The sequence below is a fragment of the Microtus pennsylvanicus genome, chromosome 11 (assembly GCF_037038515.1).
Source record: "Microtus pennsylvanicus isolate mMicPen1 chromosome 11, mMicPen1.hap1, whole genome shotgun sequence".
NCBI classification, from domain to species: Eukaryota; Metazoa; Chordata; class Mammalia; order Rodentia; family Cricetidae; genus Microtus; species Microtus pennsylvanicus.
In genome coordinates, this window is record NC_134589.1 from 71,803,445 (window position 1) to 71,945,604 (window position 142,160).

Sequence of the window (142,160 nt, forward strand, 5' to 3'; positions counted from 1 at the left end):
GTCCGCCTGTTGGTGTTGCTGGTTTCCAGGTGCACTGGTGTCCCAGTTCCCCTGGGGTCCTCTCTGTGGCCTAGCCTGGCTGGAAAGGCTATTAAGATTCTAGGGAATGATTTAGAAGTGGGGCAGGAGGGTAACAAACTGGTGTTCAGCATCCTTCCCAGTCCAGGTCCAGTCCGTGATCCCCAGATCCAGACCCATCTGCCAAGTCACCTTTCAGACTCTCCATGTCTGTCCCTGGACTGTGCCTCCTCGAGGCAAACTGCCTTTTCTGCAGCAGGAGAGGTTGACTTTCATCTTGGGGTATCCAGCTCCTGCACAGACTAATACTAGATTATTTTGTGTTCCTGTAACACAGTGACTAAGTCTGAGAATTTATAGAGAAAACAGGTTGATTTGACTGACAGTTGTAGGCGTTGAAAACCAAAGATGAGGTGGGCCCATCTTTTCTGGGAGTTGGGGAGGATCCCCGTGGCTACATCACAGCGTGGTAGAGAAGCAGAAGAGAAACAGCTGCATTTGGAAGGAGCCAATTGTATGGTATTGTTTCACGTTGTAACGACTCACTAATGAGGTCTAAATTACTTTGGACAGACCAACATTAATCCCTTCTACCTGGCCCCCTTTTTAAAAGTACCACCATCTCTCAGTATTGCAACACTTGGGACCAAGCTTCTAGTACTTGAATGCTTAGGGACATACTCAAATATCATCCAAATCGTAAAACCTAAGCCATAAATCATAAAACCATAAAATCATAGAGCATGCCTTGAACTCTCTTGGCAGGGACACGGGGTGGCTGGTGTGAGGACCAGACTGTCTCTTTTTCCCATTATGATCTCTGGAGGACAAGGACAGAGCTGAGTCTGATCCAGCTTCTGTGTCCTGAATTACATTGGTTTAGGGGTGCACCTGCCTGCGAGTGTTGCATCGGCAGCATCTGCAGTCCTCCAGAAAGCTGGTTCATGCAGGAAGTCAGCAGCACCACGTTCCTAGTCTGCTCCCTTCCCTGACCTGAGATTCCGCTTCATCTTCCTCCTCTGCCCACTGCCAGCTACAATCCTTGGCAGCAGGTGAGGTGGAAACCTGTGCTTGGCACTGAACAGCCCCTGGGTCTCCCCAGTACCTCTCCTTCTGGCTCCCTGTTCTGACAACTCCCTTGGTTTTCTTGGCTCTGATTCCTGACTCTCTCATCCCTTTGCACCGTGTATACGTATCTCCACAACCATTCTTCTATCCTCTTGGTCCATATGCAGCCTCCCCTGTGGCTCCCATGACTATGCTCCATTGGGACATGATGCTCTGGCCTTAGTCCCTGGGCTCTGGGCTTTAGTGGACTCCTCTTGGAAACTCAGTGAAAACTAAACCTCAGACAAATATTACTTAGGTTAGCACAGACCCTCTATGTATCCCAGGCAGCACTGACTACTGTCTCCAACTTCCAACATGTATGCTTTCCTCCCAGGCCACCTGTCTCTTGGCTTTTCTCTACTCTTGTGCAGGCCTCAGTACTACAGACTTCCTTCTGTGCTGTGTGCCTTGTTTACTAAACCCACAGAAAAGAACTCCCAGAGTCCTTGAGCCCTGCTGATCTGAACTCCGGCTCACTTCAGAGGCAATAGCTGTAGCTGGCAGTAGAATTCTCAAGTCAGTGTTTGGGTCTTTTCTCTGTGCCTGGTGTGGGCTTCTGGGAGACAGCTCTGGACTGAAGTCTACCATACAGACCAAGGTGTCCACCTAACCTGTTTATTCTTGGCAAGACACACCCTGCTGTGTGAAAGGTCATAGACAAATAGAGGGGTCGCTGGAGCTTAGGGTTGAGAGTTGAATAGAGACAAATTCACAACTGGTCGTCCCAGGAGCAATAATAGGCTCCTCTATGCCAAGCAACTCTCTCGGTGGACTTGTAACACCCTCTTTCCAGATAGCACTTGATAACCCCATTTGTGGAGTGCCTTCTACCCCCTGCCCCCACCCTCAGGTCTGGAAGGCCTAGGAATTTGCAGCAGTTTCTATGGTCAATCAACCCCCTGCCCCAGATTCTGAATTTTAGGTCTTAACCACTTCCAGAGGAGCGAGGCTGGAGGATAGGGGTTCCCAGACCCCTTCCTTAGCCACGGGCCCAAAGCATGATGGCTCTGACATATATCTGATCCCGTCTGCTCAAGGGGCCTCCAGGATGCTGCTCATTCAGCTGAGCTTTCCGGTGTGTGTTGAGGGAGCATGGAAGGGGTGTGTCATCCTCAGGCACCAGACACCAGGCACTCGGGCAGACAATAAGGGGAGACCCTGCTCCCCCCAAAAGCACTGACTCCGTGAATGAAATTGTGTGTAAGATGGGTGTTAGCCATTCCTGGGTTTGGGGTTTGTGGGGGAGGAAGCTGGGACTGTGACCCAGACACCAACAGTGGAGGGTGCTTTCAGGTGGGAGAGGCTGTGATGTTGTAGGGGAGGCAGGGTGTGGTGGTTTGGGCTGGGGCTTGTGATGCGTTTGGAATTCCCCAGGGCTTTCCAGAAGTCAGAGAACTAGGGTGGAGTGGGCTCTTTCTCCAATCTTGTCCTCCCATGCTGGCCACAGCGGGGAAGCCCTGGGCGGGTGCTACAGACAGCTGGTACGCCCTGTCTTCAGCAGAGAACTGAGCTGCACTAGGAAAACACTAAGCGGGAAGGAGAGGTATCCTGGGGCTCCAAGATGAGGTCATGCCTCCTCTGCGCTCAAGATAAGAATCCAGGGGCTAGGGGCAGGATGGCTCAGTGGTTAAGAGTACTTGCTGCTCTTGCCAAGACCCAGGTTCAAATCCCAGAACTTACATGGTGGTGCACAACCACCTGTCACTTCAGCTGGGTGCATGTGTGTACATGTGCACACATACACACTCACTATGTACAGATAGATAATAGATAGATAGATAGATAGATAGATAGATAGATAGATAGATAGATAGATAGATAGATAGAGCTATAGTGAGTCAGGAAGCTACCTATCCAGCATGGCTTTGGATAAAGGCTTGACTGGGTCATATAAGGCCCAGAGATGACTGCTTTGTGGCTATGGGTCCTCTCCAGTTGGTCCTTATCTCCTACTGACTCAGAGAACCCAAAGAGGGGAAGAAGGGGAATACATTTCACATGGTCATAGAAGAAATGCCCTCTCCGCAGTTTCAGACACAAAAGCTGAGGTTCGGGGTAGGGTTAAAGCATCAGTAGGTCCGGGCAAGTGGAAATAGGCTTGGAGGAACTCAGGGTTCCCAACCACTGACTCCGGGCTGGAAGAAGGGATCAGCTCCTGTTGGGACAGGGAACAAGAGGGTGGAGAGTTCAGGAAGGTCACCGGGCTCAGAGCAGAGAGGCTGCTATGGTCTTAAAAGGGCCCCTAAAGTTCATGTGTTAGAAATTTCATCTCCCGGACCAACCAGATGGCTCAACTAGTAGAGGCTAATCGTGTTTACCTGAGTTTGAGTCCAAAGACCTACATGGTAGAAGGAGAGAGCTGACTTCTGCAAGTTGTCCTCTGACCTCCATATGCATGCGTACATGGGAGTGCATGTTTGTGTATACACACACACACACACACACACACACACACACACACACACAAATAAATAAATAAATAAATGTTTTTTCTTTAAAAGCCAAAACCAAAATCTTTTAACTTCCATGCAGCCGTTTTGAGATGTGGGGTCTCTAGGATAAAGTCATAAAAGCTTGACTTCCATATATGCATGAATGCCATTACTGCAGGTTGATTCGTTATCTTTACAATGGGCTTATATAAAAGCCAACCCCATCCCCATAGGTTCCTTTCCCCCTCTGCCTTCTGCCATGGGATACATCTAAGACCCTCACTAGATGTAGGTCTTTCCAACGTCACAGCCTCCAGAACCATTAGCTCTGTAAACTTCTGTTCACAAGAAATGATTCAATACTTGGTGTTCTGCTGGAGCGACACAGAAGGGGCTGAGGCAGAAGCAAGGGTGAGCTCAGACCTGGGTGGGTCCCAGCATGAGCCAAGCTGCAGCTGGCCCAGAGCGCAGGGTCAAGATCAGGGCATCAGAACCAGAGCTTAGGTAGGCCGACAGGACTGTGACTCTGCCCCGAGGCCTCTGAGGTTTCCTGGGTCCAGCTCCCTCCCCTGACATTTGAGGCCTTCTGTGTTGATATGCCTGACCCCTGAAACCATTCCCGTGGCCTCCCTTTAGACGGGCCAGTCTCTCCTGTCTCCTATAAGCACCTGTCAGCCTCATCTCTCACACTTTACCCTGCCTGAAATAGTCTATTCTTACACAAAGCCAGTCCCTTCTCCAGCTTTATCTCAGGAAGGCCCTCCAGGAAGCTCTTCCTGAGCAGTCCAGCCAGAGAGACATGGAATGTCTCTGGAGCCTGGAACACATTGGCCAGTCACTCAACACAGGCATGAATTCCAGGATATGCCACCAGGCATCCTGGGGGAAATTGGCATCTGCTGTCCTTGTGGCATGGGACTGAGGGTCATAGGGGAGAGACAGACAGTAGCCGGGAGAATGATCAAACATACCGTCACAATGCTGACACCTATGAAGATGGAAACACACTGGCCACTGATGTCCTAGAGGATCTACTCTAGGACTCCAAATGAGACCCCTCCTCCAAGACTGTCCAGGCTCTGACCTCTTAGCCCACAGCCTGGCCCCTACTGGGTCTGAGCACCTCTCTCCTTGGGTCTGAGCTCATATTGGATTCTCTTGGTCCGTTTGGTGCTGTATGTCAGAATTTTCATCCCAAATAGTCAGATGCTCAAATCCCTCTTCTAAAATAGTGTAATTTTTACATGTAACCTGTATGCATCCTCCACATCCTTTAAATTATCTCTACATGACTTATATCTAACACAATACAATGTCTTATAAGTTTTCAAATAAAAAATACACTTTATTTATTTGTGTGTGAGAGTGTATATCATGAGTGGGTACACATATGCCATGGCGTAAGTGTGGAGATCAGAGGACAATTTGAGGGGGGTCAGTTCTTTCCTTCCATCACGTGGGTCCTGGAGATTGAACTCAGGACATCAGGCCTGTCGGCAAGCACCTTTAGCTGCTGAGCCATCTCGCTGGCTCCATAAACAATTATTATATTGTATTATTTAGGAAACAGAGACAAAAAAATAATCTGTGTATGTTGGGTACAGACAAATGTTTTGAACATTTTAAATCTAGGGTTGGCCTAATCCATGCTGTGTTCTCAGAGTAGGCAAGCCTCTGACTTGGGCACAGAAGGTGACCTAAGACACTTAGGAAATTCTACAGCTGCAGAGAGCTGGCCCAGCTGGGGTGGAGGCTGTTGTGGGAAACATGGGAAATGGCACAGGGGGAGCGGAAGAAGCTGCTCCGCATCTCATGTGCTGAGGACCTGGTGACAAGTCTGAGCGGTGGTCTCAAAGCAACAGGAAGCCACCACTAGACCTGAGGGCACGTAGTAACACAGCGGCACTGGAGAAATACCTCTCTGACTGAGAGCGGCAGAGCAGGTTGAGGAGTCAAGGCCGGATCCCGGAACATCACTTTAGTTGAAGTGGTAATGAGAAGTGGATGTATTTGGGGTGCAGCGTCAACCAAACTTGGGCGACAAGAAAGAGGAATGCCTAGGATCCTAGCGGAAGTGACCAGGTAGCAGGCATGCCTAACTTTTTGGCATTCTAAAACGTTATCTTGAAAGCAGGCTGAACATGCCTGATACAGCATGCAATCCGCTGAGGGAACCTAGGCAGCAGATGGGGCCGTGGGGGAGAAGTCCATGAGCTCCTTTGGGGATGGTAAGCAGGAGATGCCAGTGGGTGACTCACTGTGGGGTTTGGTAGCTCCGTGGAAGAACCTAGATGGAGCACTCAGGTCACCAAGGACACAAGTAGGAAGCATAGCTTATCCTGAACTCCAAGTGTCCCCCATAGCCTCAGCCCCTCCTCCTACCACCTCACTCCAAATATCTGCAACACATCTTCGAATGTGCCATGGTCTGTGCACAGCTTCAAGACTGAAAAGTCCTGGTCTAGTGGGATAACTAACCAGGATTCTGGCTGTTGTGAGTGGGTGGAATAACATCATCCATGATAGAGGACAGAGGAGAAGGAATGGGAACAGGTGTGTGTGCGTGCATGTGTGTGTGTGTGCATGTGTGTGTGTGCAACTATTGAATTCCATTGAGACCTTTAGAACTCTGCAAGCTTAAGAGCACTCAGTAGCAAAGTCGGAGAGGAACTAGGCACATGAAGAAGCAGGGATCTGGTAGGAGGCACAGGCTTCAGTGCAGCCATGGTAGAATTCTGTCACTGTGACAAACGCCCGAGAAGATCAATGTGGGAAGAGAAGTTTATCATAGCACGGACTAGCATCATTTGTTAAAATATGCATGCTCTCTTGCACAAAATCATGACGAGGATAAATAATAATGCATCACAAACTTCAAAATTGCTAAAGGAGCAGGTTTTAAATGCTTTCAATTTAAAAAGTGGGAAGCATGTGAAGAGATGGATTTCATAACTATCCCGCTATAATCATTCCCCATTGTAAACATGCATCAAAGTGTCAGGCTGTACCCTGTAAACACTCAGTTATTATTTGATAATTTTTAAAGTGTGCATGGCTTTGACACCAAAGACTTGGATTCTGCCTCCCGGGGGTGGGGTAGCCATCATTTTAAAACAAAACAGAAATGAGGCTTAAGCTGCAGCTGTCTGCTCCTTTGAGCGTTGCCCTGCTTAGTCAAAGAGGCCAATAGCACCACCTTGTGGCGTTGATGGCGGTCACACCACCTTCCAAAAGGGAGATTTTCCCTCCTTGGACCCAGACTATCCTAATTCCCAACATTTCTGCAAGAAGACACTCTCACCTTCGTTTCATTCACGGGGAAGGCAAGACACAAACAGACAAGAGAACATCTATAAATAAATCACACACTTGAGATGCTGAAGAGAACTAAATCCCAGCTCCGTTGTCTGTGCCAATGGCTTATAAATCTGGCTAATAAATAAAACCTTCCAGGCAGTCAGTCAGTCTTTGTGAACTGGTGGTGAGGCCCTTGGACCACTCACACGCATGTGGATTTTTGTCTTCCTAAGCAAGCATGTGTTTACCATAGATGAAAATTGGAAGAAGCCATCCAGGACAGGGAGTGACCTGGGGTAGGCTCTGGACTTCCCTCGAGGCCTTAATTTTATTGTCATTATTCTATAAGCAATGTCCTAGAACAATCAGTTAAACAGCAATTACATTGTGTTTGGAACTGTGAGGAATCTCGAGATAACTTAAAGTCTATGGAAATGCACACACACACACACACACACACACGAACTTCCATGCCATTTTATAAAAGGGCTTGAGCATTCTTGGGCTTGAGTATCTAAGGGGAATCCTGTAGCCAATCCCCTACACTATGAAAGGATGAGTGTGCACTCTTGCATACACACAAACTTACAAGCACGAGCAAGACAGAGGGAGAAACACCGGCAATATCTGAAAGGGAGAAACAAACTCTTGAGTGGCAACTGACCTGGCTGTGTGCATTGATTTTCTGCTGTTTTCTGAACATCTCACAGAAATGAAGAGTCCAGGCATAAAGGTCCTAGAACCCCTAACACGAAGGAAAGGGGGTGCCAACAGTTAAAGGGCCCACAGAGTGTGGGAAGTGGCAGCACCCTTGAGACCCTCAAGGCATCCAACCAAGGTCAGTTCTGGCATCACGTCCAGCTGCTGGCAATGCCCCAAAGTGTTAGGTTGGGAGAAAGGTGTCTGCAATCTTACTCTGCCTTGTACTGACACTGTCAACAAGTCCTGGCCTAACGTCCTGCTTCTTCCACATAAATATGAACAGGAGGAAGAGAACACTTGAGGAAAACCTGCTTCCTGAAAAAGAAAGGCCAAAAAAGGGGGACAGAGACGGGTTTAACGCCATGACCCTCACAGATACGGGGACAGATCCAGAAGTGGGGAAATCAAGGACAAGGAAAGCTAATGTTCTAATTAGCTTAGATTCTAATTAGATTCTACTACGGAGAGATGAGAAAAGCGATGCCGACTATCCTGTTTAGCTAAAAGACGTCTGCACCTCAGTTTTTCTCTCAGCGTTAGTCATGAGAGGTAACCATCAGTTAATTTGTTCCACATTTCTTTGTGCTCATATTTCATCATGTGCTGAAGGGCCTGCGAGTGGATTATGGGTTCCTTCTGTGTGTTTATGTGTGTGCATATGATGCACGTGTGTCTGTGTGTTCCTTCTGTGTGTTTATGTGTGTGCATATGATGCACGTGTGTCTGTGTGTTCCTTCTGTGTGTTTATGTGTGTGCATATGATGCACGTGTGTCTGTGTGTTCCTTCTGTGTGTTTATGTGTGTGCATATGATGCACGTGTGTCTGTGTGTTCCTTCTGTGTTTATGTGTTTGCATATGATGCACGTGTGTCTGTGTGTTCCTTCTGTGTGTTTATGTGTTTGCATATGATGCACGTGTGTCTGTGTGTTCCTTCTGTGTGTTTATGTGTGTGCATATGATGCACGTGTGTCTGTGTGTTCCTTCTGTGTGTTTATGTGTGCGCATATGATGCACGTGTGTCTGTGTGTTCCTTCTGTGTGTTTATGTGTGTGCATATGATGCACGTGTGTCTGTGTGTTCCTTCTGTGTGTTTATGTGTGCGCATATGATGCACGTGTGTCTGTGTGTTCCTTCTGTGTGTTTATGTGTGTGCATATGATGCACGTGTGTCTGTGGCGTGTGCACATGTGGAGATTAGAAGACGACACCGGCTGTGCTGTTCTAGAACACTCTACCTTATTCTCTTGAGACAGGGTTTCTCACAGGACTTTAAGCCAGCCTGGCAGGGAGCAGGCCCTAGCAAGCCTCTCTCTCCCTCCCGCAGCTCTGGGCTTACAGACATGTATGTATTCAGTCACACCAGAATGTTTATGTGTATCCTTGGGATGCGAATTCTGGTCCCTATGCTTGCACAGCAAGTCTTCTTACCCCTGAATCATTTCCCCAGATCCCCAGCTTTGATTTTTTGTTTGGTTTTGGTGCTGTTCAAAAAATTACAAATGATGCTTAGATTACATTTAACTTCCTTGGACTTCTGTTTATGGATATTAGTTCTGTTTATAACTTGTTATGTGCAAAATCAGGATGTGTAATATATATTTATGATGTGGATTAAATGTAATTCATAGATATGAAACCTTAGAGCAGTACTGGTTCCCAAATTGGAGTGATTCTGTACTCAGAGGACTACTGGCAACATCTGAAGGTATTTCTGAACGAAAGAGCTGATGGGGATTTACCGGCATCCAGTGGGTTAGAGACAAAGGACGTTACTAAGCATTTCATGGTGTACAGGGTAGCCCCCTACAAGAAATACTGTCCAAAGCCCAAAAAATGGGCATGCATGACCCAATCAATAAGTACAAATCCTTGTTTCAAAGCTTCAACGAAAATTCTTTCCTTTATCTTCTGCATAATACAGTGAGTCCCTCGAGACGATCATTCTCTTCAAATATGCATGAAGCTATTACCAAAATCACTTTACTCAGCCACTGGGACATCTAAGTGAATTAAAAAATGTAGGAGTTATTCTATGTTTCTTACCATGAAGCAATAACTGAAAAATTAATACAAAATGTAGATTCATCCTGGTCCATCCTTATCCTCTTGCCACATACCCATAATCCTAACACCAGTAAGAAGTTTAAATCTCACAAATAACCTTCCTCCTTCCTGTTGTTTTGTTTTTCAAGACAGGGTCTCTCTGTAGCCCTGGCTGTCCTGGAACTAGCTCTTGTAGACCAAGTTGGCCTCAAACTCACAGAGATCTGCCTGCCTCTGCCTCCTGAGTGCTGGGATTAAAGGCATGCGCCACCACCACCCAGCAAATAACTATTTTCTAAAGAAGAAACAGAAAGGAAACAATCATTCCTGAAGTTATACCAATTAGAGTATTGGATGTTCAAAGTTCTTGATTACACCCAAATGAAAACCCAGGGGAAAAAATAGTCTTGTGAAGTTTTTAAAAATAAAAACAATTGAAAACAAAAGAGATGGGTTTTCTTTCGCTTGTAGAGAGAAAACAAGGAAGGCAATAGTTACCAAGAGAGTAGGAGGAGAAATTTCATAATAACGAAATGAAACTAATGAAATAAAAACCAAATGTGACCTCAATAAAGGCTGCTTTAAAATTCCAATAAAAATAAAAATAAGAAAAGAGAAAAACTTGGATTCATAGTCTGACTTTAAAAGGGGAGAAACATTAGAAACAGAAGTAAGTAATATTGGGGCAATACGTAAGTAATATGAGGGAACGACTATGAGCACAGATGCACAGGAAAAGGCTGGGTGTAGAGTTCCGTGGTGGAGCACTTGGTTCTCATAACAGGCCTGGGTGCCAGCTACAGGCCTATAAAAGGATTCTGCAAATTCTGTTTAAGATGCAGTGTCGACTATACTGACCCAATTTCAGTTGTTCTTAAAAACCCCATGAAAAATACAATAAAAGAATCAAGACAGGAGAACAACACTCCCCCCAAATAGGGAGAATGAAAGGGGGGACAACAAAAGTCTAGAAAGTAGGCACTTGAGTCATAATTTACTTAGACCCCAGATCATACAAACGAGCTGAAAACTGAGATTAAAACTTGAGTATAGCTGGGCTGTGGTGGCGCACGCCTTTGATCCTAGCACTTGGGAGACAGAGGCAGGTAAATCTCTGTGAGTCCAAGGCCAGCTTGGTCTATAGAGCTAGTTCCATGACAGCCAGGACTACACAGAGAAACCTTGTCTTGAAAAAAAACCAACCAAACAAAACCCAAAAACTTCAATATATTGGGTCAAGGGTGATGTCTCAGTGGGTAAACATGAGGAGTGTCTGAATCCCCAGCACCCATGTAGACAGCTGGGTGTGGTCATCCAAGAGCCCACAATACCAGCACTTTGGGGGTCAGAGACATGACATAAGGATCACTGGGGCTTGTTGGCTGCCACTCTAGCTCCAGGTTCAGTGACAGACCCTGTCTCAGTGGATTAAGGCCAAGAGTGAAAGAGAGGACATCTGACATCCTCTTTTGACCTCTCACACCAAGCCCAAATAACACACACACATGCACGCATGCACAAACAAACATGCACACATGCACACATACCTCTTCAAAATGCATCTATCTGCCGCACTATGGCCAGGATTATACAATCCACCTGCATCAGTAGAGTGGTGAAATCACTTGCCATGCCAACTCTGGTTCTTTCGTGAGTGAGTAAAGTCCTGAGTGAATGTGTATTGTTCGACAGGGCACAGCCATCTCAAGGACTCCAGTGCCTCAGACCCATGGGAGTGAAAGAGCCTTCCCTGGGTGAGGCCAGAGAGACTGAGTGTGAACGCTGACAGTGTGTAGATCTTTATAACCCCAGCTCCTTGTTTAGCTGTGTATAATACTCCTCCTCCCTGTTCAACTGTATAAAACAGACGTGCTGAGCTTCTGTCCTGTTGTGGCTCAGCCCACCTGACCCCAGTTTTTCTGTGCCTGGGTCTGTGTGTCCATACCCTTCCTTCATTCTCTCATCACTCCTAGACAGGTTTCCAGGACCAGGCCGTGTAAGGACATAGTACTACTGTTCCACAGTCAAGGCCCTAACTATTACATGATTTGAGTTCACCGTCTGTAGCAGCAATGGTAGCCAAACCTTGGCAGGTCCCAGACTCTACTCTACAGCCAGATAGACCTGAGGTGGTGACATCAGCAAAGCCCTGTGTCTTCTACCCTCCTTACGGTGGCATAAAGAGACCGCGGATTCTTCCTTTCTTCTCTAAAAGGAAAGACAAAGTAGACAGGTGCCTTCTGCTGTCACAGAGGATGAGAGCAGGAACGGAATGGGAGTGTGGAGTATGAGGTGGCTTGGCAGCATCAGAAAAACCAACGAGAACAGGAGGGTACTGCAAGAGCTCAAAAGCCAAGTTATCGTCAGTGCTAAAGCTCACAAAGGAAGACAGGACGCGCTAACCTGGGGGACTGAAATAAGAGACTTAAAAGGTTCTCTCCTCCAATAACCAAAACAGGAAGGGTGCAGTAGAGAACCACTCATCATACCCAGAACCAGGGAAGCCACAATTTGCATTAGGGATGACCACCTCTGCCAGTACTGACATGAACCAGATGTTGGGATGATATGTCAAGGAATCTAAAGTGCCAATCATAAAGGGCATCAACAGTCACAAATTCTATTGAAAAATTAAAAAAAAAGAAAAAGAAAGAGAACCTCAGCAAAGGAAAAGCTCTAAAACAAAAAGGAAAATTATAAAACTGGGAAATGCAAGAATCACAACTTCTAGTCTTACAGGACAGACTTAGTCCCATGGGGATGACAAACACCATGTGACTGGTTTCAGTGTCTCTCAAAACCCCGTATGGGTGACGGAGAACTCCTAAAGACAGACTGGAGGAAGTTACTCAGTCTGAAGAACAGAAAGAGACAGACTGAGAAGGAACAATGGTTCCTTCTTGACACAGACTTGAGGTACTGTGTCAGCCCTCCCTTCTCTGTGATTTTACTGCCCATGGTTTTGGCTGTCCATGGTCAAGGGCAGTCATTTGGGAGAAAACGTCTTCAAGAAACAGTTCACAAGCAGGGTGGTGGTGGAGCATGCCCTTAATCCCAGCACTTGGGAGGCAGAGGCAGGCGGATCTCTGAGTTCGCGGGCAGCCTGGTCTACAAAAGCTAGTTTCAGGACAGGCTCCAAAAGCTATATAGAAACCCTGTCTCAATTCACAACTTTTAAACCGCGTGTCACTCCAAGCGGCATGATGAAACCGCATGCCACCCTAGTCCAGACCATCTGGGATACGAAGCATCCCCTTTTCATGTCCTGCCTGTCTGTTAGTCCCTTAGTAGACATCTTGGTTATCAGATGAACTGTTGTGATATCAGGTAACCCTTACATTAACTGACAATGGCTCCAATGTATAAGTTTGTATTATATTGTTATAATTGTCCAATTTTGTAGTTAGTTCTTTTATTTAATTCATGGTGCCTAATTAACATTTGACTTCTTTATAAATTAAGTTTTACCATAGGAATGCATGTATAGGAGGGAAAACACAGTATATAAACTGTAGTTTTAAGCATCCATGCTGTAAGTCTTGTAATATAACCCTGAGGATAAGGAGAAACTGTATAGAAAAGAATTCATACCATGAGAATTCTGGAAGGCAAACAAGACCAGAAAAATTCTCACTGAATGGCTATTTCCTTGGTGAAAGATATAAGTCTATAGATCCAAGAACAGCGGTGACTCTCAAATAGGAGGCCAAAGAAATCCATAAGACTCATCATAATTAAAATTCTCAAACCGAAACAACTTAAAAATATTTAAAGCAGCTGAAGAAGAACGGGGCAATCACCTACAAAAGAACAATTAGACACTGGCAGGATTCCCACCTAAAATGATGGGTAGGAGGAAGTGGCGCCCTTCAAGTTTCTGGAAGAACCAAGGCCCCCAGACTGCATAGCAGGTCAATCTGCTGTTAGGGGATTAAGGTGGAGGAGGACACCCTGAGTAAAGGAAAATGAAGGAAATGTGCTGCAGGCATATTGGGGGCATGAAGGTCCTTGTGCCCAGAGCACTTAGCAACTAGAAATGTTAAACACAGGGGCCTCTCTTCAACAGAGGAGATCAAACACCTGTTTTCCCACCCTTCTGGGTGGGAGTGGATATTGTTAATGACCTGGTGACCTTTTGACTATCTGTGGAGGCAGACCTCATCCAAATCCCCCACAATGGTCATCCCAGAGTCTCACTGCCCAGGCCATTATTTTAGCTCCCAGATAATAGAACCCATCCTTAGGGAAGATGCCATGTGTACTTTATGGCTTGCTGATCTCTCTGCTCTCAGTAAGAGACCACACTAGACTCTAGACCCTTCCCTCTAGAACCCATCTTCATGGTCACATGTACTTTGTAAAGGAGTACATCTTAAGCTTTATTGTGCACCTGGAATTGGAATTGATTGTTGCCTGGAAACCTAGAACGGGGACTGATTGTTGCCTGGAGACTTTTCCCAAACTGTATGGTGCTTTAAATATGCTGACAATGAACTGCCAGGCATTAGACTCCCCGAAGTCTAATAAATAAAGTCGAGAGGTGGGGGCACACACCTTTAATCACTTGGGAGGCAGAGGCAGAAAAATCTCGGTGAGCTTGAGGCTAGCGTGGTCTACAAAGTGAGTTCCAGGACAGGCTCCAAAGCTACACAGAGAAAAAAAAAACCCTGTCTTGAAAAAACAAAAAGAAAAAAAAAGACATACAAATAAAACTGTTACAGTTTGAATATATGTCCTCCACAGGTTCCTATAGTGGGGACTTGGTGGCTTTGGGGAAATAACTGGATCCCAAGGGCTCTCATTTAAGCAATGGGTTTATCTTTCGTGGCTTCTCAATGTGACAACATTGTTGGGAGGTATTAAAATTAGGCAGTGGGGTCCAGTTAGAGGAAGTAGGTCACTAGGAAGCTATATCTCGGTCCCTTACTCTCTTACTCTCTTCTTAGCCACCACTAGGTGGACGGAGTCCTCTTCTGCATGCTCATGGTCGGCCTCGTCCCACGCCCAAAGTGATGAGACCTGTAGTACTGAACCTTTTGAAACTGAAACCTTTGAAACCACGCGCCACCATAAGTTACCTCAAGTATCTTCGTCATGGCAACAAAAGTCTGGCATAGTCAAGAAAGTAAACAGATGTAAAAAGATAAAGGAATCCCAAGCTGAGAAGGAGTACTTCACCAAATATAAGATCTGTTCCTCCAAATAGAAGAGGGAATACTTCACTGATTTTTAGGGACCAGTTTGACTCTCATACAAATATAGCACAAGAAAGAAAACCACAATCTATATTGCTCCTAAGCTTATGCAAATACACGCATGAAAACATTGGCAGATCGACTCCAAGAATGTACAAAAGGAATGACATGCCCGGACTAACTGGGCTCCGTCCCAGTTACACAAGATGTTTCAGTATTTGAAAATCAACAAGGAAAGTATAACAACCTAAGCAGAAGAGGCATTTGGTTGAAGACACCATGTATTTGTGATAAAACATTCACGATAAGAACTCTGTGTTGGGGACTGGAGAGATGGCTCAGTGGTTGGGAGCACTGACTGCTCTTCCAGAGAACCTGAGTTCAGTTCCCAGCACCCACATGGTAGCTCACAACTGATTGTAACTCCAGTTCTAGGGGATCCAACACCCTCATACAGGCAAACCAATGTACAGGAAATAAAAAGAAATAAATCTTTTTTTTTAAAAAAAAAAAGAAGAGGCACTTCCTAAAACCTTGAGGGTACAATTCTCAATTTATTAAAAACAAAAACAAAACTCTGATCTGTGAGTAGCTCAGTTGGTTAGGCGCATGCTTAGTGTATTAGTTAGGGCTCTGTAGAGGAACTGATAGAATAAATGAATGAGTATATTAAAAATTTATTTAATTTTATGTGAATGAGTGCTTTGATTGAATGCATGTCTGTGTATTACATGTGTGCATGGTACCCAAGGAAGTCAGAAGAGGGGGTTGGATCCTCTGGCACTGGAGTTGTGGGCAGTTTTGAGTCCGTGTGGATACTGGGAATTAAACCTGGATCCTCTGCAAGAATAAGTACTCTTAACTGCTGAGCCATCTTTTCAGTTCCAAATCAATCTCTCCCTCTCTATTATTAGAGTGGCTAACAAACCATGGTTCAGCCAGTCTACCAATAGTTGTCTCCTAACAGAAGGACCTAGAATCTGGTAGTGGGTCAGTCTACAAGGCTAGATGTCTCAGCCGGCCTTTCAGTCTTCACTGGAATCCTGAAGTAGGTTTTACTACCAGCAAAGGAGTGCCTCAGCATCGGGTTAGATGGACTTGCCAGAGGAAGCGAGGGCAAGCAGGCAAAAAACAAAACTTCATTTTTTCATGCTCTTTTTAAAAGCTGCCACAAGAAGATGTCACCAAGATTTAAGGTGAATCTTCCTACTTCAAATGATCCATATTTAGGGTGAGCCCCGTTCAAATAATCCAATCAAGAAAATCCATGACAGGCATGCCCAGCTACTTGGGTTTTAGTTGGTTCCAGATGTGGTCAAGTTGACAATCAAGATTAGTCATCACGTTTAGCGTGCGTAAAGTTCTGAGCTTGAAACATGGAACCACATAAACCAGTGGTGCTGCATGCCTGTGCGCTGAGCACCCAGGAGGAGGAGTCAGGAGGATCAGGAGCTCAATGTCTCAGCCTGCGAGACTACTCAGTTGGTAAAGATACTTGTTATCAAGCCTGATGATCTGAGTTCAATCCCTGAGTACCAGATGATGGAAGAAGAGAACCAACTCCCTCAGGTTGTCCTCTGACCTACACACACACACACACACACACACACACACACACACACACACACACAGCATAAATAAAAATGTGTGGTTAAAACTAATAACAAAAAGGAAGAGGGCTAGAGGGATGGTTCTGTGGTTAAGACCACGTATTGTTCTTTTGGATGACTCAAGTTTGGTTCCCAATACCCACGTTAGGTACAACTTACATCCACCTGTAACTCCAGCCCCTGGGGGAATCTGATGCCCCCTCCTGGACTCTGCAGGTACCCGAATTCATATATACAAACCTTCCTCTCTCATGAACATAATTTAAAATAAGATAAACTAGGCATGGTGGTGCATTCCTTTAACCCCAGCCTACATAGCCAGTTCTGGCCAGCCAAGGCTATATAATGAGAACCAGCCTAAAACAAGATAACAATATAGATGTTCAAGATAATCTTTGGCTACACAGCAAGTCCACAGCTAGTCTTGGATACAGAAGACACCATCTTTAAAAAAAAAAGGCATGGGGGATTCTCTATGTGTGAAGAACTTATTTCAAAAGCACAAGGATCTGAGTTTGAATCCCCAGAAGCCACATAAACACTCAATGCAGTAGTGTTCTTCTGTAATGCAAGTGTTCTTAATGCAAGATGGGAAAAGACAAGGGAATCCCCAAGGTGCTCATGGGCCAGCTTGTCCCGCAGACACAGTGGAGAATAACACAGATACTCTATCTCACACAAGGAGAGAACCAATACTAGATGTGTTCTCCAACCTCAGTAACATGCTATGGCAATCTCACACCCACATTCACACACACTACACGCAAACACATTCCTCACACACCACTACAGGTACACATGCAAAAATTAAAAAAGAGTCTCTGGTAATAATGATTCATACATGCACCCAGGTTGTCTGGAAGAACGATAAATACTCTTAACCGCTGGGCTATCTCTCCAGGCCCCAGTTGTACATTGAAATAGTGTAATCAGTAATAAGTAATTTGGTGAGCCTAATGCCTGCTATTTCACATCAGTAAATGAGTTAAAGCAGTATCTCAAGTCATCTCCAGCATACTCTTCTATGGGATGGAAATACTTTACAACTGGAGAGAGGAGGTGGGTTTACAATATCACAAGTACACTAAATGCCACTAGGGCTGGAGAGATGGCTCAGTGGTTAAGAGCATTGCCTGCTCTTCCAAAGGTCCTGAGTTCAATTCCCAGCAACCACATGGTGGCCCACAACCATCTGTAATGAGATCTGGTGCCCTCTTCTGACCTGCAGACATATACACAGACAGAATATTGTATACTAAATAAATAAATAAACAAATAAAAAAATATAAAAAAATGCCACTAAATTATACATTCTAAAGTGGTTAACTTTTACACAGTAAGAATCTTACCTTAGTAAGGAAATTGATGAATTGAATTATTTGAGGAGAAAAATGAGCTTCTCCACAACTGGATAGAAAATGAAAATACCTGTTTTGAATTTCCAGTGGTGATAGAGGTGCTGCTCACCTTCCTGTGCTTGCTACCTGTTCTTAGTTTCTGTTGTTACTAACACTTCAGCTCACGGTTCCAGGTGATAGCCCATCATTGCAGGGAATTCACAGCAGCAGGAGCTTCAGATAGCTGGTCACACTGCACCCGCAGTAAGAAGCAGAGAGCAGTAGATGAATGCATACTGCTGCCTAGTCTACTTTCCCATCAACAGAGTCCAGGATCTATGTTAGGGGATGGTGCCACCCACAGAGGGCAGGCTTTCCCACTTCAGTTAACCTAGTCAGGATAATCTAGGGGCCTGCCCAGATGCCCATATCTAGAGGGATTTTAAATTTAGTCATGCTGACAATGAACACCAACGTCACTCTGTTCTAATCTACTTTTCTTTTGCAAATATCATAAAACCACAGGCTGATTAAGTTATAAAGGGGAAATGTTTATTTCAGGTCATGCTTTAGATCAATATGGAAGGACCATGTCTGATAACGGCCTTCTTGATGCCGGAGTCCAAAGACATCTCAGGTGTTACAGTTTGGAACTGGTACATTCACCAAAAGCTCATGTGTTAAAAGACTTGGCCACCAACCGGTGGTGCCGATGGGAGGTGGTGAAGACTTTAGGACAGTGGTTCTCAATATGTGGGTCACAACCCCTCTGAGGGTGCTGTGGGACAATGGTCTGTACCCTGTCACTTGTATTTTAAATAAACGCTGATTGGCCAGTAGCCAGGCAGGAAGTATAGGCAGGGCAACCAGGTAGGAAATAGAGGCGGGGCGATGAGAACAGGAGAATTCTGGGAAGAGGAAAGTGTCAGTCTGCAGTTGTGACCAGCAGCAGAGAATGCAAGATGAAAATGCCTCGCTGAAAAGGAACCAAGCCATGTGGCTAACACAGACAAGAATTATGGGCTAATATAAGTGAAAAGAGTTAATAAGAAGCCCGAGCTAATAGGGCAATCAGTTTATGATTAATGTAGACGTCTGTGTGTTTTTTGGGGACTGAACGATTGTGGGACCTGGCGGGATAGAAACCCCTGTCAACATGAGGGGTCGAGCAAACTTACAGGGGTCGAATATCAGATATCCTGCATATCAGATACTTATATTACAATGCATATACAGTAGCAAAATTGCAGTTATGAAGTAGCAATGAGATAATTTTATGGTTGGGGAATTACCTCAAAAGGAGGAACTGAATTTAAGAGTCACAGCATTAGGAGTGTCCACTGCTTTAGGAGGTAGAGCCTAGTAGGAGGAAGTTAGGCTATTGGAGGCATGCCCTCAGAAGGATATTGCAACCCCTGTGCCTTCCTGTCTTTCTTTCTACTTTCACCCACCATGAGCTAAGTAGCTCTCGGCACTGTATGCTCCCACCACCAAGTACCTTCTGCTCGCCTCTGGCACAAAGGCAACAAGGGGAAGCAACATGAGCTGATGCCTCTAATAAACCTTTTGATAATTTGGTCTGCATAATGAGTTCCAGGCCATCTAGGGCTGCATAGTGAGCCCCTGTGTCAAAACAAACAAATACACAGATAGAAATAAAAATGAGTATTCCTCATAGAGACCTGCCATTTAATTGATTCCAGATCCAGTCAAATTGACAGGCAAAGCTAATCATCACAGGATGCAGGATCAGTTCTGAGAAACTTAACAGGCTTGCTATCTGCCAGCAACAAAGTCCTTCTCTCAGTGTTTAGGCCACTCTCTCTAGTAAACACACTTCGGACTCTCCAGTTCAGGCTCCTGCCATCACTCTACACCTCCTGTCTCATAACAAGAATGTACCTGAAAGTGCTCCTCACCCAGGGGAGTATCAATGATGAGTCGCTTGTAGGCGTTGGCATCTTACATTTGAGGTGGGAGGAATCGCCAGGCTTTTCCAGCATTGCCCAAACCAAACTCCAACCTCTGCCGTACACATCAGAGCTGACACCAAAGAACCTACCAGTTGCTGGGGCTAAAGCTCTGAAAGCCATACCTGACTACCCTCTGCCTCTCACCCCACACCTCAAACCCTCAGACATTCCTGGGGGAAGTACGGTAAATATGAGTCAGGGTGTGTGTTGCACACAGGAGGAGATCAGAAAGATGATGGACGTCTTTGAGCTTGCACGGGAAGTGCTCTTACCCGCTGAACCATCTCCCCACCCAGCCTCCTCTGATAGAAATTTACAGGTTCACTCCCCTGAAATGGTATCTGGTACTGAAATAAATTGGGCATATTATTTGGAATGTGATTGACATACTTTCAAAACTTTTTTTTAAAGATATTCTCAGCACATATATTAAACCTTAGGACATGAAACCTTTAGAAGGTAGGACACCTCAGTTTGACTTCTCATCTAAGTACTTTTGTCTTGGGATAAGCTTGAGGTTTATCAATAATTAACCCAAATGCTCAGCTTTTCAGGGTGTGGCTGAGGTGGGAACCAGGGTGAGATATACTTTCTTCTTCATGCTTCTCTGGTTTTTTGTTTGTTTTTGTTTGTTTTGTTTGGTTGGTTGGTTTTTAAAGACAGGGTTTCTCTTTGTTTTTTTAAGACATGTTTCTCTAAGACAGTCCCAACTGTCCTAGAACTCACTTTGTAGACCAGGCTGGCCTCAAACTCACAGAGATCCACTTGCGTCTGCCTCTCGAGTGCAGGGATTAAAGGCATGCACCAACACAAACTGGCTCTTTTTTGTTTTTTTAAGAGTTTTTCCCTCCCTCAAATTCACGACTAACAATTTTTATTATTTATTTCCAGTGAGGATCCAAGCCAGAGCCCTGTGCACAATAGGCAAGCGCCGCACCCCAGGGTGTTTTCCTAGTCCCTAATAATTTTTGTTTAGCAAAAATGTATTTCTTTGAAACTGTGACAGATATACAAAAAAGCAGAAACAAACCTGGTGCCTTGACCGTTTCTGGCAGGTCCTCTAAGGTGAGTCCTCAGGGGGCACGTTGAGCTCAGAATGGAAGTTTATAAGGTTTCCAGGTATCTTCTCACAATTCCACCTACTAGGAGTGAAGCCAGGACAAACTGGGCGTGCTGAGAAGAAGCTAGCAGGGCTCTGTGTGCAGGAGACCTGACAAAGAATAAACCTTAGGTTGCTGTGTCTTTCTGCTTCTCTTTCTCTCTTTCCCAGCAACATCATCTCATCTCCGTTTCCCCCTCTGCTTATTCTCTCCATCTGTTCCTTATATTCTTTTGTTGGGGGGGTATTTTTCAAGACAGGGTTTCTCTGTGTAACAGTCCTGGCTGTCCTGGCACTCTCCCTGTAGACCAGGCTGGCCTCGAACTCACAGAGATCCGCCTGCCTCTGCCTCCCAAGTGCTGAGATTAAAGGAGGCACCACCACCACCTGGCTATGCTCCTTATATTCTTTAGGAGAGGTTGAATCCTGCTCAATTACATGGGATGGGGTGGGATGGGGTGGACTGTGACTTCTTTCTGGCTAGGGCACACTATGTTCCCCTGAATCATGGTTTTTGGTTCAGGAATGGAAATGAAAGCTAGTTCAGGACAGACTCGTTTTCTTGCTGGTCTTATACCCTGTAGAAGATGGAAGCAAGTAGAGCTTAGCAAGTCATCAGTCCTCACATCAGGTAACACTTGAACGGTATATTTTCCCTGACCTTTAAAACTATTTGAGCCAACTATCTTAGTTAGGGTTTTTATTTCTGTGAAGCGACATCATGACCATGGTAACTCTGATAAGGAAAGCATTTAACCAGATGGCTTACAGTTCAGAGGTTCAGTTCCTTATCATCATGGTGGGACATGGCAGCATGCAGGTAGACATGGCGCTGGAGAAGGAGCTGAGAGTTCTACATCTTATGCAGGCATCAGGAAGTAGTCTGAGACACTGGGCAGTATCTTGAGCATATAAGAGACCTCAAAGTCCACCTCCACAATGACACACTTCCTCTACAAAGCCACATTTATAATAGTGCCATTCCCTATGAGCTTATGGGGGCCAATTACATTCACACCACCATACCAACTACTTCTTTTCCTTTCTTTTTTTCCCTAAAGCTGTTTGAACTTGATTTTGAATCAAATGAAGTCTAATACACTAGACCTAGAGACAATAAAGAACATGAAGAAGATCTATGGAGACCTGTAACTTTATAATACCAGATTCTAACTAAAGAAACTGTGACCCTGAGCCCAGAGAAATGGAGGAGGAGGGCAAGGATATACAACACCCTTAGTACTACACAAGGAAAAAGAATTCAGGTTGTCAGTGACCATCCTTGGATACCAAGTCTCCAGCCCCTACAGAGGACATGTCAGACTTTCAGAGTTGACTAGCTAACCAGGGTCCATATTTCAGCATCACCAGTGTCTGGTGCAGCTTGGTTTTCCCTGTGCTTACCCACTAGAAGAACCATGAATCTTCCGTCACAAGCATTCTGGTTCCTTAGCAGTTCAGATTGTCAGGATCGGCTTCGATGGGCAGTTTTCATGGCAATTTTGTCACTGGAATCAGATTGAACAGTATCATGCATTTCTGGGGACCTCAGTATTTGCAGGGTGTGTGCCTCAATGGCGCTGAATACGTCCACCACTCCCTCTGTGTGCACACAGCTATTCCTTTGTTCCTGTCCTCTTTAAAACCCACCCTGGGCTTATGACTGCTTGGTGGATGAATACAGAGGAAGAGACATACTTTAGGAGAGCTGAGCCCTTCTATTTCTTCCTCTTGGAGCCCTGAGTTACCCTGTTAGTGACCCAGGATGACCTCAGCTGAGGAGAGCATCCGCAAAGGAAGTACTGCCAACACAGAACGAGGAGCTTTATTAAGGAACATGGAGATGTCAGGGATCCAACATCCATCCACCTTTGCGAGGCATTGGCATGGAAGACCACAAGTAAGACCAGCAGAACTGTCTAGCTAAGCATCTGATTCATGAACTCTAATAGAATTATTGCTTAATGAAGCCGAGGCTTTTGTTACACAACCAGACTTCTTCTCCTCTGGGGGCATACAGTCACTCTCAAACAGGCAGTTCCCCTTGGGCCACTGAATTACAACAGGAACCATCTCTAGGCGGGAGCACAGGTTGCCAGGGCACAGCAGTGGAATGGGAATGGCCCAGCAGGATCAGTGGCCCCTCAGCCTCGTACCCTTTGTATAAGACAGGCACTGAACAACTTGAGTAGGTCAGGGCTCGGAGGTTATGGAGGAATATCTTCAGGTAGCTACTCTGCACCCGTCCTTACTAATTCCTCATGGATGACGGGCACCTACATTCCATTGACTTTGTCTAGTGTCCCACAGCACTAGAGGCCTAGGCTGGCACTGCTATCCTGGTAAAGGGCAGGCAATGATCATCTCAAGGCAATGCTGGAGCCAAGCAAACACAAACTGTTTGTCTTGAACAGAACATCTGCTTCTGGGAAGGGCTTTTGTCCCTCAGTGCTTCGCCCTCCCAGCTCTCCTCAGCCTCAGGCAACAGCCACCCATTTCCCAGACTTCCTTGAGGGACGTGTGTTTATTTCTTCCTTGTTAGTTCCTGGAAACCATTTCGCCTCACATCTTTTGGGCTGATTTGACATGAGGTAGAGACAGCTATTGTCCTTCACACTTTACCTTACATCAGCAGTGTATTTTGTCTGTCAAGATGTTACTCTTGCCCATACACCATCACGCTGACTCAAGACAAGGTGGAGTCTGATTAATCCCTGTGCCCCAAATACCAGTCAACTATTATCCCCTGACGTAAACATCATTAATCAGCCCATTTCTTCCCCGGTTTACCTGCAACCACAGTTTGCCCAGGATAGATAGACTGTGTTAGCCTTTGAATGCGGCTTTGGTTCCTAACTTAAACTAGGATTCTATAAAAACAAAACAAAACAAACAAAAAACTGCCTGCTGATTAATTTTTTCTGCATAGTTAGGGCAGGAACAATTGGTCAACTATTCAAGATTGAACTTTTTTTTCTCTGGCCAGATCAAGATACTGGATAGGTTAAAAGTTTGTGAGAGCTTATCTATGCTTCCAAGTGACTGACAGGCCAAAGAAAAGAAAAGTGACTGAAGAGGAGGAAAAAACATCAAGGGAAAAGTGGAGATAAAGGTGAACGAGATGAGAGCAGCTGAAAGGCGGAGGAAGAGGAGGAGACTGGAGGCAGGGAGAAGGCTAGGCGCAAAGAGAGCGGGAAGAGAGGACGGGAGGGCGGGCAGGAGCGCGCTGGGCCGGCTCATTGCTCCGCGACGCGGGGGGGAACGGAGACCGGGCTTGAGCGACGGCCCGCAAAGAGCCATCCCCCGCCCGACGCGGAATGGTCGCGCCCAGTAGTATCAGCCAATGGGAAGCCAGGATGTTGGCGAGGCGGCGGTGAGCGGGGCGCTCGCTGGCTGGGGTGGGAGGGGGACGGCGGCCGCCGCCATGATGCTTGTTTGCTTTCAATGAAAACGAGGGGGGCGCGGAAGAGGAGGCGTCGGCGTCGGTGGCGGCGGCGTCGACGGCGCGGAGGCGAAGGCGGCGGCGGGCGCGGCGAAGAGGGCGAGGCCGGGGGCCGAGAGGGCGGCAGAGCGTAGCGGCGGCTCGTGGGGTCCGGGCGACCGAGGCGGGCGGCTGAGGAGCGGCGCCTGAGGAGGGGGAAACAAAGAGCGGCGGCTGAGGCGGCTGAGGAGCGGCGGCGGCGGCGGCGGCGGCGCTGCAGCAGCGGGCGGGACTGGTATGGTGGTTTCACAGGGCAGACCCCGCTGCACTCACCGGGAGGAGGAGGCGGCGGCAGCGGCGGAGGAAGGCGGCGCGGCTCGAGAGGTGAGCGCGGCCGGCTTAGCCGAGTCCCGCCGAGGCTCTGTTGCCTGCGCTCTCTCCCATCCCCCGGGGGGTGGGGGGGTTCGTGCCCTGGGGACCCCGAGCACGCACTCACACACAACTTAGTAGTGCTCGGAGTGACGTCTGTCGCTCCCCCTCCTTGACACCCTGCAGTCGCGATCCCGTCGGTGCCCGGGCCGCGCCCCCGCGCGGAGTCCCGGGGGCTCGGTCGGGTGCGTGGGGGGGGGGGTGTTGATTGACGGCAGGGCGACGGCGTCCGGAGGGGCGGTGGCCTGAGCCCCAGCTTCTCGGACCCCCGGTTCTGGTCACGCGCGCCCGGAGACGAGCTGGTGTCCCGGGACTCGGGGCGAAGATCGGTGGCAACTTTGGTGAAGTGGCCGTGTGGGGTGGCGCTCTGTGCGGCGTGGAACTTGGCACTCCGTGGACAAACTTAGCGCTCACCGTTCTCCCCCACCCCCACCCCCCGAGTGTTGGAAAGTCAGTTTAAGGCTGATATTTCTTGTTAGTGTGGAGCGGATTACGTGGCCAAAGAAGTAATTCTCAGATGTCGAGATTATCAGGATTTGGCGTACTAATTCCTCGAAGAAAAGTTCCATGGTTTAACCAAAGCTAAACTAGCCTTTTCATATTTCAGCAACAATGGTTATTTTCTTTGGTAACTACCCCCCCCCCCTTTGACTCTTTCTATTGACATGATCTTTAGAGGCTGTTCCGAAGCAACTGTAATCTTTGCTTTTAACTGCAAGTGACCAAATTGCGAGCGTCGTCTTGTTACCGAGTTGAAATAGTCTGCTCGAATTTGAGTTCAGGCAGACCTTTTTTGGGGGGGGGGGGTAGACTGCCTGTGTTTGGGATTTTTCCCTTGGGAGAAGAGCGGGACTATACATTAAGCGAAAACCAATTCGCTCTGTAATAGAACCACTTCCCACACTTGCCTAGCCTTCTCCACCGTTCCACAACAGTTCTGTAGGCTAGCCAAAAGGTTGTGAAAGCATAGTTTGCTGTTTGTAATTGCTTTTGAATTTGATGCTTTCTAGAATAAATTTTAGAGTTAAAATTACATGGAGCTTGTGGTCTAGTTTAATTCTCTTAAGATGCCACAAGGAAACTGAACCCTAGAAAGAATACGGTGATTCAACCAAGATATTAGTTATGAGGATAAACATCAGGCTTTGTGTGTTCATGAAGATATATTAAGTGTGACATAGTTGTTAAGTATTAGTTTTTAGACAAGGAAGTATTTTAACCAATAGTTATTTAAGGTAGGTAGATCGTTGTGGCTGTTTCTCACTAGGTGGAAGGTGCTTGCTAACCTGGACAAAAAGTAAGTGACAAAAAGACATTTTCTTGTGTGACTGGTGATATCTCCTTGGAAGTCAGTACTTGTATAACTTAAATGTGTCTGGTTGCTGGGAATTTTCAGGGTTTTTTTTGTTGTTGTTGTTTTTGATTGAACAGAGGTTGGAGTACAGAACTTGGTTCTGACTACAAATACTATACATACAGTTTTAACTAGTATTTTGGTTGATGTTTCGACATCCCACTGTACCCATGTTAACTTAAAAAAAAAAAAAGTCAGGACTCTAAGTCCCTGCTGTCCTGACACTTAGAAATCCTCCTGTCTGCCTCTGGAGGCTAGGATTAAAGGTGTGCAGCTCTTTGACTAAGTTTTTCTTATAGTGCAGTCCATGAAGGTTTTATATATATATATGATACTGGAATAAGTGTTTGAGGTAGCTTATAGTTGTGTTCTTTGGTCCTTGTGTGGTGAGAGTGCAGTATCTTCAATACATTTGCAGCCCTCTGCTATGTGCAAGATCCACTGGTTAGGAAGCTCTGGCTTAAATCTTCTGTCAACTTCGAGAATGCCCACATATATTCACTTGTCTGGTTTGAATTTTTTGAAACCTTATAGCTTCTGCAAAATCTTTTGTTGATTTACATTTCTCCTTAATTGTACCCATTATCAGGCTATGGATGTAGCCATGTTACAATGAAATATGACTAATAAACACTACTTGTAAGTTAAGTGCTGACTAAACCCAAGTATAATCTGACTATATATGCATAGCATATGTGCATTTGAGCACAGTGGAATGCAGTGGAGTTTGGTGTTTGAATAAGTAATTAAAGAAGAAAAGAATATTACTTGAATCTAAAATGGAGGCTGGTTCAGGTTGCCTTCATTTTACCCTCTGGGCTTTACTTTTATTTTGTCCATTTATATTTTTCTGTTAAGCTGCACATGAAGGAGTAGCATATGATGGTCCTGAGGTAGATGATGAGAATTCAGAGGTGACCGAATTCAGTTTCTGCCTTCCTGTCCTGCGTAGGAGTAATGGGTGCACAAAGTGCTTCAAGGAACAGAAGAATGATTAAACTTACGGAGGGTGTGGTGCCAGTTTAAAAAAAGTAACACTGACTAGAAGCTTGCCAGGTTGGAGATGGGGATCATTCTAAACAAAGGGAACAGTGAGTGTACTCAGGTATCAGGTTTGAGGGTAAGGCCAGTGGTAAGGTGTTACTGAACAGTGGAGTGACTTGAGAGCAGCTTTACAAAGGTATGTCTAGCCTGGATTGTGAAGGGCTATGCTTGCTAAGCTAAAAGTTTGTTCCTTTCTCCTGTAGCAAAGGAGGGTCTAATTTTTTTTTTTTAAGCTAGGGACAGAGTGATTTAAAGGTCACTGGGCATCAGTGTGGGGAATAGAGGCTGCAAGTAAAATTCAAATCATACTTGAAATAATACTGAATTAGTAACTAAGTGTGTTTTTTGACTTAGATGTGGTGTCTATGGCTCCTTTTGTAATGGGCTTGAAGACTGCCCAATTGCTCTACAATAAAGGGCCTTGTAAAATCAGAATGGCAGTGTTTTGGAAAACGTTAAAAAATAGTCAAAATTGTGAAAGCCCTAAAGTGGTACACAGGAAACTTCAGGTTTGTCAACTTGGCTTTTTAGAGGCTTAGGCAGGCTAGAGAACTTAAATGGAACAGACACCCTGTGCTCAACTGAAAAGTCAAAACAATCAAGCTGTTAGGATATAATAAGTATTTGTGAATGTTTTGGGGAAAGACAAGAGTTTTTCTTAAAATTCCTGAAAGTAGAATATTGAGACTGAAGGCCTAGACTTTTTTTTTTTTTTTTTTTTTGGTTTGGTTATTCTAGAGAGTTTCCAGGCTGGCCTTGAACTCAGAGACCCACCTGCCTCTGCCTCCTAAGTGCTGGGCTCTAAGATATGTGCCACCATTGCCCAGTTATAGAACTCTTAATAAAGCTGTTGTTACAGGTTTTGTATGGAAATCACAGAACTTGGGAGGAAGTGGAATTGAGGTATAAAACCCAAAACATTAAAAAAACAGGAACATGATAAGACTGGTATAGGAATGATAGGATAAAAGGGTAGATTATTGAATCTACTTTTAAACTAAAAAGCAACTATTAATCTCATATTTTACATTGATATGAATTTTTGTATATTAATAGAAATTTAAGGTTATTTTTGTTACGTTGTATATATGTTTCTACTCTTGTTTAAGGTATTGTACTCTACAGCTCATTTAAAAATGTAATGTATAGTTCTAGTTCTTAAAAGCTTTATTACAAACTATTTAGGATAATTAAGAAATACAGGTTAGCAGTTAGTCATCAAATTTGTAGTCATGTTAGATATGTTTTTAAGGTCAAACATATTTTAGATAGGCGGTGGTCTTTAAATTCTTGAGAGATCTACAGAATATGACATTTAAGATTTTTTAATAACATAAGGCTTTTTATAACAGTGAGACATGTCTGTTCCTGATAGCACCAGTCCACTTCAAAAAAGAATGGTGGGCATCAAAAAACCTCTATATGGAGTTTGCTTTCATTTGTGGCAAAGTTAGCCACTGGGCAAAGAAACTGCATTTGCCTTGACTACTGACAGTATGCTGTCCAAATTTGGACAAACGGGACATAAAGGCAACTGCCATACTTTGCTAAGACAAGGTGAGACAGTTCTTCAAAATTCCTGCATCATAGAAGAGTCTGTCAGATATTTTAGGCCTGCAGGCTGAAGATGGGTACCCCAACGTTGTAGAGGAACCCTGGGGTGACTGTCCAGGTAGCCAAATGTCTCTGTTGATTCTTAGTTTTAGAAGTAGCTTGCTCTGTACCTCCTGTTTACCTAGGTAATATTATATCCTTCTTGGATCTTTGATGGGGTTGAAGACTGGATAGTTATAGTAACAGTTTTCCTTAGTCATAATAGAAAGTAATAAATTAGGTACAAAATTTTGGACTCATCAAGAGAGGATAGCCTAATGGAATAGTTTCTTGAATTTGCAAAATACAAATGGACTGGAGTTTGTGAATGTAATTCTTACCTGATGATTGTTACTGTATATAGTTTTACTGTGTTAGAATTAAAACCCTTTCCATTTTATTTAGACAAAAGGGAAATATTGCAGAATATTTGTTTACACTGTGTGAAGATTGTGTCATTGTGATTAGTTTAATAAAGAGCTAAATGACCAGTAGCTAGGCAGGAGAAAATAGGCAGAGAGAGGAACTCAGGATGAATCTAGACTCCGGAAGAGACACCAGCAAGACCCTGAAGAAGTTGGACATACAGTACAGAGTAGAAGTAACCAAGCCATAAAGCACAACATAGATTAATAAAAGCAGGTTAACTTAAGTTATAAGAGCTAGTTGGGGAAAAGCCTAAGCTAAGCTGAGCTTTCATAATAAGTCTCTGTGTTGTTGCTGGTGGCCCAAAGGAAAGTCGGACTACAATGGTAGCATTTTTTTTATGTTAAATGATTAAGAAGTAGATAAATATTATAATAACTGGTATTTAAAAGCCACCTGGTTTGTTTGAGTGGCTATATATCCATAGAATTGCGGCTTCTAAGTTACTCTGAATAGAGGAGAGTTACCTAAAGCCTGAAAAGCTGTGACACCAGAATGAATAGGTGTGGTACAAACACAGGGAGGAGCCAACTTGCTAGTTAGTCTTGCACATTTTTGTACAGCTCAGTTTCACCCGGGGCGGTTTTCAGTCTTTGTCTAGTGGGGTTTTATTTTGTTTGTTTTTATTCAACAGATAAAACAGCACATAAACAAGCATGAAATTTGCAGTGTGCTCAGATTGTTCAGTATTAAGTCAGTCATGTTGGAATAAATTCACATTTTTCCAAATAAGTGTTATATATTTGAAAGTAGTATTATTCATTTCAAAGTGGGTTTTTACTAGTGCAGAGAGAAAGAAAAATGAAAATAAATGTATGAGGTTATATGATAATTAAAAGTATATAAAACAGTTTGTGTGTCCTTAGGAAGATACACACATCTAATTTTGCCTGGGAACTTGGAAGGAGTTACTTCAGAGATCTTTGGGCTGCAGTTAGAAGATGAGTAAGGGTGATCAGGTTAAATAGGGTATTTCAGAGAAAGCATCAACGTGTCCACAACTTGGACTATGCAGCATAGGTTGCCAGAATAAGAGCTAGGAGTATAAGTCAGTAACAGTCTAGGCTGCTTTTCTTAGTGTTAGAACATCTTCCTGTATATGGTGGGAACCCACTGATTTGGGGTGGAGATATGTCGCGTGTGACATACTTAGGAAATAGGTAGTAAAAATAGGGAGATTGGATGAAAGGGGTCAGGATATTGGGATTAGAGAGTTCATTTAGGTCTTAATGAGAGGATATGAGCATCAGCATAGAGGATAGAAAAGCTAGCATACTCTAATAATTTTGAAAGTACTAGACTTAGTGATAGATAAGGAGTGAGCTGTGGTTCAGAAATTAACTTTACTGGAAAAAGGTTTTGTCTCAGGTTCAGTGAGAGTCAAATAAAATGTTGTTTGGGGGCAGTCACCAAAGATGATAACTAGAATGGATGAAGGTAGGAGGAGAGTAGACCAAAGAAATAAATCTGAGGCTGTACAAATGACTCAGATAAGAGCTGAAGGGCTAAAGAAGGAATTTTTAGAATTGGAGTCTGAAATACTCACTTTTGTCTTAGAAAACTTTTAGTGTTTCACTGAGTACGACTCCTGCATGAGGTTTCTTATCTGTTAAGTATGTGATGGAAATTTGCCCAGAAAGAACAAATGTGATACTTTTTTTTCCTCCCGAGGCTGTCTCAGCTTCCTGGTTCTTTTGCCTCTACCTCTCTAGTGCTGGGGATACAGGCTTTCAGCACTACATGGGGCAGTATGATGACTTTGAGAATCTGGGTGATTTAGGTTTAAAGTGAGAGTAAAAGTGCATAACTAAGTTGAGGTTATAAAGTAAGTTAGGACTGTCTTCCAAGACATCGTCTTAATTTATAGAATACAACTAATATATATTAAAACAAGGTAAATGTTTTTTCTTTTTTTACTCTCATACAATATATCCCGACTGCAGCCTTTCCTCCCTCCACTACTGTCAGTTGTCTCCTCCATCCCTCACCTCCCTTCTCCCCTGGGGTCCACTGCTCCTCAGAAAAGAGCAGACCATCTAGAGACATTAACTGAACAAGGCATAACAAGATGCAATAAGATTAGGCACACCCTCATATCAAGGTTGGATGAGGCAGCCCAGGAGGAGGAAAAGGGTTCTAAGAGCAGGCAAAAGAGTCAGATAACTCCACTTGCAGGAGTTCCACAAAAAGCCCAAGCTAAACAAACACAGCATGTATGCAGAGGACCTAGTGCAGACCGATGCAGGCTCCGTGGTTGCTGCTTCAGTCTCTGTTAGCCCCTATGAGCCCTGCTTAATTGAGCTCAAGGCAATCTGGTCTGCATACTGAAGGTCCAGGCCAGCTAGGGCTATATAGTGAGAATCTGCCTACAAAAAAATAGGGCTGGAGAGCACTTGCTGTTCTTAGAGAGGACTAGGGTTTGGTTCCTAGCATCCATATAGTAGCTCACAACTACCTATAGCTCCAGTTTGAGGGGATCCAACACCTCCTTTTCTCTGTAGGCACTTTTGTATACACATAAAATGAAAACGAATCTTTAGGAATGTTTTTTGAAGGACATTCAACAGAACTTTATTATTGTTTTGTCTAATCTTGTTTGCTGAGTGTATTCATGCTTCTATGTTGTGGGAAAACAGTTTGTGGTCCACCAGTTAGCCTTAAAGATAATAGCCTAGAGTTTCAGTGTGCAGATGACAGAACTAATATTTTGGAGGTAAAAGTAGAGCATATCTGAAGCATGTTATTTTGTTTGCTGGCTCTGTCAAAAAGTTAAAAAAAAAGTATTGGGACAGAAGTGGGAAAGATAGGGTAGCATACATCTTTAATCCCAGCACTTAAGAGGCAAAGACAGGCCGATCTCTGAGTTGGAGGACAGCTTGGTCTACAAAGTGAGTTCCAGGACAGCCAGGGCTACACAGAGAAATCTAGTCTCAAAAAACCACCACCACCACAAACGTGGGGGGGGGGGGATTCTGAATGATAACCTGTGGAGTTTGAGTTTATTTTTTATGAGATATAGAAATTTAGTTTTTTTCTTTTTTTCAGTGCACAAGGTAGAATCCATAGCTTTGCATATGCTAAGTAGGTACTCTACCATAGAGCTACATTTCCATTCCAACAGATCAGAAAAGGGAATGGAGGAGGTGCCGTAGATTCTTAGTTTAAAGCTCACATAGGAACAGAAGTTAACTCTAGTTAAGCTTTGCCATTTTAGAGTCAGAAGTATGTGTGATGAAGGATGGCTCTTTAATGTAGTATAATTAGATAGAACTCAGCTGTAGGAAGAATGATTGAGTGGTTTATAGGCCACTCCTAATTCATATCATCTAGAAGAAATAAAGCAATAAAAATAAATGGCTAAAGTATGATTATATTGCTGTAACATTTTTGTTTTTCTTTGTGGGTTAAAGCTTTCTCATTTATTTTTCATTTCTAGTACCTGACTCTGCTTGACACTAAAAATTCTCAGCAGATATTTCATGAATGGATGGTTGTATATAGAACTTTCACTTAAGAAAGCTTAGTTTATCTGTATCAAATTGTTTTTGGACTTTTGTAAAAGGGCCACAGGGAAAAAATAAATCTTACTGCTCTTGAGGTATCATCTGGCCAAATCCTTTCCTTTTCAATCAAGGTAAACATTCATAGTTTATCACATTACGTCACCCGAAGCCTGGTTCTCTGCTGTTATGATTGACAAGGAAGTGGGTAACAGTTTATTTCTCTGCTAAACATTTTTCTAGTTTATGCTCTAAAAGTAGCCCGTGGTGTTATTATCTTAGCATTCTTTTTAGTGCTAATGGTTTTAACCTAGCTTATATTCCTTGCCTAAATATTGTTCATTAGGAGTTATAAAATTGCTATATCTTGTACATTATAGAATTGATTTTTAATTCTTTCATTTGATTTATTAGCTGTTTTGTCTATCCGAAGCAGGGTTTTCTATGTTACCTTAGCTATTTAATTTAATATGTATGGGTGTTTTGCCTTAATATATGTCTCTGCACCACTTGTGTGTCTGGTGGCCTCAAGAGGCCAGAAGGGGCCGTTAAATTTGCTGCAATAGGAGTTACAGACAGTTGTGAGCCACCATCAGGGTACTGGGAATTGAGCCCTGGTCCTCTGAAAGAACAGACAGGGATCTTAAACTTTGAACCATCTCTTTACTAGCCACAAATCAGGCTCTGTTAGTTGTCATTCTTTTGTACAGTAGTGCTTTCCTTTAGCTGAGGTTTGATTCCTCTGAATGCCCTTCATTTCTGAAAGGATAACTAGATAAGCTTTTCTCTCTCTCTTTTTAAATTACTGTTTTTATTGAGCTATATATTTTTCTCTGCTCTCCTCCCTTCTTCCCCATTCTCCTTCTGCCATCTTCCATGATCCCCGTCCTCCCAATTTACTCAGAAGATCTTGTTTTATCTACTTCCCGTATAGATTAGATCCATGTCTCTCTTAGGGTCCTCTTTGTTGTCTAGGTTCTCTGGGATTGTGAATTGTAGGCTGGTTTTTCTTTGCTTTATGTGTAAAAGCCACTTATGAGTGCATACATATTATATTTGTCTTTCTGGGTCTAGGTTACCTCACTCAATATGTTGTTTTCTAGATCCACCCATTTGTCCACAGATTTCAAGGTGTTATTATTATTTTTTCCATCGTGTAGTACTCCATTGTGTAAAATGTACCACATTTTCTTTATCCATTCTTCTGTTGAGAGGCATTTAGGTTGTTTCTAGGTTCTGGCTATTGCAAATAATGCTGTTACAAACATAGTTGGCCATTCTTACAGGTGTAAGATGGAATCTCAGAGTGGTTTTGATTTGCATGTCTCTGATGGCTGAGGATGTTAAACATTTTCCTAAGTGTCTTTTAGCCATTTCAGATTTGTCTGTTGAGAGTTCTCTGTTCAGGTCTGTACCCCATTTTAAGAAAGCATATTCAACAAATAGTGCAGGCATAACTGGATATCAACATGTAGAAAAATGAAAATAGATCCATATCTTTTGCCATGCACAAAACTCAAGTCCAAATGAATCAAAGACCTCAACATAAATCTAGCCACACTGAACCTCATAGAAGAGAAAGTGGGAAGTAAGTACACTTGAACACTTTGGCACAGGAGACCACTTCCTAAATATAACTCCAGTAGCACAGACACTGAGAGCAACAATTAATAAATGGGACCTTCTGAAACTGAGGAGCTTCAGTAAAGCAAAGGACAGGCATGGTCAACAGGACAAAATGACAGCCCCAGAATGGGAAAAGATCTTCACCAACCCCACATCGGACAAGGGGCTGATCTCCAAAATATACAAAGAACCCAAGAAACTGGTCATCAAAAGAACAAATAATCCAATAAGCCTTTCTCTTTAGGTTATCAGCTCTCTGGTTTTTCTACATCAAAGTGACTAGTTTGCATACTGGTCTCTGCTACTTGCTCTCTTCTGCTCTCTCCTTCTTCTTGATTTGATGGTTATTGTAGTAGTATCTCTGCTATTATTTCATCTTCTACATTACGCTTTTCTGTAGGACATGTAGCATCATGTTAATCCCTCTTATTTTAGCATTCTTTCTTTGAGGTACTCATTTTATTGATTGTGCTTTAGTCTATTATAATTGTGATTTTTTTTTTACTAAATTATCACTATGATCAGTGAAATAGTTCCTTTAGATTTTGCTTTTTGGCACTGAAAGATATACTAGATTTATGTTTATTTTTTGTATATTTACAACTATCTTTTGTTGTTGGTAGTTTCTTTTTCTGAAGTTTCATTTTTCTCTGATCATTATTTCTTCAAAAATAATAAGTGGAAAATTACTGAAGTAAGCATAAACTCATAAGTTTTAGATCACAAGCCATTTCAATAGCATGCTTAATACTTGTGCTTTCCCACACCCAAGAAATGATTCATGCAGCCAGGCGGTGGTGGCACACGCCTTTAATCCCAGCACTCAGGAGGCAGAGACAGGCGGATCTCTGTGGGTTCGAGGCCAGCCTGGTCTACAAAAGCTAGTTCCAGGACAGGCTCCAAAGCTACAGAGAAACCCTGTCTCAAAAAACTAAAAAAAAGAAAGAAAGAGAAATGAATCATGCATGCCTTTATCCCATAAATTCATATTGTATATATTACCAGCCACTTAATCATTTGCTCTGGCATATTAGATGAACTATGATAGTACCACAGTAACTAGTGTTTAAGTAATTCTTATTTTACTCGGTGTCCCCAAGACACTAGATACTAGCAATTTGGTGGATACACTGAAGAGAAGTGTAAGTGGCTTATCTAGAGTATAGAAGTTTGCCCCATATATATGATAGTGGAGTTTATTCTAAGATTCTCAGTGGATGCCTAAGACTCTAATGATACCAAATCCTGTGTATATTGGATACATATACATTTATGTTTAATTTCTAAATCTTAAGCATGATGGATTAATAACAGATTAATGAACTTGCTTTTCTTAAGTTGAGAACTTTTATAAGTCAGAGAAAACAGTGTGGACATACTGTGTAAAAGCATGATTCCCTGGGTCCCACATGGTAGAAGGAAAGAGTGTTTTCTGCAGATTTCCCTTTGACCTCTACTGTATGGCACCTGCAGTTTATATTGATTTAGTTGTAGTTACTCATGTGATGTTTAGATTTTCTTATTTTTGGCCAATGGAACCCTTTTCAAGCTAACAGTATGTTTTCTTCAACTATCTCATCTTTATTATCTTTCTGGATATAATCAGCTGTATCCTGGCTCTAAAAAATCGCTATTTCTAGCCTGGCAGTGGTAGTGCATACCTTTAACCTCAGTACTTAGAAGGCAGAGGCAGGTGTATTTCTGTGAGTTCAAAGCCAGCCTGGTCTATAAGAGCTAGTTCTAGGATAGGCTCCAAAACTACAGAGAAACCGTGTCTCGAAAAACAAAAAACAAACAAAAAAAATTGCCATTTCTACATGGAACTCCTAGTTCCTTTTGGTAACAAATTGTATTTAATGAATGATCCTAATATAGGTGTCTGCTTTTTAAAAAAATGATACTTTTATTTATTTGGTTCTTCAGTATGTACTGATCCATTTCTTTTCTTCATTTTTTTTAACAGGCATGCCCAAAGAAAAATACGAGCCCCCTGACCCTCGGAGGATGTACACAATTATGTCCTCTGAGGAAGCAGCAAATGGAAAGAAATCACATTGGGCAGAGCTTGAAATAAGTGGTAAGACATGGAAACATGGATTTATGTATAGAAATTAAAAATTTTGTGGAAAGTTAGGTTTTCTAATACTAATATATAAAAACAACACATAATTTGAATCAGAATTTAAATCTCATTGACTGCCCATTACTTACTTCTACTTGTGTATGCTCTTCCTCTCACTTCCTTAAGATGTCATGAACTCTAAGGATAGGGACTGTAGATTTTAGGGTTTTTATTAATATGTTCACTTTGTTTTGGTATGTAAGAGGTAAGCTTGTATTAGGAAACAGTCTAGTTGAAGTCTTAATGTTGAGACTGTTTTCATAAAAAGATGATTTAGCTTAAGTTTTCTCTTTTTCTTTTCAAGACAGGGTTTGCATAGTCAAAATGAAGCTCAATATGTTCTTCGTTTTGAGTATTTTCTACAGATGGGCGCATGGGTCCAGAGTCTAGAACAGACCTGAGGTTTAAGCTTTTGGACAGGATTTAAGGTGCTTTTTTCATAGGTGTCATCATGCAGATGGTGCAGTACCTTTGCTTTAGGACCAGTGTTAAGACCCGAAAGCTTTCCTATTGCTGTTTCTTGGCCAAAGCCATTAATTCTTTGAGGATTGCAGTATAGAGTCTTTTCTATAATTTTTTTCATTAGCTGAAATATATTTATAAAAAGTGACATTCTTCTGTTTATCTTTTATTGCCTGATTGTCCTTGTTAGGGTTTTTATTGCTGTGAAGAGACACCATGATCACAACAGCTCTTATAAAGGAAAATATTTAGTCGAGGTTTAGTCTACACTCAGGTAGACATAGTGCTGGAGAGGTTCCTGAGAGTTCTATATCCAGACTGTTGCAGGAGCTGCGGGCCTCTTCCCACAGCCCGGCTCCTGGTCGCCTGGCTAGCTTATGCCCCGAAATAACAACACACAAATTGCTTTCTTTTAAACACTGCCTGGCCCATTTCTATTAATGTGTGTAGCACCAAGGTGCGCTTACCGGGAAGATTCTAGCCTACGTCCATCCTGGGTCGGAGCTTCATCGTGTCTGCTCCAGAGAGGAGAGCTATCGAGTCTGAGCTCACTTCCTCTTCCTCCCAGCATTCTGTTCTGTTTACTCCACCCACCTATGTTCTAACCTATAAAATGGGCCATGACCTTCCTCCATCATTTCCCCTTTTTCTGTTTAAACAAAAAGAGGAAGGCTTTAACTTTAACATAGAAAAATTCCATATAACAAAACAGTTATAAAGCAAGAATTACAGTTACAATATTTACATCTACTTTATCTTTTATCAAAACTAAGGAAAACTATAACTATATATTCTTTAACTCCATCAAAGACTCCAGAAGGATATAATATTACCTAATTAAACAAGAAATAAGCAACTTTCAAAACTCTAGAAATGACAGAGACATCTCGCTGCCTGGACAGTCACCCAAAGTTCCTCTATACCATTGGGGCATCCATCTTCGGCCTACAGGCCCATAGTATCCAGCAGACTTTTTCCATGGAGCAGGAAATTTCAAAGGCAGTTCAGTCACTATCTGCTGTGTCTTGCAGAATGTCTCGCAGACTCTTTCATGAGTCAGGAACCCCGAAAGACCATCTCACCTTTAGGCAAGTTCAGCAGTCCTCTCTCTGAGGGTTCTCTGTGTCCACTTTATGCAATAGTCCAGGCAAGAGCAGTTTCTTGCCCAAATGGCTATCAAACTCCATAAGGATCCTCTTTGATGCCCATCTTCCTCTTGAAGTAGATTGGTGCTGCCAGGAGCAGAGTGTCTCACTGTCATGAAAAGTCCTAAGTTATTAAAACATTTAAAATGTCTTATTCTGTAGTTTTTGAAAGATATGAAGAATGCCTATTTGAAATATATCTATGTACATCTAGAAAATCTAACTAACATGACTACAAGCTTGACTTATTGATGACTATCCATTAACAACCTATATACATTACATTTTTAAATGAACTACACAATCACAATACCTTAATCAAGATCAGAAATACATATACATATAACAAAATTGACCTTAAATTTAAATAACTGAAGCAAAATCCATATCCATGCAAATTATCCATATCTATATCAAAGACTGGCAAGCAGCAGGAAGAGAGAAAGGTGCTGGGCCTGGCTTGGGCATTTAAAACCTAAAATTGACCCCTCCTTCTCCATCAAGGCCATACTTTCTAATGTCACTCCCTAAACATCCTATGTTTAGGGAGTCTATGGGGTCTGTGGGGTCATTCTCATTCAAACCACCACACTGATAAACATTTTGTATAGGAAGGAAAGCTATCTGTCTTTTTATAGGTATGTATGCCAAAGGTTGGTGGTAGGTGTCTGCTCAGTTGTTCTCCACCTTAGTTTTTGAGGCTTTGTCTTTTGCTGAAAAACTTCCTAGCAAAACTGAATCTAAGTCTGTAGTTCCTATATTCCTGCCTATAACAGTCTTCTCCCATAGCTGACATCTTTTATCAGTGATACATTTATTGCAATTTGTAAATTGACACATCATCATTCAAAGTCTGTAGTTTACGTTAGGGTTTCCTGTGGTGTTCTGCATAATGGTACAGAGGGTATAGAGCAGAAGTTCTCAACCTGTGGGTTGGGGCCCCTTTGGGGTCATATTCTAGATATTTACATTATGATTTATAACAGTAGCAAAATTAGTTATAAAGTAATGAAACTTTTTTGCTGTTTACTTTATTTACTTTGTTTTTTCTTTGCAAATGGGCAGTACTGTACTGTTGACAGAAACTTACATTGAGTGGGAAGGCAATCTCCAATTAGAAACTGGCAACACAAGACTCACCACAAACATATCAGTAAAGGCATGTCAGGAGAATGCAAGGAAAAAGAATCCATTGGGATCATAGTATGATCTTATAGAAAATGGTGGAAGTCAAGGCATAAGCAGAATTCATCATGATGTTTATGGTGATTAAGAGGTCCCCGTAAGACTATGGGGATCAAATGTAGCTCCCTAAGTTTCCCCCTGATTTCTCTCATCTCTTCCATGAACATTTTCATATAATCTCCTTCTCCACCCAACACATTAATCTGCCTATTGGGTATGACTCATCAGAAGTTAGGGGCAGGTCGACCAGCCTGTCCTCTGGTTCTGGTTGTTTACAACAGGCTAGAGGCCATAACCTCCTCCCTAAGGATAGTCTTCCTGTCAATTCTGCAGGGGCTGCTCCATTTCTTCATTTTTCTGGATCTCTGCCTTGCCACATAGACCTCTCAATTCTCACTGCAAGATGCATTGCCACAGCTCTCAGCAGACCTGCTCTGCTCGGTCAGGGCCTGATGCTAGCCCGCCGTGCGCAGGGAAGCATGGAGCTGGTGGCCAGAAGCAAGTCTCAATGAAATAATTGTATGGCTGGGGGTCACCACAACATGAGGAACTGTTTTAAAGTATTGCAGCATTTGGAAGGTTGAGAGCCACTGGTATAGAGTCATGGATCCACCATTATAGTATTACACAGAATAGTTTTTCTTCTCAAGAAATTCTGTTTCAGAATATTTATTTTCCCATGCCTGGCAATCATATTTCTGTTCTCATAGTTGCGTCTTTTTTGTGAAGGTGGAATAATTGGAATCATACAGTATGTATTCTTTTCAGATCGGCTTTTTTCACTGAATCCTGTGCCTTTCGTGACTCAGTTTCAATCTACTTAGCCCTGCATAATGCCACACTATCTGGAAGTACCATCATCTCTTGCTTACTCATGTCCTAAAGAACATCTTGAGTTCTTGCGTGTTTTGGCATTTTTACATATTGCTACTCCAAACATCTGCCTCTGGATTTTGCTAAGGACAAAGAAGCTCATATGCTAAGAGTATGCTTGGTTTTTACGAGAAACTACTCAAGTGTTTTCTGAAGTGCAGCTGTGTACTGTGTTTCCACCAGAGTGAACAAAAATTCCTATTTTACAGTCTCGTTAGGATTTCTTGTCCTCGGTGCTCTGAGTTGGCTATCGTGATGGTGTGTGTTGGTTATCTCCTTTTAAATTCAGTTTCTTAATGACATGTAGTATTATCTTTTCATATGCTTGTCATTGATGTTTTCTTTGATAAAGTATCTGTTCTGATCTTTTGACCATTTTGAATAAGTTTTTTCCTTTGTTGTTTAGCTTTTAATAGATCTCTGTATAGCATAAATAACAGCTCTGTTGTGGCTTAAATGCGAAATGTCCGCCTTTAGGTTGCTGTGTTTAAATACTTGGTCTCTAGCTGATGGTGTGAGAGTTCTGTAGGCTTTAGGAGGTGGAGTTGTGGAGGAAGTGGGCCATTGGGGGAAGGCCTTGAGGCTGTATCTGTCTTGGTTCCATTTTCTGTTCATTCTGTTTTCCTGAAAGTTGATGCTGTATTGGCTTCTTGGCTTTGCCAACATGCCTTTTCTGCTTTCTACCTTCCTTGTCTTTCCTGCTGTGCTGAAATGGAGGCCCTAGAATAGTGATTCTCAAGTTGTGGGTTGTGACTCCTTTAACAAACCTCTATCTCCAAAAATATTTACATTATGATTCATAACAGTAGCAAAATTAGTTACGAAGTAACAACCAATCGATTTTTGTTGTAGAGAGGCCTCTTGCTTGTTCCCAGCTGCCCAGACTCCTGAAATAATCACACAGAAACTATATTATTTGCAATACTGTTTGGCCAATAGCTTAAGCATATTGTTAGCTAGCTCTTACATCTAGAATTAATCCATTTCCATTATTTTATATTTTACTACAAGGTTCGTGGCCTACTGGCAAGGTTCCAACATGTTTGTCTCCGGCGGCAGCTCCATGGCTTCTCCAACTCTACCTTCTTTCTTCTAGCATTCAGTTTAGGTCCCCCCGCCTCCCCAGATCTACTTGGCCCTATCAGGCCAAGCCAGTTTGTTTGTTAACCAATGATATTCACAGCATGTAGAGGGGAATCCTACATCACCTCCCCTTTTCTGTTTAAATAAAAAAAGGAAAGTTTTAACTTTAATATAGTAAAATTACATAAAACAGGTATCAATTAAGAATTACAGTTACAACATTTATTCTACTTTTTCTTTTATCATAACTAAGGAAAACTATAATTAAACTATATATTCTTAACTCTATCAAAGACTCCAGAAGGATATAATATTACCTAAGTAACAGAAAGTGCATTGAAAGCAACTTCCAAATCTCTAGAATTGACAAAGACATCTCGCTACCTGGACATTCATTCACCCAAAGTTTTTCTGTATTATTGGGGCATCCATCTTCAGCCCACAGGCCCATACTATCCAGCAGACTTTTCCATGAAGCATAAAATTTCAGACAGTTTTGCCTATATTGGCAGTTTGTCAGTAGCCCCACCAGAGACAGACGCCGGATGGAACTTTACCTGGTAAACCACAGCCATCTGGCAATATACAGATTAGTTAGAAATAGGTTAAATTAAGATGTTAGCCAATAAGAAACTAGAGCTAATGGTCCAAGCAGTGATTTAATTAATACAGTTTCTGTGTGGTTATTTTGGGATCTGGGCAGCCGGGAAATGAACAAGTGGCCTCCTACAACGAATTTTATGGCTGGGATCACCATAACATGAAGAACTGTATTAAAGGTTCATAGCATTAGGGGGGGTTGAGAGCCATTGGGTAGAACAATGAGCCAGAACAAGCCCATTCTTCCCTTATAATGCTTTGTCAGCAACAATAACTAATACAGTCTTTAATCAGATGTCTTTCCCACTCCTGTGTTTTCACTTTGGAGATGAAGTCCAGGGCCTCATGCTCGTTAAGTGTGTTCTTCTCCAGAACTACATCTCCCAGATGTGCCCTTTTATAAATAGCTTCTTTCAGTCTATGGCTTATCTTCTCCATAGTCAAGGGCAGACTTTTTTTTAAAAAATGTTTTTCTTTTCTTTCCTTTTCTTTTTCTTTCTTTCTTTCTTTCTTTCTTTCTTTCTTTTTTTTTTTTTTGGTATTACATTGAGTCTGTATATTAAGTTGGGAAGAACTGACATTTTTGGCAGTATTCAGTTTTCCTAGCCGTAAACATGGGCTGTCTTTTTACTTATTCATTCTTACTTGATATCTTTTTATGGAATTTCATACTTTTCCTCATTTTGTATCTCTTGTTTTTCATAGTGTAAATGGTGGTGTTTTTACTTTGAATTTCATTTATTCGTTGCTGGCATATCAAACAGACTGACGTTAAGTCTTCCTTTATGATTTTTAAATTTTACTCTTGTATTCTAGTTCTAAGCCTCATTATATATTGGTAGTTTCATTCATGAGAAATAATAAGTTGTTTTTGCCCACCTAGGTTTTCTAGTGTTCTTCAGTTTTATAAAGGCAAATTTCTGTTTCTTTTCTCCTTCTAACTGAAATACTTGTAATGAAAGTCTAGTGATAGGTTTTTTTTTTTTTTCTTGTTTCAGATTCTGGCTCAATTTTGTTTTGCTCTTTTGAAAGATTTTAGCTGGAGGAAGAATTCTTAGTTAATGGATTGTATTCTTCAATAAAGCTCACCTTTGCCTCTTGTTTATGTCGTTTTTCTTCAGTCTACAATCATTCCTATCATTGCTTCTGTTATGTATGTCCATTTTATGAAACAATTTTTAAGAGATTTTTGTCATTGGTTTAAAGTACCATGATTATGATGTGTTTTTGTAGTGTTCCCCACACACATACACTTCTTTGGTGATTAGATTTTGTTAAACTTCTTAGATCTGTGGGTTTACAATTTACATTGTCAGATAATTTTGTTCTGCTTTCCTCCCCTGTCCCTTTAGGAGTGTGTGGTTAGTTGCATTTTAGTTTATTTAAATTGTCTTTTAGATTGGTTAGGCTTAATTTACTGTTACCTTTATTTTATTATTTTTTAAAATTTTGAACTAGTTTTCATTTCTATACCCTTAATTTCATTAATTTTCAGTGTCATCTAATATTTTCATCACTAGAGGTTATGGGAATTTGTTTTCCTTGCCTTTACATTTCCCTCTTTCTCTTCTCAAAGCATATATCAAATATAACTTTATTATCTTTGGAACTGTTTCTGTTTGAGGTTGGTTAAAGTCATTTTGTTTCTTCTTGTTTGCATGCTTTTATAATTTTTGTTTGAATATACAAAGTACAGAGGTCTACTTCTTGAGTTCTGGATAATTTTATATTCTTAGAAATACTCTTGAGCTTTGTTCTGAGAGTTAAATATCTTGGAAACTGTTTGATTTCCTTGAAGCTTGCTTTTAAGTAGTACTTTCCTAAGTATTCTCTGGTTAATAGGTTTTTCCGTTCTGGCTGGTAGAAAATCAAATTGTTCTGATCATTGAGATCCCAAGCATTGCTTTCTCTGTTCTTATCAGTTTCTCTCTGCTCTCCTCTTCATGTTAGGGTTATTTCGTACATGAAAACTTTCTTCACATCTTATGTAGCTCTCTATTTAGCACTCCATTCTGTGAATGTTACCTGCCTTGACCTCTCCCAACTCCAGCTTCATCTCAACTTAAATTTGACCATCAGACTCTGCCTGGGTTCTGTCCTGTTGCATATTTTCAGGACACTGGGCAGAAGGCTGAAACAGTTATTTGAGCTGACTTTATTTTCCACCTTTAACTGCTGCCGTGCTGCCTAGTGCCCACCATCTAAAAATGTCCCCTTCCTTCTGAACCTCTTAGAGGTTTTGGTCTATTGTTTTTCTTTTCCTTGCAGTTTTCAGTTCTTTGATAGTTGCTGGAAATGGAAATTCTATGACCTTTTTTTCTTAAGGAGTAAATCTACTTGTTTATTTTTCAGCTAATTATGGAGGGTGGGTGACTTTAATCTAGTTAGGGACTGATCTGACTTGAACCAGATTTCACTGGTTGTGAGCACCTCTGCCTGTTGTTAGATCATCCCTCTTCCATTTATAGCTCCCAGCTGGAATTTTGGTTTAACATGCTCTTCTTCCCCAGGTTTCAGAGTTCCCCTTCTTGAATATATAAGATAGCTTAGATTCTGTTTGGCCTCGGCATCTGCTTTCAGTTTACTTCTCAGCTGTTGTTGGTGATTCTGCAACTGGTACTCTTGGAGCATATCCCCCTTCATACCTGTCTGTGCTTCCTTGTCTCCAGGTTTCCTGTCATATCTTTGCTGCCTTTGTTTTCCCCAGTACAAGAGTTGGCCAACAGCAGTGTTGTTGAACAAACAGGTGCTTTAAACTTAGTTTTATTTATTCTTAAATTTCATATGATACATTTTGATCCTACTCACTCTCCACCCCAACTCCTACCAGATTTTTTCCTACCTCCCTGCCTGTCCAACTTCATGTTCTCTTTCTCTTAGCAAACAAACAAATAAAAGACATGGAGTCCAGTTTGTATTAGCCAATTACTTCTGAATGTGAGGTATGTCCTGGAGTGTAGTTAATATTTCAAGTGTCAACTCCATTGAAGAAAACTGACTTTTCCCTTAGGTAGCAGCAATAAAATGGCAATAGCTTCTTGACTGGGGGGGTGATACTTTTTGCCCACTACAAACAAACTCTTGTCACAGGAATCTTAAATTAGATGTGTATAAAAAAATTCTGCCTTAAGATGTCAACTTTCATATCTCTTTTGTACCCATTTTAGTGGAGGGGTAGCTGTGATTATCTATTTTTGAGATGCACCTGTAGTTCAACAGCTGTGTTTGTCACAGGCCTTTTTGAGATATATCAGTGTAGGGCAGAAGGAATTGTACTAAGCAGAACTATATGCATTGAACTTCCAGGAGATACAGGCTTGGCTCTGAACTTAGTGGCACCTAAACTGAAAAGATTTTTGAAGCGGGTGCTTTGCCTTTAGGCCACACATTAGTTTTTATCTGTGACACTGTAACATTTGAGTTTATTGAGAAAGCTTTATTCAGATTTACTTTTCTGTGAAGAATAACATACTATGACTAAAATATTGAATCAATAACTTTATGATTTTTTTAAAACTATTATATGAAGCTCTTTTGATAAGTATTAAGTATAACTTGAGAATAAGTCAGGCTAAAGTGGGAGAGGAAGAAACTTAAGTAGAGACAGCAGATGCTGAGTGGTAGTTTTAAATCGTCACTCACTTGTTAGAAATTATTTATATGCCATTCATTCATTTTCTGAACTGATGAGTAGGCAATTAAATATAAAGATATCCAGAACTTTACAAACTGTAGGAGTTCCTGACATGATAGTTATGAAACTGTGATACATAGGGAACACAAATGCTTGAAGAGTTATCTTTGAGAAGGTTTTACTAGCTTGGCATGATTAAGGACAGCTTCTGAGATGATGATATAAGCCAAATAGAACTGAGATAAGGGAACTTTAGGAAGGGAAACACAAAAATATTTTTTAAAAAGAGCACAGCGAGGCCAGATAGCCAGCCCTGCCCCTCACTGGCCTTGTGAGAACTGGCCTGTGTGGCAGGAGAGATGTGATCACAGGAGAGCTAGTTCCACCCCTACCTAGCCTGCTGCCAAAGTGATTCAGGCATGGAACAGTTGGCCCTGGCCCTCACTTTGGCAGGGGGCAGTCCTAGTAGAGGCCCATTGGCCAACTCAGCTACACCCAGGCCCACATCCAGGGTTTTGAGTTGGCCTACCCCAACATTTACCCCATGTATGGCCTGCTAGAGTACATGAAGGGACTGGTCCTCTGGAACCATAGCTACAGGATCTCCATGATAGCAGGATATCTGAGAGGAGTTTGAGTGAGGTATTGATGGTGTTTAAACCAGAACCTTTGAAGAACAAGGCCAATAACTCACTGCAAGAACATTTGCAAGTAAACGTTTTTGGATAAAATGGTACTGTGTGACACATTGCAGCTCCGATGCCACTACAACAGAATATGTGATAGGATGGGAAGAAAGAAGGAGCAATGTTTTGTGGGTTTTGTTTTTGTTTTTTGTTTTTGAGAGAGGGCGCTACAAGGGTAAAGGTAGACATGGAGGCATTGGGAAATAAGTGGGATTGGGGTACATGATACGAAATTCCCAAAGAATCAATAAAAAACTTTTGTTAAATTTTAAAAAGTACACAGCAGGGCTGGAAAGATGGCTCAGGGGTTAAGAGCATTGGCTCTTCTTCTAGAGGTCCTGAGTTCAATTCCCAACAACCACATGGTGGCTCACAACCATCTGTAATGAGATCTGGTGCCCTCATCTGGCCTGCAGGCATACATGCAGTCAGAACACTGTATACTTAATAAATAAATAAATCTTTACAACAAAAAAGCAAACAGCAAAAGTCCGTTTTCCATTATTTCTCTCTGCATGTTTCTTTGCATCCCTCTAGAGTTGCTTTGTGCAAACACATAAATGGGTTATTCCATTCTTCTTTTTTAATTAAAATGATATATCTGTAGATCTGTATTTTGAGTGGGTTTTTCTTTCAAGTTTATTCAGCACATCACAGTCTCCAGCTTCACTGAGGTGGCTGGCCATGTCCACAACCAAAGCCGCTTCTAAACTGGAATTCAGCTGCTGAGCCAGTCCCAGCCTCAGCTTTCTTTGTCAGCCCCAGAGGACACACAGCATTCCTTCTGTCAATATTTCTGCAGTTCACTCACCCTCCAGAACCCCTAGGCTGACACCTGCTAGTTTTAAGATGGCTGCAGGGCAGGGCAAGGTGGCAGTCATGATCACCAGATGTAGGTGGAGGTAATTTCAGAGATATTGGATACCCTTGTTCATAAGGTAGCAGTAGAAATGTCTCCAGGCAAACTGCTCCTTCACCTGGCCTTTAGACTTGAGAGACTAAGTGGCCTTCATTACTTGAAGGTTGGGCACATTCTTGTCTAATAGCTCGGGGTATTTGGGCGTATGCACATCTTTTTTGGCAACCATCACTTCTTTCTTAAAAAGGAGTTCATAGATGGCAAACCAGTTCTTCTTAGGAATCAACATCTCAGAGGCTACAGGGTTCGAGGCAGAGTCTGGAAAGGAACAAGAAGAGATTACTGGCTTTGTGGGAGCCTAGGCAGTTTGGATGCTCACCTTACTAGACCTGGATGGAGGTGGGTGGTCCTTGGACTTCCCACAGGGCAGGGAACCCTGATTGCTCTTTGGGCTGACGAGGGAGGGGGAATTGATTGGGGGAGGGGGAGGGAAATGGGAAGCAGTGGTGGGTAAGAGACAGAAATCTTTAATAAATAAATTTTTAAAAATTTAAAAAATAAAAGAAGAGATTTTTGTGTTTTTTGAGACTGGGTTTCTCTGCATAGCCCTGGCTGTCCTGGAAATCACTCTGTAGACCAGACTGGCCTGAAGCTCACAGATATCTGCCTGCATCTGCTTCCCGAGTGCTGGGATTAAAGGTGTGCATCATTGCCACATGGCAACAATGGTCTATTTTATATTGTTCCTAATATCTATAGTCAAAGGTATATCCATTTGTAGTTTTGACATGTGATATTTTGAAGTTTTTTTTTTTAATTTACAAGGAACAGTATCATCCTGGAGATTTTTTTGTTATGATCATATATAATTAAGATGGTTATGATGATTTTCTTATGTTTTCTCCATCAGTTTTACATATTTATTATATCTACTAGTTAGTTTACCTTTTTGTTTGTGTGATAAATAAGGTTTGTTATATGCACAAACATACATTTGGTTAATATATGCATTCTATATGCTAACAGGAATGTTCTTTGTCAGTGCTATGAACTTTTTCTTTTTTTCTAAATCTTTGTAGATCTGTGGGTTAGTTAAAGCGCTTTGATTTCTTGATAGGTTCACTCTGCCTAGTCCTTTAGGATTGTTTGCAGGCAGACCTTACTGAACTGCTGTGAATGTGTGCATTAGGTAACTTCTTGTCTGCTTCTCACATATCTGAATGACTGATTTAGTGTTTGTGGGGGAATCAAAGCAGTACTAAACCAGGAAACTGTAAAGACCAACTGTAATTCTTGTTTCTTCTAGAATGTCAGATGTTTAGTTTATTTTTTCCAGAATCTTTATAAATGTATAGTTTAGTTATTTGGATTTCTTGGTAGGTTCATTAATTATGCGCATAGTCTCTTAGTAGCTTGCTAATCACCACTGTCTGATTTCAGGGAACAATAATTCTTTCTGTCTCCTGATATTTAGCAATAAAATATTCTGGGAACTTTAGAATGAAGTCACTTAGTTGAATATGGCCCTTAACCAACTTAGGAGCACATTTTTCACTTAATTAGAGAAATGTTCTTGGATCAAGGTAGTCATAGTTTTACCAAAGTATAATTCACATGCAGAAATTGGCATGCATGGGGTGGGGGGCACTGGACTGGATAAATGGCTTGGTGACATACTGTTCTTGCATGTCCTCTTACAGAGGACCCCAAGTGAGTTCCTAGTACCCGCATCAGGTGATTCAAAAATAACTGTAACTGCAATTCCTTGGGATTGCATGCCTGCGCAGCACAGAGTCCCACTCACATACACACAATTAAAAATAAGTTTTTTTTGTTTTTTTTTTTTTTGTTTTTTTTAATATTTATTTATTTATTATGTATACAATATTCTGTCTGCATACGCCTGCAGGCCAGAAGAGGGCACCAGACCCCATTACAGATGGTTGTGAGCCACCATGTGGTTGCTGGGAATTGAACTCAGGACCTTTGGAAGAGCAGGCAATGCTCTTAACCTCTGAGCCATCTCTCCAGCCCAAAAATAAGTTTTTTAAATCAGCATGTATATATTTTAATAATGTGGTGTATTCTGACCTGTAGGTATGCCTTTTAGTGAGTGTATCTATCATTCCTGAGAATCTGTGATCCTTCGTTTCTCTGCCAATTTTGCATCTCTTCTCTCATTTCTATACTAGATTTGTGTTTTATAGAATTTATGTAAATGACACCAATATGGTTTTTGTTTTTATTTTTCTGGTAGGCATGTTTTCTTGTAGCCTTGGCTGTTCTTGAATTTGATATGTAGTCAAGGATGACTTTAAATTTTTTTATCTTTCTGTCCCTGTGTCCTTCATTTCTGGGACCAGCCACATGCATACATACTATATACCTGGTATGTGTTAGCACTGGTAATCAAACCCAGGACTGCATGTATGCCCGGCAGGCACTCTGCCAACTGAGGTGAATCCTCACTTCCAGTGTGTTCTTTTGTTTTGACTTGTTCTTTCTCTACTTACTCATACTTAATTTGGGGTTCGTTTGTCTTTCTTTCTTTTCTTCTTTCTTTCTTATGGAGTAGTATTCTGTTGCACAGTATGGCAGCATTTGTTTATCCATTAACCTGTTGGATTTAGAGGGGCTATTATTTATAGTGTTTCATCATTACAAATTAGGCCACTGCAAATGGTCCTGTTGGTGTTGGCATAGCTTTTATTTCTCTGGGTTAAATATCTGTAGTCAAATGGTAGTGTATTTTTAAACTTCTGAAACTCTTGAGACTGTTTAGAAGCAAGTTTGTTTCCTTTTTTCCTCCCTTCCTCCCTTTCCTTTGGTTTCCTTTTCATTTAGTTTCGTTTTACTAGATGTCCGATCAGCATCATTAGCACAGTGAGTGTTTTGGACTCAGCTGTCCTTACATGTAATGCTATCTTATTGTAATAAGGAGGGTGCTAATTTGTTCCCAGCCACTTAGACCCAAAATAATCACACAGAAACTGTATTAATTAAATACAGTTGACCCATTAGCTCTAGCTTCTTACTGGCTTAACTCTTACATATTAATTTAACCTATTTCTCTTAATCTGTGTATCACAACGTGGCTATGGGTAGCTTACCAGCTAACGTTCCCAGTGTCTGTCTCTGGCAGGTTACATGACTTCTCTCTGACTCCACCTTCTACCTTGCTATAGGCCAAGCCAGTTTCTTTATTCATTAACCAATAAAAGCAACACATAGATTGAAGGACCTCCCACACCATCATCTTATTGTGACTTTAATCTGTGTTTTTTAAATTATTGCTTGTTGAGCCTATTTCAGTATGACTTATCTGCCATCTCTTTGTCCTTTTTGCTGAAGTGTTTGTTTAAATTTTGCACTTATTTTGAAAAGAGTATTTTTAAGTTCTTTATTGTCTTAGTCCTTTTAAAATATGCCACAGGCTAGGTAATTTATAAACAGTTCAAAGTTGTTTTATATTGTCAGAGTCTGGAGCAGTGGCTCTCAACTTTCCTATTCCTGTGACCCTTAATACAGTTCCTCATGTTGTGGTGACCCCCAACCATAAAATTATTTGTGTTGCTACATCATAACTATAATTTTGCTATTGTTATGAATCGTAATGTAAATGCCTAGTTTTTTCTGTGGTCTCAGGCGACTCTGAAAGGGTCATTTGACCCCTAAGGGGGTCACAATTCACGGGTTGAGAACTGTTGTTACAGAGACTGAGAAGGCTGAGATCAAAAGAGAATAGGTGAAAGAATGGCATGGCTGGAGAGTGTGAGAGAGAGAGGTTGAGAAGAGACTATAAACTTTCATAAATTTTTCTCATCGTAACAACATCAGCCTGTTCATGAGAACAGAATGTGGTGAACTGAACATACGTCATGTCCTGCTGGCATTGTATATCAGATATATATATTCATTTAGTATTCAAAGTGTGTAAGTGCTCACTGTTAGCATTCCAGTGCTTGTTTGTAGCACTTAACATCATTCAGTTCCTGCTTGGACAGCTAAATGGTTTTCCTGGTTTTGGAAATGATTGTTAAAGCCACTATAAACTTCTGGGATTTCATTTCATGACCCATTTCTTTCCTTTTTTCCACATGGTGCTGGAGATTGAACTCAGAGGCTTGTGGACTTTATCCCCAACAGAATGTGATTTGTTTGTTTTGAAGGCAGGGTCTCACCATTGTGTGTGCTGGTCTTAGACTCATATTTGGTTTCTGGCTAGAGGTATGTGTGTGTGTGTGTGTATTTTTTCACTTGTCAAAAGCACCAGCTGTTGGTTCATTGGTTTAATCTGTTCTCTTACTATTTCAGGTTTGGATTAAAATTGTTCTTTTCTAGTTTATTAATACAGAAGCCAAATCCATTCCTTCATTGATTTGAAACTTATGTTTCTTTTCTTTCTATATAGAATAGTTTCCAGTTAGTCTTTTAATTGTTCTGACCAGTGAGGTAATTTCTAGCATTTTCTAGGCATCTGTACCAATTTCTAAATTTAATCCCAACATGATTTTGACAGAAAACATTTTTTATTGTAATCTCTTTATAGTAAACATTCCATCTACACTTGACGTAAGTTGTCTTTTGCTGCTGTTGTGTGGTCTTTTAAATCAGTGAAGTTAGGTTAGTTGAACTGTGGCATGGTCCGTATCATTTTTGTCTTTTTAATTGAGAGGAGAGTTCTGAAATCTCTTGATTGGATTTCTCTTTCTCTTCACAGTCTTAACTGGTTTTGCCAAAGTGTTTTCACAACTTTCTTACAAGTTCCACAAATAACCCAGGAGTCTGTATTCCTGATTAAGTTGGCTTTATTATGGTAGGATTTAGTCGTTTGGTTCCTTTGTTTGTTAGCAGCACAGCTACTCCAGCTTTCTTCTCACTGTATTAGATTATTTTTGTACTCTTGTCCCTATGTATTTAAAACTGGTAAATAGTACATGTTATTGGGGTCTATTTAGACATTTTCGTGTGACTGTTAGATCTTGAACTCACCATCTTACTAGTTTTTAATGACCCCATTCTGTTCTGTATTTGGTTTTTCTTACCTCTCTTTGAAATAAATGGATGTATGAATGTTTGACTTATTTTAGTGTACATTATCATATGCCACTTTCTGTGTTGTGTTAGAACCTCACACTTCACTTTCTCATCTTTATTTTTTTGTTATATGTTATATTTGTCTGCCCTAAATCTTGTAGTTTCTATTAGTTTTACTTTAAAATAGTCCATGTTTGTTTGTTTTGAGATAGTGTTGTGTGTAGCCAGACTGGCCTTGAACTTAATACACTAACATGATCGTGAATGCCTAACACTTGTGCCTAATCCTTCTGCCTTCACTTTCCAAAGGACAGTATTGTAGGCATGTACCATCACACCTGACATTAGTCAATTGTTTGGTTGTTTGGTTGGTTGGTTTTAGTTTTTTGAGACAGGGTTTCTCTGTGTAACAGCTCCGGCTGTCCTGAAACTTTTTTGTAGATCAGGCTGACCTCGAATTCAGAGATCCACCTGACTCTGTCTCCCAAGTGTGCCACTCCTGCCTGATAAGTAAAAATTATAAGAAAAGGGCAACTCCGCCAGCACAAGAAATCCAATTAGGTCAAATCAAACCAAATCAAAATCCCATTGTTTTATTAAGAATAACGCTCTCGGGTGGCCAAGTGCATGGTGGGGAGACAGGACAGCCAGGAGCCCATGCAGACCCAAAAACAACTTGTTTCTCCTCTGGGAGCTCTTTTAAATACCCTGCGGGAACCGTCCTGACCCCCCACTCCCCAAAGGAGGGGTCAGGACCTGGCATGCTGGGATTTGGAGTCCAGAGCAGTGCAACTCCCAGGCCAGGGGCTGGGGTCCACACTCCCAACTTAACACTGCCCAGCTAGTCAGTTGTTTTATAGAGAAATTTAAAATATTTTTAAAAGTTTGTATGTTATATTTACTACAGATATGAACATTCCTAATCTGAAGGACCTGAGATCTAATACTTAATGTCCATGTTTTGAAATCTCAGATTTTAGAACATTTCAGATTATTAGATTAGGAATTTCACTGGTAATATCTATATGCCAATAATTCCAAATCTGAAAGTCTCAGAAGTAGAGCTGTATAGCTTGTATTTCTAATAAATTTCCACCTGGTAATACTGTTTTTATACTACCTAAAGAATTTTGTACCTTATACAGCTACTGTCAATAAATTCTTTCAGCTTCCCTCTAACAAAAAACTTCCCTTCATTTGGAAATTTTTACTTACACTGCATTGGCAGGATCTTTCCCCCAGAACGTTAAAGACTATGCTCCAGTCGTTTTTTATAACTAGACATCTACTGACATTTTATCTTTGTTCTTTTTGAAATGTAATTTTTCCCCATATGACTGCCTTTTATTTATTTTAAGCCCTATATAATAATATAAATAATAATATATAAAATAAATATTTTGTTTATTTTGGTTACTGTGTGTGTTCATATAGTTTTCTTTTTCTGCAATTTTTTGTTGTTAGAAATAATTTATCTGGCTAGAGAAATCTTGATAATTAACTTTCATTTACTATCAGTGATACAGATTCACTTTCCATAGTGAAGGACTTCCATGAAGGCATTTTCATTCATAGTCTCCCTTCTGTCTCTCTTTCCTTTTCCCCAACTTCCCCTTCTTGCTGGTCTCCATGTTTGAATTTGCTGAACTTTTGTGTCTGTTGGTGTATTAGTTACAGGTCTCATTGCTAGTTCAAAATACCTGACAAATGCAACCTACGGGAAGGGAGGGTTTTTGGCTCTTAGTTTCAGGAAATACAGTCTGTAATTGGGAGCATATAGTGTCCGGAGCAGGAGACAGGCAAGAAGCAGAGGTGAATGCTGTGAATGCTGGTGCTCAGCCCAATTTTTTTTTCCAGTCTGAAACCTTAAGCATAGAATTGTACCACCCACTCCCACCTCAGCTAACCTAATCTAGATAAATCCTTCAGAGACATGTCCAGAGATTTGTTTCCATGGTGATTCTGAGTTCCATCAGATTGACCGTCAAGATTAACTATCACACTGGCTTAATAGTCCTCTTTTCATAAGTAACATTTTTTTTTTGTCTCCCTTTCTCTTTTTCTTATAACAGCTTGAAATACAATTCATACATCATATAGTTCATCAACCTAAAGTGAAGCTTTGGTGAATTTTGTATAGTTATAGATTTATGCAGTGTTTATCTCAGTTTCAGAATGCCGTATTTACTAGCATTCGTGGTTTTTGTTTGTTTGTTTGTTTGGTTTGGTTTTCCATTTCCCCTTAGCATCCTTTCCAAGAAGTGTTTCTCTTCCCTCTTGGTGGGTTTTTACTGTCTGGACATTTCGTGTAAGGGCATTCATACGATAGATGATATTTCATCACCAGCTCTTTTCCTTTAACAAGTATTTTAACAAGTTGGTCCTTGTTCTAGCATATATTTGTTTTGCAAATAATATTGTATGGCAATGAGCATACCATATTTTATTTAAATAATTATCAAGTCAGTTATCTGGATTGTTTGCACTTTTGAGTCTTAAAACATTCTTCTGTAATTATTTTTGTTGTTGTTGTTTGTTTTGTTTTTTGAGACAGGATTTCTTTGTGTAGCTTTGGAACCTGTCCTGGAACTTGCTCTATAGACCAGGCTGACCTCAAACTCAGAGATCCTCCTGCCTCCATCTCCTGAGTTTTGGGATTAAAGGCATGCACCACCACCGCCCAGCTTTCTGTAGTCATTTATGTGCACATATGAGAAAATACTGAAGTGTTACCTGCCTGCTCGTATATTAATTCCATATTGAACTTTTTAAGGAACTGCCATGCTGATAAGTACCTGGGCCATTTTATGTTTTCACTAGCAGCACATAAATAAGGTTTGAGTTTTTTCTGCTTATTGCCTCTGAGTATATTAATCCAAGTGGGTTTGAAGTAGTTCATCGTTTTGATTTGGGTGGGCTACATTTCCATTTCCCTTATAGATAATGATATTAAATATCTTTTTATGTGGTTGTTGGCCCTTTGTGTATTTTTTTGAAGAAATATGTATTACACTGAGTGTTTTTGAGATCTCACTGTGTATATAGCCCAAGGTGGTGTCAGGCTTGTGAGCTTTTTGCCTCCACCTCCCAAGTGGCAAACTCTTGTTTGTACTCATTTTTTTTTATATTTTAAATTGTGTGTGCACGAGTGTGCATTCATTTGTATGTAAATACAGATGCACAAGTGCTGCTGTGCTGTATAGAAATCAGGACAACCTTGGTGTACCCACCATTCAACCTTGTTTAAGACAGGGTCCCTGTATTTTGTTTGTTTGTTTTCTGCATTTGCTGCCAGGACTACAAGTTTCTAAGCACTTCTCTGGATTGTCTTTTCTCTGCCTCCCATCTTCCTGAGGACTCTGGGATTATAGATGCTCACACTGTCTGGTATTTAATGTAAATTCTGGGAATTGGAACTCAGGCCCTTATACTTGCCTAAGTGCTTTTACCCATTGAGCCAGCTCTCCAGCCTCTCTTGAGTTTTAAGAATATAAATGACTTATCAGATTTATGATTTGCAAATATTCTTTTCTTTATGTGTTTTACTTTTCTAATGTAAATAGAAAGCAGAATTCCTATTTTCTGATGTATAGAATGAACAGTTTTTCAGGCATTAGTACTTGATTTTGTCCTATATTTTATAGTATACAAATTCTAGATTAGCATTTTAGCATTGCTGTGAATTATTGATGTTTTGTTTATCATATCTGAGGTTATTTAAAGGATAAATTTTTTGCAGTGTGCTCTTAAAATAAAGGTACTTTCAAGTATTGACACTTAACTTTAAAAGTTTAAATTTTTAGTTTTCTTCTGCAAATTAAATTGTTCAGTGCATGCAGTAAATTGTTCTAAAATAGATTAAAATTTTCCTTGTTAAGTTTTCTCAAACTTTTTAAAAAAGTAAGTACCTAATCAAAATGTCTGATTTTTATTTAATACATGGGCCAAATTTTGGAGATAGCTATTTAATCCTTTCTTTTTTTCTGTCTTGCAGGAAAAGTAAGAAGCTTAAGCTCATCTTTGTGGTCACTAACTCACTTGACAGCTTTGCATCTGAGTGACAATTCCCTGTCCTGTATTCCTTCAGACATTGCCAAGCTTCACAATCTGCTATATCTGGACCTGTCCCATAACCAAATCCAGAGTTTACCGGCGGAACTCGGAAACATGGTATCACTCAGGTATGCAGACTCAGTTTTGGACATTTAGGTCCTCCAAAAGAAAGGCAGCCATATATCTTGTTAGGAAATAAAGCCATTTTATATTTAAATAAAGGGGGCATCATAACTGTATCTTTTGATGAAATATTTTAGTAAGAATTGAATGTCTAATAATAAAAATTAAATAGGTCCCTTGCTTGGTTTTGATGATGTTGCTGTCAATTATTTTTTTTGGAGACAGGGTTTCTCTGGTTGTTCTTGCTCTGTAGACCAGGCTAGCCTCAAACTCAGAGATCCACCTGCCTCTGCCTTCCCAGTGCTGGGATTAAAGGAATGCACCACTACTTCCTGACATTGCTTAGTTTTTTATTGCTGTTTTGTTATGTATTTTCTTTTTGAACCTCCCCCCCCCCAAAAAAAAGACTCTTAGACATAACTCTTTTTTGATTCTTTGGGAATTTGACATCATACATTCCAGTCCTGCTCACCCCCAGTCTCTCCTTATCCACCCCTCACCCTGTAGCATCCCTGCCTCATCTCCCTCCTCTGTCTTTCCAGCACCTCTATTCCTCCCAGTGGCATCAGGATCTGTGGTGTGTCATGCAGTATTCCCTTTTGTTCAGTCAGCCTCACCCACAAAGTGTTCATTACAGTGAGTCATTGGTCTGAACCAAAAAATTTTAAACACTGTAAAGCACTGTGCTGTACTTGACTTATGGCCAGCAGTTGATGCCACGCAAACATCCTTAATAACACTGGTCCTTAGAACCTGTTGCCTGTAGTAGGAAAGCCCTGGCATGAACCAAGCTAGAGTCAGTTGCTGCGCTCATGGTAGAATTTGTAGTGATGCTGTCCTTAGGCATTTAAAAATTATGTGGTCTTGAATAGGCTTCTTAGGTAGAAGTTAGGGATGTTGTCAGTGATGAGTAAACATAACTAACTCCGTCCAGTTTTAATGTTTCAGCAAATGATAATTGCTGAGTGTGCATTTGTTTGTTGTTGTTTTTTTTTTTAAACCCTTGAAGGTAGATAAGATCAACATAAATACGAAGCCAAACCCAGTGTGCCTACTCTTGCACAGTGGTTTTCATGGCTTCTAGTGTGAAGAATGGAGATTTTTATGGATTTTTTTTGTCTTTATTGCTCTTATACTAGCCTTTTAACAATTTTCTTGGCTTAGTTATTGAGTATTTACTAGACTATTTTTAATCCTTGGAAACAAAACAGATTTTATTTTTCTTGTTCAGTTTTCTCAGAAGCAACCAAGATTTGTAAAGAAACAAATAGTAGAAATCATTCTTCTAAAATCTGGTTAGTAAAACTTCGTGCAGGAACTAGTCTTTTGTTTATATAATTTTACTTTTAAACTGAAAACTTTGTAAATCTGGAGAACTATTAAACATAAACTTAACTTGGAGCCATCATTAAGCTCGTTTAAACAGTCCTCATGGTAGCTGCGTATGAACTACTTTCCTTGTTGTGACCAAATACCCAAAAAATAGCTTCAAGGAGAAGCTTTTTCATTTGACTCCTGGTTTGAGGAGATAGAGTCCATCATGGTACAAAGGACATTGTAGCAGAAATGCCCAGCAGCTGATCACATTGCTTCCACCATCAGGAGGTGAAGTTGGGACAGTCCTAGCCCGCTTTGGTGGTACTACCCATATTGAGGCTGGGTCCTCCTCAGTTCAACCTCTCTGGAAGTACCCTCACATGTACCTTTGAGATCTGCCTCTTGGGCTGTTTCATCCTTTCTGCTTTCTTAAACACATGTAGTGGAGCAAACCATGTACCTATTATGAGGTAAGTACTTCAGTTGAGAGTAGTCTGATATATCCATGAATTTAACAACTTTTAAAAATTGAAGCTTGTATCGTACTTTCTGTATTTATTTTCCCCCTATATATTACCAAAGGTTTGATCTGTGGCAGTTTTGTTGCTGTTGTTGTTTAACTACATAGGAAGGCCAAGGCTAGATAATGGAATATAATGTATAAAACTTTGTCACTCTTAGGTACATACTTTCCTAGAAATAACATTGTTGATTTTAGTTGTCAAGGTTAAAATTAACATGTCTTCTGACTTCCTGGAAATTTTTGATCAACAGGGAGCTCCATTTAAATTACAACCAGTTACGAGTTCTACCTTTTGAGCTGGGAAAACTGTTTCAGTTACAGACTTTAAGCCTGAAAGGTAGGATTTTATTTTTTTCTTACATTTTTTTTTTCTTCAAAAAGCTTTAAGAGTTCTTATTGGAATTTTTGGCAGGCAGTGTTGTTACTCTGCTCTATTGCTTTAACTATGCTGCAGTTCTCTGTTCCTGTGACTTGTGACTTCCAACCCCAGGCCATCTGTGTCTTTGTGATCTCTGCTCTCGGCCTCTCTGCTTTCTTGTCTTGATGATACATGACTTACACCATGCTTTCTCATCATGTCATAGATAGCTTTTTCTCATGTTCAAATCATGAAAAACTTTCCTCAGTAAATAGAAATTTTTGATTTAGTCCTGGTATTAAAAATTAGGCTTTTGAGGGTTTCTTTTTTAAAAAGAAGTTGATTTATGGGTACTTAATTAGTGTTGGAAATGGGAAAGAGGGCACAAATAATGCAGGAACCATTGTAAAGTTCCGTAGCCAGGAGTCAAAGTCACATTTTTACAGTGTGAAGACAAATGGGCGTGTTTTATGATGTAATTGGTTCTTTACCAGTCTGGGCAGGTGTGGACAGACAGACGGCTGTCTCCTAAAGGAAGGCCTTTGGATAAAGAGTTAAATTCATATTTCTAAAAGATAGGTACAGAATCAGGTTATATTCTTATAAGTCCCTGTGGTATATCATAAGAACTATTTAAGAAGTAAATATAAAATAAAAATATACACTTACATATGTAATTTTTAGCAGCCATTAGTTTTTGCAAGTGGTTCAAATCCATTTCTTGCCAGAGAAAGCTGCTGTTTTATGCCCTTCCAGTTTAGAGCTAATACAAATACAAAGTACTTCCATATTAACATTAACCCATTAATCATCTTTTTGAGTATTCCTGTAAAACTGCAAATTTTGAGGCTGGAGAGATGACTCAGTGGTTGAGAGTCTTCCAGAGGACCCTGGTTCAATTTCTAGCACCCACATGGTTCACAGCCATTTGTAACTCCAGTTTCAGGTGATCCAGTTCCCCTCTTCTGGCCTCAAAAGTCATAGGCATGCCAGTGATGCACAGGCAAAACACCCATATGCATAAAACAAATCTTTAAAAAAAAGAAACTTAAAAAACAGCGAAATTTTTTATATGAAAATTTCAAAAGTGATATTTTTATTAAGTTTTTAGCAACTATAATGTAACAGTGTTATGATATTATACTTTTTGTGGCATTAGGTGATTATTTTGCTAAATTTTTCTAAGTTTGAAACATTGTATTATTTTAATTTACCTACTTAAAATTGCCCCAGGAAATCCACTTACCCAAGATATATTGAACCTCTGTCTGGAGCCAGATGGAACAAGAAGGCTACTGAACTACTTGCTCGATAATTTGTCAGGTACTGCAAAAAGAAGTAAGTGACCGTTTGTTTAGACTTTTTATTAGGAAGACATGTAAGAATATCACTTAATTATTATTATTATTTTTATATATATATATACCCAGTTTCAACAGAACAACCACCTCCAAGATCGTGGATCATGTTACAAGAACCAGACAGAACAAGACCAACGGGTTGGTAGCTCTATTTTCTTTTTAACTATTAATGTCACCAGGTCTTGATAAATCTGCAAGTATTGTTGGAATACTTTAGATTTTTAACAGCATTGAAGGCAGTGTGGTTATAGGTTGATTTAGTTTGGGAAATAATGGTAAAGATTTAATTCTGTAATACATTGCTTCTCAGCCAAGAACAGTTTTTTATGGGGGTGGGGTGTTGAGACAGGATTTTTCTGTGTAGCTTTGGAACCTGTCCTGGAACTCATTCTGTAGACCAGGCTAGTCTCGAACCCACAAAGATCCATCTGTCTCTGCCTCGCAGGTGCTGGGATTGGATTAAAGGCGTGTGCCACCACCGCCAGGTTAGCTGGGAGCAGTTTTATCTCTGGGGAACATGTATCAATTTTGACAATTCTGATTGTTTAAAGTGGGAGAAATATTGCTGGAACCTAGAGATTGAAGTCAGGGACACAGCTAAATACCCTGCATCATCTGATCTAGCCAGTCCCTCCTAGCCACACAGAATGTCAGTACTGACACTGTTGAGCACTTGACCTCTATTACATCAGGTTTGCTGAAATCTTTTTGCACGGGAGGGTTCCATGTGTTGATGTGTTCTAAAGGTATTTGATATTATTAAAGTCTAAGATAGTTTTCTTACTTGAGAGGAAAAACATTAAATTAATGGCCTCTGGTATATTTCAACATAAGTTTTATAAAAATAGTTTAATTCTCAAGGTATTTTTTAACAGGATTTGCTTCTGCATGGATAAATACAGGCTATCTTGTTTAATGTTGCTTTGCATTATTTTGCTTCATAGATAATTAAAATGTGTTGTGAGTTTTTATTGCAACCCCATGTCAATAAAATCTACCATTGCGCCTTTTTTTCTGTAGCTCAGACAATAATTTTTTTTTCGGCAAAAAATATATATCTTAGTCTGTGTTTAAGACGGTGCTGTTCTGTAGATTATAATGAAAAACTTTTTTGTGCCCCAGGAACCCAAAAATAACTTCTGTGATTTGCTTTGTTGAGTACTTACTATTTTAGTGTTCTGGAGCCAAACTCACAGTCCATCTTCAAGTTAGTCTGTAGTTGCTCTGTCAGAAAAAGAAAGTTGGCAGCCTTTTATGGAAACTGCTTGTCAAGTTTCCACATCCTACGTTAACAGTTAGTGGCATAGAGGAAATAAGGAGTCTTGGTATATCAAATTAAGACTCAAGAACCTGTCTTAGCTTCTGTAGATACAAGCACATTGTATCCTAATTGGTTTGTTTATTTGTACTTCCATTACTTATTTTTCTTTCTTTCGCCTCAGCTGGCATAGAATAATAGCTTTTTGGTAACTATAGGTTGAGTGGTTGAAATCAGACTAAATATAGTGAGGACTATTGCTGAAGTAATTTTGGTTATTGGTCTTTTTCTGCCGTGTGTGAATCAGTTATCTTTCCTACAGCCTTGTTTTCTGTCATGTGCTATAATGTTCTTTGTGATAAATATGCGACCCGGCAGTTATACGGCTACTGTCCATCATGGGCGTTAAACTGGGACTACAGGAAAAAGGCCATTATTCAAGAAATCTTGAGCTGCAATGCTGATATTATCAGTCTTCAGGTAAGTCATGCAAAAGACTCTTTAAGTTGTGTGACCCTTCAAACCAGGACAAAACAAGAAACAATTATACTAGAATATATTATGCTAATATATTTGAAATCTTAGCTTCAGTGGCTCTTAAAATTCTAGGCTTTTCTGGTTTAGGAGAATTCTGAGAACAGTAACTCTTGCTTTGCAACCCTGAGCTGTCAGATAAAGCAAAACAGGTTTAACTAGGTTTTAAAAATTGACAGTAACTTTCCTCTTTCCTCCAGTGTACCTGTATACTGCATTTGATTTGGGTGGCTAAGTTACTAAAATTGTGGCTTTTCTGGATATATTCTTGTTTTACCAGCACTGTTACTAGAAATGTTAGGGTGAAGTGGAAAAAGATTGGACTGTCTGCATAGTAATGTGGGTTGTTTTTTAACCCAACTCTCATAATAACTTATACAGTTTGAGTCTATTTGTTTTTCTTCAATGGGTCTAGAATTAAAATATGTGACAACTGTAATTCCTTCTTATATGGTTCTTGTTCCATCAGTTCTAAGACAAATCTATATGTCTTTGACTTTACTCCTAAACTACAACAAACTGGCATTGGCATCTGGTGCAATAAAGTCTTCTGATTGGTTTTAGACCAATTATATTTTGAAAATGTTCTGCTCTTTAGTATATTGTGATCTTTTGAAAAAATATTTCAGACTGTACACATGGGTTAATGTATAGGACATATTTTTGTCCTTGAAGTAACTTTGCTGGTTATGATTTTTCAGGAGGTCGAAACAGAACAGTATTACAGTTTTTTTCTGGTAGAACTGAAAGAACGTGGCTATAATGGATTCTTCAGTCCTAAGTCTAGAGCTAGGACGATGTCGGAACAAGAAAGAAAGCATGTTGATGGCTGTGCAATATTCTTCAAGACAGAAAAGTAAGTCTATCTAACTTTTTTTTTTTTTTTGGTTTTTCGAGACAGGGTTTCTCTGTAGCTTTGGAGCCTGTCCTGGAACTCCCTTTGTATACCAGGCTGGCCTCGAACTCACAGACATCCACCTGCCTCTGCCTCCCAAGTACTGGGATTACAGGCATGCGCCACCACCGCCCAAAGGTAGTGTCTTCAATATTTGCAGGGTAGGACCAAGGATATCTCAGTTACTTAGCAAATAAGAGAATGAAGTGCTATATTATTTAAGAAAACACAAATATTTAAAGTTTAAATGGTCTTTTTGTTTGAAATAACTTGTTTTGGAGGGGATATTGAAAGTACTGTTATTGTTTAGGGTTGTTTACTAGGGCTTTACTTCCAACTGCTAATTGAAATATATGTAAGTAAAATTCCCTCTCGGAAATCTATGCTTTGGAAGATAATTGTTTAAAAATTATGAAATGAAATATTCCAGCACTAATGGTAAGGATGACTGACTATACTATATTATGTTGTAAAGGTATTTCCAGGTTTTGTTTTTATCAGGAACAGACTAAAAACAACTTTAAGGCCTGGCGATATACATCAGTGTTTAGGGTCAGTGGATATACATTAATGGTAGAGAATTTGCGTAACATGTACAAGACCCTGGGCTTGATGCTCAGTACCACAAAAGAAACAAGCCAAGTTAGACTAGAAACAACTTTAAATGAATTGAGAGAGCTTGGTACTATGGAGGATTTCCCACAGTATGACTGAAGTGTCTTTATTTGGTAATGAAGTTTGGAAGAAAGACATTTCCCTTGGAACTAATGTCTCGCATTCCCAATCACATATTTGTGCTTCGTTTCAGATTTACTTTGGTTCAGAAACACACTGTTGAATTTAACCAACTAGCAATGGCGAATTCAGAAGGGTCTGAAGCTATGCTGAACAGAGTCATGACGAAAGATAACATTGGAGTTGCTGTACTGCTAGAACTTCGAAAGGAATTAATTGAGATGTCATGTGAGTGATTGTTTCACTTCCTGTCAAATTGATAGCCCCATCCCTACCAGTTTAGTAGTTCTTTTTTTTTTTAAGATTTATTTATTTATTATGTATACAGTATTCTCAGTATTCTGTCTACAGGCCAGAAGAGGGCACCAGATCTCATTACAGATGGTTGTAAGCCACCATGTGGTTGCTGGGAACTGAACTCAAGACCTTTGGAAGAGCAGGCAGTGCTCTTAACCGCTAAGCCATCTCTCCAGCCCCCCAGTTTAGTAGTTCTGATAAGATATCCTCAAACCAAAATCTCACTATATATATTTAATGGTCTGATCTAACACGTAAAGAAAGTCAGTGAGTATTTTTCTTTTCTAAAATATCATACATCTTTTTCTTTAGTTCAAAGGTAAAGATGAAAAGTCATTGCCAGAAAAATTATTGCCTTGAAAAGGCATAAAGGTAAAAAGATACTTGTGAGATTACGGAGGTAAATAGTAATTGAAATAACTGTTCAGGGATCAGAATTCCATATGCTTCATGGTTTCTTGTCAGCAAGGGTGTTTGGTAAAGCTAACTTTTTAATGTCAGTCTCCCCATGACTGATTTATACTAATTATGTTAAGGTCTTGAATTTGAGGAAGGCGACTACTCTTTAAAAATTATGAGTATGTATATAGTGACTTGGATGCTGAGAACTGGAACTTCCATCACTTGTTGTGGAATGTGGGATATTATTGTAAAGATAAAAATAAAAGATAAAACCTAGTGACACGGAATTGTGTGCCAGTGCTAGTACTTGCACAAATCTAGACAAAACAAAAACCCCAAAAGCCAAAGAATTAGTAACTGCTAAAAAGTATATATCTAAGAGAATTTAGGTTCAAATCTGAGATATCTGTTTTAGGATGTCTAGAAATACCTCATGGACTGTCTCTGTCCAAGTAGTCTTTACTGCTGGATATATCAAATAGATTTAGAGATAGAATTCTTGGGATTCATTGATTGGGTAGGAAATCACTAGATACATTTTAGATTCTTTTGAGAAATTTCACTTGCTTTCAGATGCTGCAAGAAACTATAGACCAATGCAGATTTTTCTGTTTGCTTGTTTGTTTTTAAATCTACTATAGCTGGAAAACCACATCTGGGAACAGAAAAACAACTTATTCTTGTGGCTAATGCTCATATGCATTGGGACCCTGAATATTCAGATGTGAAGTTGGTACAAACTATGATGTTCCTCTCAGAAGTGAAGAATATTATTGATAAAGCCTCTCGGAACCTCAAATCCAGTGTATTGGGAGAATGTGGAACTATTCCGCTTGTGTTATGTGCAGATCTGAATTCTTTGCCAGACTCTGGTAAGAAAAGTAATATTTTATATGAAATCGGTACTTTTTAACTGAAGTTTTTCTATGTTTTATAAAACACTTAGTATAAGTGCATGTATACTGAACATGTCAAGGTTTGCATGCGGGTCAAAGAATAATTAAAGGGGAATTGATTCTCTCCTTACATGAGTTCAGAAGAATAGAGCTCAGGTAATCAGGACAAGAATCTGCACCAGCCCTGTAATGTATTCTTTTGATAATTCAGAATTTAGTCTAAAGGAAAATTCATTTTGTAGTGGCATCAGTGAATGGGTTTTACAATTTTTTTAAAATAAGATGCGAAGAGGGAAGAGCATAGAAACCTAGGGGGCTAATGATAGGCATTTTTTTTCTCTGTTTTGTTTTAAATTTACCCAAAGACATTTATAATGCAGATGCTAAAAAGCTGTTAAGATAACTTCTTTGGGATTCCAGCCTATGGTAAAATAATATCACAGTTAAATTTGACCTAAAGTATGTTACAGAATCCCAAATTTTGTTTCTTATAACTTTCATAAAAAGTACAAAGTACATCTGCGGTAGAAATTAGGACCTTTTATCAAAAGCAATGCTCTTGATTTTTGTCATGAAGTAGACAAAAGTAGATTTGGAAAGCCTGATTGATCTTAAATGCTTTTCTATAGATAGTACAGAGAATAAACCAGAGCCCTGTCAATAGCAAACTAGACATCCCATCTGTATTCCAGCTCTTTGATTGTATTCTTATCACACAATGCTTTTGGACTTGCCTTTCTGTATGACTGTACACCATCATGTTGATAGTCGAATTTGATACTATATTATTGCTATCTCAATAAATAGAGCCATGAAGAAGAAACTTAAAATTTGTTTTCAAGGGCAGCAAAAAGTCCCTGAGATTGCTAATTCTTTAGCCCCATGTCATCAAGCTGAACAGCTGAGGATTCTCTGACAACTTCTCCATATGCTATTCTACCCTCTAGCTGCAAAGTATTGGAGATGGGGGAAGATTTCTGATAGCATTGTGGGGAAATGTCCCATCTTGCTAAGTAATGTAATAATAATGTTTGTAGAGCCTACTTTATGATTGAGAATTTATGAAAATAGGGCTGGAGAGATGGCTCAGTGGTTGGGAGCATTGCCTGCTCTTCCGGGGGTCCTGAGTTCAGTTCCCGGCAACCACATGGTGGCTCACAACCATCTGTGGGGAGGTCTGGCGCCCTCTTCTGGCCTTCAGGCATACACACAGACAGAATATTGTATACATAATAAATAAATAAATATTTAAAAAAAAAGAATTTATGAAAATAGTTAAGTTGCTTTCTCACTTGGTGGCATTCTGTTCCATAGTTTGGTAGTATGATAACACATAAAACCCAAAAGAGTTGCGTAACCCTGTAGATAATTTAGGATATGAAGAATCCTGCACACTATTTTGATGGTGATGTTGTCTTTAACTCTTTTCTTAAAAGTGGAAATAACCTAGAGTTCAGCAGTCATATTCCAGACCTTTATATAAAAGCATTGAAGGATTTGGGAGGACACATCTATTTATCAGATAGTTTTAAACCAAAATTTAAATTTTTGGGTACTGTAATTACATAAAAATGAACTTGAGCAAATTATGACTAGTTAAGAAAAACATCTTAGAGAATAGGAATTTGTGTGGCTTTTTTAACTGTTAAATGCTCTTTTAGAATTATGTTTTGTTTGCTGCAGTATGCTTGACAGATACAAGTGCATTTCTGTTTGTTTAGGTGTTGTAGAGTATTTGAGCACTGGTGGGGTAGAGACCAATCATAAAGACTTTAAGGAACTGAGGTACAATGAAAGTCTCACAAACTTCAGCTGTAACGGGAAGAATGGTATGACCAATGGAAGGATCACTCATGGTTTCAAGCTAAAGAGTGCCTATGAGAATGGCCTGATGCCTTACACGAATTACACATTTGATTTCAAGGTATGTCTTGTTATTGATAAACTTTCAAAACCTTATTTTTATCAGCAAGTCTTATAACTTCTAAAGTCATAAATACCAGTGTATGTTCTGACTGGAACTGAGCAGCCTTAACTTACTAACAGAAGATGTCGTTGCTCTTCCATAGGCAACCACGTGATTGGTGTTAGTCAAATGGTTTCCATAGTGAGAAGTTGGGTGAAATATGACAGCTAAGCAGTCCTTGGTTATTCTTTATCCTGGTGTTTATTTCTTAAATACTGGCTACTAAAAGCTGGATACTGTAGTGTCTAGTTTGCTATCTCTGTTACACCTTAACTGAAACTTCTTTTTATGCCAAAATGAGGTTCATCTTAGCCACTGTTAAACAGTACTTACTTTGTGTTTATGTGGGTGCTTAATGTTGCCACAGAGCTTGTGTTAGTCTTAAGGGCAGCTTGGAGGAGTCAGTTCTCCCCTTCTATCATGTGGGTGCATGCTTGGTGACAAATGCCTTTACCCACTGAGCCATCTTGCCAGCCCTGTAGGGTGTGTGTGTGTGTGTGTGTGTGTGTGTGTGTGTGTGTGTGTGTTGTGCTGGGAATTGAATCCAAGGTCTTGTGTTTACTAGGCAAGTGTTCTTCTAAGCTTGTTCCTAGCCCTGGTTTTCAAAGTATGTTATGTGCTGTCTTACACAGTTAACAGCTTGCAGCCACCTTTTCTCAGAGACTATCATTTTTGTACTTATAATGATTTAGATTCTTAGGCAGATTGATTAATAGGAAGATAAGGGTAGTGACCAACGTAGAGAAGAAATTGTTTTCCCCCATTTCTGTTGCTGATGCAAAGATACACTCTTGCATATGCTTTAGTGTCTTAGGCAAGAACACATGAGAAAGGGGGGTGAAGTTAATGGAGGAGAGACTCCCAAATCAGCAGATCGATTCCTGTGTGCTAGATGTACCCTGCACTTCTGAAGATGTGCAAAACAGACATAGTCCTGCACTTGTGCAGCTTTGATCAAATGGGAAAGACATCTTATTTTTTGTTTGAGACGGTCATGCCACATAACCCACGCTTGCTCAAATTCTTAGTCTTCTTAGCCTCCTAAGTGATGGCATTACAGGTATACATCACCACACTTAGCTTTAAAAAGCATACCTCATATCAGATAGCTTCACTAGTGTAACAGAATGCTTGTGGTGATTATCTTGATTATCTTGTTTGTTTGTTTTTGGCTCTCATTTTTAAAGGTTCTTGTATATGATCAAGTTGTGCTATAGCTGTGGGCCTCTGTACTAGGACAGAATATCATAGCGGGAGCATTTGACAGAGCAAAAAGGAAGAGGAGAGCCTGGGCTTCCAAAATCTTCTTTAGGAATGTGCTTCTGGTGACCTAAGGACTTCCCAGAAGGTTCTACCTCCTAAAGGTTCTTGGCATCTCCCAGTAGTACTACTTGGGGGACCAAACCTTTTAACACCTTTATGAGGACGTTTAATAAGAATATATATAGTCAGTCTCAGCCATATAGGTGAGTATGTTCTTAACACCTTAGTGTGGGTGTTAGCAAGGAAAGAGAGCAGTGACTGCAGGACTTAGGAGGGTTTGATGATTGATAAGGAGTTAGCCAGGTGACAGGAAGAACATGAATATATGTGTAGGTTGTTAGGAAAGAGCTTATTGACAGTACTGGTTGTTGTGGGGTAGAATATGTAAAAATGTGTTATATTTGTTTATGTTGCAGAATATTTGTTTTAACACTGTAAAGATATGTTGCATTTGTTTATGTTACATTTGTTTAATTATGAAAAGATGCGTTGCTATTTCACCTTGCCTGCCTAAGGCACCTGATTGGTCTAATAAAAAGCAGAAAAACAAATAACTAGACAGAGGAGGGATAGGCAGGGCTGGCATAGAGAATAAATAGGAGGGGGAATCTAGACTTGGGAGAGAAGGAGTGAGAGGGAGAAAAAGTAGGAGATGGCCAGAGGCCAGCCAGACATGGAGGAAGCAGGAAAATAGAACATACAGAATGAAAGAAGTAAAAAGTTCCAAGGCAAAGTATGAAGAGAAACAGGTTAGGTTAAGTTATAAGAGCTAGCTAGAAAGGAGCATAAGTTAAGGCCAAGCACTCATAACTGTGTTGTGATTTGGGGGCTGACAGTCTGAGAAAGCCTGCTGCAGCTGGGTTGATTCTGCTGAGTTTGACTTTGACAGGTTTGTTTTCTGTTGATTATTTATTTATTTTTCGTTTTTCAAGGCATGGTTTCTCCGCAACTTTGGAGCTGTCCTGGAACTAGCTCTTATAGACCAGGTTGGCCTCAAACTCACAGAGATCCACCTGCCTCCTGAGTGCTGGGATTAAAGGCGTGTACCACAAGTGCCTGGCTGTTTTCTGGTTTTTGTGTGGTGCTGGGGCTTGCACATACTGCTGCTTCTTCAAGCTAGCAAGTTGTTTTTGTTTACCAAATATGACTTCTAAGGATATGTCTTTGAAAAAACTTGTGATTTTCGTGTTTTCATGCTTAGGCCTTAACCATTTTTATTGTTGTTTTTCAGGGTATAATTGACTACATCTTCTATTCTAAACCTCAGCTGAATACTTTGGCCATCCTGGGACCTCTGGACCACCATTGGCTAGTTGAAAATAATATCAGCGGCTGCCCACATCCACTTATTCCCTCTGACCACTTCTCACTTTTTGCACAATTAGAGCTCTTACTGCCTTTCCTGCCCCAAGTTAATGGCATTCACCTTCCTGGCAGGAGGTAGTCAAGTACTTTCAGAGGACCTCAGATTTACTTGTAAACTCATGAAAATCTGAATATAGAGGAGTGAGGTATGGCCAATAGGGATTTTTCTCAATGATCATTTGAATTTTCAGTCTGATTATTTGATAAAGGATATAGTATGAAAGCCAGGTGCTAGCAACAGACAAATTCTGAGCCCAGTATGCTTTATATACTGCTAGACAGGGACTGGTGTGTTTACACCTATCTTTTAATTTGTTACCAGTAATTTTCCTGTTTCTTCTCTCCAATGTATATTGTCATGCCTTGAAATAGGAAGATTTGTGAGCAGTGTGCTATTTGCACAGAAATCACAGCACTGTTGTCTGAGGCCAGTAGTCACACCTGAGACCACTCTTCCAGACTGTACTCCTCTTTTTTTCAGACTTGTTTGTAAAATGATAGTTTGAATTTAGTCTTTATGATTGTATATGATCCACAGAAGACATGATTTATGAAATTTTGTACTTAAAAAATGAAAACAATTGTAAGCTAAGGGGTTTTTTTTTTTTGTTTTTGTTTTTTGGTTTTTTTTTAAGCTGTGTCCTATGTTCTGAAAGCCAGCTGGTAACAAAGTTGCAACAGACTTTCTCTGCAGTGATTTGCACTGTTGGGGTTTTGTTAGCCCTTTTGTACTACTTTATTTTTAAATTGAGAACATTACTCTTTAAATGTAAGTTTCCTTAGACCTTGGGATATTTTCTTGGACCAGAGGCAACTTATGTATGAATTCCTGAATTTCTATGGAAACTTTCTACCAGGACAGATAAGCTGATCTGTAGGCATTTATGGACTGAATAAGATAGTTGACATATGTACATTTTGGTATTTTTAAATCTTTAACTTTTTAAGTTAAAAATTTACAGCTGTTTAGGTACAGCTTCTAAGTTCTTCCTGAGACATGTTCTGTTCTGTCTCCACTGTGCCTGCCTAAATTTGTTCTCACCAAGCACTGCCTGTGCATGCAGAGAAAATCTGTGCATCTTTTATATTTTTTAAAAACTAACATTTGTGAGACTTTTATGAAAATGCTTTTGTATGAGCTGTGGCTTTTCCTCGTTGTGAAGCGTTGGATAGCACATTCTGGAACATGTTCTTGGGTCCTGGGTCTTTGCTCACAGACCTAAGCACTGCTTCTTGGTGCCATTGCACCCAGAGTACCACTATCATGTGTATTCCTTATTTTCTTATGTTTTTAAAAATCATTCCTTTTTTTAAAAGAAGAATAATTTTCTGTTTATGAAGCAGTATAAATTAGATGCATTTTCAAAACAGGTTCCCTAAGACAATTGTTCGGATCATTTTTAAAGTGACTAAGGAATTATAATATGTCAACCAAGATGAAAGTTATACTGTACCCTATATTTTGCCCATAGTGCCATTAGTAGATTAGAAATTAAAGTCACCTTTAACTTTACAAAGTTAACTTGTATATGTTCTGTTCTCAGTCATTGGTTCTCTCAAAATCAAATGAATTCAGAGGGAACTTGTCTGGCTGCTTTTGTTTCAACTGCAGGCAGTGGAGCAGAAGGACGCCGTGTGGCACTAAAATGAACTGTTGAGTAGTAACAGTTTTATACAGAGACTGAGCCATTTTGGATGACTCAAAATTTTATGAGAAAACATTTAATTGCTTATGCTGTTTTTAAGAGGAAATAAAATTACATACTGTTTAAATAAATGAATTTTTTCTTTTTAAGAAATTCTGTAAAAGGTCTTGATCTTGAATCTGCCTTGGACCTTTCCTTTAAGGTTTTTTGTTTTGTTTAATCTTAATTATGATGGTGAGTTTGTTTGTTTGTTGTGGGTTTTCTCTTTGTTCAAGTTGTGCTGGCACCAAACACATCTAGTTTGTAATCAACACTGGTATAGAACCAGTGCATACTTCTAATGGCTTTTTATTCTCTCTCTCTCTCTCTCTCTCTCTCTCTCTCTCTCTCTCTCTCTCTCTCTCTCTCTCTCCCTCTCTCCCTCTCTCCCTCCCTCTCTCCCTCCCTCTCTCTCCCTCTCCCCCTCCCTCCCTCTCCCCCTCTTCCCCCCTCCCTCCCTCTTCCCCCCTCCCTCCCTCCCTCCCTCTCCCCTTCTTCCCCCCTCCCTCCCTCTTTCTCTCCCTCCCTCTCCTCCTCTTTCCCCCCCCTCACGTGAACAGAGGATGTGTTGACTTGATTTTCATAAACACTGTGTTGGTAGTGCACACCATGACAGTTTCCAGTGAGGATGAACTAGAGATGGCTGGACTGGTGACACTGAGGAAGCCACTTTCCCTGTGACCTGCTTAGAGAATCACAGGTCCAGAGAGTGTGTGGTGGGAGGAGCCGAGAGGAGCACTTACTCATTTTTGCATTTGTTAGTGAAAGATGTATTCTTTCCATGGATGCTGGAACTAGAATGCACTTGTTAGATGCTAAAGGTTTGAGCTTTATACAAAAAGTTTCATCTGTATTCATTACTGTCTACAATATATTTGCATTTGGGGGGCAGCATAGTAAGATATAATTGCCTATTATGTCTTGAAGTGCTTGTTTTGCCTCTTGGGCATACTGCATTCTGTGGGTCAGTTTGGACATCTCCACCTTGTTTAGATAGTGATAAGTTGACCGAGAGTGTAGATTTACAAATATAACTTTCAAAAGAAAACTATTCTGAATCTATAGAGAATAAATGTTCACACCAAAATATACTGATACTTTTGTTACGCAAGGTTTTATGTTTTAAATGCTTTGTGTCCAGAATAATTTCCAAGAACCTATATTCCTTAAAATGCATAAAACTAGTCTGTTTTCATAATGTAGATTATTTTTTAAAAATTCTGTAATAAATATATGTAATGTTTTGCTATAATGTAATTTCAGTGTTATTGCTGATAAATACATCTTAGGAGTGTTTTACACAATGTTTGGAATATGTTTCCTATTCTAAAGATGAGAAGATTGGAGGCACTCAAATTCTTGTAAATCTTTGAAGCACAGTTTACAATATTGGTGGTAATTATTTATGCTTTGAGAATTTAAATAATGTTCATTGAAATTAATTTATGGCATAGTATAAATTGAAACTGTAGAAGTAAATTGCTGATTGCAACTTTAATAATCCCAGAACACAGACAGAAGAACATCTCTAAGAAATTTGGTTTTTTTTGTACTTGGATTTGGTGACAACTAGGGTAGCTTGTTTTGTATTAGCACTTTGAAACCTAAAGATATAATTAAATTGGGTAGAATGCACTTCTAAGTCTTTAAATTATAGTTGAACATAAATAATAACATGAATAATAACATTCATGGTTTAGTTTCAGTTTTTCACTATTTAAACTACAGAACTCATTTCCATCGTGACTTTTAAGTTTGGTGGTTATGTCATAGGACAAAATCAACCCAGGCAAGACAATTACAGGAGATGGTCAGTCACAGTATCCAGTATAGGTGTTGCAGAGAGTTCAGAGGACATAAGCAGGTGTCCTCTGACCATAAGCAGTATTTTAAGATGTTCACTTTGTTCCTTTTGGTTACATAAACCTTAAAAACTGGTATGCTGATGTAGAGTCTAAAATAGAGTAGTCTTTATTCACAGTACCTGCTATTGTGTAATGCACTGGACTAACTCTTGTTTACCATTCGTGTCACAAAACCCAGCACACTGTCTGCACTAAGCTCAAGAATGTCACATCCGCCTAGGCAGCTCTTCGATAAGGGTGATGAAAAGCTGAATTTACACCATATAGACTGGTGGTAACAAGGGCTTTTACTGTTCTTTTCAGTGGAATCTTCTTGGTCAAATTGTAACTAGCTAGTATTATATTTATATACAGGGTCTCTTTTCCTTACCGATGTATTTTCCTACTCATAGCCAACCAATAAATTCAATATCTGTTTCAAATATTTTAAAAGTGTAATTTGTACAGCTGTAGCACTGAGGCTTCAAAGCAGATGTTAACCAGGAGACCACACATTACAGTTCAGAGTCCTCTGGGGCAGGGGAGGATTGAGTAGGGACAGGGCATGGTGCAGCAAAACAGTGTGGACACCTTTCCTCAGTGACTGTGTAGTGCTCATCCTCGCCAAAGCTCAGTTTCCTATCTAGGTTGTGAATGGTCCTTTGGCATTTAGGGTTCTTGTTACCATATACCTCATGATATAAAAACGGGCTCGTGTTATGGAAGGGCGTTGACATATATTTTAAATAAATAAATGCTTTTAAATATAGTAGCAGACATTGTGTTGGGGTTATGATAATTATTAAAGGTCTTATGTTACATCTCTAAATTTCATATAGAAGGTGTGTATAACCTTTAAAAAGTTTGATTTCCCACATTTTCATATGTGGGCTTATAGTCTAAAACCAAAACATTGATTTCCTTTTCAGAATTTACACAGTTCTATTTCCATTCTTAGGAGGCTGAGGCAGGAGGATGATGGGTTCCAGTCTTCTTTCTTCAAAAAGAGGAAGGACATGTTTTATAAGCTTTATGTACATGCTGGAAAAAAATGTTTAAAATCAGAAGACTGCAGAGAAAACAATCTTAGGTTCTTAGAGTAAGCACACGCCACATAAATCTGATGTCTAATATTTGCTAAATGCACTTACTGCTAAAAACAAATAAATGTCAAAGTTAAGTATACTTTATAAATTCTATCTAGTGACATAGGAAACAGTTATCTAAAATATGAGCTGAAAATATAACGTTTTCAACTTTTAGGTAGCAGTGTTAATGTATATCCCAGATTCGGTTTTAAATTGATTTTAAGATGAGCTGTTAGAAATACCGCAGAGGCTTTCTTTAGATATCCTGTGAATCTACCTCTGACTTCCTCTGGAGCGACGGGGTAAAGTGTTCTCAAACACTCCGAGTTTAACCTAACACATATTAGAGAATATGTGTTGCAAAAGACAGTTCTTACTAGAGGGTGGTGGGTTTTTGTTTGTTTGAACATTTGTCCCAAATCAGGTTCTAAGAACTTCGAATGAGTATAACCTGTAGGTCTGTCTGTACCTAGGAAGTGGGGAGACTGCTAGGTAATGATGATGTCAGAATGCTGTCTCCAGGCTCTTCAGCACTTGTAATCACGTGAACGAGATGTCAGTGTTCTCGTTTGTTTTGAGCTGCACACTTAAATCATTCTGTAATCTATCCCATAGCTATTAAGTTAATTTTGGACCTGTCTGGACAAACTGCTTTTTCTGACAACTGTGACCGGATGCGGACTTCAACAGCTCTTACTGACACTGTTCTCCAGCCTGTGGGCAGAGTCAGACTCAGTAAGAAGAGTGGGGAGGACTCCGTGTTACTGATACATCTTGATGAATGATGGGGGTTAAGCCATTTTTCGTTGCATCAATGAATGCTCATTTTGAACTGCAGGTGTTATACCTAGTGTGGAAATAGATTTACAGGTACAGTCGCTACTTTGTTGGTCCTTATAACCTGTTGCAGTAAATGCCACACATACACCAAGGAACAACTGCCTATATGGGTCAAGAGGTGAACTTGTGGCTATATCTTAAAGGACTGAGAACTTATTTCCCAGAGAACAACAGAAGTTATATTTAAAAACCTTTATGGACTGTCAATGGCCACAATGGGTGGAGTTGGCATATGATGTGGCCCAAGCTCATGGAGTGCACTAGCAAAGTATCTAGGACGTGGTGGCATCTTTGGAAGTTTGAACATCCTATGAGTGGTGTAAGGAGCCACATGAAGGTGTGAGTGGGGAGTACTGTTGCCAGACTCAAATATTCTGGAAACATTGCTGTAAGCAGCTCTGTGGAGGAGAGATGAAAGTGATGAGACTAGTGACTAACAGCTAGCTTCAGTATGATTCATTGCGATGATGAGTAAATGTCCACACTACGCATACACAGAAAATCAGACCAACGAAGTAGAGCAGCCCTTTGAAGATTGAAGCAATCCAAGAATTTTAAATGTACTTTGTTCTGCAAGGGATTAGCTCTTGGTCTTAGTCATCCACATCTTTAAGTTCCTAAAACTATTCTGCACCTGAAATCTGACTCTGATAGGCACCATGAAGTATGTTTGATTACTTATGAAGCTTGGCGTTTTAAAAAGCTTTTTAATTAAAAAAAATTATGCTGGGCAGTGGTGATGCATACCTTTAATCCCAGCATTTGGGAGGTAGAGGCTGGTGGATCTCTGTGAATCCAGTTTGGTCTACAGAGCAAGGTCTAGGACAGCAAGGGCTGTTAGAGAAACCCTGTCTCGAAAGACTGAAATTAAAGAAAAACTTAAGGTGTGTGTGTGTGGTGTTTACTGACAAGAAAGCAGCAAGTGCTCCTGAACTGCTCGGCCATCTCTGGTCTGTTGGCTCATCTTTATGGGACTCCTTGCATTGTGCAAAGTAGGGAGCTGCCATGTTGTTGGTCTGTATTACACACAAACATCCCATTAGTCGGTCTTAAATTCAATTCTAGGCATGTATTGCAATTAGCCAATGCACTGTAAAGTTGGTTTGAGTATTTTGTACAAGAGGCACTGGAAATATCTAGTAAAGTATAAAGTATAGTAGCACCTATGTATATTTGTATTAAGAAGTCTTATAAGTGTGGGCAAGTTAGAATCAGCTCTAATATAGAACTTGGGTATGCAGAGCTAATAATTACAGCAGGAATAGTGAAAACTAGGTGTGTCACAAAAGCCTGCATGGATTACAATAGCAGTAAACGAAAAGGCTTTGTTGTATAACATGGTAGAATTACAGGCAGTAATATGAACACTATTGTTTTTACCCAAAATGTGTATTATAATACTTTATTGATCAAGAAGATGACGCAGGGCAGTGGTGGCCCATGCCTTTAATCCTACACCTTAATTCTAGGCAGAAGCAGGTTGATCTCTGAGTTCGAGGCCAACCTGGTCTGCATATTAAGTTCTAGGACAGCTAGGGCTGCATAGAGAAACCGTGTCTTGGAAAAAAAAAATCTGAAGATATGAGGTTTTTTTAAGGTCGGCCAGCTTTATTAAAGAGCTCATATTGCACTGGAGGAAGATGGTGTGTTAGGTGGAAAACGATTTGTTAGGGAAATTTTTGTGACAAAATTATGAAAAGACGAAGTAGCTTATAAAAGTGCAAGGTTTGCAATCAGCCCAGCAGTGTCCTGTAGAGCACAAGACTCCTTGTGCCACAGGTCCTTTGAAGGACCGGAGAGGTGGCTCAGCAATTAGGGGTCTGGAGAGGACCTGGCTTTAACCTCCATTGCGCACATGGTTTACTTGCTGCCCAGTTTACACTTTGTTCTGTCTTTAAAAAGATCTTCAGGTTAAAAATGAATTTATAACCTAAAAAAGCAAAACTTGGCTGGGGAGATGACTTGGCAAGTAAAGCCCTTGCTGTTGAAGCCCGAGGACCTGAGTTCAGATTCTCAGCACCCGCATAATTATATGCTGTCTACAGGAGATGATTTAGGTTCAAAGGTGCAAGTAGGTTGGCAATAAGATTAAATATGTCACGTACACATAACAAGTTGCAAGAGGCCATGCCAATCAGACAACACAGGCTTAAATTATTATTAGAAAATAAGGGTTTGCTTGTAATGATGAGCCCACCTGACCAGAGTTCCAAACTCATGACCTAAAGCCAACACGATGGAGAAGTCATAGTTGACAACTCAAGTGCTGGGCTGGCGCACCCCTGGTTACTGAACAGCATAGCAAGGCTCCATGTCAAAACAAAACTGGGCAGAATATAAAAGGTAGTGGGAAATTGAGCAGTGCTGTAACCCAACTAGATCTAATAAATGCATAAGACTAATAGAGTGCTTGCCCTTTCAACTGTACAGGGATGGTTTGAGTTAATACAAAATTTAAGCTAGTTAGTGACATGAAATTAAGTTGGAAATGTTAAGAATAAGTGGAATTTAACTCTAAAATAGCCCATGGATCGAAGAAAAGGGAAAGCAACATTCCCTGAGGTGAATGAAAACATTGAAGCAAGCAGTGAGGGTAATGCCCAGGACATTACAGTGCAGACATTAAAGAAGAAAGGGATCTAGTAACAGGACAAGCCAAAGCAGACAGCGGGAAAGAATGGGGAGTAGAGCAGAGAATTATGGAATAGGGAAGAGAAAGTGGAAAATAAAGATTGGTCTTTGTAAAGATGAGTGAAATTCATGAATGCCCGAATCAGGAGAAGAGAAAAAGTTAATAAAATTAGGTACTAAAGGGACATTACTACCAACCTCACAGAACAGAGACATGTAGTGTTATTTAAAAAAATAATTTTTTTAAAAAAGCTACCCCATAATATTGCTTTGCTTACATTTTATAAAAAACAGTTCCCTCATCAAGTGATTTCCTGTGTTGGATTCAGAAAGGCAAGACACATTCTTGGTTATTGCTTTTATCCATTTTTCTATTTTACATACCAATCCCAATTCCCTCTCTCCTCCCCTGTTTCCCCCACTTCTTCCCCCCACTCCCCATCAAGTCCTCAGAGAGGGTGAGGCCTCCCATGGGGAGTCAACAAAGTCTGTCCCATCACTTGAGGGAAGACCAAGGCCCTCCTCCCTGTATCTAGGTTGGTATCCCTCCATAGGGAATGGGCTCCAAAAAGCCAGTTCATGCACTAGAGATAAATACGGGTTCCACAGCCAGTGGCCCCACAAACTGCCCAAGCCACACAACTGTCATCTACAATCAGAGGGTCTTCAGTCTTATGCAGGTTGTCCAGCTGTCAGTCCAGAGTCAGTGAGCTCTCACTAGCTTGTGTCAGCTGTCTCTGTGGGTTTTCCCATCATGGTCTAGAACCTTTCTTTTATACATTTTCAAATGGATCAAATAACAAGTTTCCCTGCATCCTTTGGCAAAAGGTTATCTAATAAGCCATTATTTGCCCAAGGTATCAAGAATGTGGATTTAAAGGCACTGTGTGGGGCATATTTATTCCAGCTATTATTGTTAATATTCATGGTCTCCGGCCCATGTATTGTTGAGGTGATCCTGGCAGTCGTTGGTAACTTCCTGTCTAATCCAAAAAGCTGATTTTTTTTGTTTCCTGCACCAGGCCTCTACTTAACTATTAATTCAAAGAGTTCTGGTTCTTAAAGCAGGAAATTGCATATAAAGATCAAAAATACATAATGCAGGAAGGAGTGCTTTTAGTCACTGATGGGTCATGGTTACAGTGACAAATTAGCAACGTAAGATTTATTTAAGGAAATGAAACTTTTTAATTCTTTCTCCCTGATAGATTTTAGTGGGTTCCTGTTTTAGACTGTATAATGATATTTTATTTATGTTGTATAAGTAAAGCTTGCCTAAAAACCAGAAGGTAAAACTAAGCCACTAGAGGCCCGGCAGTGGTGTTGCACACCTTTAATCCCAGGATTTGGGAGACAGAGGCAGGTGGATCTCTGTGAGTTCAAGGCCACCCTGGGTTACACAAGATCAAAGTAGAAACAGATCCAGGTGGTGGTGGCTCACACCTTTAATCCCAGCACTAGAGAGGAATATAAACTGGAATGAGACAGGAACTCACCTTCTTTCAGTCTGAGGGTTTCTTAGAAGTAAGAACTCTCTAGTGGCTTGGCTGCTTTGCTTTTCTGATCTTTAGGTCAAACTCCAATATCTGTCCCTGGGTTTTTGCTATTCATGCGACAAGTCTGTCTTGTTTTGGTTTGTTTTAACAGAGATGTCTTTGTTAAGCAAATAGAACCTATCTCACGGTGAGTTCTCTGGGATACTGGTTTGTGTGCAGGAATTCAACAGGAGAAGATGGAGAGATGGTGCAACATTTGAAAGATGAAAATTGGGAGCTGGAGAAACAGATAGTTAAGAGTGCTTGCTGCTCTTAGAGAGAACCCGAGTTCAGTTCCCAGCGTCCATATCAGACAGTTTATAATTGCTGGTAACTCCAGGACTAAGGACTCAGACACTTCCTTCTAACCTCGTTGCACACATGCATGCATGCAATATATCCACACATTAACATAAACAAACAAACCATTTTTTAAGGAAAAGGGGAAAGATGAAATTCAGGCACCAGACTGCAGATGACGCTTGTGTGACTGGGAAGCCAGCCTCCAGAACATTGCACACATTGTCAAGGTAATAACAATTCTGTGGTGGGTGTGGAAAAAAAATTAAGGAATTAATATTGGGCAAAGGAGAAGCTGTGAGGTAATGAATCACAAAGCCCTTGGATGATTCCATGCGAGTGTAGAGATCCTGGTCCTGTGAAGACCCTTCAGATTTGTGCCCTCTTGAAGCCAAGAGTCCAGGTTTTTATGACCTATACCAGAGAGCTGGTGACATAGAAATAAACAGATCCTACGTCAGCCAGAATCCAGGCTTCTGGCTCAGAATGACCTTGCAGTTCTTTGAGGGCAGTTCTCAGAAAGCAACCCAGCTGGGTGCTGTCAGTTGCCAACACTCTAAAGAGCTATGGAAAGGACCTCTAGAAGGGGAACCTGGGTGACATGTTACAGCCAATTCAGCCCACCCTTTTGCACTCCCCACACTTCTCAAAGAACAGATTGGGGGACCAGCCTCTTCAGGATTATGCTGGTTTAATTTCCCCAGGAATCTGCAGGAGCTGGGCTTGGGCTTCAGTCCTAAGGTCTCTTCTAAGCATTCATCTCTCATTGTCCTGGAGGAGAATTCACAAGTTACATAGAGTAGCAGTTCCAGCTCAGAATGGGCTCTTTTTATCTGGTACAAGCCTGCCCACTCCCAGGTTTAGTGAGCTTCTGTAGTGTACAGTGTTCATTATCAGATAATGTACGGAGTCTGGACATGTTACTGTTATCCAGGGACATGTCAGGGAGTCCCCACCTGCTTCACCGGAGATGAAAAACAATTCATCTTATTAGCATTGGTGACTCTTCAGACCAGTGTCTTCCACAGAGATCCATTCCCCTTGATGACCGTAGGGGCAATGTATTGAAAACGAGATTCAAACCTCATCTGAGTCCAGGTGGCCTTTCTCTTTACTCTAGTTTGTGAGCAAATCACCTCCCCAAATTGGAAACTTTAAATCCCTGATTTTTCTTACCATAATAGGAATGGAAAACTTCAAACCCTATGTCTTAGTGTAAAAGATCCAAGTTAGAGAGGTGAGTGAAGCCCTTCCCGGGAAGCATAATGCAGTTGTTAATGGAGTTTGCTGGGACATGTCCCCTGATGTGGGTATCAGTGTTCGAGTTCTATGGGGCCTTTCCTTGAACATTGGGGTCAGACCATCATGGTCTCTTTGGTAGAACAGAGAACAGAGGAAATCAAAGGCATCCGGATATCTGAGCAAAGACGCCAGAAACCACAGAAAGCCCCCCCCCCCCACACACACAGGCACGGTGTTTTTGGTTTTCTATAGGGATTGGCTTTGAGGCAAGAAGACACCAACTGCAGAGCTGCTCTAGTCATGTTTATTAAGGCAGAAGGAAGTCGTGAGTGGTAGGGTTTCTATCTCTCATTGAAGAGCACATCTCGGTAGGCAGAGTCATTCCTGGTTCACCTCAACCGAATGCTGTCAGGGCCCCCTGGAAAAGAGAAGCCAAGCTTGAGAGTGCCCTTCACTGCTACCAGAGATTGCTGAGGAGAGGACCTGGGCACCCGAGGTTACTCAGACAGAAACGCATAGCTGCTGGTTCTAAGGAAGGCTCCTGTGAACCCCATGGGGGGGGGGGTTCTAGGACAAGTGTCATGGCCTGCTGGCAGCCACTTGTGAAAGGTATGCCCGGATGAACTCCTTGGGCTCCTCACAGGTTGGTTAGGATATGGCTTGCAGAGGCAGAACAGGAAGCAGGGGTTCCCTGATGCAGGCTGGGCTGCCTCCTACATGATGGTGAAGGTGTCTGGAGAGGAGTACCCACATAGGGAGGGAGAGCCATGCAAGGAACATGTCCACGTTACCAACAGTGTCTTCACAGCCCCTACAGTCTCAGGGCCCAGCTCGGTGACACACTTCCTGGAACCCTCTATGAGGGGATCCAACGGAACGCCCAGGCCAGCCAGGATGAACCTCAGGATGCTCAAGTAGCTTAATGGTAGGCTAGGCACGGCCCCAGCCACAGCCTCCGCAGCAGGGGCAACGGCAGCCACGGGTTCTGGCACAGATTTGGCCACTGAGTTCACGAAGAAAGCAATACCTGCCAACACAAACAGAGAACCTAGGGCCTTCTCAAGGATCCTGAAGACCCAGCTCCTCCAGAGAGGGCACCTAAGGGAGACTTCACCGCCACCCACCTACTTCCTGGTTGGTGACTGCCCAGTGTCAAACGAGACACCAACAGTGAGGAAAGGGTGACCTCACAGTGGGCTGGAGGAGGGGCGAGATGGCTGCAGAGAGAGCGATAGGAGATGGGTAGGGTTTCAGAGCTGAGGCCATTCCTACTTTGCCTTAACGAATGGGAGACATTGATCAGGTTTAGAACAGATGGGATGGCCATTCTCAAGCCAGCGCTGGCCTTTGACTCAGTTGTCAAGCTGGTGGGTGAAGAGAAGAAGCCAAAGGTGGGCCTGACAGAAGAAGGCTTTGAAGGCCACAGGAAAAAAGAGAGGAAAGCCTTGAAGGGGTAAGCAGAGGAGCGTCTGGCTTCCTCTGGAGGCGTTTCTGCTAGAAAAGCTGCCATCAGCACCCGCTGCACCAGAGCGGGAGGCTATAGGGCCAAATTGCAACTGGAATAGGGGCCAGGAAAGAGCAGGTACTGATGGCAGGTCCCTCCACAGAAGATGCTAAGCCCCAAGGGAACTCACCAGAGTCACTGAGCAGAGCCACACAGAACACTAGGAAGGTGATGGTAAGCTTCATGGTGGAATGAGACTCAGAAGATGGACCTAGGACACTCTTCCTAGAGCCTGTTCCTGAGGGTCTCATATATCCAGGGGTAGAGCCCCACCCTCCTGAGAAATACGCTGTTTGCTCAGCTAATAGGCAGAACTTCAGCCAACTTCCTTCTGGGCCATGGACCCTGGGAGGATTGCACATCCCACCCCAGGCCTGGGGATTTCCTCTTGGCAGGGTCTCCTGATCTCAAGTGCTGGGCCTTTCTTCCTGAGAACAGGAACGGAGGATGTGCTTTGTCTCCGTAGGGCCCACCCCAGCCTACACCTAGATACTGTGGTCTGACCCCACTTCAACGTCACCACAGTCCAGCCCTGGGGCCCAGGCTCCCCAAGGGTGTGAAAGGGCTGAATGGTTATGGAGGTGCTGGGACTGGAAGCCTGAAGAGCACATTGTAAATCGTCAGGTCCCCAGGACCCCAGATCCCCCAGAGAACTATTGGTCCCTTGTCCCAGGCTACAGAAATGTCACAGTGAGTCTTCCCAGCTCCTGCTGGCGTGGGAGCCCCAGTGTATTGTAGCCAGAAAGGAAAGCCTAGTAACCTGGCTGGGTGACCAGTCCTTACTCTTGACTACCTCCTTTACTGGGCCACAGGTAGCTGCTGATGCAAAAGGGTGTGGGTGGTGGGATGTTTCCCTGTCTTTAAAATCCCTCTCAAAGGCTGGGGATGAGGTCGGTGTATTTAGAGTTTCTCTAAAGCCCTTTCTTCTCTGCCACCTGCAGAATTGAGGCAGAGAACAAAGTGTTGATACCCCTTCTATAGGCCCAGAAATGCTGAGACCTGACTTCAGGAGTTTCAAATGTCTCTACCACAGCAGATGAGGCATGGCTTGGTCTTCATAGCTGATGTGAAGACCCACAGTGGGCAAATCCCCCGTTTTCAGCCCGTGACAACACTGACCATACTCACAGCGGCTCTGCTCATTCCTAACATCTTTTCCTTACTGTCCGATCTGGGAGGTTTTTATCAGTCACCATTGGAGTAGTAAGTTCAGTGGGAAATGAGTTTGTAACTCGTGAGGCCGCACCCCTTTTTGACAGTTTTCCTGGAAGGAATGCTTGCAAGACGGTATCAAGACCATCTGTGTTACTGTGGATCTAGTGGGCTCCACCGCCACCCCCAGAATACCCCGAGCCTCTTCCTCAGGAGGGCACATTCAGGAAATGGATGCTGTTCTGACCAGCCACCTTCCTGAGAAGCCACGCCCAACTGACTTGCCAGCAGTGTCTACCTTAACCATGGCTTCGCTTGCCGTGATAACTATAGTCTGAAACATTAAACAGGGAATTTCACAACTAACAGTTCTCAACTCTTTTAAGGATTTTACCAGGTGAATCCGTCTTCCTTTCCTTCTTTTTTATCTTTGAATTTATAATTATAAATACAGGCTGTGATATTGGTGGGTTTCACTGTGACATTTCCATGTAGCATGCATGTTGCGTTGACCACGACTCACTCGTCCAGTGCTCTTTCTTGCCCTCCGTCTTCCGTCTTCCTCCTCTACCCGTCCCCTTGCTCTACTCTAGTATCGCCTCTTCTGCTTTCAGCCGTGTGTGTTGTATTTCTGGATCCCGTGTATGAGAGAAAACATGGAATATTCATGACGAAGCATGTTATTTAGTCTATGTGTCTATATTTTTTGCTATGTCTCCTGATGTTGGTTTCTGACTTTATCTCATTATGATCTGATCAGATGCAAAAGATCATTTAAATAGTTTGTATTTGTTAGGACTTGCTTTAGAGTGTAAAACATCTATTTTGGAAAGTTTCAGAAATGAAAAAAAGAAAAATGTATGCTCTTTTTTTTGTTTTTTTTCTTAAATATTTATTTATTATGTATACAATATTCTGTCTGTGTCTATGCCTGCAGGCCAGAAGAGGGCACCAGACCCCATTACAGATGGTTGTGAGCCACCATGTGGTTGCTGGGAATTGAACTCAGGACCTTTGGAAGAGCAGGCAATGCTCTTAACCTCTGAGCCATCTCTCCAGCCCCTAAAATGTATGTTCTTGCTGCTGGACGGAGTATTCTGTAATGACTGCTAACTTCAGTTATCTAATGCAACGGTTTTCAACCTGTGGGTGGCAGCCCCTTTGGGGGTTGACTGAGCTTTCACAAGGTCGCATGCCAGATGTCCTGCGTATCAGATATTCACATTACAATTCGTAACAGTAGCAAAATTACAGTTATGAAGTAACAACGAAAATAATTTTGTGGCCGGGGGTCAGCACAGCATGAGGAACTGTGTTAAAGGGTCGCAGTAGTAGGAAGACTGAGAACAATATCTCTCATATACCACAGCATGAGGAACTGTGTTAAAGGTCGCAGCACTAGGAAGACTGAGAACAATATCTCTCATATACCATGTTGTCCTCCTTAATTCACTAATAATTTGTTGCTTATTTTTTTTAAGCCGTGAGTCACTTAAAAATGTTCTGAATTCATTCTTTGTCCAGCATTTCATCCACTTTGGTATCTTTGGCTTCTCAGTTACTGAAAAGCTATGAATTTCTGGAGGAGTCATATGAGCCCCACACCATGTTCCTTGTGTTTCTGTGCTGAGATTTCTGCATATGTTGGGGTGGATAGTGTCTTTTTGTGTGTGTGTGGGGGGGGGGTTTCAGTGATTAGCTTCTCTGGAGAACTCCATCCCCAGTCCTGTCCAAAGAGGAAGCAGTGGTAGCAACAGCACGTTAAAGACAAATCAGATACAGCGGTACACTTTGAAAATTTAAACACTGCTTTCCGCCGGGCGGTGGTGGCGCATGCCTTTAATCCCAGCACTCGGGAGGCAGAGGCAGGTGGATCTCTGGGAGTTCGAGGCCAGCCTGGTCTACAGAGAGAGTTCCAGAAAGAGAGAGAGGATAGAGGGAGAGAATAGTGTAAGTACAGGCAATAAAGCAGAGGGGAATATGATGGAGTAAAAAGAAAAACAGCTAGCTGGGAAGGGGTTGCAGTAGCAATGTGTAAAGACACATATGTATAAAGATGCCACGAGGAAAGTAATTACTCTGGATCCTAACTAAAAATTAGCTTTAAAAACGACCACAGATCTAATCCATATCGCACAGACATCCGTGATGCCTTTACATGCTTCTTGAAGGTATGACTGACCGTTGGCCCCGCCCATCTCTAGAACCCTTCATCTTACAGAGCTGAAACCCGTGCCTCCTCTTCCTCTCTTCTTCATGTCCTGGGAAATTACCTTCCTGTCCTTGCCCCTTAGGTAACTCTAGATCCTGCTATAATGTCATGAATCAAGACAAGGCAAGCAGGGACTGCTGCAGCTGGAAGTGGGGTTGTTGGATCATCGTATTTCTTGTTTTTGAGTAATCACCATTCTTTTCCATAGCAACTGCGCCATTTTGCATTTCCACAAATGGTGCGTGTATATACTCGTTGGCAGTCCATATTCTCTTCCAGCAGGATTCCAGCGGCCCAAGTTTAGGCAAAGCCCTGAATGACCCAAGAGGCCAAGAGGAGGTGGAGGCCTGACATCCATGAGGCTTCAGTGTCTTGTGGACTCCTGGTGTCGGTGCAGTGGCCTACCTGAGCACCCTTCCTGGCATTCTTTGTCTTTAAAACAACCTTCCAGCAGGATGTGGTGTTGTAGATTGGGCTTCATAACAGTACCCTATATTAAAACAAACAAACAAACAAAAAACAGAACAAAACAAAATGAACTTTCCTGGGGCTGAACGGTCGCTTACTAGCGGAGTAGTTGCCTCGCAAGAGGAAGGCCCTAGATCGGATCTCCAATGCTGAAAAATGACAAAGACAAAACCAGAAACCCCCTCAAAACCCAACCCCTTCCACCTTCGTGACTCAATAGGTTGAGTGATCCCTTCCTGACTTCCCGTGAGCCTGCAGTGTGACCACAGGCCTTCATCACATGACCGCCAAAAGACATCCTCACAGTATGTGTGTCTATATTCCCCCTCCCACACACTTTCCCTGGCTGCAATCATCTAAGCCAGGGCTTGTCCCCATCAGGCCCAATCCTTCCCCACACACTAACTTTTAGAACTGTCCTTGTGACCATGCTCGGGGCTAGTCCCTGGGGATAGTTGAGATTGGCCTGCATCATGGGGCAGATGAAGTGCCTCTGATTTATCTGGAGGCTGCTGTCAACACCTCCCTGGTGGCTGGAAACAGCACACAGTTTCTTGCTCACTCTGCTGGAGACCACTGGGTTGAAAGCCAAGGGTTGCCAGGGCTGCACTCCCTCAGCAGCTCTGTGGGAAGGTCCACTCCTGGCTTCTTCTTGCTCCTGGTGTTCCTTGGCTCTGACTGTATCCTTCCAATGCCTGTTTCTGCCATCAGATTGTCAGTGTGTGTGTGTGTGTGTGTGTGCGTGCATGTGTGTGTGTATGGTCTCTTTGCCTTTCTATTATGACTACATGTGATTGCCTTTAGGACTGACCCAGAAAATCCAGGAGAATTGCCTTGTCTCCAAATAATGAACTTAGTTGGATTGCCAACCCTCCACGGAAAGTGACATTCAAAGGACTTGGCAATTAGCACCATTTACCTTTTCCTTCAATACCTGCGTTGCTTTCTCACAGGCCAGTGGAGCGTCTCCAGTGGGTGTCAAAGCCTACCTGGCATGTGGAGAGAGAGGGGGAAGGGTGGTCAGCGTCCACTCTGGACCTCCTCCACCCAGTTCCTGTACGCCCGTCCCCTGGTGGCAGAGCGCTGGCTATGATACTGAGGAAATGCTTGGCACTTCTTCAGATAACAGGGTCAGCTTGTCCCAGGACATGTTTGCAGGACATCCCATGGGCCAAAACAAACATTCATGCCTTGCCTATCCTCTGGGAATTCAGGAAGTGCTAGACATAAACAGTGGCTTTGAAGGCTCTGAGCAGGAGCCAGACATCCACTTTGGAACTGTGGAAGGACCATGAAGGCCTCAGAGCTGGATGCTCAGCCAATGGGGTGCTCCAGCAGAGGGGGCCTCCGCCATGGTTCCTGGATTCAAGAAACCCCAGGGGGGGAGGTTGTCCAGGCAGGATTCTCAGGGCTATGCCCCAGGAAACAAAGACAGCCTGTTTCAGGGATTGAGCCTGTGGCAACAACAGAGGCCTGTCTGCTCCTTCAAGGTTCATCAACAGGCCCCCTGTTTGAAAAGTCCCCAGGCCTGACCATTCTTTTCCCATGCTTAGATTCCTATCCCAGCCCAACTCAATGCCTGGCCTGGCTCCAGGGTCTCCTTGGTCCATGTTTGGTGCCCCTCCACTCGTGTACATACCTGGGCCCAAAGTATGGCTGTCGTGGGCATGCAGACCTGGAGCTGAGATGTGGGCTTAGACTGCCAGCAAAGCAGCTCCCTTATTTTTCCTGCTTTCCTTTTGCCAGTCACTAAGATATGCCACCCAGAGCTCTCCCTGGTACCCAGGCTAGTACATTATTAATCAAATTGTGGACCCAATTCCATCTCTCAGTTAGGAGTAGTTGCCCCTCATGAGCAGGTAGACCAGCTTCTCCGCCCTTCAGACAAGGCATCTTGATCATTACTCATCATGGGAGTTGTCCGGGGGAGGCTGTGAGTCTTCCATGATAACCTTTTCAGTTTTTCCCATGACTCATTGCCTTGTTGCCTTGCTGTGGACTAGCTAGGTGGGAGCTCTGTCGTGTGGTTATTCTGTGCTGCTGTAGGATTGGTTATTCTGTGCTGCTGTAGGATTGGTTATTCTGTGCTGCTGTAGGATTGGTTATTCTGTGCTGCTGTAGGATTGGTTATTCTGTGCTGCTGTAGGATTGGTTATTCTGTGCTGCTGTAGGATTGGTTATTCTGTGCTGCTGTAGGATTGGTTATTTTGTGCTGCTGTAGGATCGATTTTACAGAAATTGCTCCCATCTCTGTGTAAGGCCCAGGAAGGCTGGAGCTTGCAAATGGACTGTGTTGAGTTTCTCTTCGTTCTTTTTGCATTCTTTTCCCACCAGGAGGTGGGGATGGATGAACAGCCTCTGGGGTGAGCCAGTATGCAGTCTGTTCCCAAGATCCTGGGCCCCTTCTTAAATCTATGGACACGTCTGATCTCAGGTTTCCTTCCTTCCCACCAATATGGTCATCTTTATCCGGATGTCATCATCCCGGGTCATGGCAGTTGGATGGCCAAGGAGTGGATCCTTCTATCTCGCTCTTGCTTGAGTGGTCACCACAAGACCACTGTACTCAGTGTACCACAGGCAGGTACACTGAGGCTCTACTGGCAGCTAAGATGAGGCCACCACAGCAGGGTCCTGGATTCTGTTTAACACCAGGTAAAGACGGCTTGAGGAAGAAGCCAGGATCTATTAGGTACGGCTGGGGCCACTAGCAGGGTCAGAGCAGTGAGGGTTGCTGAGCTCTCCCGGAATCCCTGGCTCACCCACCAGGAACATAGAGGTGCTGTGCCCTCCTCTGGGGCCACTCATGAATCTCTGCCAGCATGTCCTCCTCAGTGGCCTTCTTCCTCCTTCCTCATAGCTCAGCCAACTGGGCCGTGGGGTTCTTCACAATGGTGTATCCAATGTGCCTTGCTGGCACTTGTATGGACACCTTCACTTTGGTCAATATTGATCTGGCTCTTTCAAGCACTTCATTTTTCTTCTTTCTTTCCCAAGGCCCCCTACAAAGGGCTCTGTGGTGGAGAGGGTGGGACAGAGCTGTCAGCATGGTTCTTGCTGGCAGGGCTCTGGGGATTTCGCTTGGCCCCTGGGATTGCAAGGCAAGCCCTTTGTTGACTAACCTATCTCTTCATCCCTTGGTGGGGTAGACTCATATACACAAACACTTGGTCCCCAGTCAGCGCAGCTGTTTGAGCTGTTTGGGAGGGATTAGGAGGCACGGCTTTGTTGGAGGAGGTGTATCACTGGGGGAAGTCTTGGAGGCTTGTAAGGCCCATGCAGTTTCTATTCCCCTGCCTCTGTCTCATTTGTAGGTCAGATGCAAGCACTAAGCTGCTGCTCTTGTGTCAAGCTTGCCTCCCTGCTTCCATTCTCCTCACCATGACAACCATGGATTCTAACCCTCTGGATCTGTGAGATGCAGGCTAAAAGCTTCTTTTATGGGTTGCTTTGGTCATGATGTCTTGCCACACCAAAAGGAACTAAGACACTTGGCTTCTTCTAACAAGGGAAAAGCCCCATTGATGAGGGCTCCACCTTTTGGCCTGATTCCCTCCCAAAAGCTCTGCCCCTCTTACCATCCTCTTGTGATGGGGTCTGGAGAGGTCACAAGGGTTCAGCCCCCGGCAGATGTCTACAGAGATGAGTGTGTATGTGATGGAGGAATCTCATCGACTTGATTGGACCGATGCCTACGACATCAGGAAAGCACACCTCTGTAGGTTCTAGGAAGGTTTTGTCAAGAGAGAATTAACTAAAGGAGTGATTTATGCTGGATGTGGTGGGTAGCATCCTCCAGAAGACTGGGGTCAAGATGTAACCAAAGGGAAGGGGTGGGGGTGGGGAACTTGCCAGTGGACATGACTTGGTGGGATCGGAACACCCTCCAGTACCACATTTTTTACCACTGCTCTCAAGATGGCAAGTCATGGGGAGACACTGAGGAGCTGATGGGCTCTGGTGTACCCCAGCTTACCCAGCTTCAGGGAGCCACATCTGATCACTTACCTTCCTCTCTCATTCAGCCTTGCACAACCCCACAGTCCAGTCTGGTCTTGCCTCTCTGGCTAGTGAGAGAGGAGATTCAGTTCTGGGGACAGGCTTCTGTCTCCGAGTCTGTGGTCAAATGCAATTAATTAGAGCACAACATTAAGTGTCAAAATATTTGCATTTAGTGTGAATTTTTTTCCCTTTTAAGATTTAGATTTAGTATAGAAGCCACAACAAGACAAAGCACCCTGCCACTAGCAGTTACCGCTATGGGGAGAGGCTCCTCCCACCAGAATGAAGAAAACCAGGGGACAGCAGGAATCACGGGACAGGCTCAGAATGTGCAGCTGGCCCACCAAAGTACTGACTTGTCTCCGGCCTTTGCCGGGCTTTTTCCTGTTCTCTTGGGCGAGGGGCCCATCCGACTGTGCTGGCTGCCTGTTCTTGGGTGCTCAAGTCCCCACCTGCCTGGTCAGCTGACAGGCCTGCTGCCACCCAGTGGCCATCACTGGCTTTCTCTTCTGGGCCCTTGGGAAACAACCTGGAGACAACCTCAGGGGTATGCTGGACCTGCTTTCTTGGAAGAGGGCGTAGGATCTGGTGTAGAGGACTTGCCTGGGGCTGAGCCTTCTGTGTCCAGCACTGCTGGTGCTCAAGGGGCAACAGATGACTTTGGTAGGTGGCAAGAAAGCACTACTTTACATTATAGATGAAGTAAGGATTAGGAGAACGTGTGTGTAAGCAAGCTGGTGTAGACAGAGTAGGTGAAAGCTGAGCAGGCAATCTAATGTCTCGTCAGCGCCCTCTGCTGACAGTTTCGGGGAATGTGAGCAAGGGGACCACGCCATGGTTCCTTTGAGCCCAGAGGCCTCTTTGGACTATATATGGTGAAGACCAGAATTTGACAGACAGCTTATTCAGAATCCATTCATTATAACTCAAAGACTGGCATCAAATTTATTATTATCTTTCGTTAAATATCTTAGATCATTTCAGAGAACACTGCCTGAAAGGGCAGAGTATGTTTTTCTTCCCCAGTACATTTTGTATGTTTGTAGTTACAAGGCAGGAGAGGTGACACAGACAGGTGATACACACGTGGGGGAGGGGTGAGAAGGGCTCTGCGCCCCCATTGTAGCCTTTGGTCCTCTGAGAGAAACAGTCTCTCTGCTTCCACGAGGCAAGTTTGAGACTCAATCCCACAGACAGGTTAGATGTGGAGGAGTGGGGGTGGGGGAGGGCCACGGGGGACAAAGAAGATGAGAGTCATACATGCATTCAACATATCATAGAGGAACAATACATTGAGTGGGGGAGGGTCTGCCGAGCAAGCCCCTGCTTGCTGTATGGTCGCCTGTCCTGCAAGCGCTCTTGCGGGGGGTGGAGCTGGGATTGATGGGACTCTGCAGGTTGGACAGTTTGAGCCAGGCTGGAGGGGTTCTGAGCAGGAAGGCCCCAGCTTCCATGGTGCAGTCTCTCAGGACGAAGGTTTGATTTGTTCAGGTGTCAGTATCAGGTATAAGTATAGGTTTAGCACAAGGCAGGGGCCTCCAAGGGACCTGGGGACATGGAGCGATGGCTGAATGGCCCCGGGCCATGTGGTCCTCTGTGCCAGCACCCAAAGCCTTCTTTGACAGAATCCACAGATCCTGGCTCTAGCAGAAAGACCCAAGCAAGGGTTTCTCAAGTTCTGGGCCATGCACATGGAGCCTGGGAGACTTCAGGAGAGAGACCGAGAGCTGTGACTGGTGTGCCATGATGGCCCTTCAGGTAGGTGCTGGGGACTGAGATTCAGAAGGACTGTCCTCGGGCTCCTTTCCCACACGACTCTTTGATGAGTATATCCTTCACAGCAGCGCCTGGTCTTCTGATAATAAAAAAATGGATCTTCTCAGCACTCGGGCAGAGGTGCTGCTTCGCTGTGGGGTTTCTCATTGCACACAGTTGCCAAGGGCTAGTGAGTGTTTAGAGGACTTCTCCTCCATTCATCCTTCCGGGTTTTGAGGTGGAAATGCGATCAGCTCTCTTCAGCCCTGGTGGGCCAGGAGAAAGAAACGGGAAGACAGATGGAAGTGGGGGACTTCAAGTCGGGGAGGGGAGGGGACTTCAAGTGGAGGGGGGATCGTGTTTGGACCAGGACGTGGAGGCTGTGGTCTAACTCGACCTGGATCCACTGTGTGACTCTCAGACACATGTATTCTTTATCAGAATCCTGTTACCCACCAGCGTGATCAAAGCAGGTGCTGGAGAAGGGTTCTTTGCTGGAGTGCCTACCCAAGGGCCAGCATCTGTGAACGCTGAGCTACCAGGCAGCTGAACTGTGAGGGTGAGGATGACTGTTTGATGAAGGGCGCAGGGGTGGTGCAGAGTTCAGCCCTTGTGTCTGAGTGTGACTCTTCCTGGCTAGGAAGACTGTAGAGGGGGGATAGAAAACTCCTCCAGAGCTGGAGTTAGAGATGAATGCCCAGTCTGGGCCTCCAGCCTTGCTCTGCTAGGGATGTCCTCCAGACCAGTCGCCAGAGCCTGGTGTCAGCAGGGGGTAGGAGGCCTTGCCGAGTGTTTCCTTAATAGCCATTGTCTGTGAAGAATGGGGAGCCGGAAGATGGTGAGCATTCGTCTTCTTTACAAGGCTGGGAGACCTCCCCGTACTCGCTGTTGTAAAACACCTTGCCTCCTTGTGCCCCTTGGGTGGGCCGCCGACGCCTCCCCTGGGGGTCAGGGTGTCCTCTGGGGATATCCATGTGCTGGCCAGGACCTTTACAGCTGCTGAGACAGGAAGGGTGGTCTTAATAAGCAAAGTGAGGAGGACCCCGAGTCAGGGTCTGATTGGAATTACCAGACACAGCAGAGCGTGGTGCAGGCACAGATGCTCTGAGGTGCAGATTTGGCATCAGCCAGCACAGCAGCCAGATCTGATGTGACAGGGACAATTTTCTTGCCCCAAGCCCCGACACAGGGCTTCAGAAATGGCAGAAAGAGCTCTCTCCAGCCTCAGCTTTCCCTGTTTAATAAAGATCCTTCTGCGTTCCTGTTTTAGTTTTGCAGTAACTTCGGATGGAGAGAATGTGTGTTTTTCTCTTTGTGAACACTCATGCTGGAATTTCCTACATCAGAAGTAGCAGGTTGACCCCCTGCAAGGGTTATCACGGTTCCTAAGCGGGAAAGTCAATCCTCAGTGCCACTGTGTGGCACGATGATTTGGTTCGGGCAATGGACTGATGTCAGAGAAACTGGGGTCCTCTTTCACAGTGCTCTTACATTGCTGTGGGGTCACGCTACAAGAAGGACCCCACCAGACCCCGGGACTCTACCTTCAGACTTCTCAGCCTCGAAGGACATCAACTCCACTTCTGCTTCCTCTAAGCCACCCAGGCTCAGGTTTGCCATGACAGCAGCAGAAGGTAAACTGAGACTGGTGGCTTCCTAGGTTCCCTCATCCAAAAGCGCCATCCCAGACCCACATCTTTAGTTTCACCGCAGGTCCCCTTGATTGCATCCTTTCCAAAACCTCTACCGTCCTGCTCTATAGCAACGCCACAGCCAGCACTTTCCATGCGGGCCTGCAGCCTGATCCAAACCTACATCTCTCAAGCTCGCCTTCCACCCATGGAGGAACAGGGTTCTGCAGAGTGTGGAGTCTGCATCCTGAATGGCCATTTGAAAAAACAAATGATATAATTGGAGTTGATGAAGAGTTGATGAAGAGTGTGGCCCAAGGGTTAAAAAAAGTGGGAAGGACCTGGGCCAGTCAACTCCCTCTTCCTCCTAAGACTTCGCCCATCCACAGCCTATTCCTCAGCACCTGCCCAGTGATATGCTACTCCTTTTAAGAGTTCATCCTGATGCATTTCCAGGGAAACCTGTGCAAACAGGAGCGCCCTCTGCTGCTGTCCTGGTGAAGTGCAGCTTCTGCAATAAATGCTTTCTCTTCCTCCTCTTCTAGTCTCTTCCCCTAGCCTCTCTTCCTCTGAATTATGGACATCATCTTACTTCTGTAGGGTCATTATCTTATCTTTCAGAACTTTCTTCTTCCCTCGTCACCAGGCAGCAATCCCCTCCAGTTCACCAACCTCTCTGAAGCAATGCCTTCCCAAGATAGCTGCCTCTGGAGCTTCAGACTTGGGCCAGCGTCTTTGCTCTTCTCTGTTAAGCTTAGCCTTCTCCATTGTTTACTGTCTGTGTGACACATGGCTTTCATGGGACTATTCCCAACTGGCCCTCCTGCTGTGACTTGGGCCTGGTTCTCTTTAGCATGATATGTCAAGAACAGACACACATACACACAGACACACACATACATAGACATACATACACACATAGACACATATAGACACAAATACATACACAGATACACAAAGACACAGACACACATGGACACAGAGACACAGATACACACACATAGATATACATATATACACACAGACACAGTCCCATAGACACACATACACACCCACACAGATACACTCACACAGAGACACATACACAGATACACATAGAGATACGGACACAAATACACACAGACAGAAACACAGACACACACACACACACACACACACACACACACACACAGAGACTTCCTCAGGTACATCACAGGCATGAGCCGAGTGCCTTTATTCTAGCTCCTCAAGGAACCGTCTGTTTAAGGAAGTGTGGAGATTTGGATTTCCACCGTCATCATCCCCTTTGGTGCTGGGGAGTGGGGCAGGGTACTGGGTGGAGCAGTGATTTGGGTCTCAGAGACGCTCATTTTGAAAACATAGAGAAAATAGGAGGAGGCACAAAATCTTTCCAGCAAGAGTGCCGGAGCACTGCCCGGTCCCGGCTGCACTAGCAGGCGCCCGCTCAGGGCCCTCCCGAGGATGGCACGCCCACTTCTGGAGGCCCTTACCTGAGGCTGCCTTCTTGTCTATGCCTGCTCTCTATCTGCTCAAACTCCTCCGAGGCCAGCACCATCCCGCTGTCTGTCTGGTTATCCTGTGGGGAGAGAACCAGCCAAACCTGTGGGCCACGTGTCGAGGAACCTGAGCCTTGCTGGCCTTATACCTATATCTATGGGGACTGGTATATCTGTGGGGACTGAGCTAGGCCAGTCGATTCCAGCCCAACAGAATGTGTAGAGAGGGCCACATCTCTGACACACAGTGAGAAACTATGGCCTTGGTGGAGGTCTGGAGGGGAGGAGCTGTGTCTGGTCCGTGGGACACTCCAGACCGGAGGGCAACAGGCTGAGCATGTACTCATTCTGAGTCCCCTAGGAGGCAAGAGCTGGAATGTCAGAGCTATTCCCAAAGGTCTTCACTGAGTGCGGAAGACGTAAGCCTAGGTATCTGTGGCCTTCTCAAGGGCCCCCTCCTGAAGACCCTATCACCCCCGCTTCTTAGGCCACAGCTCACTGTGTCCAGGATCCATGGCCCTGTTGGATGGAATTAGGTCTGAAGCTGTAGCACTGACCCCAAGCCCTCGGCCACCTGAGTTCAGGCCTGGAGAGCCAGGCTCATCAGTTACAAACAGACACACTTGTTGAGTGTCACAGAGCCTCACCACATGTGACCTGATCTGAGGACATAAGGTGTCCACGACTGAGTGGACACCCTGCAAACTTCCTGTTCCCCACATCCTAACCTCTCTCAATGACACTTGTGCTCTCTGGGTTAGCAGTGCCAACCACCACCCGCAGGGTCTTCTGTGGCCTAGGCAGTTGGAATGTGAGCTCTCTGCCCCCATTCACATATATGTATATATATGAATATACATGAATGTCACAGTGTGTGTCTGAAGGTCAGAGAACAATTTGGAGTCAAATTAACTCTTTCCACCATTTGGAAGGGATTGAACTCAGGGTTGTAAGCTTGTCCATTGAGCTGCCTCACTGACTCCAATTCTCTCTCTCTCTCTCTCTCTCTCTCTCTCTCTCTCTCTCTCTCTCTCTCTCTCTTCATCTCTTTCCTTAAAAGCCATGGTTTCTACACAGCTGGGATAAAATGGGCAGGGAGGCCACGTGTGAGAATGACCAGCAGCTGAGAGAGGAGAACTTGGAATGACCACCAAGATGCAGAAGAGCTTAAGGTGTTCCCTGGGCTTGATATTTTCAAGGACTTTCCCAAGGAGACACCTTCATGCCTGTGTACTGTGACCTGACTCACGGTAGGTGAGCGACTACCAGCCAAAGTGCCGTCAACAGAGGATGGAACAGAAAAATGTGGTGTGTGCACACAATGGGGTTTTATTCAGCCACAGAGAAGAATAAAACACTTTTCTTTGCAGGAAATGAATAGAATTGGAGGAGACCACGCTAAGTGAAATAAGCCGCACGGAAAGACGAGTACGGCACGTTCTCTCACGTGGAAGCTAAAAAACGGTTGACCTGGAAGTAGAACAGCCATTAGTAGAGGTTGGGAAGAGGGAGAGGAAGTAGATAAAGGGAGGCTGAATTTTTTTTGTTGTTGTTGTTGTTTTGAGACAGGGTTTCTCTGTAGCTTTGGAGCCTGTCCTGGAACTAGCTCTTGTAGACCAGAGTGGCCTCGAACTCACAAAGATCTGCCTGCCTCTGCCTCCTGAGTGCTGGGATTAAAGGTGTGTGCCACCACCGCCGGGCAGGAAGCTGAATTTTATTAGTGCATTCTAGTTGCACGTCTTGAAATATCATTGCATTTATTAATATGTACAATTTACAAATTAATAAAAAATGAAAATACTTTAGAAGTCTTGCTTGCTTTTCCTCCCTCCACCTGCTCTTACCACGGAGGCTTTGTAGGTTGTAGGGGTCATGGGGAATTCTTCAAACGTCTTCATCCTGGAGGAACCTGGAGTCTGAGTCCCTCTGGTCAGGCACCCAGGAAAGGACACACAATTGTAGTATCTGTGGGGAGGACACAGAAGGTTCTGATGAATTCATCCTAGCTTCTCCCATCGCTCAGGCTGCTTCTCTTCCCAGTGAGAAAGGCCTTCCAGCTGGAGGCAGAGTATGGGCGGGGCCTAGGTCCAAGATCTGGACTGGTCCCCAGATTCCACGCTGGTGCCATGGCACAGCTCAGCTGACCTTGTCATGCCCCTCCTCACTCCTTCCCTGCACTGCCTTTTCTCTCCTGCAGAAGAGAACTGAATCCAGTGTTGGGGCCCTGCTGTGGGAAGGGAGGGAGTAGCTACCCCCAGGCTGAGCATGGTATGGAGTCCAGTGGCAGGTATGACCTTCTCCTCAGAATGGGCCACTGGGACGAGGCAGGCCATTTTCCTGTTATTAATTACTGACTGCCCTGCCCACATATGCACTGTGTGCACAGGGTGTTGGGGGGCTTGGTGAATGTAGTCTGGCAAGCAACAACATGCTGTTCCGTCCCCAGGCATGTCGCTGTCCTGAACCTAGGGGACAGGAGATGCACATGAGGCAGGAGTCCTGGAGTCCCAGCCTCTGTCATGCTGGCGAGAACATGAACGGTACAATCTAGTAGGGGTGTAAACAGCCAAGTGTAAGAGACCTTGGACCCAGAGTTCTAGAAACAGGTTGTTTCACTCCTGGGATATGGTGAGTGTGTGGTCTTCGCTGCTCTGAGGGCCTTGTCCATGGTCCTGGGGACATACTCTGGAGAAGAAACAGCAATTGCACCCTAGGAGGGATCTTGGCCCAAACACAGCTGCTACTCTACTTTGTGTCCACAAAGAAAAAAATGCTCAAGATGGATGCTCTCTTGAAAGTGGGATGAAGGAGAGAGAAACAGATTTGGAGGAGGCCGGTCCTGTGGTTTGGATATGGTTAGAGTGTGTCGCCATGGTCCGTGTGTTAGAAGTTTCATCCCCCATGTGGGGACACAGAGGTGTGGCCGAGTGCATGGGAGCAACAGCCTCAGAACGTTGGCCCTCAAGATGCTGAGGTGCTGTAAGAAGAGCAGCGAGGGCCTCTGGCTCCCTCTGGCTCCCGTTCTCACCACAAGCTTTCTTCTTCATGTGCTTCTGCTATCATGATACCATCTGCCACGATGCTCTCTCTAGAGATAAGCAAATGTGGATGCCATGTTCTTCAGTCTCCATTGATGGGAACTGAATGGGCCACTTTTCTTTTTAGAGCTCCCAGCCTCAGGCATTTTGTTACAGCAATGGGCTAAGACACTCATGGGAGGAGACCTCTCAAGTCACTGTACGTTGCTCTTCCTTGAGGACTCCTAAAACATGACATCTCCAAACCGCTGTCACCATCAGACCCATGCCCAGCCCTGGGGAGAGAGACACCGACCTGGCTGCCAGGCTGTGGCAATGCAGACTGGGTGGACTACTCTCGGCATCGGCTTCGGTGATGTGCAGAGCTGTGGTGGACGCCTGCATGAAGCCACCCTCCTCCGAGCTCTGAGAGCTGTGCAGGGCCATGCATTCCTCTTCCTCCTCCTGGCAGGAACGCGAGAAGTTTCCAGGGTCAGAGGCTACCCCATGCCCACCCTCAGTCTTAACGCTGCACTCAGGACTACTGTGGTCTCAACCTCGGCCACAGGGTCGGGATTGGGTTGTGCTTGTGATCGAGTGTGTCTATGGTGAGCCCTAGCACACTTTAATGTCCACAGCAGGCCAAGTGTGAAGGTTGCTAGATGCCTGCCGGGCTGGCCTTGTTCAGTTCTTCCAACCGCCCTTCCAGGTCCAGGCAAGTGGGACAGGACAGGCCTCAGCAGGGCATTCTTGAGTCAGGTTCTAGAGCATAAGGTATCAGTCCCAAGCTGCTGCTTCTGGGAAGGGAGACATGGAGGATACACAAGTCCAGTGTTTTTGTGCTCAGGGGTGCCAGGAGATAAATTTGCTACCATTGGGGCTGGAGATGGCTCAGTGGTTAAGAGCACTGGCTGCTCTTCCAGAGGTCATGAGTTCAATTCCCAGCAACCACATGGTGGCTCACAACCATCTGTAATGAAATTGGCGCCCTCTTCTGGCGTTCGGGCATACATGGAGGCAGAATGTTGTATACATAATAAATAAATAAATCTTAAAAAAAAAGAAAAGAAAATGCTCTCGGTCCTGCTTACAAGAAAATATTACAGAGGCATTTTCTCAGCCTAGGATCTTCTCAGATTATTCTGATTTGTGTCAAATTTGCTACCATTGTGTTTGAGGATCGCATTGCCTTGCAGGCTCTGACCATCGATCTGTATGGCAGCTAGAGCAGCCCCTGGTGGTGTTTGCCCAGCTTCATGTTGAATGAGATGGAGCTGTGGGCAGTGGGAGGATAGGCCCGTGGACTTGAGGTCAGACATGTATGACCCTTGCTTGGTAACTGACAGGTGACCGGGGCTTAGAGGGACTTAGAAAGACAGACGGGGCAGGAACTCAGGATTGGGCCATGGGTGGCAGCAGGAAAGGACAAAGATGGGGCTCACCTGCCAGCCTCCGCCCTGGAGCAGGTCTCCCAGGATCTCCACTAGCTCGGAGAAAGCCGGCCTCGCTTTAGGGTCTCCAGACCAGCAGCTCTGCATGATGTGGCGTCTGTGGGTTGCAGCTGGCTGTTGACCTGTTGTCTGAGTGCACTATGACCCTCCCACCAGCCGACCCCATCACTCCTGTATCGCCTGGGTTATTATGGCAGTTTGGATAGGCAGTGTGTCCTCCTAAGGTTCATGTAATGGGAGCTTGGTCCCTAGAATAGTTGACCACGGTGGAGGTGATGGACCTTACAGAGATGGGACCCGCTGAGAGATCAAGGGGGCTCATGACTGGATTAATGCTCGTCTTGAGGGGTGGGGTCTCCTGAGAGCAGGCACTTGTTTCCTGTCTCACTATGTGATCTGTCACTTTCATGTGCTCCCGGGATGATGCCATCTGCTATACTGGGGTGCAGGCAGCAGGCCCCCACCAGAGCTGAGTTAGACAAAGAGGTGTGTGTGTCTGCTTTTGAACTTCCAAAATTGAGCTACAGAACCCTCCCCTGCTCCTTATTAAGTGTCCAGTGTCCAGTATGCTATAGAAACACAAAACGGACTGAAGTCTGTCCATTTGTTCTGCTGTTTCTACTTCAGATTTAGTACTGACCGTCTCTCCTGCCTGTCCCCATCCTTCTCTAGACATTTTCAGTCCCTAAAGCGTTTCTAGTGCTTCTCAGGTGCTCCCAGAGTGTCTGTGTCCCATCTCATCAGCATGTGTCCTCAGGGGCGGGGACCTGGCCTGCTTTATGGGCTCCGGGTTTCCTGAGGATGACCCAGCAGTGGGTCCAGGATTGGGGGATGTTAGTGGATGGATCAGTGCTGGAGTGAGACGTGTCTACCACAGATGTCATGTCCCTGTGCTACCCCCTGCCTGCCTGCTCTCCTTTCTGGGCTTGACTACCATCCCCTGCCCCACAACTCCATGCCCTCCTTTCCTTGAGTGTCCCCATGCCTTCCCTGAGACCGTACTCCATACATAGAGACTTCTCTTTCTGCCTTCCATCTCAAGATCCGCACCAGCTCTCTCCATTCCCCATGACTGCACACCTTTTCCTCGATGCCTGTCCCCCAACAATTGTGTGACCAGCCAGGAGACTCACATGGCAGGAGTGGCCAGCTCTGGGGCCCTCATTCGCGTGCCATCCTTCAGCCGCTGGCAGAACTCCTCGTTGATCTGCACCCCAGGGTACGGAGAGGCCCCTGATGGGAGAAAAGAGGTGGAGTGGGTGGGGTGGGGAGCACCCCTCTGTTCAGTCCGGCCTATCTTTTTCTTTTTTTCAAGACAGGGTTTCTCTGTAGCTTTGGAGTCTGTCCTGACTCACTCTCTAGACCAGGCTGGCCTTGAACTCATGAAGATCTGTCTGCCTCTGCCTCCCGAGTGTTAGGGTTAAAGGTGTGTGCCACCACCATCTGGCAAGCCCAGCCTATTTTGTCTCTTCCTCTCTTCTACATTGCTTCTGGTGTCAGTATGATGTCTCTACCCAGGGGCTGGGCTAGCTGCTAGGTGCCCCCCTTCTAGTTTTTCTTCTAGTTAAAAGAGGCTGAATGGGGCCAGAGAGATGTCTCAGCAGTTAGGAACACTTGCAGCTCAGTCATGAAGACAAGAATTCACATCCCAACACCTAGGTCACAAGCTGGGCATGGGGCACATGCCTGTAACCCTAGATCCAAACAAGGCAGAGACAGGAGCATCATTGGGGATTGCTGGCTTCTAGAATAGCTAAGAAAATGCCAGCCTAGTTCTTGGATTTACCCTGCCTCAGAGGAACAGACAGAACACCTGATGTCCTTTTCTGACCTCCAAGGGCACGTGCAGAAGCACATGTACCCATGTAACCCATACACAGATGTGCATATTCTCTCTCTCCCACCACATAAACAGACAAACAAATAAATCTTTAAAATAGGATTGGTGAAATTGCTTGTTTGCTAGGGTACCACGAGCACCCACATAGTCAACGTGGGTTGTGAGACTAGTTCCTGGGATAGGGGTACAGCCTCACAGAACCTGTTCAACAAAGTCTGGAACTTCCCAGGATCTTCCCGCTCCTTTTTTAGTAACAATGTTTTGTGACTGCCATTCAGTGACATTGATGTTTTGCTCATCGTCCTCTTCCACCCTTCAGGAGGCCTTCACCCTGTTCCCATGTGGGATTTGTGTAAGCAGGTGTAACTGAATGCGGTGGTTTGCGGTTTACGGGAGAATGGCCCCCAAAAGCTCATATATTTGAATGCTTGGCCACCAAGGAGCTGAACTATGTGAAAGGATTACAAGGACTGGTAGGTGTGGCCTCGCTGGAGGAAATGTGTCACTGGGGGTTGCCTTTGAGGTTCCAAAAGCCCATGCCAGGCCCCAGTCTTTCTCTGTCTGCAATCTAAGGATCAGGATGTAGCTCCCAGCTAGTTCTCCAGCCCCTTGCCCGTCTTCACGCCACATGCTCCCACCATGATGATAATGGACTACCAACTAAAACTGTAGGTAAACCCCCAACCAAATGCTTTCCTTTATAAGAGCTGCCTTGGTCATTGTTTCTCTTCACAGCAATAGAACTGAATGAGTACTGAACCACTTGCCTCAGAAGGCCCTGAGCTAATAGATCCACACACAGCTGCAGTTGTATGACCAGCCCCCCCCCCCCCAAGGCAGGTGATCCCCTTCCCTCTGCTGAGGTGGCACCTTGCTCTTTACTCACCCAGGGAGAAAATCTCCCACAGCAGCACTCCGAAGGACCACACGTCACTCTGCGTGGTGTACACCTTATCGAAGATGCTCTCAGGGGCCATCCATTTCAGAGGCAGTCGGGCCTGAGTGGTGGAGGGGAGAGAGATGAGGCCAAACACCAGGATAGCCATGACCCCGAGTTCTTTCTGTTCCTCTCTTCGCCCTCTCTTTCTCTCTCTCCCTCACTTCTTCTACCTCTCTCTCCCCTCTCTTTCCTTTTTGTCTTTCTCCCCTCTCTTCCCAAGAGTTGTCCTTTGTTCCCAGATATTTTCATCTTTTTTACCTCTCTCTCCATCCCCCTCCCATCACCTTTTCTATTTTCTCTCACTGTCCCCTCTCTTCTTCTGTCTCTCTCTCTTCTTCCCTTCTCTCTCTCCTTCTGTCTTTTTCTCCTCTCCTCTCCCTTCCCTCCCTCTCCTTTTCTCTCCTCTCTTCTCCTCTCCTCTTCTTTCCTCTCCTCTTCTCTCTCTGCTCCTCTCCTTCTCCCTCTCCCTGATCTTTCTTGAACTTGTCATCCTCCTGCCTGCTCCTCTTTAGTTCAGGCATGCATCCCCACGGTCTGCTTCTGAGGGTGGATCTTGTATCTGCCCCTCTAGTTGGAGAGACTTAACTCAGCCTCCTGCGGGAATGTATCACGCACACCACCAATATTCCCTCTTGACAAACGATAATCAACTCACTTTGTCCCCACACCAGAAGCAGATTACTCATCCCCTCTTCCTCAAGCTTTTAATGATGCTCCCCCATTATCTGTCTCCTTCCATCGTATGGCTGCATCTGGGAACCCATCCAGACTGTTCTCTGCATCCCACTAGTGTTACCAGTCCCTTCTCCTGACAGCTTATAGGTGGGAGGCAGAAATGCATACCTATTTCCTCCCTGCATTTGCTTCCCACACCTGTGAGTCAGCATGAAGGACAAAAGCCTTCTGTGGGGTTGCCACTCTGGATAGGGTGGCCATCACACCACACCCTGGACTCCCCCCATCTCCAACCACCTTTCTTCTTCTCCCTGGCATAACACCTCACTCAGCTATGCGCACTCATTCAAGCACCCTTCTCTGAGCTCTGCCAGTAACCCTGCCATTGTGTCTGGGGCCTGTCGGTGATGGATTATCTAGCATAGGTTAATTGAGATGGGAAGACCCACCCTAAATGTGGGCTGTACTATTCTGTGTGCATGGGTCCCAGGCTAAATACAAAAGAGAAAAAGAAGGGAGAAGCGAGGCCACCATTGAGAAGTGGAAGGAAGCCAAGCTTAGCTGGGCACAAGCGCTCATCACTCTCTCCTTCCTAACTGACACCGTATGAGCAGCAGCCCCCTGTTCCGGACACTACGCCATCTATATCACGAAGTATCCCCTGGAGCTTTTCAGCCAAAACAAACTCTTCCTCAAGTTGATTTTGTCCAGTGTTTCATCTAAGCAATAAGACAAGCAACCAGCACATTTGGCGAGCTCCTAGGAAGAGTGCTTCTCCCAGCAGCTGGGCATGAAGCCTGGCAGACCAAGTGGACTCCCCACTGTGTTTTCCCTCCCCCCTCCCCACTCCGAGTCCCCTGCCTCTCATGGCCTGCACTCACACTGCCTTTTCGGACATAGTCAGGGTCTTTGTAGATGTCTCGGGCAAGACCGAAGTCGCAGATCTTCACTATGTCACTTTCTGACAGGAGGATGTTCCGAGCAGCCAGGTCTCTGTGGATGCACTAGGGGCGAAGGGATGGAGGTGGTAGTGAGTTTGGCTTCAGCCCCCCCGAGCAGCATCTCAGCCTAGAGCTCTGAGGCACTGTAGGTACACCCTGCCCTGCCTGCATCTTGCTCATTTGGAGAGAGATTAATGGGAGAAGACATATGGGATTGAGGTGAAGTGAGTTAGGGACTCAGACATGCCGATTCCATGACCGATGCTTAGCCTCGAGACCTGGGGCAGGGGATTCCTTGCTTTGGGCTGAGTTTCCTCCAAAATGGGATAGATCTGAAGTGGTCCCGAGGCCACTGTGGAGTAAAATTACAACCAGGCCTATCTGTACCAAGGGCTGTGTACCCTTCTCCTCTGAAAAGGACCTGGTCGGGTTCTGGGGACCTGCCTTGCGGGAAGCCAGGAACTCCATTCCGCGGGCCACCTGGAAACTGTAGCAGACAAGATCTTCCATGGTCAGTGGGCTCAGCCATAGGTCCTCAGCTGCACAGAAGGAGGGGAGCTCAGGAGGTGCTTCTACAGTAGTTCATCTTCCATCTCCACTCCAATATTAACATTTGTGCACCCATCCCGGCCCTGGAGACTCCAGACACTAGACACCCTGTTTATACCTGTTACCTTCATGACTCTGGGGCATCAACTCTTGCACCAGCTATTTGGCTTTGTAGCCCTCCCTGACCCTGTCTGCAAGGCATTGCTGTTTATCCTGTGATACCAAGTTAAACTTCATTGCCTGCCTCTTGGGTGTTTGATGTGGGCTTCCCCTCTGTATCCTGTGAATACCATTGGTTAATAAAGAAGGTGCTTTGTACGTATTGCATCGCAGAATAGGGCAAGGTGGAAATTCCAAGCAGCTAGAGGAGGAAAGAGTAGGCAGAGTCAAAGAGAAGTCATGTAGCTGCTACAGGAGAAAGACTCCAGACACTGGACGGAATCTTACCCGTTGGCCACAACCATGTGGTGATACACAGATTAATAGAAATGGGTTAATATAAGATAAAAGAGTTAGTCAATAAGAAGCGTGAGCTAAAAGGCCAAACAGTTGTAACAATATAGTTTCAGTGTGATTATTTCGGGTCTGAGCCGCTGGGAAAACGAACAAGCAGCCTCCGCCTACAGGTGTCTTCCTCTTATGAAGCAGAGGCTTACAGTTCTTCCATTGAAGATCCTGCACCGAGTGTCGCAGGCTAAGTTATCCCTGGGCGCCAATTGCGAGACTTTGGGCCAGGCAGACACAGGCAAGAGGATGCCAAGTTCTTACCTTCTTGGACAAGGGGGGCCCTCCGTGCTCCTCCCTTGCCCATTAGGAGCCGCGTGAGCAGGGCCCTGTCGCTGTTTCCAGGTCTCCTCCTATCAGCCTTGGCGCCTTCTACCATCGCGCGGAAGCGCCTGCGTTGTTCGGGAGACTTCTCCTGCCAAAGCGAAGTGTAAAGCTAGCCTGCTTTTCATCTTGGACTTCCATCCGCAGCCCACCATGGTGTTAACTGCGCTCTGGCAACAGGCTGGTGTGCCTACTTACCGCGTAGGGGCTAAACGTATCCCGTTTGGCACGCAAGAAGTTGGAGAGGTTGCCGTACTTGCAAAATTCCACGATCACCATTAGAGGGCCTATGACACGGCAGAGAGAAGCCAGGCACTTGGTGATGCCCGCAGAGCAGCGGCACTGCCGCTCTGCTTGCTGTACCCTGCCCGGCTCCAACATGGGCCCACCCTAGGACCCACATGGCTCCACTGCCCGGTCCTTTCCCCAGGGCATCTCATTTCCATACCATTCGGCTTGGTGCACGCCCCCAGGAGGTTGACCACATTGAGGTGGTTACCGATGTGTATTAGGATCTTGAGCTCTGACATCAGGGCACGGTGCTCGCTGGCAGTAGCGCCATCTGGGGGAGACAAAGAGGGGCGTGGCACAATGCCAAACCTGTCCTGGGACTTTTCCCAATTTGCTCAACCCTCTTGAGACACTGCCTTAGCAAAAGCGTGCTCAGTGCTGGTGCTGGGAGTGCAGGCTGCGCTGGGGCCCTGGTACGTGCTGCTGACCCTAGAGAGGCAGAGGGTTCAGGCAGAGGCTTGGATTTGATTCCCTTCGCCTTTCTATGGAATCGTGGCTGGGACTGTAGCTCTGTTTTCCTTCTTGCCCTTGGATCGCCGTCCCACACGGAGTCCCTCCCCCCGCCCAGTCCCTTCTACCCGCGAGCCCCGCACCTTTCAGCATCTTCACGGCCACGGTATCACAGTTGCTGCCTTTGTTGATGCCGAAAGCTGAGGCTTCTACCACCTTCCCAAAAGCCCCATGGCCTAGGACTCTCCCTGTGGAGGCAGGGGGTCAGCTCCAGGTGAGCTGTATAGGGGTCGGGGGGGGGGTGAGGATGGAGAAGGATGGACAGCAGGGTTGACCTGTCCCAAGAGCTTGGGACAGAAGGAAAATGGAAGCCTCTCTGCCAAACAGGAAGGGAGTAGGGAGTGGAGTCTTAGAGAGGGAAAGCTGGAGAACAGAGGAGAGACAGACAGGAAGGCCCCAGCATCCTCTCCAGGCAGGTGGGACAGGTCCACCCTACTCAGAGCAGCAGGAAATGACCTCGAGGGCCTGGGAACTGGGAGCCCTGGCTGTGGTTCTGGGGAGTCAGGCTCATCTGGAACTGGTCAGGCCAGGTGGGAATCAGGCAGACCATCCTGGCACAAGTTCTAAGAATGGAAGGATTTCTGTCACTTCAGCCTGCTTGATTCTGTGGCAGCTGAAGCTGTCTCTGCCAGGCGGTGCATGCTGGGTAGGGCAAGCTGGGTGCTGGCCTCACCGAGGTGTAACCTTTCCCTGGGGAACTCCCACTGGCTGGCGTCATAGGACAGGTATTCACACTGCTCCTCCAAAGGCACCTCCCCGGGGTCCATGATGATAGACAGGTAGCCCGTCTTGATGTCTGCGTGGGCAGGCTGGGGGTGGGGGTGGAGACAGCTCATTGATTTGGACATACCACTGTGGCTTGGATATATTTTGCCTAGGGCACATGGCCCTTGCTTCTGAGTTCTCAATCAAGGAGAGGGCAGGTCAACAGGCAACCTCTGCCGGGTTGGGAACCCAGCATGGAAGGGTGGGGAAGATTCCCAGTGCAGGACATTGACAGATGAACCAGAATGGGACTCTTAAGGGCTTGCTGGGATGAGAATGGAATGGGGAAACGGGATGCCCCGTTAGGTGATGGAGAACCTTGGTGGAGGGAGACCCTCACCCTTTTCATATTACAGAAGATGAGGAGGAGGAGGACCCAGAAGAAGACAGCGATGACGCCAGTGCCAATGAGTATCACAATCTCCATGCTGCCTTTATCTTCGGAGCCTGGGTGGATAAATAGTGGGTGAGAGGGAGTATGTACCCAGCAGGAAGTGGCCCTCGTGCTTGGGTACCACTTCATTAAGTAGCCACGGGAGAGTGCCTGCTGGGTGTGTGAAGTGAGCTGGACAGAGCCAGGCGGAGACGCACCTTCCACTGCCACACTGGCAGAGGAGTTTACGCAGCCCTTAGCATTGCACACACTGCACAGATAACGACCCGCATCCTCCTCGCGCACGCGTTGGATGCTCAGCCTCTGATTCGAGTCTGCCAGGTCGATTCCTGCAAGTGATAGGATGAAGGTTTCAGCTCAGGTGGGGACATCGGCTTGTAGACCTCCGGACGCTGTCCGTCATCCAGGGCCATTTTCCCTACCAGACTCTTTCTCCAGGAGCCTCTCATCTTTGTACCACACAATACTGGGCACATGCGCTCCGGCCACCGGGCATCGCATCTCCAGCGAATCGCTCACGTTCACCAGGAGGTCGGTCAAGTTCTGCGTGAGCCGAGGAGCTTCGAGGGCTGGGACAGAGTGGAGAGGGGACTAAATGAAGGCGCAGAAACCAAGAAGGTAGCTCGTTTGTAATGCGGGGCTGGACGTGGCACTGAAATACTGAGCATGCGAAGGACTGAGTACTTCTACGGCTAGTTTGGGCTGCAGGGGTGCTCCTGAAGACCCAGCCTTGTGATTCGAGCACCCAGGGCTGTGCTATCCGAGGTCGCCTAGATAGAATCTGCAAAGGCTGCGAAACGTGGCCCCTCCCTCTCTTGCTTGCCACGCCCATCTCACCCTGCACGGACAGGTACTTCTTGTGGCAGTGCTTGTCTTGGCTGCGCCTATCCTGCACCTCACACACGTAGTCACCCTCGTGCTCGGGCGCCACTCGGGGGATATTCAAGCTGAGGGTGGCGTGGCGGGCCCCGGGCTCCGCCTCCTCCAGGTTGGCCGCTAGGGGCGTGGCATACAGGTGCACGTTTTTGCAGTCGAGCAGTAGGGGGTTCCCTTGAGCGTCGTGTAGCGTGGAGAGGTTGAGCCGGTACCAGCGCAGATGCTCGTAAGTGTAGTTGTCCGCCCGGCAGCTGAGGCGCACTGACTGGCCTTCTAAGGGGTCCTCGGAAGGCTCTGATTCGATACTGAAGCCGTCCGGAATGGCTGGGGAAGAGAGAGGAATCCGAGAGACAATGTCTCCGTGTTTGCTCACCTTACCAGCCGTAGGGTAGGTCTCCCACTTCACCGTTGACCTTGCGACGCAATCAGTTCTTAATCACGGGTGTACATAATGTGTATCCAGGCTTTCATACTGTCTAGAACCCACTTCCTCTCCTTTTTCTTCCCCTCCCAGAAAAAAGGACCCACCAACTTTTGAAAGTCAGCCCCACCCCTTGGGGTTAGGCTCCTTCTGCACGCCTACCTTTTGGACTCTTAGCTATGCGCCAAGCAGGGAGCTGTCCACACAATCCCAGGAGGCCAGGTCCTTAAACTCTTATCACCAGACCAAGCGGACCCCCTTCCTCTTTTGCAACTGACCACCCTCTGACCCTGGTTTGTCCTTGGAATGATTTCATTAGCGTTTGCCAGCGCCATTCTCTTGCTCACCACCTGCCCTTTCAGGTGACTTCATCCATACTCCTGAACCCAGCAAGTGTGACCCCTTTCTTTCTAGAGGTCACTAACTCATTTGAAAATCTGAATAAATGATGGGAATTTCTCTCCAGGCCAAAATGCACACAGGACTCTAAAATGAGAAAGGGTGGGACTTCTCTGCTGGGGGTACCATCCCATTCCACTGGACCAGCACCCAGTCTACAGCGGAGCATCCTTAAATTTATCTCCCACTCTGTGTCATGGTGGTAGGGGTGGTAATCCCATGCTGGGTGCTCCCATGGTCACTAGAAACTCAGCTCATTCCCGGCACCCAGGACTGCTTAGATGAAGTGGTACCGCTTGGGGACAGTCTGGTACTCACTGGTCACATAGAAGTAGATGAGACGCTCGTCCTGGCCCACTTTGTTGAAGACCACACACTTGTACATGGCTGACACATTGGCGTCCTGGATCACCAGCTTGCTCACCGTCTACCCAAAACAGAGGCAGAAATTTCCATTGCTTACCTAGACCCTCCTTCTCATCAAAGAGGCTACTGTGCTCACTAGAAATGGGGGAATAGTTTGGCCAAAGTCTAGAGACAGCCCAGACGATAAGACAGGTGTCCCCTCAAAAAACCAAGAGACAGTGTGTCTCAGACTGTGGCTATGTTGAGGGGGTCAAAAGTCATTTCGGCAACTGGGCCTCTCTAAGCAAGGGTTAAAATCCAGACAGTAATGAGTCACATCAGGGCCAGTCTCTTTAAATTATGGCCTAAGGTCAGGAGCTGGTCACTGTGCAAGGTCTTTGTGATCTGCCCAAGTTAGTCCAAAGGCATAGAACACTTCTTCAAGGTCCAGGGTAGTAGAGGAGGTGTGTATACGTACGTGTAGGGAGGTATCCCAGGAGTCTAGAAAAATTATGCCCTTAGGGACTAGGGAGTTTGAAAAGTAGGGGAGGAGAGAGGGCCAAAGGCCCTGCCTACCATCCAAAGACCCCCACCCCCACCCCAAGCCGGGCACTTCCTGGCCAGGCCTGGAACAGGAAGAGGCTCTGGAGGTGTGTAGGAAAACAGGAAGTGACTGTAGGAAGTGGGTGCCTTTGTTCAGTCCCCCTCCCCCTCCTGGTCAAGCAGCTCACCAGCCTGCTATGGAGACCTAGTCAGCCCCCAGCCCCATCCCCTTCCAGACTTGGGACTTGTGGGCAGCTGGATTCTCCTCCTGGATCTCAGTTTTCTTGTCTGGGAAGGCCTGGCTCACAGGCAGGCAGGGAAGCAGGGGCCCAGAGAGCGCAGAAAAGTCACCTGGTTGGCTGCTGCAGCTCCCAGAGCTCTGCAGGCCAGGTAGACACTGAGAACAGGCAGGAGGGAGCTCACCCAGCCTCCCTCCTCTTTGTCTTCTCTCACTACCCTAACTTGCCTGCACCTGGGACTTTTCTCGCCCTATGATCCGTACCTTATTTTTCCCCTCCACAAACTCGGTCCAGGTGTCCAGGCTCTCGATGGGGTTCACAGCATCCTGAGTCGTCACCTCCCTCCAGTCTCGGCACTGTGGCATGCGATCCCGCTGCTGCCGTCTCCGACTGCCGTGGACCAAGAGGGACAAGGGCAGATCAGGGCTAAGGACAGGGAAGACCTAAGCTGGGGGGTTGGGTGGGCCACACCACTGTCATCCTCAGACACTGGCTCGCAGCACCGTGAGTAAGAGACAGCTCTCAGGCTGGGAACAAGGGCAATGAGGGGTTGGAACATGGCTGCTGTCCTGCAATCCTTCCTCCGCACGGACACGGCTCTGCCCTACTTCTGCTCTGTGCCGTCCTTCAGAGTCCAGCTTGCATGTGCTCACCCAGCTTCCAGGAGGAGCACACGTCACCACTCAGTCCCACAGACCCCACCCCAGCTGACTCCCCTTCTCTCTCCCCCTAGGCATGCCCAGGGCTTCATCCTGAGATGAGGCAAGTGGGGCAAGAGGACATCTTGTCTGCCTTTATCTGCAGAGTGGGGAGGGAGCACCCAGGACCCTGTCTGCCATTTGACACAGGGCCTGATAGTGGATCACCAGAAGGAGCAAGGATGGAGGCACCAGGTAAGCTGTAGGCTGCGTGGTTCACAAGAGTCCCTCAGGAGCCTTGCATCTGTCACTTCTGAGCTTCCCCACTGACTGCTCAGGAGCCACAGCCTCTGGGCCAGCAGGTGGGGCTAGACTCCTTTCCTGGCTTCTGTTCAGTCTCTAGCATGTGACCACATAATCTTTCACTAAATGGCAAACCTGACTTGTCATTCTCCTGCTGAAAGCCCTTTACTGGCTCCCTGACGACTTCAAAGTTCCTGCTCACGTGGCACCTGCCTCCTCTCCTCTTCCTTATATGTCTAATTTGTCTCTGCCCAGAATGTCCTCCTAGGTTCCCTTGTCTATTCTGTTTTCTGTTATTCTGACTTTAAGTTCACTATGTGGCCAAGGATGACCTTCAATTCCTGATCCTCTTGCCTCCACCTCCCAAGTGTTGGGGTAACAGGCACATGCCACGACACCCACCCAGCTCCTCCTGTCCTTCTGACATGGAGCTGGGTGTATGGAGCATGGCTCAACATTTGGGCAGGCTCTGTGGTTTATAGTTTTGACACTGAGAATTTTGTCTCCCTTCTCTGGTCCTGTTTCCTTACCTATAAAGGATGAACTAAGATTTTGTGTGTAGTAGAAGAGATTAGGGAGAATAGGGTACAGTGGGGGGCATACTCACAGGCTGCGCTGGGCAAACGTCTTGCAAGGTGTCCAGGGCCTCCAGTGCCACTGGACACTGAGAGGTTGGGGTACCCCATAGGCAGTGCAGGTGAGGGTCTGGAGGCTGTGGCGGGAGTAGATGCTGGGTGAGGAGGCTTCCTTTTCATGGATGTGGGGAGGCACTGGGGACATAGGCAAATAGACAGTCAGCTTGCTCCCATCGCCACCCCACACACCCCGGGACTCATCCCTTCTCCCATCCTTCCGGCCTATACCATTCACCACCAGCTCCAGGCTGATGTTTTGCCTCAGCCCAGCTGCAGAGTTCCACAGGGCGAGAGTGTAGATGCCAGCACTGGCCTCGGTCACCTCTTTGAGCACTAGAGCATGCGGATTGTGGCGCCCAGTCACTGCCTTTCTGTCCTTGTACCTGGCGGAGGAAGGGAATTCAGAATCTCTGTGGGACCCATGCCAGCTCTGTACGGGCATTTGCAGGCCTTCCAATGAGAATGGTTCTCGGTTTCCTGTTGGTCACCAAAATCTTTAATGATCAATCTAAAATACCTGAGCATACCAACAAAAACACTAAGGATGCCATACTGAATTTTATAGTTTGTATGCTAATTAAAAGTAAATAAATCAAGACAAAGTAAAACAAAAAATACCTAAAGCTCAAATCTCTTCTGTAAAGTAACTTAGAATGTGCACAAAAGTTATAGACAGCCCTCTGTATACCGTAAATCATCTTGAGATGACATCTGGTACTCAAGACACTGTGTTACATAAAAGGTTGTGATATTCACATGCTCAAGGACTATGGCAAAAAAAAAAAAACCAAAAGGTCCATATGCTTGGTACAGACACATCTAAAAAGATATTTTCCACCCAAGGTTCACTGACTCTGTGGCTGCAGAATACACACATAGGAAGGGCCCACACTTCCTGCTAGAAGTGGGAAGAGAAGGTCATGTGGCTTGTCTTGATAGGTCAGGCTAGAGCAAGAGGCCTCTCCCACACCAGACCAAGGAGGGCAGCAGGAGTATGGGGTGAGCAGGAGTCTCTGGTCTTGGGAGAGGTAGACAAAAGCTCCGAATAGGCTGAATCAACCCACTGTCATTACTTATGTGGCCATCTTGGCAATGCCACTGACCTTCAGGACCATCGTGAGATCTGCAGTGGCACTTCCGGACTCACCCCTAAATCCTGACATTCCCCCCAGCCCCCAGCAACCGGTTTCTGCTTAGGGCAGCTACCCTCTCTTCGTCCCGTCTGTGAGCCTGACCTAGGGATGAAGAAGGCAGCGTGCCAGTTCCTCCACACCTGCTGACTGACCGTAATGCCCTCGGTGGGCCCCTATTCTTTCTCACAGCGTATTGATGAGGGAAGAGACAGTGACAGCTGAGCACATGGAGTGGCAATTGCCTGGTTCTCTGACACCTGGCTCTGGGTGCTTCTGTGGGTTTTCCACACACGTAGCCTTCACAGGGCTTTTGATTCAGTGCTATACTAGCTTGGATGCTCTTTCTGTATAAGACAATTTGTGTGACTCTCTCCTTCCTTCACTGGGGCCAGGGTACTGGCTCTTCAACGGTGGTTGTCATCTGGTCCTGCCTACCCTGTTCCCCTCCCTTCCTTCCTTCCTTCTTTCCTTCCTTCCTTCCTTCCTTCCTCCCTCCTTCCTCCCTCCCCCTTTTCCCTCCCTCCCTCTCTCCCTTCTTTTTCTCCTCTAGATCAAACTCAGGACCTCCACACCCTATGCAAGTGTTCTGCCATTTAGTTACACTCCTGCCAGGTACACTGAGACACTGAGTTTTTCTTTTCTTTATTTTTTTTCCGGATTTTTGAGACAGGGTTCCTCCGTAGCTTTTTTGTTCCTGTCCTGGAACTAGCTCTTGTAGACTAGGCTGGCCTCGAACTCACAGAGATCCACCTGCCTCTGCCTCCCGAGTGCTGGGATTAAAGGCATGCGACACCATCGCCCGGCTACACTGAGTTTTCTATAAGTATCTGTTGGTCGACTCTTCTCTCCCTGAGCTGTGAGCTCCAGTGAGAACAGTGACAGCCCCGGGCTGTATCCTGTTTACACAATGCCCCACCAGGCATGTGTGGTCATTCTAGACCTCTGCTGCATGTGCAAACAAATGCCTCACAAGCTGGACTATTCCTGCAGCCTGAGTCCTGGACTTGGAGCTAGTTCTCCCAGGCCCCTCCCCTCCGGATAGGCTAAGCTGTGACTCTACAGCTCTGAAAAGACACATCTCTTAGGTAAAGACCTAAGATAGGACAGATTTAAGGATCCTGCTCTCAACAGTTGATAGCAGCCAGGGCTTAGAGAGGCAAGTGACTTGCCTAGGATCACAGAGCAGGGCAGGTAGGACAGAGGCAGAATCGAGGCCATGCTCTCTGCCTGGCTGTGCTGCAGAAGGCTTCTGGAACCCCAGGCTTTTTAGTTTGTCACGTACGTGACCCTTGGAAGATCCCTTAACTGTCCCAAGCCTCGGTGTCTTTACTTAGAAACTGGAGCATTATTCTTGCAGGAATCTCAAAGGCTCAGCACACTGGGCCAAAGACCCAGTCCATCTGTCCGTGTACTAGACCAGCCACCATTCACTGATTTAGAGTACTTCTACCAACGTGCCACGCGAGCAGTGGTTGCCCGTGGGACTGTGATGAATGCAAGTGCCCTGCGTCAGCTGCACACTTCTGAGAGGAAGATGTTGGCTAAAAGGTCAGAGAAGGTAAGTTCGTTCCTGTGGAAGGCTATGCTGAGCGCAGGCTCAGTCCTGCTGGCCTTGGGGGTCAGGGACCTCTAGGACTCTAAAAGTTACATTTATGCAAGAGATGCTCCTAGCTTCATCTGTGCCTTCAGGACCTTCCCTTAAGGCTTCTGGTACTATGTTATGTGGAACTAGATGACCCAAAGCTATGACCTTAAATGGAGGATTCAGGGTCACAAGATTTGTGACTGGGACATCCTGAGCCTTCCCAGAAGCCAATTTCCAGCCTATGGCCAGTGGGTCCTGGCTGAGGACCTTTGGGACCTCTGCTTGTCCTGGTGCCAGAACCTCGTACCAGGTGCGAGGTGTCTCACACTTAGAAGGGCAGGGCTGCTCTGGGTTGACAAGAAAAGACAGAACAGGAACTCCTCCCAGGAGACCTGGGGCTCCGGTGGGAATGCTTGTCCCTCCTCTGGCCCATTTCCTTATCTACAATGTAGGTGGAGGCTGCAATAGGATCTATTATGATTGAATCAAGGCGACAGCTCAGAGTGTACGGGAGGATCAGGAAGATGCTGCACTCTCCTGGGAGCATCTAGAAGGATGTAGCCATCACTGAGGGACCCCTCTGTACCCCGGGCACACCCTGTAGGGAAAGCCTGACTCTCAGTTCTCCTGCAGGCCTCTCCCTGCCATGTGTCTCAGAGCCAGGCTCCACAACAGTTTATCAGTCTCGTGACATCTCAAATTTGTGGGTCAGAAGGTCCCTCTTATAGGAAGGGGGACCAGAGAACAAGCCACTATAGGGCAGACCCTGAGTTTGCTCAGTGTGGAAATCCAGCTGGCAGGGTCTTGGAGATTCTGGGGGGAGGCAGGGAGCAGGTAGATAGAACCCTGTGCTGTCCATACCAGAACCTGGCATTTAGGCATTCTGGGGTTTAGCAGCTTCAGGACTAACCTCCCTTCTAGCTGAATATGTTCACTCCCTTTCAGGGCTCTGTTTAGTAAGGGTTCCACCTGAGTTTCAGGGTATGCAGGCCCCGATGGGCAGGGACAGATCCCCTTCTGAGATCCAGGGCTAATGATCTGATGGGGAAGGACACTGTCCTTCTCACTCTCTGGCCAGTCCTTGTGTTAATCCTGGCATTGGCAGTAAGGGGAGGGGGCCTGGATTGTTACCATTGGAACTCCGGTGGGGGGTAAGCTGCCAGCTTCACAGGCAGTTTCACCAGCTCGTCACCGGCGGTGGCTTCCAGGACAGGTCCTTTGAGCCAATCGACACTGATGAAGGGCTTCTCTGCCAAACAGGAGGCAAGAGTGTAAACTCGGGGGTGAGCTACCATCCACCAGGCTTCCCAGCCTCCCCCTGCAGACTGGATCTTGCCTTGCTGTCCAGCTGGTAGAAGCTAGGCAGGGCTTCCCCTCACAGCCTTTCCTTCCTTTCGGCCGGCCCCTGCTGCTCAGGTGCATCATGACCTCTGACCCACACTGCACAAGGACCCTTGTTCTCCGGGCTCAGTGATACTGGACCCATCCCATCCCATGCCGGGCACAATGACCTCAGCCTCCCAGGTCATACCGTGCACAATGACCTCTGTGCTTTCCCGGAACCGCTGAATGCCATTGTTGGCCTCACACACGTAGGGACCCAGGTCGTGCTGGCTGACATTGTGGATGGTCAGGATGCTGGAGAGTTCTGTGTGAGTCTGCTGGGAACGTCGCTCAGGTACCCACTTACCCCGCTCTGCCTGCCACACCCAGGGGAAGCCCAGGATCAGCAGGCAGGCAGGGGCAGACCCAACCTAGCAAAGCCACACACCCCTTTCCAGACACAAGTAGCTCTGGATATCTAGCCCCTGAGTTGGCTTTGGGATGGGAAAACTTCCCCAACACATTTGGGTTCCTGAGTCTATATCTCCTCCGCACAGGGGGAGTATGTGCCAGGTACAGGTAGACTGGGCATGGTGAGTCCTAGAGGGGGCGCTGAGGACAGGGCCGTGGGAAGAAGGTACCTGGCAGAGCTGCTGACCTTACCTGCTTCCCTGGATAATCCCAGTCGAAGGTGACACCCGAGTTGAACTCAGCCCACACCGTACAGTTCAAAACCAGCTTCTCCCCAACCAACAGCTCCAGTGACTTCTTGGGGAACAGCTGGATGTCATATAGCTCATTGCCTGGTGACACACACAGTGTCACCTCCCACACTTCTCATAGGACAACACACACAGCGTGGAGAGCAGTGGGTGGTAAGACCATCCGTGATGCTAACAGCCCCGCCACTCGGAACTAGCGACGCAGGGTTACAGTATGTCTGCCCTGCTCTTCTCGGGGGTGCACAAGTGTGGTAACTGGGGTGAGATGGAAGTGGCAGCCCCTACCTGTGATATGCACGATGAAGGGATTGGAAAGGAAGTCCCGGTCACCCCAGGTGGTCTCGCATTGCAGGTACAGGGCGTCGCGCAGCAGCAGTGTGGGTACCTGCATGCCCCGGCGGTCATCCCACAGCACCTTCTGCCCATCGGGGTGTAGCACTGAGCTTTGCTGGAGGGACACAGTGACTGTCAGCTGCCTTTCCCAAGGATGGCACTGGAGGATGGGATCATGGGGTGAGAGGCCGGGGAAGGGAAGAGTACCGAGCGCAGTGTGATGTTGAGGCCGGGAATGGACACCAAGCAGGGCACCCACATCAAGTCCTTCCTGGTGACCAGGAGCGTGTCAGGTTTGTTGATGAAGGGCTGCTCAAAGTCTGTAGAGATGGCATAGAAGTTGGGTAAGGTAGCCGTCCAGGATGTCTCTGGCTAGGGCTGGGGGTATGGGAAGTATAAGGGAGCCCCATGGGTCAGGGTGGTGAAGTTCTAGCCTCCTGCTTCTGTGTGGAGCACAGGAAGGCCCCATAATCACTCCTGCCTGCCTGGTGTCAGCAGGCTGGAGGTGGTGCCTAGTAGCCTAGGCACCAGCTACTCCCTCCAGGACCCGGCCCCAGACAGGCCTCACCTCTTACGAACACATAGGTGCTGGCAGCTGTGGTGCCCTCAATTCTGGCCTTGATGTACTTGTAGAAGCAGTGGTAGCTGCCCGTGTTGTTGGCGTGAGTCTGGGCCAGCAGCAGAACCTTGCAGTAGGGCCTAGCTTCTGTGCCTTCACAGTCTTGCACAACCTGGGTCTCCTCACCATCCTTCCCACCTGTGGTCAGTACCTCCTGGGCCCCTGGCCAGGTCCACTCAAGGGGGTGCTGCCCCCTAGCAGAGAATAGTAGAAATAAGCATCTCTCCTTCCCAGTTTTAGCTTAGAGTCACAGTCTCCAAGGAGCCTTCCTCAAGGGTCAAGCAAGAGCTTTGGTCATCATTCTGTCTTCCCAGAGAAGGGCAACCCAAGCTTGGGGTATATTCCACAGATCCACCCCCTGAGCCCTTGACTCTCTGCCTAGTTCTTGGAGCTGTGAATGGACAGGCTGGTAACACAGGCCTTCTTCAATAGCTAGTACTCTGAGGAGGCTCTAGGATCTGAGGGGTAGGCCTGGGGCTAGTGAGAGGTAGCTGGGAATGGATGTAGGTGATCTGGAAGAGGTTTTAGGGGAGGCTGGGTCAGTGCAGGTGCCTCTGGGAGACCACATCCTAGGAATCCCACTCAGGCTACTCTGGGGAGTTCTTTAGTCAGCTACCTCTTGTCTCAGGGCAGCCTTCATGGACTGCCAGGTGGGGAGGAGCCAGTACCTGCAGGATATGGATAGGCTGTCCCCAGTGTCAATGACGTATGTGTCCTCTGTGATGTTCAGGGTTGGAGGGGTCATGGAGTAACCATTTGCCAGGCCTGAGGTGAAAGACAAGGTTATAGTGGTGTTACATCATGGGGTCACACGACAGCTCCTGCACTGTCCGGGCACAGTTGGGCCCTCTGGGATGTTTCCCCAAGGCAGGGCTAGTCTAGTGGCTTTCAGTCAGCCTAGCCTTGTCTCCCCATGTGTAGCCTTGCTACAGCATCAGCACAAAGGTGCCACAACAACTTCCAATCTCTACCACAAACTATCCCTTGCTCTGGTCAAGGCCACCGGTCCCCACCACAGCCCTGCCCTGTCTCTGTTGACAAATGGAGCCCAATTCCAGCTAACTTTGACTGCTGCCCTGACTTTTGACTTTAAATGACCTGAGCTGCTAGCAGGAAGCAGGAAGAGGAGGAGCCTTCAGGTCTCCTCCTATGGGATGGGGCTAGCAGGAGACTGGAGAGAGATTTGGAGCGTGGAGACTCCCCAGTTTTGCCAGAGACCCCCCCTCCATCCTGAATCCCACATCCATACCTACTGCTTATGAGGGGTTCATGTATCCTAGATCCATGCTCCGCCCATGACCTCGCCCTCTCCCAGGTCCCAGACAGTTTCTTTCTTCAGTTTCTGGGCTCTACCAGCTTCTTTCTGCTCTGCCTGTCTGAGCCTCCTCTGAGTTTTGCCTGCCCAGGTTTCTTCCACACCCTCAGGCCTTCCCATGGTGTTCCTCTCCAGATGCACAAGTGAACCCGCTTTGGCAGAACCCATCTTCTGCCTTCCATGGCTAGGCTGGTTAGGTGAGGCCTCTCTGCTCTCCAGGATCTCACCTCTGTAGCTCACACGCACATAGTTGTGCACCATCAACCATCTCTGAGTAGGGTGTGCATGCGCACACGCACGTATGTGTGTCTGCACATGTGTAAAGTGGGGTCTCCTGTGTACACACATCTATCTGTACCTGCGGGCCTGTGTGAGCAGGTGTGCATATCTCTGAGAGATGCGTGTGGCTCTAGCTGTGTTCGCAAGTGTGCACAGTTGTGCCATCTCCAATGGATTCTCAATTGCATATACGTGACGGACGGGGTGGATTCCTGATGGGGGCAGAGGGGAGCATGGCCTGAGGGAGGTCTGGCCCTGGAACTTTGGCAGATGCATCCTGCCAGGACCGTCCTGAGACAACAGGAAGGGAGGACTGTGCGGCTGGAGGCCCAGGGCTGCGTCCTGTACCCCTCCCCATTCCCTGTCCTCCTGGGATGGTGGTCACAGACCACTCTCCTGCCACTAGCCCCCTTTTAGTCCTAGAGGTCCTTGGGGTTTGGAGGAGCAACTCAGACCGTTTTGTTCCTCAGCTGGTTCTGTGGTCCCAGATTTCTGCCTTATAGCTAGTGGGGAGTGGGGAGAGAGCCTGGAGTATCCCACTGCAGATGGTTCTACACACGCTGACCACAAGTCACCTGATGGGGTGGATGGTGCCAGGAATACATGCTCCACACAGGATGGATCAGCATCACGCAGACAGCCCAGCTACCAGTTAACACACGGTGGTCTCTCGTCTGGTTACAATTTGGAACCATTTTCCCTCTTCTATTCATGTCAACTCACAGCCAGACTTGCCTAGGACCTCATCAAGTATCTAATCCTATGGTACCGTCAGGGAGACTGAGGCCTCAGCTGGACCGAGGATCTGCCCTATGAAGCTAGCTGCTTGACAGCTTGTGAGCTGCTGTGACTGCTGCCAAGGACCCCCCCTCCCCCGCCACACACACACATTTTGTGTTCAGCTCTTGATACACAGACCAGTAGCCCTGGCCTTGGGACACAGCTTTCTCTGGGTTTCTGAGGCTAGAAATGTCTGGACTCTGCAGACTGTTCTCCGAACGAAAAGGTACCTGACCTATGCATGGTAGGTAGGTCTGAGTCTGAGGAGACGTCTACCGTGTTGGGAAGAGAGCTCAATTTCAAGGCTTCAACGAATCCCAAAAGGCTCTTTGCAGAGCTAGGCTTTAAAGCAGTTTTTTGTCTGCTAAACACCGAAAAAATTAATAAAGCCATACAAGGTAAACAGATGGGCAAACACGTAGGTGATTGAGTGGACAGTGGTCTATAATCTGAGCTACAGAAGGAGGTGGTGTGATTAGCATAGGTCTTGACCTGTGGGAGTGAGAGACCTGTCCCTTTCTGATGGCCCTGATGGAGGTTAGGATGAAGGTGACATGTGGCATAGGAGGAGAGCTGCTATGATCAGTGCGTATCTACATCAACCCTACTTAGGATAGAGGACTTTCCCCCCACCCCCAGTGAAGTTGGGAGTGTACACGCTTGCACACTCCTGGCAATTGCCAGCTGCAGGACTGTGGCAACTGGAAGCCCAGGTTTCTTTGGTGGCTTTTGCTTTTTCTTAGCTTCTGAGACACAGCAGAGGAGCAGCCGACCTGCTGGCTGCTCCTTGTCCCTCTGGCCTCAGCTCCTAAGAGGCCCAGGGCATTGCAGCTAGTCTGTCCTGCAGTCTAGGACATTCCCATTTCCTTCCCTTCTGGGGATATCCCTCTTTAGTCTAGTTCAATATGCCCCTTCCCTAGGGAGCAGTCATCATCATTCAGGCTTCCGCCTTGTCCTCCTGGGGGATCCTGCTGTTAGAATGGTAATTAGCCTGAATGGTGGCTTTTATCTTCCTGAACTCTAAACGGGAGATGCACACCAAAGATTCAGAAGGAGGATGTGAGAGTGGCTGGTGGGTAATAGAAGGAAAGAGAAGAAGACGCATGATGGACCATCAGGTGAACAAATGGGATGGATGGGAGATTGGGCAGGTAGATGGATGAAGTACACAGACTGATGGATGAATGAATGGATGGAGGAATGGGAGAGGGTGGGTAGATAGATGGATGGAAAGAATAGAGCCCATCCATACTGCATCCCCCAGAGTAGGAATTAATCCCAATTAAGACTATCCATCCTGTTTCCTCCTGCTTATGTGAAACCTGACTGAGGACACCATTTCCTCTGCTGGGTTCTCCCCCCAGACCCCATATTCCAGATGGAGAATGCCTTTTGGCCATTTCCCCTCCCTACAGCAAGCCTGCAGGCTCATGCTTTTGATGGCACCATACTCTCCCCCACTAAAGCTGTCATCGGCTTCTCTCCTGCTCACTTCCTTTCATTCTCTGCCGACTATAGCTCCTGGCTCACCATCCTCCTCCCCACCCCAGCTCATGCCCTTCTCCATGACTTCAACATCCACAGGATGACTCACCCGCTCCCTCCCTCAACTTTGAGATCCTCTCCTCCTCTCCTGTCAGCCACTGGCTTCCAGGGGGCACACCCTGGATGTAGTCACCACCAGAAACCGCGCCATTCCCGAATGCCTGCTACCCTAGGTTTCCTTTGTTTTCCTTCCTTTCTTGCTCAGGTGTCCTTATCCACCACTGAAATTTTTCATCTTCATCAAAAACATCTATCGCCCCATCTCCTCTCCTGGCTCTCTGTTCATAGCAAATCACTCTGATTGTCCTTTTGCCTATAATCCTCCCTTCCAAGCCAGGACGCCACATTCCAGAGAAACTCAACCCTGCCTAGTGAAGCCCCTCATACTGACCATGTCCCATTGATTTTACTTCTTGCAGACTGAGCAGGCTAATATGTCCAGAATGTTCCTTCTTTCCCAACTGTCAGCACTCACAAACAAGACGATATCAGATGGAATGATTTGCTGTCCTTCATCTGAAGCTCACACCCTCCTCAAGGAAGGACTTCTGGAATTCTGGCTATCAAACCACACTTGTGTGCCCTCACTTCCTACATCCGAGTCTCACTCTCTTCTGATTGCTAGTCTTTCTCTATGGAAACACCTCCCATCTTCATACCAGAAACACAGCGAAGCAATTCTCCACTGCTCTGGCTACTGTTTTTTCATATTCTTCTTTGTGGGGAAAGTTCTCCTTCACATGTGCTTGTATTGTACACTTCTGGGTGAAGTCCCACTACGTAGCGATTCCCATGCCTCAGATTCGGAGGTGACTCAGGACACTCGCTGGTTCCCCTGACCTCGCTCTCTCCTCTTCTTCTTTAGTCTCCTCTGCCCACCACTGCCTTCTTTTACTCTCCCTTCCTTATGCTCTCTCTTGTCAAGGTCCAGATAAGTAAAAAAAAAACATTTATTTTCAGCTCAGACCACTCCTCTCCACTCAACTAAAGGCATCCTGATGCGCATTGGATTTGGCCCCACAGACACTCACTCCAACTTTCATTTTCCTCATCTAAAGGCCAGACTCAGACTCTGTTACCCCTGTCAAAGGCTCCTTCTTCTAGAGTCTTGGTGTCTCCAGATGGGAATCACCGTGGACAGCTGCCTTCTTTCCCCTACTTCACACACCTCAATGCCTGGTAGGTCCCATGCATTACTTTTTTGGCCTGTGCTCACCTGGTGGGGGCCTACCAGCTACATTTGCCCCCAAAGTGGCCTCTTGTCTTTTTCATGATTTTCTCCATGCATTTGTTGGTAATAACAAATGTTATTAATATGTTATTATTATAACACACAGTGGGGGGGGGTTTGAAGAGATGGCTCAGTGATTAAGAGCACTGGCTATTCTTCCAGAGGACTGGATTTGATTCTTAGCAACCACATGTTAGCTCACAACCATCTGAAAACTCCAATTCTAAGGGATCTGATACTTTCTGCACTCTGTGGACACCAGAGTCCAGTGGTGCAAAACACCCATACACATAAATAGTTACATATATTAAATGCAATATAAATATACTTTATAATATATAATTACATATTATACGTCTTTGAATTAAAAATATTAAAAGATCTTTGAATCTTTTATGTGACTTCACACTGCCTTTCTGGGAAAATCCGAATTCCTGACAGGCCTAGCACCTGCTCACCTCTGCGCATGCTCACCTCTGCGCCTGCTCACCTCTGCGCATGCTCATCTCTGCGCATGCTCACGGCCCATTTCTGCCTCACGTCCACATCCCCTCACCACCACACTGTGCAGCAGCATGCCATGCTCATTCTGCCTTAGGGCCACGAGCTTTCTCTTCATGCTCTGCTGAACTCCAGGCCACAGCTTAGATGTGATCTCCTCACTTTGACAAAACCCAAGTTCCTGCTTCAAGCTCTTCAGCCTTGTGCTTGCTTATGCCATCATTTGTACCCCCTGCTTTCCATTGCCCTCCGTTTGAAATAAGCGTCAATGGGTAAGGAACAAGATAATCCTCTTTTCTACCCCTCCCCATGCCTAGTTCAGCACCAGGCAAGGTAAAGACGCGCTGAATGACTAAGTGGATGGGTAGATGGAAGGATGGGTGAATAGCAGGACAGATGGATGAATAGACAGACAGGCAAAAGTGAGGATGGATGGATGGATGATTGGACGGATGATACAGAGATGGAAGGACGCAGTTTATAGTGGTAACAGATGAGCGTGTGAACCGATGGATGGAAGGATGGTCAGATGGACAGATAGATGGCTTGGTAGAGGGATTGAAAGGCATAGTTGGCAGAGTGAACAGATGGGTCTGTTGATGGATGTATGGATGGGCGGGTCGGTGGCTGTATGGAAGATAGGCTAAACAGAGCTCAGCGTTATTTCTTTGGGCTGGAACTATGTAGGATCTCGGTGCTTCCAGTTTTGAACGGGCAGGAGAACATCAGATTGCTCAGTAGCTGGGCCCATTTGGGTCTGAAGGCTGCTGTGTCCTGAGGCTCTGTGACTGCCCAACCCCCACATGCAACCCTGAAAAGGGTGCATCCTTCCTGCTTGGCTGTTGACTGTCTCTGCTGTCCTTCCTTTCCCGCAGCAGGAAGTACTGTCATCCTGGTCTCTGCTGCGCTCCCCCTGCCTTCCTGTTCCTGACTCGGGAACTGACTTCTTCCTCCCAGGGCCAGCAGGTCCCTGGCCCCCAAGGCTGCAGCAGGGCAGTAGAGGCAGACGCCAAGCAGGAGTCAGGAAGGCCAGAGTGCACACCTCCACTTCCCTGTGCTGTCAGCAGTCCTGGGGGCACCATCCAGCCTTGGGTCACAGAGACCCTGGCGTCAGGCGCAAGAGACCGTGGTGCAGCCACTCCCGAGGCAAAGCTGGCATCTAGCTGAGGGTTAGACAGGTGCTACGGAAATCTTCTGGCAGATAAGCGCTGGGCGCCGGCCAGGCAAATGGGCAGCTGGCCTGGCAATCGACATCTCAGTTAGTACTCACAGCAGCCTTAGAGGGAGGGGAGCATCCTGAGTCCAGTCCGTGGCAAGGAATCTGAGGTAGCAGGTAGCAGTTTTAGGGTAGTCCAGATCTAGCTAAGCAGAGGTCCATCCCTGCTTCGGAACCTAAGGGCAAAGATCCTCTGGGGAGAAGCTAGAGCTTTCTCTTCCTCCGAATCCCTCACCGAAAGCCTTAGAGACCCCCTCATAGGAAAGCCCATGCAGGAAGCCCTGTGGTCCTGAGCAGCCAGCTTTCCCCTCATTTTTTTTCTGCTTCCTGTTCATCTATTTCTTTAGTTTCATGGTCCAGTTTATGGCCAGCAAATCCCTTTATACCACCAACCATTTCCCCTTCTTTCCTTTTTCTGACAGGGTTTCATATAGCCAAGACTCGTCTTAAACTCTCTGTCCTCTTGCCTCAGCCTCCCAGATGCTGCGATTACAGCATCTACCTCCATCCCCAGCCAAGACACATTTTCAAAAGCACCTTCCCAGAGGGTCAAGCGGAGCTCGACCAAACACAAGAACCGCTGAGACCTAGTGAGGATTCTTCCTTTACTGTGGCTGTCCCTGGGCTGGGTGTGTTTCCGAGTCCTGTCCAGGTGGGTCCAGAGAGAGGATGCTGAGGAAATATGAAGGATGCTAAGGATGCATGTAGAAAGGGTTATGAGACAAAGAAGTCTGAAGCCAAGGGAGGGGACAGAATCTACTTGATGAATGTGTCCAGGAGATATTCTGGGACTACAGAAGGTGAAAAGTGTTGGTTTTCTTTGCAGGGCAGGTTGGAGGGGTTTTGGGGGAGCTGCTGCACAAGTCCTGGGATGCAGCCAAGGAAAGTTGGCATGATGGTGTGAGTTACCAATGGGCACACCTTCGACACTCCTCCTCACCCTCATCCTAACACCTCTCTGTCCTTTCTCTCTTGTCACTCTGAGCACTGGCCTGACTCCTCGGTGCCCTGCAGCCTCCTTGGCCTCTAGCCTATTTCTAAGCACAGAGGGACAATGTTGCTTGAGGGCCCTGTCCCTGGTTCCCAAAAAACATCTGGAGCTATGGATCTCCTCAGGCTGGCCTTATTTCCTGAAAGGCTGCATGTTTCCACATTCTGGCTGAGAACATTGAGTTGGCCTGGCTTCAGGCAATGTCTTCTGACCTCCTTGTCTACACCTGGAGAATTACTGCAGCTCGGAGGCCTGTGCAACCTCTCTGTCTGGTAGTGAGCCTTAGAGTAACGCCTGCAGTCAAGCCCTGACCGAATCTCCAGAAGGGTTTGCGTCAGGTAAGGGTGCCAAGAGGCAAAATGTTAGCAGTTCACATCCAGGTCCTTAAGTCCAGTATGATGGTCATGGGATGATACCGGGGTCTCTGCCCCCGAGCTGACTCAGAAAACAGGCTTGTCGTGTCAAGAGTGACATGCACTCTCTTACTCGGCTACACCCAGGAGGACAGAGACGCCAGGCTGTTGCCGACAGACAAGCTGTGGTGGGATATAATGGGGCACAGCTGGCTGGGCGGAGCTCAGGTTCTAGGGCATTATTCTCAGGGCTGCCCCCGTGCTCTCCCTGGCACGGCAGACAGCTGGCAGGGAGATGGCAGGAGTGTTCTATTGTGGAGTCCTCCTGAGCTGGCTGACACCCCTTGCCTTCTGAGCTCAAGGCTCGAGTGGCCATCAGGATCTCGTTTCCCACCTATAGGGCCGGAGTTTCCAGGGCTAGAGGGTGCTGCCCTGGGTATACTTGGAGCTGGCTGGTTCGTCACCACAATGGCCTGGACCAGATTTCAGTTCCTCTCTCTAAGCTCCCATATTGTCCCCTTGTGAGATGTGAATTCCTCCTAAGATTACCATGAGTGATAGACCACAAATACTGCAATACATGCCCAGAAACCACTACAAGTTTAGAATAAATAGTGACTGACCCATTGCTACCATCTGCCTGCTGAGTGCTTGGCTTACGGCTTCTGTGTCTGCCAATCATTCTGTGTTGGGTCGGAACAGGCAGGGAGGAGGCTTGGGGCAGCCTTGTTTGATGGGGGCCAGGGAGGGTGCTTTTGAGAGCTCATCTGCAGTTTGTCAACCTAATAGGAAGTTACTGACCTACATGGTAACTAAAAACCAGATAGATAAGAGAGAGAGAGAGAGACAGAGACAGAGACAGAGAGAGAGAGATGGGCGATGAGGCCATATAAAAAGGCCCAGGCTTCCGCTCTGCTTACTGGATACAGACTTGTTTACTTACTTATAGCCCTGCTTACAATGGCATACCTTGGGTACTTCAACCCTGTTTTGTGCTCCCAGACAAGCTCTCCTCCCAACAGCTCTCCTGCATTTCTGTCCTGATGGGACCCTCGGCCTTCAGACCCAGGCCATGTCTAACATCAGCAGAACACACAGGAACCTGGGAACACATGAGCGCCCACTCATCTGATGAATAAGAACCGAAAGCACGCACTTCCTGGGGTTGGCAAGGATGTAGAGAAGCCGCGGCTCACGCAGCAGCAATAAAAAACGTTCACACGCGCTGACCCCCAAATTCTGCTTATACCAATACATCCTGTTACAACAATAAAAGCAAGTGCGTATTTAGCACTTTTTGTGCACCAGCGCGGCAACACACTGCTCCCACTCCCAATTCCCAGTTATACGCTCCCCGTGCCAGTTAGGTACGGTAATACCATGGTACAGAGGGGAAACTGAGGCACTTGCCTGAAATTTCACAGCTAGTAACAGATCGCCTTTGGGGACAGGCTTATGCCACCTGTCACGGATGTCAGTAAAACTGCACTTCTGCAATTTATGAAAGAACACCAGCTTTCTCCCGCTATTACTGCGCATCCTCTGCTTAGGCTGGCGGTCTGATGGTGGTCTTTCCACCAGTTGTCGGGAACCACCCATCTCCCACAGCTAACGAGTCTCCGTACCACGCCTGTTCTCAGAGCTGAAACAGGCTCTGTAGACTGAGTAAGAGCTTGCTCGCCCAGGAAGAGGACATCAAAGATAACGTGACAGGAACACCAGGTCCCGATCCTTCCTCTCCTTATCATGCCGGCATTGAATTTTGCACTCAGAGTTCAGATGCCTCACAGGGCTGACATCCTCCATCCATCCTCCTGTCTGGACTAGCACAGGGGATCAGTCCTGGACCAGCATATTCTCATCTGCCCAGTGGCCAGAGGATCTTTCTAGAACACAACTCTCTTTCCTGATGAAATTGTCTTGTGCCTGCCTCCTGCTTGGGCGCAGTATGGATGCTCTTGACTCCCTGGTCATCCACACTGTCCCTCCCCAGCCCTGGAGATGCTGTCTTCCCTGTGTCATCTTTGTGTGACAATCTCTTCCTCTACTCCTGTGTATTAGCCCAATGTCCCCCGACCCCACCAGGCTCCCTTCAGAAGACCCCCACACTTGTTTGAGTCTTCGTGGAAAAGTTGGTTTCTCACACCTGACAATTCCGTAGTTCAAGACTGGGGTTTTCACTGATCTTTACTGTGGCAGCCTCACCGTGTTCCTGTGTGACTAACCCGTGGCTGGCTTGGGGGGCACTATGTATTCTGTGTGCACATGCAGCGGGAGGGAGGTGGAACCTGGTAAAGGGAAGGTGCCATGTGCTGAGGTGTGCACCTCAGGCCAAAGCTAGACCTATGGGAAATAAAATGCCCAGCACTGTTTGGGGGCAGGGTGCGGACATCAACGTGACAATGTCTGAGGGGTCAGACCCTTAGGAGTCTACCTGCGCTCTCTCCAACGCTGTCCTACATGCCCTCTCTTGGGTCTCAGTGTCGTCTGGGGCCAGACACATGTCGCTTTCTTGTAACCAATTCACCCCTGGCATCTAGTGGCATTTAGTGAGTCATTTCACCCTCCTGCCTTTAATTTCCAGATTTCCAAAATGGGAGCAATGATGCCTACATCACAAGGGTAAATTCTCCATACACTCTTATGTGAAATGATTTGATGAATCATTTTATACTGAGGTGATATGTATAGCTTACTCCTAGACCCTGTGTGTGTGTGTGTTTGGGAATACTCATGTATACTTGGCATGTGGCTTAAAATACAGATGAACCACCATTTGGGAGAAGCTATGAAAGTTTTGAAGCTGGTACTCCAGCCTCTTTCTAAGCCCGAGCTGGAAGCCTGGAATCTCTACTCGTGGGCACACAGAGAATGGGAGCGAGCCCATTCCCCCTGGTGGATCCCTGCAGTGGAACTAACTTCTTCCTGGAGCTTTCAGCAGCCCTCCAGGAGCCTGAGTGGAGTAGGAAAGGGTCAATCAGTATTGAGTTAGGGATGCAATGGGTGTAGTCTGGGTGCCTGAGGGCTTAGATGGGTGCAAGCTGGGTGCCTGTGAGACTAAGTGGGCACAAGCTGGAACCTGTGGGACTAGGTGGGTGAAGGCTGGGTGCCTGTTTGGTCAGGGTGCCCTTGGAATCCAGAAGGAAAGATCTGTTCCACTAGCAGGAGCTGGTGCTTACATTTGGGGGCTTCTGGGATATTCAGATCTGTGTTTCAGAGATGTCCCTTGGGGAAGCACCATGGCAAACATCTGGAAGGTGCTGGAACTCAAGAATCAGGGATGAGGTTGGGAGTACAGGCTGCCTCTATATTCTGTGGGGTGCAGAAGAAGACTGAGGGGACTCTTGCACCTGCTGAGCTCTGGGCACTGGGTGGCTATGGTGTTGCCAGCTGTGCCAGTCAGTTGCCCTGGACACCCTGGGGCCAGGTCTCTGCTTAGTGGCTGGCAAGACAAGTCACTTTATCACACAATCCAGCTGGCTCAGAGGTGGCCCCTCAGCGCTGCTAAATCGGGGCCACCAGCTCCTGCCTCAGGAAGAGGGAAATGCAGGCAGGATGTCCTCTCTTGTGGCCGACAAGTCCTTTCCCATGAACCCCTGCTGACCTTGCCGGCCACGTGGCAGGGGGCTCCCCCACTTGCCACCAAGACCTGCGCCTGCCTAGGCCTGGCCATCAGGGACAGGGTGGCAGCTGAGCTGAGGAGCAAGGGCAGAGGGTGTGACTGCTACTGGCACCGCCCTGCAGGGCAGCGCAGGAGCCCTGAGCCTCTGAGCTGCCTCCAGCATAGTGCCTGCACCTTCCTGCTCCCAGACGCGTCCCCGCAGTGTGACCGGAAAACTGAGATCCCAGAGGAAGCCAGTGTCTGAAAAGGACCAAAACTCAGCAATCCCTGGCTCTGGTGGGGACATGCCGGCTGCTTCTCTATCAGAGATGTCCCGATGGAGTGCAGGGTTGTCCTTGGACACATCTCTCCAGAAGCTTCCCAGAAGCTGTGGGGGTGCAAGTCAGGCGTGGTGGGGAGACACCTGACCGGTAGAGGAGAACACCGAGCTGCTAGACACAGCGGACTTTCTTTCCTCCCCTACGCTGCACTCCGGTGCTCCCAACTTTCCTGCCTTATCTGACCTGGCATCTTCCAGAAAGTCATCTGGATGCCTTCATCTGGAGACCTTACTATCCACCTGTTTGCACAAGCCAGCGTCCTGGAGCATCACCTCCCCTCTTCCCACTTACCAATGTCCCATTTTCTGGTAGGCTCTGGCTCACCTGGACAGTCACCTGTGGCTGCTGGTTCCTGCCATCTCTTCTGCCACTCCCTGTCTAGCCATACCAAGCTCTGGCTAGCCTCAGCTTACGTTCGCTTGTCTTCAACTGGGCATTCCTATCTCTGGGCCTCATTTGAGAGGCTCCTCACTCGGCTCAGAATTCCCTTTCTGGGTATTCTGCAGATCCCTCCTAGAAGCCCCTAGATAAGTCGTGCTCAACATGGGGGTCACGACCCCTTAGGGGTCCAATGACTCTTTCACAGGGTGGCCGAAGACCATCTGCATATCAGATATTCACATTACGATTCAAAACAGGAGCAGCATTACCATTATGAAGTAGCAACGAAAATAATTTTATGGTTGGGGTCACCACAACATGAGGAACTGTATGAAAAGGCCACAGCATTAGGAAGGTTGAGCACCACTGCCCTAGATGGACGTGACCTTGCCTTCTTGTGCAGCCCACAGACGACAAATGGGTCTCTCTGAGCACTTTCAGCCCCACGCTGTGGATACCCAGTGCCACATAAGAGTTCCTACCAGTCTCCTGGTTCCTAGCTAGCTTCAGTCTAGGCTTAGTCCTGAGATGATGTTTCTTGAAGCTGCCACCTGCTCTTTCTACAGGTACGCTGCTGGGATCAGACTTAAGGGACTGGATCAGGACACTGAGCATCCATGTCCAGCCCAAGTCCAAGAAGCCCCTCTGTGTCTACCTGTCTGCCCACAAAGCATGAAGAAACATTAGTGCCGGGTGGGGAAAGGAGGGCTCAGGCTACAGCTTGAGGACTTTAAGGCACAGCCAAGACAAAAGCACAAGTCTCCTGCCTTCGAGGACTTCATTTTAGGGTTCTCAGGCTTCACACAGGTCTCCCATTCTAGCTTGTCTGTTCTTAGGGGATTTTCTTTCTATTCTGACCTGTATACCCCGCTCTCTGCACTTGGGGGTTCATGTTCCTGCAGTAGCATCCTCCACCAGGCTCGGAGCTCCTGGGTCCTCTCCGACCAAGCAGAGGGTGGAACTAGGCACAGGGCTGAGGGAAGCTTGATCTCTGTGTCCACTGGCAGCCCCCTCCCTACACTCCCATCCATTCTAGGACATCCTATTGAACCATCTCCTTCCCTTCACAGCCCACGTGGTCAGTCCCACCTCCCCAGTTCCTACTGGCCTCAACTGGTCCTCACATCCTTACAAAGTACCTGTCTGTCAAGATACCCCTCTCCTTTCAGGCCTCTTACCCCAGGATTCCAGCAGCGGGGAGGGAAGAATTTGCACAGCTTACATTCTTGTGGACCAAACCTCCTAGAGCCTCAGATACCATACTTGGCTAAATGTGGGAGGTCTTCCGGGCACAGGGAAGTCTCATTCCTCACCCATGTTGCCCAGCCAGAGCCCCATTTACCTCTCCCACACACTCAGTCACTTCACAAACACATCCTGAACAGAGGTGAAAGCCTGGTTCAGGGTTGTGTGCCGGGTAGCAAGAAACAGCCAAAGGGCCAGCCGTCCTGCATCGTCTATACACAGGCTCACCCACATCTCCTTCGGCTTGCCTCTTCAACGGGACAGAGTGGGAGCTGAGAGCAAGGCTCTCCCGCCTGCCCCATGCCTGAGAACCTTGGGAGGTTACACGTTTCCCCCACATATAAGAGATCTCACACTCTGTGGGGGTAACGACGAAACATGCAAAGTCAATTTCTATAGTATACAAACATACAGGTTTCTCTCTCCAAGGCCTCGCAGCACTCCTCTATCAAGCATCAGGAGCTCTGTGATGATCCAGCCACCCTGGATTTCCAGGGACAGAGGATGCTGGGCGGATGCCCCCTCATCTCATGCCTTATCCTCAGCGCTTCCTTCCTGGCCCCTCCTCGCAACCACTCTGCCACTCTTCAGCACCACAGAGCCAAGCTCTCAGCGCAAAATTGAACCTGTCCAAGTCTCCCACTTTGCAGCCTCTGCTTCACGGTTCAAGTCTCCTTTCCTTTCTGACCCGGAGATCCCCTCAAATCCCAGGAGCCCAGGCCTTTCACGGAGACTTGGATCGGTCCGGAGTTGCGGACTCGAGAATTCGCCTTGTACCTCGATCACCTGGGATAGCGCTAGTGTCGGGTGCTGGGAGTTGGGTGCGGGGGTAGGGTGTCCCGAGTCCTCAGTCTCAGCCTGGAGAAGGTAGACGCCCATCGGGAGCGCCCTCTGGGGGACCTCGGGGGACCGACCTCCAGAGCAGACGCAAGGCGTCGGGAAGTGCGCACCCAAGTGCGGGGTCGGGCGGGGATCGATGGGGAAATGATTCACGCTAGAGGATCGGGACCCAGAGGCGGTGCGCCCGGGACTCCCTGAGGAGCGAGTAAGGACCCGAAGGAGCCAGGCTAAGAACGCAGTTCACTCCGAACCGTAGATCTAAGACTGGGATTTGGTTACAGCCCCGCCACCCTGTCGGTGACCCGGCTGCAGTCCCGGCCCGTTCTTTCCTGCTCCCCGCGGTCCCGGATCCCTACCCCAGGATTCCTCCTGGCTCTTCGGGCTCCAGCGAGCGTCCACACACCCAGGCTCCCAAGCTGTCCGTCCCTCCTCCCGCCCCGTCGGTGCGGTCTCACCACTGGCCCCTGGAGCGCGGCGGCCCCCGGGCGATTAAACGAGGCCGGGGCTTGGGTTGAGGCCGGGGAGCTCACCGTGGAGGAGTCCGAGGCAGAGCCACAGGCGCAGGCTCAGTGCGGCGCCCGGCTGCATCTCCGGCCCCTGGGCGCGGGTGGGACCTGCGCGGCCGCAGCTCTGGGCTGGGAGTGAGAGCGCGCGCCGAGGCGCCGACGGGGCGCGGACCGGGCAGCGATCCGGGGGCGGGGCTGAGGCGGCCCGGGGCGGGGCTGGGGGGGGGAGGAGGGTCACGGTAGCCTCAGCCCGCCTCTCGCCCCTTTCTGTCCCTTCCAGTCCATCCCGGCAGAATCCAGGTCCCCGGTAAAGAGAGAGCCCGCTTTTGCGCAGCCTGAGCCAAGATAGTTCCAAAGTAGCCGCCACCAAGCTCCCCTTCTAGGGCCCCTGCGGGCGGGCGAAGAGCGCAGGTGACTGCACTGTTCTCTGTGAGCGTTGTGGCGCCGGGCAATGGACAAAACCGGGCAGTGGTGTTTTCCTGCATTTTCTTTCTATCAGTGGGCAAAGTGGCAACGAATATAAGGTGAAAACAGCTGTATGTTAAGTTTTAGCGAGAACCCCTGCAAAAGTCTCTCACTCTTTCTATAGTGTGAATGGAGCCCGGCACCTTAGGGTAACTGCCTCCCCACGCCCTCCGACCCTGGAGGACTGACTTTCGCTTTAGCTTCCCCACCAAATGCTTTTGCTCTGAGCTCATTCATAAGTCTTTTTTATCAGGTGACACCTCACTTTCTGTTTTGGCAAACGCTCTCGCACAGACTTCCTTTCTCTTTGTGGCTCTTTTGCTAGAATTTTCCTATTTCAAAATAAATCCGAATGACAATGACGATCCCAACTTCTCCTGTTTTTATTTAATCTGTTCACATTGTTCCCACGCTCCCCACCTCCCAGTCCCCACCATCCTTGCCAAAAATCAAGGCCAGACTGATGATGATGACCGTTATAAAATCTCCCACTCTCAAGCATGAGCAATTGTTTTCTGCTGAATAGGAATGAAATTGCTACAGCACTGACGAGTTTTTCATTTTATTTAGCTTGTACTGGAATTCCATTATGATATTAATTGGCTATTCCTTAACTGTCCATGACGCTGATCATACATTTTAAAACTGGCCATTTGGGTTTCAAATCTTTTGCTCTAGCTCCTGTAGTTTTCCTTATCGATCTGTAGGGAGGTTTGTTTGTTTTGTTTTTTTAAATAAATTTGGTGAGTCCTTGGTCAGTTGTGTTTGCTACGGCAGTGTAACAATTTACCTCAAAATGTGAGGCGTGAGGTAGCCTCTTGGGTTTTTTTTTTTTTTTTGTTATTTTGGAGACAGGGTTTCTTCATGTAGCCTTGGCAGGCCTGGAATTAGCTTTGTAGACCAGGTTAGCCTTAACTCAGAGATCCACCTGTTTCTGCTTCCTGAGTGGTGGGATGAAAGCAAGGCATATGTCACCACACCCAGCTTTGAAATGGCAACTTTTATCTCATTCCTGTTTGAAAAAGCCAGGAGCCTTCAAAAGGCGTTTTTGTGACTCTTGATTGGGTTGTCAGCAATCTGAAGGTACTGGTTGGGGAGGCTTCAGGGGTCGATTGGCAGTTCAGCTGGACCTGTTAGCTGGTACACTCACCCATGGCCTTTCCTGTATGACAGTCTCATCCAGAGCTGTGGCTTCTCCAAAGAGAGTTGTGAAGCAGTTCGGAGGGAACAGAGCCTGAGCAAAGGGCATTCTCTCTACCTCTTGACAGGGCAAAGCAAGAAGTGTGGGGTGGGAGAGATTGTGGATGCCATCTCTGGAAACACACTTGGCCACTGAAGTCACAAATGCCCTTCTCCCATTCAATGTCTTAGCTTCACTTTTTCTGAGATAGAATCTCGCTCTGCTGCCTAGGCTACCCTCAAACTCTTGGGCTCGAACAGTCCTTCTGTCTCAACCTCCTGATGCATGCCACGGTTCCAGCTCACCCTCTTATAGTGTCTTAGGACTGTGGAGACAACGGTGGTATTAGTTTAACGGAGCATTCTTGCACGTTGAATCACTTTCCTTTGGGCTAGTGTCATTTTTTTCCATTCAAAGAAGTATTTTTCTGTCTCAATATCACAAAGAAATTTACTGCCTTTGTCAATGACAATGATGTCATTGTTTTCTTTTACATGTAGACCCCAGACGCAGGTAGTGGCTGTGAAGTAGAGAAGGGTCAAGCTTAACTTCTTTTTCTCTATAACCATTTGGGAAGAGATATTTTTTTTCTGCATTACTTTCTATTTCTACCTTGGCTGAAAGCAGAGCGTCTGTGTGGAATGGACTGTTTCTGGGCTTTGTCTCACTGTCCAGCGCTGTACTGATCAACCGTAGTTGAACCTTTGCTTCACATCCAGAAGTATAAGCCCTCCTAACTTACTCTTCAAAAGTGACAGCAATTCTCTCCAAGTTACATCTCTGTTCACATTTCAGACTCATTTCTGTCAGTTTCCAGACACTTTTGATATCCTGGGATGCTGATTTAAATAATTAGTCTACTACCAATCTGGGAAAGCCGACTTCCTTTCAACCCACAGGCATCGAATATTGCTCCATTTTAAGGCTTATCTGTCAGTCACCTTTTATAGTTTTGTGTGTCAAGCTCTTGAATACGGTTAGACTTACCCCCAGATAGTTAATATTCTTGTGCATTTGCACAGGTAAACGCATGTGGACAGTTCGTCTTCTCATTATTTGCTGCTTTTATATGAAAATGTTTGCTGATTTTTAAAAGTGGTTTGTTTCCAGGCTAGTGATATATTAGAGCTCATTGAATATTTAGACACAGAAATATAATTGATCAGAAATATGATTTGTAAATGTTACCTGTACTTTTTCTTGCCATTCTCTTAAGAGTTTCTGTCATTGCGGGGAGCTGGGAGGGATGGCCCAGTGGTTAACAGCACCTGCTATTCTGGCAGAAGACCTGGACTCAATTCCCAGGATCCATATTCAACTCCCAACCATCTACAACTCCAGCTCCAGGAGGTTTGCTTTGTCTTCTGACCTCCATGGTACTGCATACCTGTGATACGTGTATATGCATACATACATATAACCTACTCACCCATACACATAAAACGAAGATACGTGAATCTCACACTTTTTGAACTTTTATTTTTATTTTACGTATGTGAGTGTTTTGCCTCCATGTATGCCTCTGTACCACCTGCGTGCAGTACCAGAGAAGGCCAAGGGTTAGATCCCCTGGGACTGGAGTTACAGATGGCTGTGGGCTGTCATGTGGCTTCTGAGAATTGAATCTAGAAGAGCAACCTGTGTTCTTATCCACGGATCCATCTCTCCAGTCCCAAAGATAAATAAATTTAAAAAATAGTGTATTTGGTAAAGCAGAAGTTTTTGGCTTTGATTTGTTATGTTAGAGATCATAATTTCACATAGGTTTCATCTCCTTGATCCAGGTAGTGCCCATAGACAGAAAGTGGAGATATTTATAGGTCTTATTTGATTTGCTACCCAACAGTGTCTGCTCAGTTCTCTCATCCACTTTCTACTGGTTTGTCATTCTGTCTTGAATCTGTGAACGTTCCTCACTCAGCCATACGTCACTTAGTGGCGGGAGGGTGTTCCAAGCAGCATGTGGCCAAGTGATTTTTGCTGCTCAGGTGTCATAGCATATACATACACAAACCTCACATCTAGGATCTAGGGTCTTGACAGATGTATACAAGGTACCCTCTATCTCTCCTTTGGTAGTGATACCAAAACAACAAAAGATTAAATCAAGCACAAAAAAGTCATGCAAGGATATAGTGATAGTTATTCTATGTTTTAATAAATAAAGCTTGCCTGAATATCAGAAGGGCAAATCTAAACCGCTAGAGGTCAGGTAATGGCAACACACACCTTTAATCCCAGGATTTGGGATACAGAGGCAGATGGATCTTTTTGAGTTCAAGGCCACCCTGGGCTACACAAGATCAGTGCAGAAACAGATCCAGGTGATAGTGGCTCACACCTTTTTAATCCCAGCACTAGGGGGAATATAAAATGGGAGGAGAGAGAGGCTCTGGCTGTTTCAGCTGACTGAGTTTAAAATGTGTCAATCAGCTTTCTCTAAAGAAACAGAAATGATAAAATGAATATATAATGTATATTTATATATAAATAGATTTATAGGCTGGGCGGTGGCGGTGCCTGCCTCTGCACTTGGGAGGTAGAGACATTTACCCTGAAACAGTAAATGGGCCATGTTAAGCCAGCAACAGCTATATAATTTCATATTTCTTCTATAGTATGAATAATAAAAATCCAGAGACAGGTATTGGGGTTCAACCCAAAAACCAGAAAAACAAAGCAGCCAAACCACTAGAGAAGTCTTACCTCTACAAAGACTGGGCAACCACAGACTAAGCAGACTCAGCAAACTCAGTTCGAGATCAGCTTGGTCTACAAGGGCTAGTTCCAGGACAGGCTCCAAAGCTACAGAGAAACCCTCTCTTGAAAAACAAACAAAACAAAACAAAAAAAGATATATAGTATATATTACTTATAGTAGAAGGGATTTACTATGTTGTTCTCTTCTGTTCATGTGGTAGATTTCAAAGAAGGCCACTAACACTCTTTACTTTTCATGCCCACTCACTGATATGGTGATTTTTTTTCTTTAATGGTGAGTTGGACTGCTGACTGACTTTAGCTGAGCCAACTCAGCAAAAGTGGCACCAAGAAGACTTTTCCTTGGCACTCTTGTGACTCAACCGTCAACACGAGATATACATGCCTATGGCAGTGTGTTGGAAGTTTTGGAAGGGGAGGTGGATCTCCAAGAAGAAATTAACTAGCCAAGAATTTCAGATTAAATGTTTTAGAACACAGAAAAAAGTAAATATCCTCAATGCTAAAAGCATTTTGATTGGAGCTTGGTAGGGGTGCTAGATGGTTCTGGTTTGAACTCTGGGAAGGCCAGCCTTGGAAGGGCCAGACCACAGAGTTTATAAAATGAAGCCGCAAGAGAATAGGGAAGGAGGCAGCTACTAACTAAGATTATGCCCCCTCCAGCCCAAGGAAAGCTGTGCATATCACAGGCAGGTAGGGGGAAGGGAATGAGGCAGGAACTCAACAGGAGTCAGATGAGGCCTGCATTCTCAAAGATAGTTCCCAGGGCTCAGACAGAGCAGGAGTAGCCATGGGAGGGTACCTCGAGGTGTGGAGGCAGCACTTTACCTCTGAGGGATCTGCCAGGAATAGTGTGGGTCCTGCAGAAAAGACCACAGAATCAGTTAGCCTGAGGAATGGACTCAGAGAGATGCTCAGAGTGACAGGACCAAAGCAGCTCCCCAAGAAGGGCTCTACTCCGTACAAGCTAGGGAGACTGAGGAGAAGTCCCTGGACCAGTGCCCACAGTATTCCAGCAGATGTGGCTTGGAGGAGCCACAGTCACCATGGGAAGCTTCAGCAGAGCATAGCTCCAATCAGCCAGCCACATACCAGTGGTCAAAAACAGAAGAGAGCTCGGGCTGCGGGGCACAACTGAGGTTGAAGGAGGAACTTGGTGTAGCCTTTACAACATCGACATGTGATGGAAGGGGGGTGGTGGGCATTTGGAAGACCAATCACTCACCAAAGGGAGTCAGGGCCAGTCAAGCAGGACCGGATTTAATCCTGCTATAAACAGCTGAACAGTCTATAGGCATAGATTGCTGGCTCACACAGTCTTCACAAACGGGGGGAATGGTTTCTGGCTGTAATTTCATTCAGTTATGGAGAGAAACATGTAATTCTGGGCTTGTGAGTTACAGTGTACAAATATCAGAGCCTCCATGTTATTGCGTGTGAGAGAAGCCCCGAAACAGGGTTTGACTGATTAGATTAATAAAGCCACTGCCAAGGTTAGTCCCACTTGGCAACTTGACAAATAAGGATTACCTAGATTAGGTTGGCCAGTGAGCATGTCTGTTAGGGATTATCTTGATGGCCTTATCTGATGTGGGAAGACCCAGCCTGGACGTGAGCAGCACCATTTCCTGGCTCAGGGGGCATTTGGACCGTGTAAGAGTAGAGAAAGCTAGCCGGGTAACAAGCAAGCACACACTCCTTTCTCTCTGCTCCTCACTGTGGAGGTGACGTTCCTGCTGCCTTGACTTCCTGTTGTGATGAACTTTAACCTACAATTTAAGCTGAATAAAGACTTTCTTCCTTACGTTGCTTTTTATCAGGGCATTGTATGACAGCAACAAAAAGGGAGCTAGGGCAGCCACTCACAGTGGGGTGCCAGAGAGCTAGGGAGTGGGATGTGATTAGACTTTTATGTACTGAAGTCATGAAATAGCCACGAAAGAAAGCAAGTAGCAGAAGAAAATGCTCGGTGAAACTTGTTTTAGCTGAGGGGGAGAAAGAGGCATCCTTTAGTGTCTTTTCTATTATTAAAACAAACAAACAAACACAAAACTAAGGTTGGATAACTTCTAACCAAGAGAAGTTTATTTGCCAAGCAAATCCAGGGTGTTGGTAAGGGGTTTCTTTCTCTTTCTTTCTCTTTCTTTCTTTCTTTCTTTCTTTCTTTCTTTCTTTCTTTCTTTCCTTCCTTCCTTCCTTCCTTCCTTCTTTCTTTCTTTCTTTCTTTCTTTCTTTCTTTCTTTCTTTCTTTCTTTCTTTCCTTCTTTCCTTCCTTCCTTCCTTCCTTCCTTTCTTTCTTTCTTTCTTTCTTTCTTTCTTTCTTTCTTTCTTTTTTTCTTTCTCTCTTTTTCAAAGCAGGATTTCACTGTTTAGCTCTGGCTGTCCCAGAACTGTCTTTGTAGACCAGGCTGGCCTTGAACTCACAGAGATCCATCTGTCTCTATCTCCTGAGTGCTGGGACTAAAGGTGTGCACCACTACTGTCTGGTGGTAAGGGATTTCTTGCTGTGTCTTACACAGCATGGTACAGGGCACCACCATGCGACAAGACAGAGTAAGTGTGCTGGTTTGTGTAGACAGGTCTCCTGTAGCCAAGGATGACCTTGAATTTAGGGTCCTCTCACCTTCACCTCTTGAGTGCTGGGATTTCAGGCAGAGATAACCATACTGGTTTCTGTTATGCCGGAATGGTGTCCAGGAACTGATCTATAACCCCAGCCACCCACACCCCCATACAGAAAAGTTTGCAGGACACATTCAAACTATAACTAGAGGAAAGGAGGAGGGGCCGTAGGCAGGCAGGCAGGCAGGCAGGCAGGGACATATTCCCCAAAGGAGGGATAAAGCCCCTTTCACGTGGAGCTCTGCCTGTCACCTAACCTCCTGATCCTCTTACCCGGCCACTTACCTGCTCATTCTCATTTATTATTCATCGTATGAGGACATAACTGTTGTCGTACTGGCACTGAAATTGTCCTACATGAAGACAGTACTGCCTCTTTAAGTATCTAAAAGAAAGTTGAGAAACGGGACTTGATTCCCTCCACCTGGCTCTGAGAGAGACCGGTTTAAGAATGATGCCTCAAGATTTCAAAGTGGCCGGGCGGTGGTGGCGCATGCCTTTAATCCCAGCACTCGGGAGGCAGAGGCAGGCGGATCTCTGTGAGTTCGAGGCCAGCCTGGTCTACAAGAGATAGTTCCAGTGCAGGAACCAAAAGCTACGGAGAAACCCTATCTCAAAAACCAAAAATAAATAAATAAATAAAAAATAAAAAAAATTTCAAAGTGGTTGTATTTTATTTGAAGTAATATACTTCTGAAGAGTACATACATATATGTCAGAGCAGCCATCAAGACTAGTTTCTCTCTCTCTCTCTCTCTCTCTCTCTCTCTCTCTCTCTCTCTCTCTCTCTCTTCTCCACCTGTATGTGGGCAAAGTAGGAAGAGAGAGTCTTATATGTCTTATATATGTGTGTGTACTCTTTTTTCTTTTTGAGACAGGGTCTTGCTATGTAGCCCAGATTGGCATGAGACTCTCTATATAGTCTGATTGGGCCTCGGACTCAGAGAAAAAAAATCCTCCTGCCTCAGCTTCCCAAGTGCTGGGATCACAAACACGCTGTCATGCCTGGCTATGCGTCTTTCTTGGTGTCCATACATGTATGGCTGTGTCTGCTACTTCACAGACCCTCAGATGCCAGTTGTTCCTTGTATCTCTCCGCTCCGGTCCCCAGCGAAGAATCTCGGTGATGAGAACTTTAAAACAGAATATGTGTTATACAAAAAAACACACGTGAAGGTTGAGATGCTGGTGTGTAATGGCCTGATGGTAAGACACTAATGAGGGCAACTGTCTGTTGACCAGCTACCTGGTGCCACCATGTGGCCATGTTTTGTCATGTGGCACCATGCGCCTTAGATGGGTCATCTTTAAAATTACTCTTCCAGTTTATTTTTCAAAAAATTGGACTGATTCACGTTTTCTTTCCAAGCTGCCCTTAGTGAGGCTTTAGTAACGGTATTTAGCATCCACACTCTTTCCTCTTGAGGCCGCGGGTGCAGCGGGAGGGTGGAACTGACCGATGGATTGGCAGGAAAGCTACTCAGACACCCGTGATGTTCGTGACGTCCGTGACGTTCGCAGACCCACCTCTTCCTTCCCTCCCACCTGTGCTGAGATGCCAGCAGGCCCTCTAAATGAACATGAACAAAGTTCATACGAACTCACAGAGACTAGAACAGTGTGCACAGGATCTACACGGGTATGTGCTAAGTCTTCTGAGCTTATATTATGGCTTCCAGTTTAGTGTTTTTATACGGTGTTTGAGCACATGAACAAGTGGGTCTCTGACTCTGGCACCCTCTCGTGGGCTCTTCTGTTGGCCTGTCTTGTCTGACTGTAACGTGATATTTTTTGTTTTATCTTATTATTTTGTTATGTTCTTAAAAAAATGAATGAGCTGGGCGGTGGTGGCACACACCTTTAACCACAGCACTCGGGAGGCAGAGGCAGGTGGATCTCTGTGAGTTCTAGGCCAACCTAGTCTAGAGAGTAAGTTCCAGGACTACCAGGGCTACACACAGAGAAACACTGTCTTGAAAAACAAAAAAAAAACAAAACAAAACACAAAAACAAAAAGAAAGAAAGAAAGAAAGAAAGAAAGAAAGAAAGAAAGAATGGTTCTAGAGAGGGGAGCACTCCTCCCTGGAGCTACAGCAAATATTCCCCTGAACTGGAAGCTCAGGCTTCTCCTGGCTACTTTGGGTTTCTGATGCCCTTAAGGCAACAAGTTAAAAAAGAAATAACAGTGTTAGGATGGGTGATAGACTCAAATTACCAAGGGAAAAGCTACTTCTCTATAGTGGAGGTAAAGAGGATTATGTCTGGAATACAGGCGATCCTTTAGAGTGACTATTGGTGTTGTCGTGTCCTGTGATTAAAGTCAATGGGAATTACAATAACTTAATTCAGGCATTAATTGTTTCATTTGAGGTCGGAAGCCAAAACTTTAAATCTGGGTCACACCTTTTCATGGCAATCTATATAAATGGCATGAAAGAGGTTTTTACTTTTTGCCTCCTTGGCCTCATTCCTGCTTCCAAGTTCACATATCCTGCTAATTGAGGCATTCCTTCACTGGCATTGGAGCCTGCTTCTTTAGGATTTCAGCGTATACTGAAGACCAACTGAGACAGTGATCCTTGTGGGCTGATATTGTATTCTTGGACTTTTTGTCTGGAGACAGCCATTATTGAACTAGCTGGACTACAGCCTGTAAGCCACTCTAAGAAATTCATATATGTATATACATGCACATATATTATACATATGGATTTTAATATATATCTATATATATCTATATATATCTCCAACCTATTAGTTTTGTTCCTCTAGAGAACCCCGACTAATACAGATAGGAAGGGATTATGATAAAAAAAATGATGAAGCTATTACTGGAGTTTTAGAAATAGTGTCTTGATTCAGGAAGTCCCAAGGGATTAGGTTGATCAGTCCATTCAAATATGTTAAAGAGGCAAGAGACAAGTCAACGAAAAGCAGGGAAAGGAGATTTAATCTGTGTGGCACCCTAGGAAGAGAAACAGATGAAGCCCATCTGCAGGGTGCAGGCAGAAGCTTTAGGTTTCCACAGAGGAAGAGTTGGGGCAGGGAGGTGTGCAGTTCTGGCCGGAGTGCCGTCTGGCTGATCATTATCTCAGGTCTGCTTTT

The 142,160-nt window shown here is 45.2% G+C and overlaps 4 protein-coding genes and 2 pseudogenes across 8 annotated transcripts; 1 reads left to right on the top strand and 5 right to left on the bottom strand.

Moving 5' to 3' along the window:
• Positions 1–22,624: 22,624 nt before the first annotated feature.
• Positions 22,625–25,236, bottom strand: LOC142831622 (uncharacterized). The gene is made up of 3 exons (XM_075941830.1): positions 25,162–25,236; positions 24,572–25,034; positions 22,625–24,444 (listed from the first exon to the last, which is right to left on the bottom strand). Exons 1-3 carry the CDS (start codon positions 25,234–25,236, stop codon positions 23,993–23,995), a joined length of 990 nt encoding a protein of 329 aa, XP_075797945.1. The 3' UTR covers positions 22,625–23,992.
• Cnot6 (CCR4-NOT transcription complex subunit 6) lies at positions 24,380–72,231 on the top strand. Of its 4 annotated transcripts, none has more exons than XM_075992828.1 (12): positions 24,380–24,533; positions 36,174–36,287; positions 55,891–56,077; positions 58,164–58,249; positions 59,504–59,608; positions 59,701–59,769; positions 61,212–61,369; positions 62,125–62,279; positions 63,127–63,281; positions 64,394–64,624; positions 66,370–66,572; positions 69,109–72,231. In XM_075992828.1, the coding sequence occupies exons 2-12, from the start codon at positions 36,176–36,178 to the stop codon at positions 69,319–69,321; spliced, it is 1,674 nt and encodes a 557-aa protein (XP_075848943.1). In that variant the 5' UTR covers positions 24,380–24,533; positions 36,174–36,175; the 3' UTR covers positions 69,322–72,231. The 4 variants fall into 4 exon arrangements, with proteins under 4 accessions (XP_075848943.1, XP_075848941.1, XP_075848944.1 ...); XM_075992826.1 differs by having other exon boundaries at positions 24,500–24,622; XM_075992829.1 differs by having other exon boundaries at positions 24,500–24,622; positions 59,504–59,593.
• LOC142859588 (protein BEX3-like) lies at positions 39,151–41,655 on the bottom strand (annotated as a pseudogene).
• On the bottom strand, positions 46,667–47,148 carry LOC142859455 (small ribosomal subunit protein eS10 pseudogene; annotated as a pseudogene).
• An 8,463-nt stretch (positions 72,232–80,694) lies between the features above and the next one.
• On the bottom strand, positions 80,695–82,134 carry Scgb3a1 (secretoglobin family 3A member 1). Its single transcript, XM_075989625.1, has 3 exons — positions 82,042–82,134; positions 81,199–81,434; positions 80,695–80,825 (listed from the first exon to the last, which is right to left on the bottom strand). The coding sequence occupies exons 1-3, from the start codon at positions 82,094–82,096 to the stop codon at positions 80,802–80,804; spliced, it is 315 nt and encodes a 104-aa protein (XP_075845740.1). The 5' UTR covers positions 82,097–82,134; the 3' UTR covers positions 80,695–80,801.
• Positions 82,135–90,660: 8,526 nt separating this feature from the next.
• On the bottom strand, positions 90,661–132,220 carry Flt4 (fms related receptor tyrosine kinase 4). 2 transcript variants are annotated; one of them, XM_075992800.1, is made up of 30 exons: positions 132,092–132,220; positions 117,611–117,707; positions 116,892–117,136; positions 116,531–116,643; positions 116,276–116,438; positions 115,932–116,071; positions 115,477–115,645; positions 115,077–115,194; positions 111,456–111,610; positions 111,200–111,362; positions 109,915–110,041; positions 108,843–108,951; positions 107,666–108,028; positions 107,251–107,397; positions 107,026–107,157; positions 106,775–106,881; positions 106,343–106,478; positions 105,753–105,857; positions 105,317–105,430; positions 105,067–105,155; positions 104,809–104,959; positions 103,936–104,030; positions 103,432–103,554; positions 101,822–101,933; positions 100,229–100,328; positions 99,087–99,192; positions 97,961–98,109; positions 96,472–96,592; positions 94,622–94,707; positions 90,661–92,499 (listed from the first exon to the last, which is right to left on the bottom strand). In XM_075992800.1, exons 1-30 carry the CDS (start codon positions 132,147–132,149, stop codon positions 92,298–92,300), a joined length of 4,095 nt encoding a protein of 1,364 aa, XP_075848915.1. In that variant the 5' UTR covers positions 132,150–132,220; the 3' UTR covers positions 90,661–92,297. The 2 variants fall into 2 exon arrangements, with proteins under 2 accessions (XP_075848915.1, XP_075848916.1); XM_075992801.1 differs by having other exon boundaries at positions 92,160–92,496.
• Between the last annotated feature and the right edge of the window lie 9,940 nt (positions 132,221–142,160).

Coding starts and splice junctions, on each gene's coding strand:
- LOC142831622 (XM_075941830.1), bottom strand. CDS start 25,236: ATGGAACTTTTCTTCGAGGAATTAGTACGCCAAATCCTGATAATCTCG. Junction 25,035..25,161: donor AGAATTACTTCTTTGGCCAC/GTAATCCGCTCC, acceptor CACGCCGCACAG/AGCGCCACCCCACACGGCCA. Junction 24,445..24,571: donor GCCGCCGCCTCCTCCTCCCG/GTGAGTGCAGCG, acceptor CCCCCTCCTCAG/GCGCCGCTCCTCAGCCGCCC.
- Flt4 (XM_075992800.1), bottom strand. CDS start 132,149: ATGCAGCCGGGCGCCGCACTGAGCCTGCGCCTGTGGCTCTGCCTCGGA. Junction 105,156..105,316: donor GGCGTGCACCAAGCCGAATG/GTATGGAAATGA, acceptor GCCGTGTCATAG/GCCCTCTAATGGTGATCGTG. Junction 104,031..104,808: donor GGCCCCCCTTGTCCAAGAAG/GTAAGAACTTGG, acceptor CCTTCTGTGCAG/CTGAGGACCTATGGCTGAGC.
- Cnot6 (XM_075992828.1), top strand. CDS start 36,176: ATGCCCAAAGAAAAATACGAGCCCCCTGACCCTCGGAGGATGTACACA. Junction 56,078..58,163: donor GGAAACATGGTATCACTCAG/GTATGCAGACTC, acceptor TTTGATCAACAG/GGAGCTCCATTTAAATTACA. Junction 59,609..59,700: donor GTCAGGTACTGCAAAAAGAA/GTAAGTGACCGT, acceptor ATATATACCCAG/TTTCAACAGAACAACCACCT.
- Scgb3a1 (XM_075989625.1), bottom strand. CDS start 82,096: ATGAAGCTTACCATCACCTTCCTAGTGTTCTGTGTGGCTCTGCTCAGT. Junction 81,435..82,041: donor GGCTCTGCTCAGTGACTCTG/GTGAGTTCCCTT, acceptor TTGTGTTGGCAG/GTATTGCTTTCTTCGTGAAC. Junction 80,826..81,198: donor GGGCTGTGAAGACACTGTTG/GTAACGTGGACA, acceptor TCTCTTTTCCAG/GGGGCCCTGACAGCATTCGG.